At 42.2% G+C, this 144,179-nt stretch overlaps 2 protein-coding genes across 9 annotated transcripts; one reads left to right on the forward strand and one right to left on the reverse strand.

The window, feature by feature from the left end:
• Nucleotides 1–8,127: 8,127 nt before the first annotated feature.
• TDRD1 (tudor domain containing 1) lies at nucleotides 8,128–56,308 on the reverse strand. Of its 5 annotated transcripts, none has more exons than XM_066619728.1 (25): nucleotides 56,142–56,308; nucleotides 54,334–54,640; nucleotides 48,775–48,836; nucleotides 46,976–47,120; nucleotides 45,262–45,367; nucleotides 43,199–43,250; nucleotides 40,336–40,437; nucleotides 39,055–39,231; nucleotides 34,005–34,148; nucleotides 32,634–32,805; nucleotides 28,337–28,411; nucleotides 25,870–26,046; nucleotides 24,423–24,530; nucleotides 23,413–23,583; nucleotides 20,961–21,212; nucleotides 20,314–20,436; nucleotides 18,952–19,062; nucleotides 17,836–18,006; nucleotides 15,822–16,073; nucleotides 14,178–14,297; nucleotides 13,673–13,786; nucleotides 11,958–12,125; nucleotides 10,960–11,169; nucleotides 9,307–9,353; nucleotides 8,128–8,629 (listed from the first exon to the last, which is right to left on the reverse strand). In XM_066619728.1, exons 2-25 carry the CDS (start codon nucleotides 54,581–54,583, stop codon nucleotides 8,540–8,542), a joined length of 3,399 nt encoding a protein of 1,132 aa, XP_066475825.1. In that variant the 5' UTR covers nucleotides 54,584–54,640; nucleotides 56,142–56,308; the 3' UTR covers nucleotides 8,128–8,539. The 5 variants fall into 5 exon arrangements, with proteins under 5 accessions (XP_066475825.1, XP_066475826.1, XP_066475827.1 ...); XM_066619729.1 differs by lacking the exon at nucleotides 56,142–56,308 and adding an exon at nucleotides 55,277–55,311; XM_066619730.1 differs by lacking the exon at nucleotides 24,423–24,530.
• A 5,890-nt stretch (nucleotides 56,309–62,198) lies between these two features.
• Nucleotides 62,199–106,440, forward strand: CCDC186 (coiled-coil domain containing 186). Of its 4 annotated transcripts, XR_010794096.1 has the most exons (17): nucleotides 73,372–73,447; nucleotides 74,772–75,460; nucleotides 81,141–81,267; nucleotides 82,528–82,656; nucleotides 84,368–84,580; nucleotides 86,158–86,277; nucleotides 88,220–88,324; nucleotides 89,038–89,136; nucleotides 89,299–89,385; nucleotides 90,061–90,203; nucleotides 91,835–92,090; nucleotides 92,860–93,049; nucleotides 93,146–93,226; nucleotides 94,840–95,050; nucleotides 96,504–96,723; nucleotides 99,257–100,760; nucleotides 100,820–106,440. XR_010794096.1 is itself a non-coding variant. In XM_066620497.1 (16 exons), the coding sequence occupies exons 2-16, from the start codon at nucleotides 74,787–74,789 to the stop codon at nucleotides 99,338–99,340; spliced, it is 2,739 nt and encodes a 912-aa protein (XP_066476594.1). In that variant the 5' UTR covers nucleotides 62,199–62,299; nucleotides 74,772–74,786; the 3' UTR covers nucleotides 99,341–106,440. The 4 variants fall into 4 exon arrangements, 3 of the variants coding, with proteins under 3 accessions (XP_066476594.1, XP_066476592.1, XP_066476595.1); XM_066620497.1 differs by lacking the exon at nucleotides 73,372–73,447 and adding an exon at nucleotides 62,199–62,299 and having other exon boundaries at nucleotides 99,257–106,440; XM_066620495.1 differs by having other exon boundaries at nucleotides 99,257–106,440.
• The last annotated feature ends 37,739 nt before the right edge of the window (nucleotides 106,441–144,179 follow it).

Raw genomic sequence — 144,179 nt, forward strand, 5'->3', positions numbered from 1 at the left:
CCCTGGGAAGCGATGGCAGCAGAAGCACAGTGACTCTGTGAAGCTGGGCAGGCAGCTCTGCCATTAGCTGTCCAGAGCACAGCAAACTGGGCGGGAGGCTTCACTGCCCAAGCCAAGCTCCGCGCAGCACAGAGCTCAGCAAACCAGAAGTTTGTGATGACATGATGTCATCATCACCAAATGTTTGAAAGTCAGCACTGTTCGTCTGACCCCTGTGCCAAAGAAGGCTGCCAACCCCTGGTGTATGCTGCACAGTTTCAAATAGACCCATTTTCTTTTTGGAAATCAGGCATCGGCCACCTTTTAGATTTACGAACTACTTACAAGTCTCTTTACGCTGCTGTAAACAGCAGTGACATTTTGAAATAAATACAGTTTTGATTTCTATCTAACTAGCCAATGCCCAAGTTTACTCTAGCAAAAACTTTCCATTTAAATTGTGCATGCATGGAAACCATAGTCAGGTGACCCACATTCAAGCTGCCTTGGAAGAGTGGTGAGCCTTGATCCAGAATTTGGAAATCACATACTGTGCATGCTCTCTCTCTCCCCACCCCTTTACTGTGAGATTGCAAAGCTTCATTTGAAATCACCAGGTATTAGGCACTGCAAACCTTAGGTAGAATTCGGGAAAGCAGCACATTAATGTCTGTTGATCAGTGGCTGGCAACCTGTAGCCATCAGGATTCTGAGTGTGGTCCATGTGCAGGGCCACGGTGTACATTTGTGCACTGCATAAAGGTGCCACTCACTCAGCAGATATGATGAATGCTATTTGGCCTGCTGTGAGAGCCCAATCATCATGCAGACCAGGTAAAGAATTTTTGTGGGCTGTATCTAGGCCTTTGGGCCTTATGTTTCACACCCCTCTTCTAAACAATGTCATTCTTGCCCTGACAGTACTTAGGCTTGGACTTGGGCCTGTTGGGAGAAGAGTTAAGAATTCACCTGCCAGATGTATTCCATGTTTCTGAAATCTTGGTAACATGATTAATGTGCTGATTCCCATCCTAAAGGTCAATCAACCTTTAGGATCAGGATCTCAACCAGGTCCTTCTGTGTTAAGACATCACCAATAATTTGTCAATAACATTTATTTATTTTCCTTTATTACATCTTCTGATACATGCTTATTTTTTTCCCATTCTCCATGGCATGTTATTCAGTCAACTTCATAACTATATGACTGCAAATTTCCAGAAGAATATAAACAAGCCTCAACGTGCACTCAGACTTGACAGGTAAGCAAATGAGAGGGGAATCCACCATGATGCTACAGCACAAAGTACTGGAGGATAGATGGCTTTATGACACTGTCTTATTTCAAGAGTTTCTCTAGAGAAATTTATTTCACTCAGCTAGCCTGTTTTGCTTTCAGGGAAAAGGTAGAACTGCCAATGGCTAATAGAATCACCCGTGAACTAGCAGCCAGTATTTATTAATATCTGTTCTTGGAACACTAATGAGACTTGAATGCTCTAAGTTGTGAATGTGAAGGTTTTGTGTGAAGGTTTGGCAACTGTGTGAAGGTTTGGCAAGTATTTGGCTTCACACACACAGCGTCCCTTCTCAGTTTCTCAGAGGAATGCAGGCTGTGCTAAAGGGACAAAAATTGTCTGTTGAGCTCTGGTAGACAGCTGTCTTAGCTGGTGGTCCAGCTTGTGCAGGTTTGGCCCAACAAGACTGGTAGTGAGTTGACTCTCTCAACTTCTCATCACCAACCTAAGACACAAGCGCAGCGTCAAAGCTATGCTGAGAAACAGATAGTTAATAAAGCAAATAATCGATGCCAGTTATGTCAGTAATGCATGGTTTTCTATTTCAAAATATGCCCTCCCCAAAAAACATGAATGCTTCACTACATGTCCAATGGCTTTTCTCCAATGCACATTTTCTCTCTCCCACTGCCAAGACTTTCAGAACTTAACAAGTGGTAGAGCAAGGAAATTCATTCACCCATGATCATAATTCCAGGTTCAAGCTGTCTGTACTGTATAACTGTTTTCAAAATCCTGTGAACTGACTTTTAGAATCCAAAAGTGCCATATGTACTTCAGATATCCTGAAAAAGCTTTTTTTTTTTTTAAAAAAAAAGGAAGTTCTGCGCATCCTGTATCTAAACCAAACCAATAGGACTCTCAAGTCCTGCGTCAGCCCACTTAGTAAACTGCATGAATTCACCTTACATTCTCAAATAATGCAGACAGAGCACGGTGATCATAAGGCGTAATCCTGCAGAATACGATCCAGACAGAGAATTTCATCAGCCCCTAACACCAACATACACGCTCAGTGAAATAGTTAACATGTGCTTTCACCTAATACTGGAGGCCCTTGACTCAGGGCTGCCAAAAACAAGGCAAAATAACTCATTTGGAAGTGTCAAGTGGCAGGGACAACTTTAATTAACTGCTGCCTCCTATTTGATGGAGATCCAGTTCTTAACAAAGGAGCTCATTAAGGCTGGTGCTCCAGCCCGGATTCTGGCTCCAGCAAGAGACTTGAGGGAATGGTCATAAAAATGTCATAGTAATAAAACACTTTAGGGGGAAAAATCATTAAGTTTTAAAGGACTGTTACAAAGAAATGGTGTAACAAAGAGAACAGGTTTTCATTTTCTTTTATAAATGCATGTTTAATTTGAAAAGATAGACTAAATGCTGATTTACATTCATTATTCCTGTGATGGCTGAAGCAAGAGCTGTACTTTCCAGTGAAACCAGATGCTTCTGTTATTATAAATCATAAGCTTTGAGAAGGTGGGGGAGAGAGAACAGGCTCATGTCTGCTTCAGCTCACATATTCTAAACCTCCAGATAATAATGATGTTCGCTCTGTCTGAACAGCACAACCTGCTCAAGAAAAAATCCTAAATGGCAGTGCTTCCCTGCATCAAAAGCTGTTAACTTGAATCCCATGTTTCCTTCATAAGGTCATTCTGCCCTTACAAAACCATGCTATCCAATACTGTGCACATGGGTGGTGTCAGGGGTTGGCCAGATGGGGTACTGGTGAGGGCCCGTGTTCATCAGAGGGCCTACTTGTCTGGCCGATGCCTGAACCCCTTAGTATTTATGGAAGCACTAGCGCCCAATGCACCATCCATCCATAGAGGCCAATTAGATGTGCCCAGGTAGTGGAAATCCTGCTGCTTTAGCAAATCCCTGGCTGCATTGGTCTTGGGGCCAGGGAGGGGAAGGAAGAACTTTCTCTTCTTTTCCCTTCCTCTCACCAAGGATAATCAAAACCTAAAGTCTAAAGTTTTGACTCTAGACTTCTTCTTTTTTTTTTAACTCTATAGTGTATATGGTTGTATCAGGGCCAATTCTGTGCTGCCTAAAAAAATACTAAATCACAGTCCAGCATGCTAGTTTCACATCCATTCCTACTGAAGCATTGTGTCCAGACTATTCAGATACAATACTAAGGTTGGCTATTGTTTGAGTATAATTGTGACACGAGTTGGCACAACTTTTTTAAAAAGCTACAGATGGAGACTCATTCCACAGTAGATACACTGCAGCAAGAACTATGTATACATGGATTATTATGCTTTGATTATTCAATAATTTTGCTGATTAGGTCAAAAGTAAATAGAGAAAATGAATTTGGAAAGAATACAAATGGCCAGCTATCCATTCGATGAATAAAATCAAAAGAGAATAGATCAGTGGTTCCCAAACTGTGGGTCACAACCTGATTTTTGGTGGGGTCCATAGCAGCTGAGCAAGGAAAACACAGATGCTGGAAGGATCAGCCTCAAGCCTGAGGCTTCTCAAAAATCAGAATTGCCCTGCAAAGACTTTCTGCAGTTTGCAAGCATGTGTAAATTTAGACTCAAATGTTGGAGCATCTTTTTTTCTGGTTATTATTACAATAAGTAAAAATATTATTTCTTTCTAGATTATTTTTCAGTCTTGTAAATCTGGGTGGGTTCCGATACAGTGTCATTTTTAAAAGTGGGTCATGTTGCTAAAAGGTTTGGGAACCACTGGAATAGATTATTTATATAAAGGGGAGGAGAATAAATGTACTTTTGCCTTTGCCAAATGTTGACATATGCAAAATGCAATCTTCAGACAGACTGATTTTTCTATAGCCCGTCACGTCCTTGCCCAGAGTTGCAGGTAGAAATGTTCCCCAGTCATGCTTCCTGTGATCCTTTAACTGGAGATGCCAAGGATTACTGTGTATTATGCATGCAGTCTTTAAGCTGCAGCATACTTCTCTGTAGTTCTACCTAACATGCCATTTCTCGCAGGCCTGACTCATTGCTCTGTTTCAGTTATAAAAGCAGCTACATTCTTGCCTGGGCACTTCAGGTGACCTACCTCTGCGAGTCCCTCAGCAAAGCTGAACAACTCCTGTCAGTGATAAGATCAGGCAGTGGCTAAACTTACGGAAAAGTATCTATTTTATTGAGTGTCTTAAGGGTTCAAGTATGCTTCCAGGAAGCTGGCACGGTTCCCAAGGTAAACAAAGGGGGTAGATTATCTCCTCTTTCCGCAGCTGCACTGAGTGGAGACAAGATTCTGCTCTCAGTCAATAATACTAAGAATAAAGATAAATCCCCTTTGACTTTTGTACCGCAAGCAGCAGCTGCCCTCTTTTGGTTATTGCACAGGAAGGCTTCTAGAAAACTGCCTGTGGTCTTCCTCCTGCCCATACCCTGTACTGAGAAGAGGACCAGTAAGGTGCCCCCGTTCCACGGCAGATGACAATTGTTGCAGGCTTTCCCACCCAGGCAGAAACTAGAAGGGACTAGAAAGTCATAAGCTCATCTTATGAACCCACAATATGTATATGGACAGACTGAATGCAGCAGCCTCTGAAAGAGTGAGACAGTGGCTTCAATATTTCTTTCATCATCGTTATCAGTATTTATATACCGCTTTTCAACAAAAAGTTCACAAAGTGGTTTACAGACAAAGTCAAATAACTAAATGGCTCTCTGTCCCAAAAGGGCTCTAAAAAGATGCAGAAGAACACCAGCAGACAGCCACTGTGCTGGAGTGGAGAGGGACTGACTAGTTACTCTTCCCCTGCTAAATAAAGAGCAACACCACTTGAAAAAGTGTCTCTTACCCAGTTGGCAGGGTATATTTCTTTCCAAACTTTGGAACTGTCACTCCTCTGATCCTCAGCAGCTGAAGTGCCAAGCCCCCTTATTTCAGAAAGTCATTCCTGGATCGAGAGTGTCGGTGCCCCAAACATATCACCCTGGATGGAAATGAAAGATGCTAAAACTCATCACAGACTTGGAAGTTTTTCTCCGAAGGGGGGGGGGACCGAAGTGCATCATTATTCTCAACCCAAAAGGTTACTTTTTATTTAGGGACCACCAACTAAAAGCAACACAGCATCAAACGGCACTCACCCAACAGGCATCCCTGCTGCAGAAAGGGTCAGCCGGCAGTAGGGCTACGGAGTGGCTTGGGAGGCAGGCGCACACGCCTGTTTGCTAGGAGCGGAGTTCGCTCCTTAGGAGCCAGCCCATCGCGCACCCAGCAGCTTCCCAGGACTCTTTCAGGGAGAGCACAAAGCAAACTCAGGGCATGGGACTTACCAAGTGCGCGTCCCTCGCAGCAGATCCGCAAACCCTAGCGAAGGAGGCGAGAGCTCTTGCAATGCTGAGCGTCCTCCTTGCAGGAGGAGGACGAGGGGAAGGTGGGGTGCTCCCTGCAAAGCCCTTTCCCCTTTCTGTGCCGCAGAGGGCGCTGCGGAGCTCGCAGGGATCCCTTGCCCCGGGGTAGATGCATCCAAGAACCCGGTGGGGGAAAAGCTGCCTTCCCAGCCGAGCTGCTTCTCGCACAATGCAAACTTCTGACCAGGTGCCACTGAAGTGAGTTGATGGGGCGGATGACGCGCTGGCCTCCCCCCAGCCACTTTGATCTGTGGCCAGCCTCCTCCCCGTCTGCAAGGCTGAGACCAAGCCACTGCCTCTTTGTGCATGCAGATCGTCCCATTAAACACGGGAGGCACGTCTGGGAGGGGGGTGCTTGCTGATTCAGAGGTATGCACCTTTAAGGTGAAGAATGCAGGGCAGGAATGTCAACAAGCAATTACACACTGGGGTCAGGGAAGAGGGCAGGGGAGGCTGTTTTGCGACACAGCCATCCTTTTCTTTCTCCTTAGGTAGACCGGATTAAGGTAGTCCACCCTGGCTGAGAACTCTCTCTCACACACGCCTCTTTGAACTGGCTGAGTGTATAATACACCTCATTCATTGCATGTGGCTCCATATAATTTGTTGATGGATATCTCTGGGCTAATTGGTCTCCTCCCATACGCTAAAATCTGGGACATCAGCACCTGATACAGTAACTATGTTTACTAAACTTACATCAGTGCTGTTAGTACGAATGTACTTGCCTCGGTTTGGCTGTACTTATCGTAAGAGGCGACTAAACAGCCACCGGGTAGATGGGACTCCTTAGCCTGGGAAGGCAGCTCATCTGAGGGAAGGAAAACTCTGAACCTAAACCTCCACTGCCTTGTGGCTACTTCCAGTTATGGAAAAGGCTTCAGGAGTCAACCTCGAGGCAAAATCCAGAGCCGGAGTCCATGAGGCAGTTCGTGGCTGTATAGTCACGCTCTGGCAACTCCTGTGATGCCGCTGGAACCAACCGTATTGGCCTCTGCCTTTCCATTGGACCATTTCAGCGATGTGGAGAGGGGGGATTTGCTGCAAGGGTAATAGTCTATCCTCCATATCTACTTTACCCAGGTTTTGCGCACTGGAGAGAACACTGATCCAGAACCACTATTCAGAGTGCGATACCATAATCTTCCGTGACTGAAGGATGCCAACAACTTGCCTCCATCATCATGGCTCCACCATGTGCCTATGTGGGTGTTGTGTTTTTAAAACGGTATTCAGGTCCTATTTTACAGGGTTGGTGCTGGCCCCATAGATAACCGTAGAACACAATAACCATAGAAAGCAGGAACCTCCCCTGCAGGGACAGAGTTGGAAGTAACAGAAGGTTGTGGTGTGTCAGAAGTTTCCCCTTCAGCAGGTCAGATGAGAAAGTTGCAGGCTGCAGAGAAGCCTTTCCTTTTGTTCCAGGTTGTTACTAGCCCTGAGATTTTGTGCCAACATCTTTCTTGGTCCTGCACAGGTAGGTTATTAGCATCACTGACAAATGCAGAGTGATAGTGACATCTCTGCAATGCTTAGAATATGCTTTTCCCTACAAGTCTTGCTTCACTTCTCTGTCTGCCACATCAGTGGTTGCATTGGGTGCTTTCTCCTCACCCCAAAACACAGGCACATGACTGGGAAATTCTGCTAGTCTCAGTAGTTTGATGGGCTGGAAGTGAACCCTAAGCCTAGCTGACTGATCTGGGAAGTAAAGGCCACTTCATGCTCCTAAGTTTCAAATGTAAGGCCTTTAACGAAGTCCAGTTACTTAAAAGGCACCAGTACTGAAACTGGGAGGGCTGTTTCCATAGGAAGAAACTAGGAGAGAAAATACAATTGGCACACCCCTACCTACCAGCAAAAGGAATATTCAATTGAAGGCAGCTATATATTACAATAGCATGGCAAGCATCTTTCTACCCTTTATCGATGGTGGGAAATTAGCCTAACAAGATGCTAATGACTGCTGCTGAGTTACGATCTACTTACATATCTGGGATCTGCACAGAACTGTCACAGTTCTACTGCTATGCCTTGAATTTCATGAACTTCTGGAACTTTTTCAAAAAAATAATTGCCAGGTACTTAATGCTTTATGCAACTGACAACGTGGGCTCAAGCCCACAAAAACTTGTGTCACATTGAAGTTAGTCCTTAAGGTGCTGCAAGACTCTTTAAAGTCTTCCTGGAACATGCATGCTCCTTCATACATGTGCTGTTCCTTCCTACAGCACAACTTCAAAAATTACATTTAACTGTACCATTTGTTATCAACGTATTTGTAACACAAAGTGTGGCATAATACAAATTCAGAGAGTTACATTGAGACTCAAATTCTCTTTGTTCAGGAGCAAAAAGCTTTTAAATCAAGTGATGCAAAGAGGTATAATTCCACAAAAGAGGCAAGCAAATCAGAAATGAAAAATTGTTTTATTAGCTAATTAAATAAAATATCAATATTTTCTATTTGAAGAAGTCCCAAGACATGATGAAGCACAATTTCTGTAATTCCAAATTAGATGAAAAGGTTAATACAAGACAAAATTTAAACCAAATATCTGTAGCCTTTATAGGTTGCTTCTTTTTTTTAATGAATGAAGGTTTAAAAAAACCTTAAACTTGGTAAACAATAATGAGCTACACCGATGGAGTAAGAACTAAACACTTCCCTGAACTTCTTCTGGAGGCCAGTATTGTGCTTCAAAATGAAATACAGAACTAAAAACACTAGTCTAAAATAGTATTATAGTTGTGCCCAAGATGTTAACATTCCACCGTTTCATCATCAGATCCAGCTCTCATAAAAGTTGGCTGTCTTCCTTTTACAGCTTCTGAATCTTAACATTTTGCAATTTCAGTACAGTCTTAATACACACTGGGTACAATCTACATTTTTTATAAGCCAATGGCAAAATTCTCATTTAGTTTTTCTTCACCGAAGTGCTCTTTTATGAGAAGAAAAAGAACATGTTCAAGCTTTGCCACCTGTGGGAGTTCAGAAAGTCTTAGTTTTAATGGTACAGTCTTTTCTCAGGGTACATGGTAGTAGTTGTAAACAACTTACTCAGAAAAGTTACCCAAATTTTTGGTCCATGACATGTGGTGTTCTGTTGTTGTTCAGACTCTACTTTCCTTTTTGCATAAATTATGGATTGTAGCAGAAGTGAATCCTGAGTAAGAACCCCTGAAATCAGTATGACTGGTTAGTCAGAGCTACTGTCCCACTGATTTCAATGGTGTTTTGTCAGGATTTACTTGGATACAACCTACATGCTATACTAAAAGGATATAAAGGGCACAAACTTTCCCAGTTGGCAGCATGAAACTTCCATCTAGACATTTCCTTCTCCTCTATCATCACAGGCTCCTATTGGGATTAAAATTTATTCCACTAATTTCTTTACAGCAAAGTTACATCCAACTAAGGTATAATCCTGAAACTCAACTTCTCGTGATCTTATCTCAAAACACCACAACATATGATGGAATGAACAATTTCAATTTTGCTCCCCAAATTTCAGAGAAACACAGTTCATCTTACATGCCCAGTGACATTTGAACTATATATGACAGTAGTCTTAACACACAACCAATCTCAGGGGCTCAGCAAGTGACCAATACTTTGAAACAAAAAAAGACTTGAGTTTTGGAATGAAACTTACTCGCTTTCTTAACTCTGTGCAGCAACATTTGTCTTTCTTTGCACATTCTATGAGGAAGAAACACACATATCCATATGTGAGTGTATGGATTGTGGACCCTTTCAGAGAAGGAAATTATCAACTCCTTTTGCTATGTAAACCACTTTAAGAACTTCTTAGCAAGAACATCATAAGCAAGCACTAATCTCCTGAAAATCACCCCCCCCCCCAAAGTACAGTGAAGCTGACCTAGATATCAGGTTGCCAAATTCCTGTTTTGTCCATCCTCCATCCCGTCCAGTGCTCATACTGCAGGTAGAATCATCCCTCAAATGTAAATTGGAGTCCTGTGATTCCCTGGTATTGCTGGAAGATAGCCTTGACCAAAACTTCCTAGATCCCTTTTGGGCATAACTCATACTTGGTTAATGGTCTAGCCAACCCATCTGACTTGGAAGCAGAAAATTTGAAGGTCTGTTATTTTAAGACCTCCACTGCCTTGTGGCTACATCCAGTTACGGAAAAGGCTTCAGGAGTCAACCTCGAGGAAAAATCTGGAGCCGGAGTCCCTGAGGCAGTTCATGGCTGAACACAGTCATGTTCTGGCAACTCCTGCGACGCCGCTGGAACCAACCGTATTGGCCTCTGCCTTTCCATTGGACCATTTCAGCGACGTGGAGAGGGGGGATTTGCTGCATGGGTAACAGCCTATCCTCCATACCTACTCTACCCAGGCTTCGCGCACTGGAGAGGACACTCTGTTCCAGAACCACCAGAGCGTGACACCATAGTCTTCTGAGACTGAAGGATGCCAACTCCAGTTATTTTAAGCCAGTCTATGAGAACTTGGGGGCCTAAGAATCCCAATATGAGACAAAGGGTTAAGGTGCAAGGCTGATTCTTGAGCCCAGTGCAGATGAATGCTGATGCTGCCAGCCAGTTGATAGTCTAAACTGGTCAGTTTCCACTCCAGCTGAAGGAACACATCTGCTGAATGTTTTAAGTTACCTCTACCAAACAGGGACACGTAGTTTGAACCTGTTTTTATTTTCTCTTGACTTTTGCCATTTGTCCTGAAGTACAGAGCTGAGGCCCTTGTTCCATTTTATTCTCAGTAAATTTTTTTTGTTAATTAAACCATCCTATTTCTTAACATCAAGACCAATTTGCCTCAGTCAAAAAGCTACCCAGAAATAACTTGAGAATGTAACTGCACGGGGATGTGAATGGAAAAGAAATGAAGATAAGTTAAGCAGAACATCAGCAGGAATGCTACCCTGCCTTTAAAGTAACCCAATTTGAGGGCCATCAGCAAGCTAACAGTTGGGTGGAAGGCTTGCAATGGTGACTAATATCATGGTGCAGCTCAAAGGACACAAGATACATGTATGTCAGAGCATGCTGTATGTGTGTCAACATAATTAAAGGGTGAGAACAGCAAATTCTCAGTGTGACCCTGGGGATTGCTACACAGTGGTATCAAGCATTAATTTCTTGTTCCACTAGCAAGCAAAACAGCATCAAGAATGAACACAGCGTGATTTTCAGCTTGCGCAGTTAGAATATTCACAGTACATATCTGCATGTGTTAGAATATTCTGAATTCAATCAGGAAGCAGACAAATTATGTTCATGAACACACAAGTAAGAATCTTTGTTTAATAAAGTACTTACCAGGCCCACTGTTGCTATACTTTGCTAAGTTTTCAACAACAAGCTGGTCAGCTACATTCAGAGTATCATTTTCAAAATTTCTGTTGACGGTTACTGCATGAATGCTCTCACTAATGTTTTTCACTGTAATTACTACACACTCATTCAATACGAGATTTTTCAGTTTCTCTGTGGTAGATTCATGCCACTGTCCATCAAGTTCCATAATCCCTAGAAAATAGATAAACCTTAAAAATTTCAACTTGGGTTAATATGAAATGTCAAGACAGTTCACAATGCTCATCCTCTTACACTTAAAATACAAATTAAGAATCATAGAAAGCAGCCTCTCTGAAGAAGGTTGTACGAATGTACTCTGAAATCAAAACAGCTCATAATTAAAAGGGGATAAAAACTTAGTAGGGCAAATTGGGAACAGTTTATGTAGCTGTACCTTATGTAGATAAGGACAAGCACATGAATGATAACAGGGAGGGGGCTATAGCTCAATAGAAGAGTATCTGATTTGCAGGCTGAAGGTCCCAGGTTCAATCCCTAGCATCTCCAGGTATGACAAACATTCCCAGTCTGAAATCTTGGACAGCTGCTGTCAGTCAGTATCAAACACTCTGATGGAACACTGGTTTCACTTGGACACTGCTGTTATTCCAAGGCACCCGTTTTCAGAGGCAAACTGAATATATATAGATATTTCCATTTTATTTGTGGGAAACTACAATGATATTCCATGGCACTCAAGGCAAATCTAAGGAATCTATTCTGAGTTCATTAAGGATTTAGTGACAACTCTTCATAAAAGTTTCTTATCTGCAATGTTTCTATCCATATTTTCAACTAAAAGTATTACATGCAATTGCTTTAGGAAATAATACTAGTACTGCTTTTTGCACGTTGGGATTTAAGGCCCTGTATATACATTGGTAACTGTATGAAAATGTTAATAGGGAATCATGTTCATGTCATTTACTATATGGCTAATGCACGGGTTGGTTAACTACCTGCAAGAGAACACTTAAATATTTGGAATGGTAGTTCCAGGAGGAAGGCAGGTATAGGTTGCAATCTAGACAGCGGCAACATCTCCACATTTCCAAAGTCAGCATATGCCACTTTCACTTCTGACACCGTAATTCCCAGAATTACAGCACGGTACCAATGATCATCACCTAATAAAGTGAACAAGGGTTAACACTTAAGTTTGAGAATCTTGCCATAATATGCATCAATACATTTGTCTACATCTTTCTGCTTTTGGACATTTATCTTGAATCTTGTGAAAACAGTAAGCAGCCCATTTCAAAGTCAATACTGTATGTCAAATTCAATCTGCACAGCTTGAGTAGCAGATTTGGAGACTACATTCACTGGGTTTCCTTCAATAATGCTGTGTTTTCTGGCATCTACAAAAACTTGTCATGAATTTGAAACACACAGTACTGTCACACCACTTGACTGAAGAAAAACAAGGAGAAAGAGAGCCCAACCACAAGTAGGTAAGCATCTCTTGAACACAGAAGTGTTATTACAACGGGTCTGTACATGTTCATTGTTCTACCAGCAGGAATTTAAACGCAGATGAAGATTACTCACTCATAAAGCAAGTGTCAGAAACACAGCCACCACTCCTCTCTGTATCATCTTTATCTGTGTCAGTTCGATAAGATTCTTAACCCAGCTAGCAGCAACCACCACTGCTGAAGGTGGTTCGGCTTGTATGGCAACAGATCCTAGTACATGGATCAAGGGTATGGGCACCCTTCATCCTAACACAGTCCAATCATCCCACACCCTTTCCATATAATTCTATCCACCCTCTCACATCAGAGGGGGGCCTTCTAACTGTGCCGCCACCAGTAGAGGTAAACGAGATGGTGGCAAGAAATAGGGCCTTCTTGATGTTGGTGCATGATCTGTGGAATTCTCTCCCCCTGGAATTGAGAACAGCTCCCTCTTTGAAATCTTTTTGGATGGGCCTCAAGACTTTTTTTTTTAAATTTAGGGAAGTTTTACAATGCTGACACTGGGGGGGGGGGTGAGCGATTTTTTATGAAACATTTTAACTACGATCCAATTGTCTTGTTTTAATTGTTTTTATGGTTTTGATTTTACATTAATGTTTTAGCATTGTTTTATCCATTATTGTACTGATAAATTATTTTGTAAGCTGCCTTGAGGGTCCTTAAGTGGGGTGAAAAGGTGGGGTATTTATTTAATTTAAGGAATTTATAAGTTGGATGCACTAACATTTGGCTATATAGGTCCTAGGTGATTCATGAAAGGGAACAGCTTCCCTAAGATCACTAAAGGTCAGTCTGTCCAATTCATTTTAGGCAGTCATACTACAGCAGAAGTTACCAAGATTACCACTTGATCAACTTGCCTTTACCAAGAGTTACTACAGTTATGGGGTTACAAATGGTACAGATTTATTATCTGTAATGCCACTTCATATAACTGAGCTATCATTCAATAGATGACATTACCACATGAAAAACATGACTGTGCAAAATGACTTGAACTTCATTTGAGCCATGTCAGTCCCTGAAGGCTTAAGGCTACAATCTTGCAAACACTCACCTGGGAGTTATGTTCCATTACATTCAGGAGGACTTACTTCTGAGTAGACATGCAGAGACTCAGTCAAAGGTCATCAACTCTATGACATCAACACTTTCTACAAGTTTCAATTGTCTCCCCATGTTAATTCTCTCACCTGAGAACCTGGCACAACAGGCATCACCAACTTTTGGTTTGAATACACGATCATTTTGAGAGCTGCAGTAATCAGCAAGTTCAATCATCAATTTATGGAGCTTTTGTGGATCCACTAAAATGGGAGAAAATGGTACCAACACACATGCTGTCAGGACTGCCTATGAGAACACACATGCTTAAACAGCTATTTCTTCATGCTGTAAACAAAATTTGTTTCTTGGGGAAACATATGCTGCATAATGATACAGTCAAATTTGGAAATCTGAAGAATTTCCTCAAAAAGTTTCAGTTAACAAAATTATTCTGCAAAAATTCACCAACATTTTCTCTCAACATTAATTGGTTGGTTGCAAATAAGAAAACTACCATTTCCAAAACATTCTCAAATCCTTTGTCCATATATTTGTTTGCTCATTGTCAGTACAGATGCAGAACTGTGTGCAGCTACAAAATGAAGCTTCATGAAGATTGCGTTTGTGAGTTTAGTTTAATTTGGTTCCTACCTTTGGCTTTTATTGGCACCGCATAGAATAAGTTGGGATTTATCACCTCTACTACACGGACAGATAGAGTTTCATTAACGGAAACTTCTGCTGCTGTCCACTGTACGTGTGAAGACAGTTCTGTAAATATGAACATCGGTAAAGTTCTGTAAAGACTGTATAGTAAATCACATAATGAATGTTTCAGGAATGAGAACTAGCATTAACCAAAATTCAGTGTAATTCTGTACAACACGGCATGGCCCATTGTGGAGAGAACAATTCTTAATGGATACCACATACTGCTTCTCATTTTGAAATGCAAGTTACTGTAGTACAGGGGTGACTAAACCCTGGCCCAGGGGCCATTTGCAGCCCTTGGGGACCCCCAGTCCAGCCTGCAAAGGAGCCCTCAGTCTCCAGTGAGCCTCTGGCCTGCCAGAGACTTGCTGGATTCCTTGCTGGCCCGATGCAACTACACTCAGTGCAAGAGCTGACTATTTGACCTCCCGCGCGAGCTGAAGGCTCCCTCTGCTGCTTGCTGTTGCATGTCTGTGAAGTAGCAGTGGCAGCAAAGGAAAGGCCAGCCTTGCTTTGTGCAAGGTCTTTTATAGGCCCTGCGCTATCTTCCTTCATTCATACAAGTTCCATCTCTAATATATTCATTTATGTAAATTAATTCAAAGTTTAAATGTAAATTAATTATTTTTTTCCTGGTCCCCAACACAGTGTAAGAGAGATGATGTGGCCCTCCCGCCAAAAACTTTGGACACCCCTGCTGTAGTATATTATCTTTTGTTTTTCCAAAGTATCTACCTAGAGTTAAATTTTTTATTATTTCTATAGTTTAGAAATTTATGGCTGCAATCCTAACCACACTTTCCTGAGAGTAAGCCCCACTGAACAAGAGAGAACTTACTTCTGAGTAGAACTGGTTAGGATCGCGCCCTAAGTCTGTCAAAACATATTTTTGGTGACATAGTACATTTTTTGTCATTACTAAATTGAAAATAACTTGGCACAGGTTTAGAGCCCAATCCTGTGGTCTACACTGCGTCTCCGCAGTGTGGACCACAGCCGGGCTTACTGTCGGGCTCCTACCAGAGATGGCTTAGCTCTGGCCAACGCTGAGCCAGCACGCGGTGGGCGCCTGAGTTCCGTGGCTCAGCAGTGTCTGTGATTGCCAGGCTACGGAACGGGAAATGGGGGTGTGTCTGGGGGCATGGGGGAGGCATTCCGGGGAGGCGTGGCTGGGGCATGGGGGAGGTGTGTCAGGGGAGAGGTGGATCTGCGGAGCCGAGCTCCGCAGGATCCAGGGCGCTTGGGCAGGGCTGTGCACCCTACACGAGCATCTTCACTTTAGCGGTGACCAACCAGTCACTGCTGAAGTGAGTAGCCCCATTGCAGGGCTGCTTCCCTTACCCCAGGGAAGGGGACGAAGGTCCCCTTCTCCTGAAGAGCCTCCCACGGTAGCACGGGAGGCTCTGGATCTGGCAGGAGCCCTTTGTGCAGCTGCTGGGTTCTGCAGCTCCAGGCAGCTCAGGATTGGGCTGCCCGTTGGCAAGCATGTTCAGTGCCACAAGTGTTACAATCTATCCCTTAAGGAACAGACAAGTCCTTGAGTGGAATTTCATACCATTCAAGACCATTAGCAAGTTTAGTTACCTTGGAAATGACTGGTTGCCAGTTTACCTGGCAACATATTCTGTTTTGACAACACCCTTTTCAAAGCCATATGTTCATTAATTAAGATTTCACTGATCATTACAGGACTGCCAGTAGAATTGTCAATAAGCTCTACTTCAGCACCATCCAGGGTTAAAGAAACTACTTGGGCCTGAAGCTTCTTCCCAGCTGTCTTCATCTGAAATGCTGCTGAGGCTTCTGTCGTCCATTCCTTATTTATGGGACTGATACCTGAGGAACAACCATAGTGGAGTAACCTTTAGTCACTCTTATGATACTTCATACCCTTGAAGCCACTAAGGCTAGAATTCCACATACATTTGAGGGAGCACATTTCACTGAGGATAATAAACTTATGTCTGAGTAAACATTAACTGGCTTGTGCCAGAAGCTTCTCAAAGCATAATGGAATCCAGAGTTCCAAACTGAGGCCGCCACATAAAATTCAGACCGTTATTGCTTTGACAGGGGGTGGGCAGAAACCAAGCATTTTTTCCCACTCATACATCCTGCTCTCATAAGTGCCGAGAGCTTGCAACTTGAATACTTATGCATCAAACTCTGCTTCTTAAGTGCTTAGCAATCACAAGACATTGCAGCCCTCAGCAAGGCAGCACCCAGTGGGTTCTCTAAGGTCTCTGAGAATATAAATTCACCCTCTTAAGGGCTCTCCCTTGTTTGAACTAGAGATGAAAGGAATGGTAGCAGGAGCAAGCACAACAGAAATGGGGGGACAGAAGGGAGACAACAGAAAACAAGTGTCTACTAAAAACACAGCAATGTTTACTGGTCTAGTGCAGGAGTGGGCAAACCCAGTCCACAGGCCATTTGCAGCCCTTGTGGACTCCCAATTCAGCCCACAGGGGAGCCCTCAGTCTCCAATGAGCCTCTGGCCCATCGGAACCCACGCTGACCCGTGACCACCAGATGCGAGCTTGGGGCCAAGTTAGAGCAAGGCCTTTTGTAGTCTCCATGTGTTTTCTGCTTCTCCCTGGGCATTATTTAATGCGCCCCCCCCATTGTCTCTCAACAACTTATGTCTCCATGTGTTTCTGGCTTGGTTTGTATGTTTTTACTGTGCAAGAGGTGTGTGTGGCAAAAGGGTTCATACTTCTCAAGTGGTTCCACATACCTGTATTATAGTTCTCATGTGTATTATAAACAGACTCAGTAAAATTCATTCATATAAGTTCATCTCTAATACATTCATTTATGTAAATTTATTCAAATTTGAAATGTAAATTAATTCTTTTTTTCACAGTCCCAGACACTGTCAGAGAGACGATGTGACCCTCCTGTCAAAATGTTTGCCCACCCCTAGCCTAGCACAGTCCCGTTTGATAATTAAGTATCACAGCAACCCCATGAAGTACGATCAGTTGCTCAGTAGTGAGCTGGAAAACTGATACATGGAGGAGTGGACCATTTGGTGCCTTCATAACCATGAATAAGGGTTTCCCACATCCAAGCCCAACTCTTTAGCCACTGTACCACCCTCATTTATCTTAGAAGATCAGATCCTGTTTTACTAAATTTCTTTGCATTTTCAAAACTTAATTCACTTTGCTCCAACGTGCACTGAAGATTAACAATTCTATATTTATTTCAGGTGACCAAAGCAAACTGTACTCTTAACACTAAAACTATAATTATACAGTGACATTCACCATTTTACTATTTTACTGTGTTCACATAAGTGCAAAAAGTGCAACACTCAGCCCAATCTCTTTTTCAGTATCTGAGACCATCAAGGAAGATTGGATTAAAAGGACTGCACTTATGCTTAATATGCATGAAATAATTTGGAGCTCTGGTTCAGGAATATGGTTTAAAAATGAATGCTCAAGTATTAGAACTTTTATAGTCCAACTCCCTACACTGTAAAGAACATGCTTAATTTGAAACCTAGTAAGATTACTGGCATTATTTACAATTTCATTTTCTATTCTATTTGCAATTAGTCAGAATGTCTAGAATGTAAAGGAATTCTCACCTGCTAATTGACATCTGACAGCCTGAAATGGAAGCCTCAGAAAGACAGATGAAATCTGTCTGAGTTTATCCAGAGTAACCTCTTCTCTGTTTCCATAATCCACAAATTGCACTTTAAAGGTTCCAGATGAAGTGGCTTCTTTCACCAAAGCTCGATACCATTTACCATCTCCTAAATTTTTTTTAAAAGGACACAAGAATCTTGTACTATCCATCAACCATACAAATGATTTCTCATTAGAAAAGAATTTTGGTTCAGACAGTTTTGTCTTTGTTAGGCACGTACAAATAAACTGGACACATTAACCTATCTTTCACAGTATATTCACCCATATTCAACCAGAAATTAAGTTACTCTGTAGTAATGTGAGAAACATACTGACATTTATTCAGAAGGAAAACAGATACTTTTCACTTCATGATCTATTTAGTCATTCCAGATATACAAGTTTTGTAAGTACAAAAATAATTAAGAAAACCTAAACAATCTGAACTAACCACATTGACACTAGGATTCAGAACTAATAGTTAGGACTTTCCTCAACACAGATCACCTCTGCTTTTAAAACCGGGGGTCAAACATCTTGGGAATTCCACAAACAAACCCTGCCCCAAATATATTTGCTTTTCATTAAAGAGCAGCCCATGGGGGGGGGGGGGGCCTTCATCTGGACAGGGACTGTGGTATGATGGTGAACCAAGTCATGAATGGGAAAAAAATATAAGCACAAAAGCCACATCTGTAAGTTTCCCCCTCTATGGCCAGTATCAGCTTGGGGTGGGTGACAGAAGTTAGAACTGCAGCTGTTTATTAGAAAAAGACAGACATGGAACTCCCATGTTACATCTAGATGTGTTTGTCTCGGGTGATAGGATTATGATCTAAGTCCTACTGAACATGATGGACTTACTTCTGAGCAAACAACACTGTTTTCAAACATCTCTAGTTATGTCTAGTTTGGACCTTAGCAGTACTGTCAGAATTTCAAAATTTTTGTACATGCACAACCAAACTTCTCCCAATGGTTTGGCAAGACAGTGTTGACCTGTGTTTGAAAAAGAAATTTAATTTCCACAAGGCACCACCACAAAACAGAGAAAAAACAAGCTTACCTACCAGAGAAATAAGCACAGCATGGCTCCCCCTCTGTTACTTTGGAAATATCAGGAGCTGTTTTTCGACAATATTCTATTAGAGATAAATTCAGTTCTCTTAGAGCATTTAAGTCTGCAAAAATAAGATTAACAGAACAGTATGTTATTCTATCCACTGAGGTAGAAAATCAGTGATCAAAAATGTGTTCAGAGTAATAGTTTAGTTGCTCCAATTTTGGAGATGAAGAGTGATCTGAAACATGTTTCAGTCCATCCCATTGAGCTCAGAGGGCTTAGGGCACAATCCTAACCAATTTTCCAACACTGGCATGGCTGCGCCAGTGGGGCATGGGCTGCATCCTGCAGTCGGGGGTAGTCATGGAGGCCTCCTCAAGGTAAAGCAATGTTTGTTCCCTTACCTTGGAGTTGCATTGCCCTTATGTCAGTGCTGCAAAATTGGTTAGGATTGCAGCCTTAATCAGTTAAAACCTCACAAACTGGGATTAAAGATGATCATAATATTTTAAAAAAAGTTACCTAGAATGTAATCCTAACCAATTTTCCAGCACTGAGGTAAGGGTAATGCAGCTCTGAGGTAAGGGAACAAACACTCCCTTACCTTGATGAGGAGGCCTCTGTGACTGCAACCCAACTGCAGGATGCAGCACATGCCCCATTGGCACAGCTTTGTCTGTGCTGGAAAGTTGGTTAGAATTTGGGTCTCAGCAGTATCGCTTGAGAATAATCAAATTCCCCCATAATATGACAAATGATTTATAAAATGTTCAGATATAGAACTATGAACTAAAAATATGCACCCGAAATTGTATTTGTACTGATCAACTTTATCACATCAATTTTTAAAAAAACAAGGACAGGACAGGAGAAGAATGGAATAGAGAAGTTAGTAAATAAGAGTACAGGTGTCCTGTGTTATCTATGGGGGTTCTGTTTCTGTAATCCTCATGGATGCTGAAATCAGTGGATAATAAAATCCACTGGTCTGGGCACCTGTAACTCTCCAGAGGCAACAGTAGCTGGGCTCCTACTGCCTCCAAAGGGTCCATGTCAGGTCAACCCTGTGGGTTACAGAGTAGCACAAGTGGAAGAATTCTACCCAAGTCCAAGTTTGCAAGAACTGCTGTGTAACACAAACAATTATGGAATACTTGCAGCTGCCTGCAAACTGGCTGAACAAACTATCCTATTCATCCCAGCATAGCATCTTTATAAGTGGGTGTTACCAGTGTCACTCGCTTTTTAAAACTGTGTGAAATAGGCCAGGTGTGAAAATGTCAGGCTTATGTCTAGAAATACAGCTGAAGCAGGCTTTTGATATATAGTACCAGGATATAAAGACAGAAGAGACACAGGATGGGTGTACCTTCATTGTTTAATAAATGGCAATAGAACTCGCTGGGGTTGCATAGCACACACATCACAACATTCACCACCTGTTTAGGTGTTACAGTCACCCAGGTCCAGTCAACTTTTTCCAGCTTTTGATCTGTGTAAAGATAAGAAAGTTTAAACAACAACAACTGAAGTGATGTTAAGTCCTTAGAGTAGTGGCTAACTGTTGTATCAATAGCCTCAACAATTTTCTCTCTGGACGAAGTGTGAAAGGAACTTCGGGTAGAAATTGTGCAAGTATTCTAATGTAGGTGTAATTAAGCTATGTAAAAAATGCAATACTGCATAACAGTAATATGTTTAAGCAAAAAGAATAGTCTAGCCCAGATTTTCTTCAAACTTTTTGTCTCCGGAGCCTTTTAGTAGATTCTCTTGAGGAGCACTCAAGCCCATGCATGGAATCAGAGTCCCACAGCATTGGTGCATGCACGGAATGGTGCAGCACTAAGCAGATGGTGGCCATTTACAGTATGCTTGTGGAACCCCTGAAAGGGCTTCTAGGAGCATACTTTGAGAAATGCTGGTCTAGCCTTATTCCTAAAGTTCCACCTTTATTAACCTATCGTGAAAACTAAAACAATTACATGGTGCCAGCTACTTAACTTTTTATAAACTTACCGCTTGCTTCATGCAATGTTTCAATAGTTGATTCAATTACTTTTGAGACAGAAGCTTCTTTGACTGCATATCCTGACTCTAAAAGGTACTGAGATGCACTTATTACTGGAGTCACAGATTCATCTGTAAGTTCTACCACAAAAGTGTTCTCCTTCTTATCCATTACTTCTATGGACAACACTTTGTTTTGCACCAGTTTTTTCATAAGGGAAGTTGCTTCTGTGGACCATGTTTCAGATACTGGCTTTACACCTTAAAGAAAAAGAATCTTTTAAAGATCTAGATACTTTGTTTTTTCATAGCCAGACTCTTTACCAAGCACTATCCTTGTAAACAGCAATAAAGTTTCCCAATGCTTGGGATCAGGACTTCATTATCTTCAAAGTGTTTTAATGTTTGCCACCATACCGTATATTTTTGAACAATTTTACACACAAAATACTGATGCTTAAAATGTCAGAAGTTGCTTAATTTACATGTAATCCTAGAAGTTACTGCAGATACTCAAGCATAAGTTGATCACACGGTTAAGTTGAGGGCAGGTTTTCAGCCAAAATTATGGAATTTTCTATGACCCTCTAATAAATCGGGTGTGTGTGTGTGTGTGTGTTTAAAACTTAGGAGGTGTCAGACTATAATTTTGTCTGATTTTACCCAAGACCACATCCTGAAAAAATCACTTACCAGTAATTGCTACCTAAGAACTATATAGTTTCTAATTTATGGGGTACAAGCCATGATGTGTATGCACAACCTCCTGATTTTAGGAATGGGTTAAGTCAGAATGCCAGATGTAGGGGAGGGCACCAGGATGAGGTCTCTTGTTATCTGGTGTGCTCCCTGGGGCATTTGGTGGGCCGCTGTGAGATACAGGAAGCTGGACTAGATGGGCCTATGGCCTGATCCAGTGGGGCTGTTCTTATGTTCTTAATTTGTTAAAAATATAGTAAACAATTTTAAGATACATTTTTATTCATTAACTTTTTAATTTCTGTTCTTCACAACTTCTGAGTAAGTGCACTGTAAACAACATACCAGTAGAACCATTAATCAAATCCTTCTTTAAGATGCCTGCTGTGTGAAGCCAGAAGTTCAACATATAACATACAACTTATAACACATGACTGGGAGTATACAGTTCAATTCACAGCAGAGACACAAGCAACAAGGACTGAGTGTGAGCAAGCACGGCTACACATAGTTACAACACAATTTACTCAGAAGTAGACCCATTCTTTCCATGGGTGTTATTCTTAAGTAATGGTGCCCTGAACTGTAGCCTTGGACTTTGTTTCAGACAGAAGTAAGGATTACATCCTGGTGTTTTAAAACCAGACCTCTGCCAAACATTTGCAAAATGTTTTGCAAAACGGTGCAAAAGGTGTGATCATGCCAAAGAGAACAAGGCAGGAGGTCTGGTCATTTGCCTGAAGATTAACATCCACAAAGTCGCCAGTTCGAGGCCACCGGCACCGTGCGACCTTGAAGCAGCTGGCAAGCTGCAGCTGCAGCTGTTCCATCTGCTCGGAGCGTGGGAGGATGGAGGCCAGAATGTTAAACCAGATTGGAGTGTAACACCTTGAATGTAGTGGTTCTTGAAAGAAAGAACCTTCTTTCAATTTGTAAAAATCCCTGCGTGGATTTAATAAGCCTGCCTATGTAAACCGCCTTGAATAAAGTCTTGAATAAAGACCAAGAAAGGCGGTATATAAATACTGTATATTATTATATATTATTAACAAGGCTTGTTTGATTTAAATAGAAGCCTTGAGCCCTGGCTTACTTTTGTCTCAGGAATACTGAAAGGTTAACTCTGGCTGCAGCTTTCAGCCTCATTGCCCTGAAGACTAATAGCTGTCTAATTATATCTGCATTGTCCTCTTGCTCTCAGGCTTCCTGAACAGTCCTGACCCCTGACCCACAGATAAGGTAAGGATATGATTTACAATTGATTTATTGGCACAAATCTCTCGTTTTATAGGCAAGTACCCATGGTACATATTTTAGAATAGCAACTCCCAAGCATAAAATTAAGAGAAAAAACAGCATAAAGGGGAGGAAACTAGATATAAGGACATGAAACTTAGCTTCTAGTGCCCATCAAGGAAGGAACATAACTGATTATGCCAGGTTTAATTATCAAAAAATTTAGAAGGGTCATCCCTACAAAGCTTCTCACCTTACTGGTGGCTGGAGGAGAAACTGAAGTCAGATATATCCCCTGTGTTACTGAAGTATATCCACTGAAGTAGTACACACAGTTTTGTTGACTTCATGCAAGTGGAAATAGGTACACATACTTAAATATACTTAAGAAACCTATGCAAATTTAAATGAGAAAGTGAAAAACCCAAAAAGCCAAATGAAAACTAAGTACAGACTCCAACTGAATAGCAAAATGTTCAGTGTTATCTACTATTCTCAATTTGCATTTATTCACTTTGTGTCATACCTGCTAGGATACATGCGATAGCTTGCACTGGTAACTCCATTAATTTTGGAGTGATTGGTCGAAGCCTACTTAACTGAAGGATTTCCAAGTTGCCAAAGTCTACGTAGCCCACTAGAGCAGTTTGATCAGAAGTATAAGACAAAAGGGATGCACGATACCATTGAGTATCTTCTGGAAAATAAAAATATCAGGGGTACAATGTATTATAAAGTACAATGCTTTTATAAATAATCTTTATGCAGCATCCCAATCTTGTAGACTGTTGCTACAGCCATGCAAGCAATGGCTCACAGTGATGCCACAAAAGTCTTATTTAACTAGTCAAGCCAACCAGAGCTAGTTTATTCTACTCACACAGCCAGACACCACATTTGCAAGATACGCACCACAGGCACACAGATTTGCTGTTATTTATCCAATCCCATGGGGACCAATTCAGTTAACAGGGATCCTACCACTTCAGCATTGTAAGCATGTAACTGTCCCTAGGTGTTCAGATGAACTACAGCAAGGGCAGAAAAAGGAGATCTGAAGCAACTACTTTGCATGCAGAAGGTCCCAGGTCCAGTCCCTGACCTATCCAGGTAGAGCCAGGAAAGACCCGTCTGAAACCTGGGAGAGAGACTGCCACTCACCAAGGCAATACTAAGCAAGATGCTTCAAAGGTCTGACGCGACAGAAGGCAATTTCACAGAAGGCACTAACTGTTTCAGAAGTGCCAATAACCATAGTCACATGATCAACGTCTAGATAAATCAATCAATAAACAAATGATAATCTGAGAACTGCAGCTGTTGCAGCTTCATATATAGTTGGCCCATAAAAAGAAAGTCCATTGAAAATCAGAGTCTTCATTCTCTGCATTTGGACAATACAGATAAACCAAAGACAGTAGTCATTCCTTCAGATAATCCAGAGCACATACCATCTATGCATTTAATTACTTCAGCCTCAGAAAAGTTAATAAAGGCATACAACCACATCCTCACACCTTCCCTCATTCATCATACCTGTAAACTGGGCACAGCACATGTCCCCTACTGCTGGACGGAAGGATGGGTTAGTTGGGATTCCATCACAATATTCACGCAGGGATATCTGAAGTTCAGACAGTTTGCCTGATAATATAGGTATATAGGTGTGAAAATTAAGTTATGTAATAAGCTATAGAACACTGCATATAAAAATCAACCAGCTTCCTCATATACTGAAGGTACCCGACTTACAGACATTTGAGTTACAAATACCCAACTTATGGTCAGGGCACTGAATAAAAGTCCCTGCTGTAACAATGGGGAAAAACAGTTTTATAACACTGAAAAATCTGGGGATTTCTGGAGGTAGAAAAGGAAAGGATGAAGAAAGCCGTGAGTGTGGCTGAGGCTAACTGGGCATAGGGAGGGATGAGTTACTGTGAGGCGTAGTAGAGCATTAATAATGTATGAGACAATGTGGGCCCTGAATGGAGGCAACGCCGCAAGAACAAAGAACAGCCATCTTTTACCACTACCAAGCAGGGAAGGGAGAGTTAAATCGAGGCCCCCTCCCCATAGCTGTCATCTGCTCTATTTACAAGGCAAACACAGAAATCTTACAGTCTAAACACTATCTCTCAGCCCAACCTACCCATGTTGTTGTGAGGACAAAAGGAGGGGGGAACCAAGTACACCACCCCAAACACCTTGGAGGAAGGGCAGTATAAAAATATTAAATCTTAAAATATTTTTTAATAACATTAAAACCAAAGAACATTCTTAAGACACCAACTTTCTGTGTCATGGGTGTCTGCTGGGCCAAAGTAATCACAAGTTATACTTTTCCCCCTCAGGCAAGTCTTTGGAATTAAACTGGCTCCCCAAGTTATGGATGGCCGAGTTTCAAATGGCTGCACTGACTTTCAAGCAGGCGCAGTATGTTCTTCGGTGATGCTTTTGCATAGGTGCAATAGTGCTGAGCCAGCAAGAATTGCATGTTTTGACTTAAGTACAGACTCCTGGAACCTAACTTGTACTTAAGTAGGGGAATTAGAGTACGTTTTTTAGGAACGTTTTAGGAATAGGAACATACTTTTAAACTGCTTCATTGTTCCAACAGAACCAAAATATTACCTCAAAGCACAAACAGGAGTTATAGGGTGCACAGGTTCTCTGATTTGCAAATTTTCAGGTTCCTGATAAGTTCAGCTGTCATTTAAAAACAGTTTTAATCCTTTTCTATATGTAGCACAGAAAAAGACTAGTTTTCTCAGCTCACGTGGTGACTCAGATTGTAAATGCATAGTTTTGTAATATAATTTTAGACCAGTGTTGCTTTCAGTGTTAAACCATCTACTCCAAATAGGGAATTTGTTTCAACAACCTCTTCCCTGCATGCCAAAGTTTCAGTGTTCTGCAATATGTTCACATTTTTATTCCTGCATAAATGTTTATATTTCAAGTTAACTGAATCAGAACTTACTGCCATTTTCCATCCGCTGACAAAAAAAGTTTCCAGGACTCTGTATATGGGCAACCATACCCCAAAATACATCTCTTATAGACAGTGAAATAATCTTTGACGCTAGGCGATCACTATGAACCTGTCCTTTATACTCAATTGTCTTATCCTGAACAGAAATCTTTTCCATGGTAGAACCTGAGGAAAACAGAAATCAGCACCACTATTACTTGTAACTTCCATCACTATTTAGTAGTAATTTAAGCTAAAAGTTTGTACAGCAATCATTTTCAACCACTGTGCCATGGCACACTGAAGTGCCATCAATGGTCTGCAGGTGTGCCATGGGAGTTTGGGAGAGGGTCATTCATTAGTGGGGCCACTGAGGGATGTGAGCCCCCTGCTGGCAGTGTGGTGTGCCTTGTCAATTCAAAAAACAGATGGTGTGCCTTGACAATTTTAGTCTTATCAGTGTGCCATGAGATGAAAAACTGCTGTTGTACAGCATCCTTAAGAGAACAGCTTTAATTGTAAGCTGATCCACTATAACCCCAAACCCTGGCCCGGGGGCCACTTGTGGCCCTTGGGGGCTCCCAATCAGACACTCGGGGAGGCCCCAGTCTCCAATGAGCCTCTGGCCCTCAAGAGACTTGCTGGAGCCCATGCTGGCCCGATGCAACTGCTCTCAGCATGAGTATGACTGTTCGACCTCTCACCCGAGCTGTGGGATGAGGGCTCCCACCACTGCTTGTTGTTTCATGACTGTGATGCAGCAGTGGCAGCCAAGGAAAGGCTGGCCTTGCTTTGTACAAGGCCTTTTATAGGCCTTGAACTATTGCAAGACCTTCATTCATTCATATAAGTTCCATCTCTAATAAATTCATGTATGTAAATTTATTCAAATTTTAAATGTAAATAAATTCTTTTTCCCCCCTGGCAGCAGACACAGTGTCAGAGAGATGATGTGGCCCTCCTGCCAAAAAGTTTGGACACCCTTGCAATATACCAAGGCAGTCCAACTTCTGGCAGCCTGAGGGCATGACCCTGGTGTGACCTCTGACTGGGCAGACCTGGAAATAATTGGTGGTGACTGATGACATCACTATCAATTAGTTCTGTGTTCTGAGCTGCCAGTCACACGGCAGGCTCAGTTGAAGGAGGTGGCAGTAGGCACGGTGGGGCTTTTCAAAGCAGGAATGGTGAGGTAGGGACATCAAAAAGTAGCTGAAGCGAGAGGTGGCAGTGGGGGCAGGCCTGTGGAAGGGCTTTTAGGGGGTGCCAAAAAGAGCATTGCAGGTCGTATGCAGCCCATGAACCATGTGTTGGACCACCATGCACTACTTTCACAATTTCATTTTCTAATGTGTGTGCAGGGTTGCAATCACACATCCTAAGAACTTAGGAATGAGACTCGGGATGCTGCATCTCTTCTGTTAGTGTTAGAGCCAAGCACTCACGAAGCACCTAGGAACAGCATCAACTCCTCTTATGGCTGAAGTTCAGCCCTAAGGGCTCTAATAGACGCAGGAAAAAGGGTTGCGAAAGAATAGGTCTTCATATGCACTGTATAGCCCAAAATTTCCTCCCAAGTTGGAGCAACCTTAGTAAAATTATGCTTGCCATAGTCTAGAAGACATGCAATCTACTTTCCTTCCCCAAGCATTCAGTGGGCACACACCTCTAGCAAGGTATATGGGGAGACTCCCCAAATTTCCAGGGTATTGCAATCAGTTAAACAAAGATGAGGTTGAAAATGGGTGACTATACAACCACTCTGGAGTTTAATAGTTTTTAAACAAAGCACAGAAGTTAAACAAATACTACAAAACTTGTAGAATTTAAACAAAGTTCTCATATTTTTCTTTAATAAGTTAATTAATGTTAATTCCAAGTATAATAAATACAACATGAGAAAGTCAAATCTTTCAAGAAAGTCAACTATACATCTGTAAACTGAAAGAATGAGCTGTTTCCCGAATCTCCCTCCTCAGTTACTCTTTCAGACTCCATTTCTCCTCAGTTAGTAGCTCTTACTGCTCCTTTTCTTTTTTGCATGATTCTCTTCTAATTACTCAACTCCAGCTGTTAACTGCCTCTTTTTTTGATATTTTCCTCAATGACTTGACTCCCGTTCTCTTTCTGCAGCCCTAGCTTTTCTGCCAGTTACAGCCAACCCACACTATAATTTATTCTCACAACATTCCACACCCTCATTGTAACCACCATATACCTTCCTACACCTTCACAGAAGTTGGTCTTTCAGGAGTTCACAAGCCAGGATGCTGGCAACTGAATCTTCTGTTACTGCAAAGCAGCCTTTTGGAAGAGGCTCAAATGATCAGTGATGGAGGGGACATACCCACAGGTCGCTCAAGCAGACAACATTTCCAATAAATAAATCTATTAGTAAATGCATGATTCTTAAAAAGGTAGCTGAACCTTCCCTTCAGAGGCACTAAAGAAAGCCAAAAGAAACACAAAAACCTACCAGTAGCTGACCTGTCCTTGTGGTTACTGTCCAAAACACATCCCATTTCCAGGAGTATTTCATGCATGTGTTTACCTGAAAACATATTTGTGAATATGATATAAAAAGCATTGACACTGCAACATGCAATGTGATTTAAAGTCATGATTTCAGACCAGAATCACTGTCATCTGGAATATAGATCCGATCCAGTGATGTAAGGCACAAATTTTCCAGTTTTCTAAAAAACGTTTTATATACGTAGTTCATTCATTATGCCACTAATAGATATACTATTACATAGCTTCAAAGTTTTAACAGTTTTTAGGTGACTATCTCTAGGAAGTACGGGTGTGCATGGCTTAATGACAGGGATGCGTTACTGCACCCGTCAAGTGACGCTGGACGTTAAATGATGTCACTTGTTTTAAGCCTTCGAAACCCAGTGCTCCCCTTGCCTCCAGAGGCCTTTCGGAGCCGCACAAAGGCCGCATGCATCCAAGTGCTGCCTCTGGGAGAATCGGAATGACCTTTTTGGTCAAAAAATTTGCACTCCCTTTTTCCTCAGGCAATTGGATGTGACATTTTTTCGCCTTATGGCATTCTGAGGCCTGGGGAAGCCCCTGGAGGGGCTCCCACGGAAACCGGAAGTTGCAGGGGTTTTTTTGCTGAAAAAGTTATTCTGAGCCTCACAGAGGCAGTGCGCTAATGCATGCTGCTCCTGCGGGGCTCAGAAAAGCCTCCTGGAGACATGGGGAGCAAAGCTCCCCTTAGCTTCAGAGGCTTGGGGGGGAGATAGTGATCAGCGATGGAGGACCATTGCATACGTGGCCCATTACTGGTTGGATGGTCTCAAAGAGATGCTCATCTGTATTCGTGGATATACATGCATAGTAATCTCAATGTGATGAAGTTAGTATGTTGACTATTTTCAGTGCCTTAAATTTTTCCCCTTAAAATTTAATTAGTGCAAGGAAGTATATAAATATGACTCACTCATTATGTCTTAAAGTTTACAAGAATTTCAACAAAATATTGGTTTGTGCAATTTACTATTTATTGTGCAAACATTTGTGCAATTTGTTGTTTTACTTTTATAGTAAGTATTACATTCCAATTATACTGGTTACTTGAACCACTTCTGATATCAATAACGCATGTTAAGTTAATATGGCTTATTTCTTTAGTCTTGTTTGCTGAACACAAGTTAAACATTATAGATCAGGCGTGCTCAAAACCAGCCAGCCAGTCAATCGCGATCGACTGGTAGCTCGTGAAGCAAAATCCGGTCGATCACGCGCCAAGCCTCCCGTCCGCCACGTTGAAAGGAGAGGGAAAGAGCCCAGGAGCTTCCCGATTGGCCTGCCATCGCATCCGGGACACTCGGCGGCGCCGGGCCAATCGGGAAGATCGGGGGCTCTTTCTCGCCCCTTTCAACATGGCGGGCCAATGAACTTCAATGAAGGGCGGGAAAGAGCCCCGGAGTGCCCCCCAGCCCGCACTGCCGCTGTAGCTCCCCCTGCCCGGCTCCCTCCCGCCCCACTGACGCGGCCGGTGATGCGGGCTTGGTGGGCGAGGCAGGAGGAGGAGAGCTAGCTAGCTGGCTGGCTGGCGGGCGGGCGGTGGAGCCGAGCGACAGCGGCAGCCAGGCGGGGGGGGAGGGACGGGCAGGCGGGCGGCCGCGGAGGAGGAGGGAGGGGAGGACAAAGGACTGCCTGCCCGCCTTGGCGACGGAGCCCCGGCCCTCCCCGCAGCCCCCCCCGGAGATGGCCTTCGGCTGAGGAGACTCCGTCCTGCTCGCCCCCCCAGGATGCGGGCAGTGTTCTGCGAGGGAGGAGACTCCCGTGCGGCAGCACCCCGTGAGCCTGGCAGGGGGGCCCCCCGAGGAGGTGGCGCTGCTGCTGAGGCCGGGGGGGCATCGGGCCCCCTCCTCCCCTCGCCGCCGCCTCCATCCCCCTCCCGCCCAGCATCCGCGGGCGGCCTCACTCCCTTCCCAGCCCCCAGCTGCATCTTGCTCTCCTCGGGCGCCGGGCGCTGCGGCCGGCGGGAGGGCGAGCGCCGCCAGAGGACAGGTAAGGGGAGCCCGGGAGGAGGCGCGGGGCAGGGAGGGCGGTCCTGGCGCACAGGGGTGGCTGAGGCTGCAGTCCCGGCCGCTACTCCTTACCTGGGAGTAGCCCCGTTGACTCGGATGGGGCTTGCTTCTGAGTAGATCTGCCTCTGAGGCCGCGGTCCTCTCCTCACTTACCCGGGAGTAAGCCCCATTGACTAGCATGGGACTTACTTCTGAGGAGACACCATAGGGTTGGGCTCTGAGGTTGCAATTCTGTCCACATTTACATAGGAGTAAGCCCCACTGACCCTAATGGGACTTACTTCTGAGTAGACATGCATAAGGTTGACCCCAACACATCTAATTCTGTTATGGCAAATGCTATTATTGTAAAAAAAACTCTGGTAGATCTCCAGGCCTTGCTGAGTTTCCAAGTAGCTCTCGAGCCAAAAAAAAGTCTGAGCACCCCTGTTATAGATCATATACCAATTGATGCGGAGCATTCAAAACATTTCCAGGAAATTCTTATCACCAATCAAATCTATCTGTTGAACTGATTTGCTAAAGCATATACTGCAATCGGTCTACAGAGTAAAATACAGGTTGAGTATCTTTATTCATGAGGGTTCCATTCCCAGAACTCGCATGGATGGCAAAAATTGCATTAAAGCAAATCCATTTAAAAGACAATGTCCCTTTGCTAGGTGACTTAGAAACAGCCTTACTTAACGTTTTGATGTAAGAGAGTCATTAGGCAGACAACCCATCAATCGGTCTCTCTCCAGGAGCTTAGAAAGGCTTCACTCCAAGCCAGCGACCCTGCCCTTTGCCCGGGAAGGGAACAGAAAGCAGCGCTGGGAAAGATTGCAAAGTGATTATCTTTCTTTCACATGCTCAGGGGGAAGGGAGGAGTTGCTTGCCTTGGAGTGAAGTCATTCTAAATGCCTGGAGAGAGTATGATTGATGGATTGTCAGCCTGGAACTTTGCTTCAAATGGAAAGGAGGATCCCATCCTGGTGTTGGAAAAAAAGACCTCTGCCAAATACATGCAATTGCAAAAAGGAACCAGGTTGCAGCAGCAAAAGGGAATGGAGGAGAATAAAAGGTTAACTTTGGCTGGAATTTCCCAGGAAAGTTTCTATAGAAACTAAGGAGGTGCCTGCCTGAGCTTAGTGGAGAAATTTTTCAGAGTGGAAAGGCTCTGCCCTCTGATTGACCCAGAGATAAGGTGAAGTGATAACTGGAGCTTGATTACTTGGCAAAAATTAAATTAATTAACAAATTAAATTTTAATTAACATTAAAATATGTTAAAACATGATGTTAAAAAAAACTATACGGTATCTATGGGTAAACAGCCCATAACAATGACAGACACACACCAAGTAAGTAACTCCTACCAGGCCAAACATACCTCTCAGACTCTTCCTAATGTGTTTATCAATATCAAACCTTGAAGCCCATCAAAACAGCCTCCTCCCTCCCTGGCTAATACTCATCCAACAGTAACATCCTAACTTTGCAACAGGAGACAAGAGGAAAAAAAGCCAAGCAGTTAAGTCTCTACCCTCTCTTATCCCTCCTCTGGCAGCAGAACTGAAAATTCCAGACCTATCTCCATGTAAATAAGCACAGCTATACTCTTCACTCTGGTAAGACATGCAAATGAAGGATGATGGGGCTTCAGAACTCTCCACCAATAGGAATCAGGCTGCCTTGGAGAACAATACTGATAAATATACTAATTAGTTATGCAACAACCTCCCCAAGTGAGTCATTTTATTATTTTTATTCTTTATTGTATAGCATCTTGAGCACAGGAAAGGCAGTGTATAAATCTTTTAAATTTATACAATCTCAACAGCAAGCAGTGAGTTCTTCCAAGGATCTCCATTAGTATTTAATGTTCCTATATGCTCTAGAGTCAGGACTGCATACAGGCATCTTGACTGATAGCAGTTCTCCAAGTGTCTGAGGTCTGTCCCAGCCCAGCTCACATAATGAATGGAAGCTGGGTGTCTAAGTAATGGGGGTCACTTGTGGCTTCCCCTTCTATGCACATACCCGTTCTCGACCTTTGTGTCTGCATCTGTTATGAGTGAAAGTTGCTGGCCCTGGTCTAGACCATCTCCAACATATTAGGCAAGGCCTCAGTTCTCATCCAGTGGGTCTCTTACTAGAGCCATTTTACCATTTTGATCTTATTAACTGACAAGTTCTTCAATAAAATATAGTTATTAACGTTAATACTACACAACTAAAAACTTACCAGAATCAGATAGGATAATATCTACAGCAAAGAATGTCATTTCACCCATGCAAACATCAATGATGGTCAAGGAGCAATACTTTCCCACAAGTAGTGCAGCAACTGTACTGCTGCAGTTTGCATCCCACTCTTCTTTAACTGGATGGATATTAGCAACACAACACTTGATAGCCTGAAATCAAAATACACTGTTTAAGAAAGTGAGTGTTACTATAGAGATTCTAAAAACATGGTACCTGTAAGAAAAGCCACGTTCTAATTGAGAGCTAAAAGATTCTTAAATGACCAACATGCAAATGGCTCAAGTACAATGCCACCGAGTAATTTTTTTTATGATAGCAACTACATCATTATTTAATCAAACATGCTGTTATGAAAACACAAAAGCTGTAAGCCATATTATTTCACACAGAGTAGATATTACAGAGGCAGGAGACTTCATTCTTTCCTTAAAGACCATCATTGTTACTGCCTGCCAGACAACTGCCACTGTCCAACTCAGTGGTTTCCAAACAGTCGGTAGGGACCCACTAGTGGGACACCATTTTTGGTGGGTCACAAAACTGACAAGGCAGATTAAGCCATCTACATCAAGCTGCTACTTGGGGAGGAGCACTGCTGCCCAAGCACCATTATAGCCACACCCCTTGGCATTCATAAATTGGGCAGCAGCCTTAGGATCTGATGGACACAGGACCCATCAAACTCAAGAAGAAAGTTCTCCCCCTCCAAGCTGGCAAGGAAAATGTATTGAACTCTATGGAAAGCAAAAGCAAACTACAAGTGCTTATTAATCCATGAGTAGGCAAACATGCCTAGGCTCTTTTCAAAGGTCAGTGAGGTGGAATGCAAGGCCACCAGAATAGTCCCAATCCAAAAAGCACAGACTTCAACAAACGCTCCAAAAGGCACCCGCCCCCACTATATTAGAAAGGATAAAAACAGAGGCTTGAGCTGCTGGTAAACTCTTTTTTTAGGCTAGTAAAGTTAGGTGGGTCCTGATAGAGTCTCGTTTTACAAATTGAGTCCCAGTGCTAAGAAGTTTGGGAACCACTGGTCTAGTTATCATATTTTCACCAGAGGCCTGGAAAAGTCTTTGGTACACATATGCCTCAAGTAGTCTCCCACCTTTTAGAGACTCAAGTATACAGTCGGGCTAGAAATATAAATTACAAAGAAGTGACACTACAAATGGTTTATTAGCTTTTCCTCTCTGAAATCTGAATAAGAGAAAAAAAGTACTACTTTAATGACTATTCCTTCTCCACACATCTGAGAAGCTGAATATACAGAGCTCTGTTCTTGATAGCTGTTCATCAAAAGCACACTTTTCGTTACAGTTCTTTAGTTATTAGAAAGTGTAATACTTACACATGGTGGAAAGGGAGCAACATCCTTGTGCAGTGGTTTAATTCGATGCAATGGTACATTTCCTCTATTTCCATAGTCTATATACAGCACCTGAGCAGTCTTCTTAACGACATCCATGTCTGTTATAAGCACTCTATACCAAGTCTGTGAACAAGATATTTTAAGAAGTCAAGTAGCAAGTAAGTTTTGTTTTACTATAGGGAAAAATGCTTTTTCTTCAATTAAACACTCACTACAGTGGCATGTTTCATTCCAGAATCTCCAAAGTCTTTGTGTTTAAACTAATATGATTTAACATTTAGAACTTAATGAAAACAGTTTCACTGAAAAGTTCCACTTCAATAAGACAAATGCCAGCCATGCAAACATTTCTATTTTGGAGAGGCTGTACTCCACGTTAATGTATTTGTGCCCCCAATAACACTGCAAAGTCCTACTGCTTGAACAGTGCTTGCAATCATGACCAAGAGACTGTTTTTAGTAGTCCAAGGCAAGGATTTATCCCAATGTGCTGAAAGCTGTTGATCAGCCACTCGCGAACTGACTAACCCAACAAAACATTTGCACAGTTTGTACACCACTTTAACAGTGCAATTCTATACATGTATTCAGAATTATCACATTCAGTGGGGCAAGGAGTACATTGTACATGGGCCCAGTGTCAAAAAGGTGGCCTGGGAGTCAAAGGATATGAGCAGATTGGGCTGGGATAAATGACTCATGTAGAAGGGAAGGGACCTAAAAGAAATTCTGTACCTTGATAAAATCCCTCTCAGGGCCTCTGAATGAGACTTACTCTCAGGTAAGTGAATATGTTACTAAGGTTGTACCAATATGAGTGAGGGGATCACAATAGAGCAGAGCATATGCATTCACCCCAAACATGTAGTTTTGCCAGGTCTCCCCAAAGAGTAACAAACTGAAAGCCCTGTCTCTGTCTATGTTTCCATTCTGACAATTTTCTCCTGCCTCATCATAGCTATACAGATATCAACCCCAATACATCCCTGCCACTGCAAAAGCCAGTCTGTTTTCTTTAACAACCAAATTAGGTATTCATGCTCCTTTAGCACATCCTTTTCATTAAAGACTACAACGCAGCATACGTCTGCTCAGCTGGGTCCAGAGCATGCAGGGAAGCAAATGCTTGCCATTTTCCTGTGCATTAATTTTTTGTGCTGAAAAATCTCTCTCTAAGTCAAAAGTTAACCCCCTGAAGTAGCAATTTATTTAAACTACCCCTTCATGAGCATGATTTTCACAGCACGGGAAAAGAGGAAGGCCCATTCCCGTCTCTGAACTCTTCTTCCATGCTGCAGTTTTGAGAGGGGAAAAATGCTTCTGGTTGGAAACACACTTCTAACACACACATTTGTGAGTAAATCCAAGCTCAGAGTTCAGTACTGGCAGCAGTGAGATCCCAAGAGACTTCCCCTACACTTCCCAAGAGACTTTGTACTACACTTAGTACATAAGTGAACTAAGATAGTTCACTTATTGTGAACTATCATCGCCATTAGCACATAGGACAAATTGAGAGACATTCTTCCTGTCCTTTTCTGGCAGGTTTATAAAAATGTTTGTGTAGTAACTTTAACTATGCTACAGTATTAAACTGCACTCTTAGAAAGCAGTTTTAGTAAAGTGCGACATGCTACTTGTGGTTTGGGACTGATTGACAACTCCAGCCTGGTGAGAAAGCTCCCACCTCCTTTTTGGTCAACTTCCCAGAGCTGAGGGTTTTTCCCCTGAGCAGTGGTGGGCTGTGACCGAAGGGGCAACACTAAAGGGGACTGTCCCTTTGGGTCATCCCTTTGAAGAGTCATGAGGGCAATGACCCTCCCCTTTCACTCTTTTCCATTTTAGATCTTGATGTAGGGTTTGGAGTAGGCAAAGTGAAAAAGTGGTTGAACCTCCCTGAAGGAGAGTGGTGTTTGAGGGTGTGGTTGTGATACAAGGCAGAGGTATGGGGGAGGGAGATGTTCTGGGGAGGGATCTGGTGGCCTAGGCCCACTGGGATTGAGAATCTTTTGGAGACCATTGCCCTTTCTTAGGTTCCTTCCCTTATTCCTTTATGAGTCACCTGTTGGAGGAGAAGCTTCTTGTCACTGGCCCAGGTTGCTGTTTGCTATGTGGGACAATTTCTTGGGTAGGACCTGGTGTTTGCTGCTGGGCAAGTGGATAGTGATCTGGATGTGAAAGAGATTAAGATTACAGGTGTCGTCCGTCCCAATTCCCCCATATCCGCAGGGGATTGGTTCCAGATGCCACCATGGATACCAAAAACCATGGACAGCAGTGAACCCTACAAAAAGCAGTTTAAAAATCCCCAGCCCACTGTGCAAATGACTTATCTGCCTGTGACTGTAGCCTTCCTGTCACTGTCTCCTGCGTCTCTCTGTATGCAAATGCAAATAGGAAGCAGGAAGCAAGTTGGAGGGCTGAAAATAATGCTAAGGTTTATGAACTCTGTTAAGTGTCACATTCTTTTCAGCCCTCCAGCTTGTTTTCTGTTAGCATTTGCAGACAGCAAGACACAGGAGACAGAAACAGCAGGACTGCAATATAGTCAAACAGGACTGCAGGCAGATATGTAATTTGCATAATGGAAGGATTTTTGAACTGTGGATAACTGAAACTGCAGATATGGGATCTGAGGATACAGGGGGGTGCCTGTATACCTCTGTAATGGACAGACTGCTTCCTTTGCAACTTCTTACCTCCACAAAGGCATGGGATGGTCCACTCTGGAGATTATGGGTTCCTGAGGTCCCTGTCGGATTTTCCAGCTGTCAAAGCCAGCAACTCCTCCAAAGCCCTGCCTGATCTCTGGAATAGGGGAATGGCTACGGTGGTGGAGCAGATCACTGCTGAGCAACCTCTGACAAAACACGGGCTAGAGCTCATACTCCCTGGCAGTGATGCCAGCAAAATGAATTTTCTTCTCTGCCACCATCACCTCTGAGGCGAGCTGTCCAACCAAATTATTCCATGCTGTGTAAGGCTTACTCCATTTGGTCCCCCCAACTGATCAAAAGGGACACATGGAGATCTGGTGTGACATGTGAGGCACTTTGCGTTTAAAATCGCTTGCATCTGCCACAACTTGGATTCCACATTAATAATGTCCGATGATGTGCCCTTGGCACCGATCTGTTCCATTTTGTGGGACTCTTTTCAGCATGTGGATCATTTGGTATGCAAGACCATATGCATGATCCTTGCCCACATGGCTTATCAGATTGGTCTGAGAAGGGCTGACAAAGTGGAAAGGAAGGGTGGTTCATTTGTCCATGAGGGGGTGCTGCCATTCACATTAAAGCTGGCAGTGGTTTGCCCCCTCCTTAAAAGAAGACCTTCCCTGGATTCCATAAAGTTGGATAACTAACAGCCATTCTCAAACCTTGCATTTTGGGACAAGGTGATTGAGTGGGTGGTGGTGCATCAAATACAAAGTTCCTTGATGAAGCCGATTGTGTTTGTTTCAATCCAGCTTCAGGCCAGGCTGCAGTGGAGAAAGCCTTGATGGCTGGGAACTGGACAGGAGGAGCATGACCCTGTTGGATCTCTCTCAGCAGTTTTCAGCATCATCAACCATGGTGTCCTGGGTCTACTGGTTGAGTTGGGGGCACTATTTTGCAATGATTCTGCTCCAACTTGGCAAATAGGTCCCAGATGCTAGTATGGAGAGGTGCCTGTTTGACACTCTGGTCCTTGAGGTGTAGGGTGCCACAATGTTCAATCTTGTCCCCCATGCTATTTAATATCTATAAGAAACCACTGGAAATCATCTGGGGATTTGGAGTAGTGTTCCAACACTCCATGGATGACACCCAGCATACTCTCTCTCTCTCCCCTCCCCCCCCGGTCCACCAGATACCAAGGTGACTGTCAAGATCCTGGAGTGCTGAATGGAGGCTGCTGGAATCTGTACGAGGGTGAATAAGCTGAGATTAAATCTGAACAAGACAGATGTTCCCCTGGTTCAGAAATCAATGATGTAGGTACTGCTCTAAAGTCCTGCTCTAAATGGGTTGCACCACCACTAAAGGAGCAGGTCCACAGCTTGTGGGTTCTCCTGGATCTGCAGCTACTACTGAATATCCAGATGACAGCTGTGGCCAGCTTTGGCTGGTGCACCAGCTGCTGCCATATATGGATCATTCAAACCTTGCCACAGTGATCAATGCATGGAGACATTGAGGTTAGATTATTGTAACATGCTCTATGCAGGGCTGCCCTTGAAGACTGTCAGAAACTGCAATTAGCGCAGAATACAGCAGCTCACATGGTTGCAGGCAATCAGCAATTTGATTATTGGACAACTACACTGGCTGCCAGTTCCTTTCTGATCCCTTCAAAGTGTTGGTTTTGATTTTTAAAGTCATCTATGGCTCAGAATAAGCCTATTTAAGAGCACTTCTGTATAATCCAGCCTGCCATCTTTGATCATTAGAGTGCGCCCTTTTAGATGTACCATTACTTAAAGAGATGGGAGGGATGATGGCAAGAAAAGGGCCTTATTGGTAGCAGCACCCACTTTATTGAATACCTCCCCTTGGATTTAAAAATTGCTCCTTCTTTAGAAGCCTTTGACAGAGCCTTAAAACATTTCTTTTCATACTAGTCTTCTAATTCTTCTAATTCTATTTTGGTCATTTTAGTACCAGATGTTCTGCTGGTTTTTGATGGATGTGTTTTACTGCCACTCTAAATTTTATATGTTTACTCCTTTATCACTGAAGAAATACTTCTGGTTGTTTATTTTGGCAATTTTAATTTTTATATTTTTAAAATCATGTATTTTGTATATTTATATTTTAAACTATTTACTATATTGTTTTATATTTTGTAAGCTGCTTTGGGCGCCTATTCAGGAGAAAAGCAGGATACAAATTGAACCAAATAAAGTTCTTGACAATATACAAAACTACAAAACAAAAGCCAACAACATTAAATTACTAGCAGTATCTTGACACTCTACCCCCTTCCAAGAAATAAATAAGTCACTTTAATGAACCATGTGCACACATACATGCAAGCCAATTACCTGATCCACAGCATGTTTTGCAACACAAACTTCCCCTTTGGCAGGAGTATATTCTTCTTGATTTAACCCACAGGGGTCTTTCAACTTCACACTGAGCTTGCTGATAACACTTAGAACTTCTGGAGCGTCAACTTGTACATAGAATTCACCAGGGTTACTGAACACAGTTATGGTACCCTAGAAAGACAGGCATACTGAAAAAGACTTATCTATAATGAAGAATGATCAGCACAGTACAAGATACTTAAACCATTGAATTTAGTAAACCAGGGTTGTCAAACATAAAGCCTGGAGGCCTGAAGTGGCCCAAGGAAGCTTTATATCCTGCCCTCAGGCTGTCAGCTGCTGAGTAGTGCTGAGGTGTTACTGCTGAAACAGCAGACCACATGAAAATTGGGCTATCCCTTATCTTCATATAAGATCAAGATATTGCATATTTTCTCTTCTGCCATTTGCAGCTAATGAGTTCCTAAGTGAGAAAAAGTGTTTATTTTTTGTTATGATCTGTTTAATGACATCACTTCCAACCCACAGCAGGCATGACGAATGCTATTTTGACCTCTGTATGAAACAAGTTTGACACCTGTGCTGCAAACATTTGTGTCAGTAATAAAGTGTTGAAGCTACTCTACATATGGCTAGGTGGCTCCCCCTACAGGTATGATAATCTCATTATTCAGGTATTACACAACAGGCATCTGAACTCAAACAAGAAAGTTGTTACAAATCAGACTATTCAAAAAGACAAGCAATTCAACAGTTATTCAGGGCATAATTCAGCCTTGACTTGGGCTGGGTAAGGCACCTCTTCAGGGGTCACCTAGGCCGGCGTGCAGACAAAAACCGGTCTGCGGAGGGTGGAACAAGCCTCCGTGCCAACGGAGGCACTGAGGCTTGCGTCGGCACCGAGGCAGGCAGTGAGAAAGCCCTGGGGGTGGGCAGGCGGGGAGCAGGAGGAAGGGCTGGCACCTGGCAGTTATGCCGGATCCCAACCCCCGTTCCTGGAGAGAATGGAGTGGCTTAAAGCTGCTCCGCTCTCCTCTGACTTGCGCCACCTCAAAAGGTGGCGCAAGTCTGAAGAGACCTATAGGGGAAAGGGCGCCTTTCCCAGAAGTAAGTGGAAAAGTTACCCCTTGCCTCTGGCTGAGTCGCTTTTGGCCCCTATCCTGTGCTGGATACAGTGCAAGCCTCCTGGCTTGCCTGTTCCAGCACAGGGTAGGACTGCACCCTTAGTTATATATTAAAATTAAAAACTATGAATTCGTTGGAAGTGAAACTTACCTCTATTTTCATATCTTTTTTGAGCCCCAATGAATTCAGATCTGAAAACATTGTTCTCTTGCCCTGCTCTTCTGTTTTGTTAGGATTTGCAGATAATTTGACCTATTAAAAGCAGATGGTTAAGTCAAACAACCAGAATGTTACTCCACAAGTGCTGAACTTTTCATGAAGCACTATGCAATTTAGAAACCTATGCAATTGATTCCCAGAACTTAACCCCCTTTAAAAAGCAATTCAAACAAATTAAACACACGTTACTGCTACATTAGTTTACTTGCAGAGAAATTCACAGCTCCTAGAAACCTCATGAGACACAGGTGCCAAGCACATCAAAAACCTGTTTTGCATGCCACAATTCAAACGGGGCCCACTCTTCAAGCTGAAGAGGCACATCCAGGTCAAACTATTATTATCAGCAGCAATGTGCTATAGTTGTTCATGGATGTGGTGGAAGTCATTTCCTGAGAGAGAGCAGATGAGGCAACATAAGAAGTGGCAGAGCAGCTTAGGTGAATGGGGGAAGAAATGAGACTTTTGGCCAATAGTCAAAGCGAGCCCAAAGAGGAGTAGTGTCCTGGTTTTAGAAGTAGGCTACCTCTGAATGCTACATGCAAGGGAGTGGCAACAGGATGTCTTGCTGACTTGTGTGCTTCCTGAGGCATCTAGTGGGACACTGTGAGATACAGGAAGCTGGACTAGATGGATATTTGGCCTGATCCAGCAGGGTTTATGTTCTTAGAGTCCTAAACAGAGGTAATACTTCCACACGTGTATTTTAAATAAATTGAGAAGGAGGGGATACAAAGCCTCAACATAGCCAATAATAAAAATAAAGAAACAGAATAAAATCACAGAGAGAACAATCAACTTTTTAAAAGACCACAATATAGTCATTGAAAGCTTATTGAGAAAACTACACCTTCAATAAGCAATGAAAATTATAAATAGGCTACTAGTCATATTTCATCAAATCAAAATTGGAAAATCAAGACCAAATCCCTAATGCAGGCAACCTATTAAGAATATTTATATCATTTTTCAACAAAGAAGTTCAAAGTGGTTTACAGATAAGCTCAAATAATTAAGTGGCTCCCTGTTCCAGAAGGGCTCAGAATCTACACAAAGGAACACCAACAAACAACTACTAGAAAAGACATTGTGCTGGGGTTGAAAAGGGACAGTCACTCTTCCCCCTGCTAAATGTAAGAGTACTACTTGAAAGTGCCTGTTTGTCTAGTTAGCAAGATTATCTACAGTTACAACATCACTGATAGATTGGCCTTTTATCTGCTTAAAGACCTCCAACAACTTCGAGTCTATCACCTTTGAGGCAGACCATCCACTAGCCCTGAACAGTTCTTACAATCAGGAAGTTCTTCTTAACATAGATCTCTCTCTCTATATCAGGGGTGTCAAACTCATTTCATATGGAGGGCCACATAGCATTCATGATGCCTGCTGAGGACCGGAAGTGATGTCATTAGGCAGGAAGTGATGTCATTAAACAGGTCATGACCAAAATTAAGCATGAGAGACCAAAGAGAGCGACTAAGATGATTACGGGGCTGGGGCACCTTCCTTATGAGGAAAGGCTACGGCGTTTGGGCCTCTTCAGCCTAGAAAAGAGACGCTTGAGGGGGGACATGATTGAGACATACAAAATTATGCAGGGGATGGACAGAGTGGATAGGGAGATGCTCTTTACACTCTCACATAATACCAGAACCAGGGGACATCCACTAAAATTGAGTGTTGGGCGGGTTAGGACAGACAAAAGAAAATATTTCTTTACTCAGCGCGTGGTCGGTCTGTGGAACTCCTTGCCACAGGATGTGGTGCTGGCGTCTAGCCTAGACGCCTTTAAAAGGGGATTGGACGAGTTTCTGGAGGAAAAATCCATTATGGGGTACAAGCCATGATGTGTATGCGCAACCTCCTGATTTTAGAAATGGGTTAAGTCAGAATGCCAGATGTAGGGGAGAGCACCAGGATGACGTCTCTTGTTATCTGGTGTGCTCCCTGGGGCATTTGGTGGGCCGCTGTGAGATACAGGAAGCTGGACTAGATGGGCCTATGGCCTGATCCAGTGGGGCTGTTCTTATGTTCTTATGTTCTTATGTTAAGCACTTTTTCTCACTTGGGAACTCATTAGCTGCAAATAACAAAAAAGAAAACATATGAATCTTGATGATATTTCAAGATATGGGAGAGTCCAATTTTCATGAGGGTTGCCCTTTCAGCACTAACACTTCAGCACTACTCAGCAGCTGAAAGCCTGAGGGCTGTATAAAAAGCTTCCGTGGGCCACATCCGGCCCCCAGGCCTTATGTTTGACACCCCTGTTCTATATTATCAAATCCCAGGGAAGATGTGATGGTTCTCCAGATCTCAACTTGTCACTGTACAATCCTAGTAATCACCCTAAGAGCTCCCCACTTCAAGCAAAAGGAAATTTAAATAAGTCAACGTACATGTCAACTAGAACAGCATTTCTCAACATTACCCTGCCATACCATTCTGATTGTCCACCTATAGGATGTACCTATCGGAATTATGTCATTGTCAAGTACTTCCAGATTTGTAGGTCACAAGGAACACAACATCAGGGCAGACAGGAGGGCTCTGGCCTCTGAGCCAAACCTTCAACTGCTGCTTACCACATTGCATTGCTGTTCTGGTTATCAGGCAGCAGGCGTATGGGGGTTCCATGCATACCACCAGACACCACCTCAAGTACCACCAGTGGTAGGAATAACACCAGTTGAGAAACACTGAACTAGAACAGACCATTTGATATATACCATTATCTGTATGTGGTACATCTTTTTTTCCAGTCACAAAACCAAGTAACTCTAAATCATACCTTTTTCTTGATTTCTTCCAATGGCTTTGCATTATCTTCAACTTTATCTATACTAAAAAGATAGGTCATTTTTTTGTTTTAAGGTATGAATAGTTCTGTAAAACTGAAGTTTTAAGCATACACTTAAAACTGAACCAATTTATTTAAGAGATTTATTTCCCCTTTCTTATGCTCGGTTAAAGCTATTGCCCAACTTGCTAAGCATTTATACACTTTGACAAGTCTTCACACGGTAGAGGCAATTTCCATCACTCTTCTTTGGTGATACTGAATTCAGAACACCAATGAAATTTAAATCTGAATCATTCTTAAAATTGATTTTATATTGAAAATTTATTAAGACCACATCGTTACAGAATTAGAATAACTAATTCTGTTCTCTTTAATACCAATATTTTAAGTGTTTGCACCAGTTTATCACATTTGTATCTCAACCTTCTCAAAAAACATTCAAGCCAATTAATTAGAAGGACCTGTGTCCCAACTTACTCTCACAGATTTGTTGGAAGAATAAAATATAAAACACCTGTGTGTCAAAGTTCTAGGACCTCTCTCACATTCTAAGATTATTAATAATTAAGGGATTGATAGATCTCATCGGATTTCACCATGGTAACTAAAGCAAAGGTTGCTCTATCCTGAGAAGCAGATGCAAGAAACCACACAGAACAAAATCAGGATGGGGATATTGCGACACAGAACTTCAGAACTGCAATACTATAGCAAAAAGCAATGAGGAATGAAAAGTCTCTGACAATTAGTCAGGATACAACACATCTACACACAAGCGAACACCTGCTCTTCATCTAGTGACCAGCTGCATACTGTACCAGTATGATCCTCAATAGAAATCAGGGCAAAATGAGAAACCATACTGAAAATTGGTTTAGCTAACTAATCAGAGAAGTGTTCTGTTAGGGAAGGATTTAGATTATTATTATTACTAACTTTATTTATATCCCGCCTTTCTCCCTGCAGGGACCCAAGGCGGCTTACAACAATGGTTTTAAAAACACAAATTTAAAACATAGTTTTAAAAACATGATAAAACATATTTGCAAAACACATCCAAAAATCAGCAGTCAGATAAAAGTGTAAAAGAGCACAGAGCAGCAGTTTATAAAAGGATCCAGGCCTGCAACCAGGTTAAAAAGGTATTAAAAGATGTTAAAACATGATGTTAAAAAGGCCAGGAACTCTGAAGGCTTGTCAGGCCTCGCCGGAAAGTTTCAAGAGAGGGAGCAGTTCGCAAGATAAGAAATGTGTGGTGATTATATTTGCTTTGAGTTTAATACTCAAAACTCCATTGAGTTTAATACTCTGTACGTGTAACAACTAGTGGCCACAAATGTACATGCTGATTTGCATCAAGAGATGTGGTTCAACAGAGTTTGATGAGCCTTACAATGGGAATGCACATGTAGTGTTTATCCATAAGCACAGGAGAACATTGCTTTGCAACATTCCGACCAGCAACGAACTGCACAGGCAACAGTCCATGCTGCCCATCAGTGATCGTTGTCCTCTCCCCCCAAGTCTTCTGGGCCAAGGGGTGGCTCCTCTGCTCCCCTCGCCTCCAGGGAATTTTCTGAACCCTGCAAAGGTAGCGCATGTCTGGTTTCCCCGGGCCTCAGAATGCCTTATAAGGTGAAAAAATGTCATTTCTGGTATCCTGAGGAAAACAGGTAGCGGTTTTTTGGCTGAAAAGACCATTCTGAGCTGCACAGATGTGTGCTGCTTCTGCGGGGCTCAGAAAAGCCCCCAGAGGCAAGGGGAGCCTCGGCTTCAGAGGCTTAAAATAGGTGGCATCATTTAACGTCTAGCATCACTTGACAACAAGGGTGTGGGAATGCATCCCCATCGTTAAGTGACGCACACCTGCACAAAGCTATTGACAGATCAGGGTAACCACTTGTACAGACACCTATCAAAGAATAGGAACACCTATTCTTACTGAACGGCCACTACACTATGTATCTGTCATCAGATAAGAAGATAACTTACTCAAACTCTGAAAAAATTCAAGTCTTACCCAAGTCACTTTTGTTAGTCTATCAACTTACTTCTGCTTAACTGGCTTACAGACAACACTGTGCTCTTGCCAATCTTTCTTCTGACAGTCCAGAGAACAGTAATGTATCTGCTTACATTGTGTACATCTCAAAGATCCTGAATAGGTTGGGGAAAAGTGCTTTGGCATTATTAGTGCAACAATACGTATTTAGCAATTTCTGATCTTAAAATATGCATTTTATTGTGTTCAAAATAAACAGATACAATAATTCTTCACAGTCCATCTCATGCAGCATAGTCTCAGAAAACTATACGGCTTGACACTCAGAAGTCTCATAAGACTGAACCTCTAGATCATCCCCTCAAAATAACTAATTTTTTTCTTTAACATGAAATAATGTAGAAAGTTAGTCAATATATGAGGTAGTCTTATATTTTACATCAGGGGTGTCCAAACATTCTGGCAGAGGGACCACATCATCTCTCTGACACTGTGCTGGGGGATGGGAAAAAACAATATATATAAAATTTGAAAAAATTTACATACATGAATTTATTAGAGATGGAACTTATATGAATGAATGAAGGTCTTGCAATAGCTCAAGGCCTATAAAAGGCCTTGCACAAAGCAAGGCTGGCCTTTCCTTTGCTGCTGCATCACAGACATGAAACAGCAAGCAGAGAGGGAGCCCTTGGACTGCAGATCATGTGAGAGGTCAAACAGTCACCCTCACGCTGAGAATAGTTGCGTCAGGCCAGCATGGGCTCCAGCAAGTCTCCAGAAGGCCAGAAGATAACTGGAGACTGGGGGCTTCCCGTGGACCAGATTAGGGTCCCCAAGGGCCACAAATGGTCTCTGGGCCAGGGTTTAGGCCCCCATTTTACATGAACAGATGTACAGGTCCACCCTTTTCATCCGCAGTTTGACGATCCATGAATTTGACTCAATGCTGATTGTTACTGCAGACAAGAACAGTCCTGCTGAAGAAGAAAAAAGTATCCCACAGAAAGTAGTTTAAAAACAACTTCTCTTGTTCACTGTAGCGTGGCAAAGCAGCAGGCAGTCTCCAAGGGCTTAGAACAGCTATTTCCAGGTTGTGCCAAGGCAAGCAACCCCCTCCTTTTGCCCGTGGTTGCCCCAGAATGTAATGCAGAAGCATTTAATCACTTCCATGTTGCACTCTTTTGTGCTCCAGAGTTGCTTGCCACAGTGCAACCCTGAAATGGCTGTTCTAGGCCCCTGGAGACTGCCTGCCACTTTGCTACGCTACACAGTAAGAAAAGCAGTTTTTAAACCACTATTTAAAAAGGGACACATTTTTTACAAAAAATTTTTAAGCAGATTTGATTATGGACAGTTTTCAGCATCTACAGGGGTTCCAAGAATGGAACCCCTGCAGATAAGGAGAGCGGACTGTATACTTATAGTGACAATGCCTTGCCTGTAAGCAAGGTTATAGTAGTATTTGAGGTTCATTTTCAGTACTCATTGAGTAACCCCCCAATACATAAGGATTATGGAGGTTATGCAATGGTGTAAAACAGATCAATATGTTGTCCCCATTATGCTGGTATGGGTCACTTGTCCAAGGTAACCTAGCAGTTCTTGGCCAAGGTAAGACCAGAACTTCCCAACTCTCATTGTGTGAGCCCAACATATATCTGTACTACTCTTCTACATTTTTTCTGCATTCACCAGATTTTCTTTACTTACAATGAAAAGTTTAGTCTAGAGACTATCACACATCAAACAGATCAACTTACCTGAAAGTCCACAGAAGTGGCAAGTGGGCTGATGGAAAGGGCTTAAAGGAGCAAACGACTGTAGATCGTAGCTCATAGATAAAGCAAACTTTGGGGAATGCTGCAACTTCTTCTGCTGTCCATGTATCAATGCTGAACGCAGCACCTGCAATATATATTTTAATAGGTTTAAATCAGTGGTTTTCAAACTTTTCAGCACTGGAACCCACTTTTTAAGAATGACACTAATCGGAACCTATCTAGCTTTATGAGGCTAAAAAAAAGTTTACCAGCAACTTAAGTCTCTGTTTTTATTTATTTTTTACTGCAGTGGGGCGGGAGGAACCACCTTCTGATATGTGTGTTCAGCTCCATGTTCATCAGAGAGGGACAATTCTAGTAGCCTTGCATTCCCCTTTGATAAGAGCTGAGGCATGGTTGTGTACTCATGAGTAAATGAATACGTATGGCTCTGTTTCATTTTCCATAGGGCTCACTACATTTTTCATAATAAAGTTATAGACATTGCACTGCGTCTTCCTCTGCTTCTCTCAAAAACGATTTTCGCACATTTCTCGTGTTAAAAACTGCTCTTCTAATCTGAGGAAATTTAAGAATAAAATCCTATATAAAAGTCCCACTGTGTTTAACGAATCTTATTCTTTATGTGCACACAGAATTACAGTCTTAAAACTTTATTCAAAACACTGAACTGCACAAGAGCTGCTTATACTTCCACAATAGAAAGAGAAGAACCCCCCACCACAATATCTGCTCTTAAGAGATGGGGGCATTCAGGAACTCGGTGGAACAAGCCTCAGCAGGTTGGAGAATCTCTGAAAAAGAAATCACATCCAGAGCACTCACTCAAGAGTTTGGATAGAACCAGTGCAAGGCAGCCCTTTGTATATCTAATTAGAAGTGAGCCATAATAACTTTAATGGGACAGTGCCTGGTTTAATCTAACATGTGCTTCTCAGAACGCAATCTCATGTGCTCGCTTCACCAGTGGAAGGGGTTGCAAACACGCCATAAGGCATGTAGCAATACCACGAGTAAGCAGTGTCAGCAGATTGGACTGCGCCACTCTGCCAGCGTCACATTCAGAGCCCACAGCACAAGCAAGTAAGATGCTGAGTGGGGCAGGGCATAGAGAGGGGGTAGAACGGGATGGATCCAGCCTGGGAGGGGGCAGGACAGGTGGAGACCTCCTCCACTCTATCCTAATCCCTACTCAGGCCAGGGGGTTCTACATGGGATCACTCAGGCTTTAGTCAGCTGGCTGAGATTTGAGTAGACCCATAGGGCTGGCTAAGGCATTACCCAGAGTAAGAAGAAAAACATCCCCTTACCCTGAGGAGACCTCTAGCCAGCTTCCAATTAGCCAGGCTGCCTGGCTGTGTCAACGCTAGTTAGGATTGGGCTGTCAGTCTCACAAACTTCATGTGAAAAATTTAAACATATACAAAAGTCTGTTACTGAAATCAATGGGATCCAAAAATACTTTACTTGACTAAATTTTGCCCAACATTATTTAGACTCATGGGTTCAATTAAGAGAGATAAAAGTTTGCTCTTTAATAAAGTGGCGTGGAAATTTCATATAATAAGCTTAAAATCTCTAATGAGTTGTTAAGTTCCAACAGATGACCCAAGTTTGGATTAATTTTAACTCCAGTTGTTTAACATATACAGTAACCGAAGCTTTTAAAAATGTGATTTCAACCAAATCACTTAACATACAAATAACATAGGAAACAGAAAAGAATGAAGGTATTAGGACAGTTGGAGAGAAAGAGGGTTTCAATCTTGATAACTCACACAATTTTTTTCACTTGCCGGGGATGACGATTTACTAGAAGCATTCATGGTTTCCAAATGCCCTGAGAGACAGAAATACTTAAATGTTGCACAATTTCTCAAAAAACTGAGGCACATTTCTAATCATGAACTCAATTTGTCATATTAGCAGCTGGCATCCCATGTACAAGTTCCCTAAATAAGTTCTACTGAACTCAAACTTGATGCAAATAAATATATCAAACAGCACGTTTAAAATCATACACTGAGGGATAAATTTTTTAAATTAACCACCACTTTTAAAGGACTGAATTGGTAGACATAGTCATTGCAACACTTTTTATAAAACAAAACATTTTGTACCTGTTCACAAACTTCTTGATCCATTCAGGAAGGCAATGAAATGAGTCAATCATTGGCTAAAGTGTAACTAGATCGGTACTGAATACATCTACTCTGAGATAGTAAAAACAAAAGGTACTGTCACCACTGCATCTGCACGATGTTAACAGACAGGTGGAGAATATTCTCTTTCTAAAAATTCATTGTTTCATAATATCTGATAACAATGAAGAGATGACACTGCCAAAACATTAGGTAAGTGCAGGAATTTCAAAATCACAATTACGAGTAATATGTTTCTGGTGATTATCCTATAGAAGTGTATGAGATTCTACATATGTTTCACGGATTTGTAAACGGGTAAAATAAAATCACACATTAATCTAAAAAAATACAGTCATGACTCACCTGATTGGCTGTGCAGGTAAATAAAAACTAAAGCTAAGATTCTTATTTCATCTCAGACTGCTAGTGAAAGCAAAACTTGTTAAGGTTGGAGGAACCTTGGGTGTGTCCCAGTGTAGAGCAGGGTACACAAAAACCAGCAGACACAGCAGTCTTTGAATTTGCTGTTGTATATTTGAGCAAGGAGTTGCACACACAGAGTAGTCAAAAAACAGTCCAGGTCAAACACAAAGAGTACAGCAGTCCAGCGTTACCTTATCCAAGTCAGTATCCACAAAACACAGTCAGTCCGTCCGTCCGTCTGTCCAAGGTCATATACAGCATATACATAAAGTTATTCATTCGTCAAAAACTCCGGCAGCAGTTTCACAGTTTACACCTACTGCACTGGTGGAGCTGCAGACTGAAGTTTAAGTAGTCTGAGCACCCAATCAGAGTCTGCTCAGTTAACCAGGGTGTGGCAGGCACAGGTGCAGTGTAATTCTGCTGACTCAGCTGCCTGCAACTTTCCTTGAACCAACTTGTTAGCTTTGTCTCTGGCTTTGCCTGAGCAGAGAGCTAACAAAACTGTAAGCCACTCATTACTTTCCTTGAGTTGGGGAAATGGGAAGTGTATGATTAAGAATAGTTTAGTGCTTTTGATTCCTTTGAAGTGATCGTAATCAGAAAAAACCACACAAAACCGTTTTGTGTGACATAATTATAGTGAAGTTGCTGAAGAAAGGAAATTGGTATACATGAAAACTGCAGGTATAGATATGCCAACATCAGAACAAGGATGAAGAAACATTACATGTTGAAGACACTGTCCTGAAAAGGTACAAGTCATATACAGAAAGCTAAGAAAATGAAGCTGTCGAATGTCCTCTGAGAGAAGTCTAATTCCAGAACCCTAAGGAAATACTTTACTAGATTAAACAATGCTATAGCATAAACCAGCATCTACATTGTTTTAAAATTTTAATGTTTAATAGCATTATAAGTTGTAACTCTGGACTATTTAAAATTCTTGTATCCCATTTTTTGCTTATATTCAACAATAAGGGCCTATGACAATTATTTTTTTAAAACTACAAATACGAAAAAATGGATTACTAGTTCAGCGCATCTGAACCTTGTCTGAGAACAGATGTCAGACTGTTTCCTTTGGATCTACAATCCCAGGGCAACTGACAACTGAGCAGCTGAGTATTCTTTCTGACAATCTCTCTGCTGGTTCTCCTTCTCTGACTGATGGGTGATGCCCAAACTAGAGTAGGCTAAAATAAAAATTAAACTCCCAGATTGGAGGGAAGAAGTGAGATCCCTGCTGTCAAAACCAGTGGCACCAGATTTGTCATTCACCACAAGTGGATGCTTCAAGACAGTCAAGGTTTATCATTAAGCTATGTGGGCAAATTGCCAAAAAAGCAAAGCAAGAAAAAGCAAATATAGCTAGAGCTAATGCATACTATTTTCCATGGCTGAAAAACAATATTGGAAGGAACATTACAAGCAATTTCACTTGTATCAGTTAGGATCACATTATCATTTATCACATTCTCTTAGATAAATATGGCAGAGGTCAAATCAAGGGATTGTTATAATGTAAATGACATGAAAGCTGCAAAGCAAATATTAAAAGGAAAGCAACCTCACTTAAAACTACATAATTTTTTTGTTCATGGGTTGAACCGTCTGGCAAAGAACACAGCAACTGTGAGTAAAATTTAGATTATCAGCAAACTGCAAAGCAATTATGATGCTTATCAGACTTTGAAAAAGTTACAGAAAAAAGGATAGGAGTGCAATTTTTATTATTAGCAGAAACTAGATAGGGCTCAGCTATGATTACTCAGATTGCTGTGCACAAAGAACCGTTTACAGTGTGCTTCAGCAGACACAACATACCAGACTATTCCTGTGAACATTCAGAAGCAGATTCTCAAAGTGTTCTGGGTTTCAGATCAAGGAGCTCCAAGTTTGCTACTATCAATTTCAGCAAGGGATGGGGAGAAGAGGCACTGATGGAGAAGATGTATTTCATTGTTAGGCAATTACTTTCACTTTCTCTCCTTTCAAAGAAGAAATATTTCTCCCTCCTGCCTGACTTTAAAAATGACAAAATGCTGCCCCATCCAGCCCCTTGCCTCCTCATCTTATTCCCTACCCCACTGGAAAGGCGAGGGGCCAAATCCTTGTGCTCTGAGGACTGCCCATGCTTCCTTCCTCCACATACTCTTTAACACCAAAGAGGAAACCGAGCATGGTCTGCATTTCCTACTTTGTTTACTGAGCAGCATGACCTTCTTGCTCCTCCCAGCAAAGGCAGCCCAAACAGAAGTTACTCAATTTTACATACAGCCAAAGTTACTCAAGACTTCCCTAAGTGGGGGACTGTCTGTTTGTGCCAGATGCACTGGCTGCTTAGCTACTTCTGGGTTGATTTCAAACTGCAGACTTTAGTTGTAAAGCCTTATACTTTCTGCAACCAGATTATCACAAGAACCACCTGCTTCATTAGGAACCCACTGAAGCCCTTAAAACAGTTTGAAGGTCCTGCTCTGTGGCCCACTTCTGACTGAGATATGTTTGATGAGCACAAGAGACAGGATCTTTCCAACAATGAAGCCATATCAATGGAATTCCTTCTCCATGGAGAGAGAACCCCCCCCTTTTCTGTTTTTAAGCAGCAAATGAAAGTTTCATTATGTTTTTGAATGATTCTATCAAATTAGTAAGAACATAAGAAGAGCCCTGCTGGATCAGGCCAAAGGTCCATCTAGTCCAGCTTCCTCTATCTCACAGTAGCCACCAGATACCTCAGGGAGCACCCAAGACATCCAGTTGCCACTCCCTTGCACCTCTCTCATGGCTTGTAACCTGTGATAGACTTTTCCTCTAGAAATTTGTCCAATCCCCTTTTAAAGGCATCTAGGTCAAACACCATCACCACATCCTGCAGCAAGGAGTTCCACAGCCTAATTACGCACTGGGTAAATAAATACTTCGCTTCATCTGTTCTAACTCTCCCAACACACAATTTTAGTGGATGTCCACTGGTTCTGGTGTTGTGTGATATGGAAAAAAACATCCCTCTATTTACTCTACCCATCCCCTGCATAATTTTGTACATCTCAATTGTGAGTCCCCCCTGAGGTTCCTTTTTTCTAGACTGAAGAGCCCCAAATGCTGTAGCCTTTCCTCATAAGAGAGGTGCCCCAGCCTAGTAATTATTTTGGTCACTCTCTTCTGCACCTTTTCTAGTTCCACTATGATCTTTATGAGATGTGGAGACCAGAAATGTATGCAATACTCCAGGTGAGGACGTACCATCCATTTGTACAATGGCATTATAATATTGGCCATTTTATTCTCAATCCTTTTAATGAACCCAATGACCCTTCACCAACACCACACACTGGGTTGACACTTTCATTAAGATGTCCACCCCAAGACCTCTTTCCTGATGTGTCACAGACAGCTCTGAACCTATTGGCTTAAACATGAAGTTTTGATTCCTGCCCCCCATGTGCATTACTTACTTATACTGAAATGCATCTGCTGTTTTGCTACCCATTCTCCCAGTTTGGAGAGATCCTTCTGGAGCTCTTTGCAACCCCTTCTTGTCCTCACCATCCAGAAACGTTTAGTGTCATCTGCAAACCTGGCTACCTCATTGCTTATACCTGACTCCAGGTCATTTATTTATAAGTTGAAAAGTACAAGTCCCAGTACAGATCCTAGGGGTACAGCGCTTTTCACCTCTCTCCATTGTGAAAACTGCCTACTAACTACTCTGTTTCCTGGTCTTCAACCAGTTCCTAACCCAAGAGAATTTGCCCTTAATCTCTGACTGTGAAATTTTCTCAGCAGCCTTTGGTGAGGGATCATATCAAGCATCTTTTGAAAATCCAGATATAAAATTTCCATGGGTTCATCCACATGCCTGTTGACCTTTTTAAATAATTCTAAAACATTTGAGGCAAAACTTACGCTTACAGAAGCCATGCTGATTCTCCCTCAGCAAGGCTTGTTCTTCAATTTGTTTCAGAGTGCTGCTTTTATATTGTATTTTAGTACTTTTTTATTTATTGTATTTATTGAAAACGTTTCTGCAGTTATTTTACCAAGAAAAGGAAAGGCAAAAATAAAGTGGGTAACACTCAAGGAAGCAATTATAGTCAAAGTTATAATAATAAGAAAAAGCTAATTCAATAAAAAAAAATTCTCTTCATTCTCTTTATGTTCTCTTTAAACATTCTCTTTATTCTCTTCAATAAAAAACAAATCTTCAGAATATTTGTTTCTCTTTTCACTTCCAATCAAGTCTCTAAATAAAGTGACCTTTTGGACTGCTAACTTTCATCACTAGAGGCTGATTAAGTGGGATGTGTTGACAAATGATTAAGAATTTGTTGGGAGCTGTCCATATGACATAAAACTAAAGAACAGAGCTAAAACCTTAATAAAATACAATAAGTAAAACTTATTGAAAAATTTATATCACACCTTTTCTATGCTGAAACAAATGCCAAAGTCGGCTTGTACACTATGTAAAACGATAAAGTCATATTTAAAAAAAGGAAAGGCAGCTGCAATCCTACACACACTTACCTAGGAATAAGTCCCACTGAAATCAATAGAACTTATTTCTGAGTAGACATGTCTAGGACTGGACTGCAAGTGTTTCTTAGGAGGTAAGCACAACAGTTTGCAAATGTATAACGGCATATCTTCAACTTGTTCCTAGTTTGCTAAAGCTGCATAAAAGAATGCAGAACACTGCAAAGGCATCACTTACACAGGCTGATAGAAATTTCAAGTATTTTAAAATGAGACATCTCTTCTCACCTGTCAGATCTTCACTGATGCTTGATCCCATTATTTGCCTGCTAGAGCAACCATGGCTGATTTCGCTCAAACCACCACCATGCTTCACAAAACACAATTTAGTTTGGTCACACATTAAGAAATTTTTGGATAATGCTGACACTTTATCTTCAGGTAAAGAATTTTGGATGTTGGGAGTTGTGTACGGAGTTCTCAGAGATTCATTTGGCATTCTGAGTTCCTTATCCTTTATGTGAAATCTCCATGCCATCTCTGTACGTCCACATCAGAACCATGTCCTGCCAGCTTTGACGTTATTGTCCAGTAACTAGGAAGATAATAAAAAAATTAAATTGCATAAACAAGTAGACTGACATAACACTCTGACTTCTTATAAAAACTTTACTTTTACAACATGCAGTTGTGTTAATCATAGCCTACTTTTACAGTTGCAGCAGTTTCATTTGTTAATAATTTACCAAACAAGTAGAACCCTCAGTTTTTCCACACAATGGCTCTCATTCCCTGAATGTGGAAGAAACTCATAAAAAATGCTTGCAAAAATATGTTTTAACACATACTGTATTAAGAGCTTTGACTAAGATTCCATGCGTAAGCTAGTCTTTGCTCAATATTCTGTATTTCTTTATATTAAAAAAACAAAATGGGAAAGAGACTAAAAGGAGACATTCATAGGCTCCCTTATCCAGAGCAAGAACTGTTCCTCCAGAGCCAAAAGCCCCGTTTCAGAGGAAGGAAAATTGTAGAATTATGGTTGTATTTTCAATCTAAAAACTAGCTGAAAACACATTTATATTGCTCCTGTAGACATGTCTTTAGTGCAAATGTCTACTGAACCACGAAAAACTGAACCTGAAAAAGAGATACTACCTAATTACAACAAACCCATACTTTTCATGCATCATGCTATTGCCAAGTGTCAATTTGCACTATATCAACCCACCTATGGAAGATAAATGGTGATGCATTTCTTCCTCCCTTCCTGAGAGTGAAGAGCAAAGCTGCTTTCATTTTAAGAATCAAAGCCCTCTACGCACATTGACTTGACTGTAGAAGAAACTAGAATTCTGCAGGCCCTTTGTATGTTAACCCCTTTTATAGACACTGGCCTATGTACAGTAGAACAAGGTGTTAAGAATCCAAATATGGTATTATTGCAGACCATATTCTCAGACAACAGACGAAGGAAACAATTTTTAAATGATCCCATAAGTATAAAAAAGCCCCAAGAACAGGGCAACAAGATGTCATAACCACAAACAAGGACAAGGCACCCCAAAAATAGGACATTCAAGAAAAATAAAGGAAATAAAAGCTAAGAACACTTGCATATTGATTTCATGAGGTTAATTTAAACACTATTTTACTCATTAAATTTAAAACTGCATTACATATAATTTATTAATTACAAGGTTATGCGCTGCCTGCAGGGGCCCACTCACAGGGAAAAGAAAAACATTTAAGTTTTTTTTCTAGGACACAAGGCTAAAAAAGAGGACATGTCCTGGAAAAAGAGGATGGCTGGTCACCCTGCCCAAGAACAATTCTGCATGTGAAGAATATTAGTCTATAAGAGAGAAACCACTAGCACAGTCTTCTCCAGGTTAGTCTTGTTTTCTAGTTGCAGGAAGTTTTTGTTTTAAGATGAAGCATTAAAAAAGGGGGGGAGAATACTTCTCCTGAAGCACTGTATCCCATTCTCTCAACATTCTTACACCACACATGAAGATTCAGCCTGTGATCCAGCCATGTCACATGCCCAACTTTGTTTACTTACAAACAAATGCCCCAATTTGAGTGGCGCTTACCTACTCCCAGGTTAGTGTGTGCAGGATTGCAGTATGGTATCTGCAGAAGTGGGGGGCAAGAGACGGTACACCAATAGCAAAGCCCTTGTAGGGCAAGGGCTGTACCTACAACCCTAACAATGCGCTCCTAAACCGGTGTCCTCATTTCTGTGCTTCAAGAGCTTATTTCTCAGGGTGACATCCTAAGGCCACTTACTACCCTTGCTTGAGATGAAGGGGGGCTAGCTACTTCAGGAGGCCTGTGCAATGCTCTCCCAACCTCAGCCTAAGCCTCACTCAACACATCTGTGCCAATGAAGCCTTTGGGGGGGGGGTGGCACCTCAGGAGGCCTGTGCAGTGCTCTCCCAAGGCAGGCTAAGCCTCACTCAACACACCTGTGCCAATGAAACCTTGGGGGGGTGGCACCTCAGGAGGCCTGTGCAGTGCTCTCCCAACCTCAGCCTAAGGCTAAGCCTCACTCAACACACCTGTGCCAAAGGTGAGCCTAAACCAAAGCAGATACTATAGGTAGAGGCCCTGTCTATCACTGAAGTCCCCCCAGCGACCTAGGGGGACACATGTCCACCCCAGTGGCCCCCAGCCACGCGCAAAGGCCTCCCTATAGCAACCTCCCTAGCCTGGGCGCTTCATGCTGCGCCACCTGAGCCTTACACTCAGTTCTGGCTCGTCTTCGCGCGTTCAGCCGCACATGCGCCTGGTGCCTGTATGGAACGTTCGGGAGCAACGCAGCGGGTGGACGGCGCAAGGGGGCGGGTTGCAGAATTGCTGTTCCAGGGGCGATAGTTGGGCTGAGCCAGCTGAAGTGAGGCGCGCGTGCGCGGGATTGCACGCGCCCGCTTGCAAACAGATGCACCCGCGTCAGGGTGTGCACGCTGCCCGTTCTGCACTCAAGGAGGTGGCCGCTCTGTTCACGTTCGGTGCATTTGCATGTGGATTGCATCTTGTGGCCACGCAGGCTACAGTCCTACCCACGCTTTCCTGGGAGTAAGCCCCTTTGACTATAATGGAACTTACTTCTAAGTAGACACGCATAGGCTTGTAGCCACAGGTCCCCTTTGTGCGTCTCAGTGCAGCCTGCTGTGCTGTTTCCTTTTGCACGTCCCCAAAGTTCTTTTCGTCCACACTGCTTGTTCCTTGCTGTGCTTAGGGCACGGGGCTGCGGCTGGCGATCCCGCACGCGCTGCTGCAAAGTGTTATAGCCTGAGATCAGCGATACGCACGCTTAAGTTCCACACTACATTGACATTTAGGGTACAAGCCTATGCTTGTCTACTCAGAAGTAAGTCCCATTGTCTTCAGTGGGGCTTACTCCAGGACTGTGCATAGGATTGCAGCCTTACACGCTTGGCTGTGCGCAGTGCATTGCAACCATGTGCTTGAGGAGTAATACTATGTAATGATCTTTTTTCTTTTTTTTTTTTGGTAGTATATCAGAATCGTTGTGACCAAACAGGGAAATAACCAGAGCCTGAGGCTTCAGTCCTACTGGGAATAAGCACCATTGACAAAAATGGGACTTACTTCTGAGTAGACAGGCGTAGGCTTGGGCTGTCACTTGTGATGCTGGGCTTTTCTATTTTCTGTTTGCTCCTCCTTTACTACAATCACGCACCCCCCCCCCCCCAAATAGAGCTCAATGGGTTAAGCAGAATGCATTCACTTGCATTGGCCACTAGGGTCGCAAGTTGCTGGGAATTTTTTACTCTTTGACTTGTTGCTAATTTTATAGGTGTGTGGAATGCACTTATTGAGACAAACTTCTCTTCCCAGCACTGAATCTATTTTCATGACCCTTTTCCTTTTAAAGTGTATTTTTATTGGATTGCAATGTTTTTCTACATTTGTATCCAGAACCCTCAAGGTCAGAGCCCAGTTCTAGGCCTGTCTACTCAGAAGTAAGTCCCATTATAGTCAATGGCGCTTACTCCCAGGAAGGTGTGGATAGGCTTACAGTCTCAGAGTGATGGTTTATCCTCACAATAATCATTGAAAGGTAAATTGAGAAATACAGTAATAACCTTTCAGTGTACTACAGGAGAAGGATTTGAGCCTGGGAATTCCTTGTCCAGACCCAACATTCTAGCTGTTTATCTTAGTTCAAGCAGGCTGTTTTCCAAAGCACTCATCTCAGCATTTCAAAACTCTAGTTTATGAAATTCACTTAATGCAGATGATTGTTCTTGCTATGCAAGATAATTTGATTGATGAAATGCATGTTTTCACAATATTGATTTTGCTATCTTGCTATCAGAAAAGGCTGTAGTTAAGCTATTATAACCTATTGAACAGAGTTGGGAATTATTTCCAAGTAAACATGGGATTGTACTACTAGAACAGTTTTGCATGCCCATACAGTAGCAGCCCAATCCTATTTTTTTTACTTACTTACCTATTTTCCTTACTTACTTTTCTTACTTTCTTTCTTTCTTACTTACTTACTTACTTTCCTGGGAGTAAGCCCCACTGACTCTAATGGGAGTTACTTCTGAGTAGATATGCATAGGATTGGGCTCTTACACTACAAAAGCATATGAGCAGTATAGGGGAGGTTAAAGGTTCCACATAATCCTGGCAATTGTGTGGGTGCTAAGTAATCTCAGAGGTGCTCAGATTTTCTCACACAATTTACATTTTCCAACGTTCCCTGAGGAGGTGAAAGTGACTACCAATAATCATCAGTTCAAGTCAGTATTGTATTGGCAACCTTCAGTCTCGAAAGACTATGGTATCGCGCTCTGAAAGGTCGTTCTGGAACAGCGTCTAGTGTGGCTGAAAAGGCCAATCCGGGAGTGACAATCCCTTCCACACCAGGAGCAAGTGCAGAATGTCCCTCGTCTGTCTCCCTGGCTATGGGCCTTCCTTCTTTGCCTCTTAGCCTCAGACTGTTGGCAAAGTGTCTCTTCAAACTGGGAAAGGCCATGCTGCACAGCCTGCCTCCAAGCAGGCTGCTCAGAGGCCAGGGTTTCCCACTTGTTGAGGTCCATCCCTAAGGCCTTCAGATCCCTCTTGCAGATGTCCTTGTATCGCAGCTGTGGTCTACCTGTAGGGCACTTTCCTTGCACGAGTTCTCCATAGAGGAGATCCTTTGGGATCCGGCCATCATCCATTCTCACAACATGACCGAGCCAACGCAGGCGTCTCTGTTGCAGCAGTGCATACATGCTATGGATTCCAGCTCGTTCCAGGACTGTGTTGTTTGGAACTTTGTCCTGCCAGGTGATGCCGAGAATGTGTCGGAGGCAGCGCATGTGGAAAGCGCTCAGTTTCCTCTCCTGTTGTGAGCGAAGAGTCCATGACTCGCTGCAGTACAGAAGTGTACTCAAGACGAAAGCTCTGTAGACCTGGATCTTGGTATGTTCAGGTCAAGTCAGTAGTGCAGATACATACAGCAGGATGTGGAATTCGCTATGATTTCACTACCCAAAATCTACTTATAATAACCCAATTCTATGCACACTTCTTGGAGTGATGTCCCAATGAAAAAACAATGTGAGTTTCTGAGTAAACATGTTAGGATGTGGGTGCACTGCAACAGCGCAATTCTATACATATTTACTCAGAAGTAAGTCCCAGTAGGTTGTTTCAGTAGCTCTTCCAGCATAAGATTGTATTCGAAGTGATTTGGGATAGTTAGGAAGTAAATAAATCTCAGCCTTTCTAGCGAGAGCACAATCCTAGTCATGTCTACTCAGAAGTAAGTTTCACTATAGTTAATGGGGCTTGCTCTCAGGTAAGTATGGATAGGATTGCAGCCCAAGGCTTAGTTCTAGGAAAGCATTCATAAGACAGCATCCCTAATGAAATGTGTGTCCAATCCTATCCAACTTTTCAGTACTGGTGCAGCTGTGGCAATGGTGTGCGCACTGCATCCTGAAGTGGAGGGGCAGTCATGGGGGGGGCCTCTTCAGCATTTGTTCCCTTACCTCAAGGCTGCAATGAGACTGCATTGGCACTGAAAAGTTGGATAGGATTCGGCCCTGTGCTTCATAGGGTTTATGAACTCAGGGCCCAATCCTATCCAACTTTCCAGCATGAGCGCAGCTGCAATGCAGCCCTGAGGTAAGCGAACAAATGTTCCCATACCTTAAGGATCCCTCTGTGACTGCCTCCCTACCACAGTATGCAGTGCATGCCCCATTGGCACAGCTGCACGAGCACTGGAAAATTGGATAGAATTTGGTCCTCAGGCTGAAGTCCTATCCACACTTTCCAGGGAGTAAGGGCCCAGTCCTATCCAACTTTCTAGCAGGGATGCAGCCATGTCAATGGGGTGTGTGCTGCATCCTGCAGTGAAGAGGCACTGGTGGAGACCTCCTCAAGGTAAGGGAATGCATTGGCACTGGAAAGTGGGATAGGATTGGGCCCTAAATCTAATTGAACACAATGGGGCTTACATCTGAGTAGACATGAATAGGTGTGGTCTGTCAAGTGGCTGGAAGTGGTTATTTCTGTGGCAGCCACCCTCATTCCACCTGCCATACGGTGGTGGTTTGTGGGCTGTGCTATGAGGCACAAAAAGCAAAACTGTCTTTTTTTCCTCCCCTTTAATTGCCTGACTTCATGTTGCCTTGAGGTCAAGACAACAACCACTTCTCCTTTCCGTGAGAACTGAAACAGTGCAGCCTAAGGGCCCAATCCTATCCAGTTTTCCAGTGCCAGTGCAGCCATGCCAGAGGGGCATGCAGTACATACTGTGGTGGGGAGTCAATCACAGAGGCATCCTCAAGGTATGGGAACATTTATGGGAACAAGGTATGGGCTACAGTGTGGTTGCACCAGAGCTGGAAAGTTGGGTAGAATTGGGCCCTAAATCAGCACTAGCCTACCCTAGAGCAGATACAATGGAGGGCATTGTATAGGCACTATACCTTTAATCACTGTATAGAAAAGGGAATTTTAGCAGGTGCAGCTCAGTATGGGAGGGTTTACATATCTGCACCTGCCAAATTTCCCTCTTCTATACAATGATTAAAGTCCTGTATAGGCACTCTGTCTGGTCATCCTGCCCTAGAGCCCAGTCCTAAGAATGTCTACTCAGAAGTAAATCCCATTGTAGTCAGTGGGGCTTAAGTGTGGATAGGATTGCAGCCCTAATCCTTGGAAACCTGTGGTGATGAAAACCTGAGCTGACCTGCTCAGCCAGGTACAGAGAGGGAGGCATCTCTCCTCTCTGCCTCTCTTATTTACTACAGGTTCTTGTGAGTCATGGCACGCTGGCTTGAAGGGCTTGTGACTAGCACTGTTTAGGTAAGAGGCAAGCCTAGGCATGTCTACTCAGAAGTAAGTCCCATTATAGTAAATGAATGGGACTAACTCCCAGGTAAGTTTGCACAGGATTGTCGCCTAAGGGACAAGAAACATTCCCACACACATCCTACACATGTCTACTCAGAAGTAAGTCCCATTATAGTCAGTGGGGCTTACTCCCAGGTAAGCGTGCACAGGATTGTAGCCTAAAGAAACCTTCCCCCACACATCCTACACATGTCTACCCAGAAGTAAGTCCAATTATAGTCAGTGAGGCTTACTCCCAGGTAAGTGTGCACAGGATTGTAGCCTAAAGAAATCTTCCTTCCCCACATCCTACACCTGTCTACTCAGAAGTAAGTCGCATTATAGTCAGTGGGGCTTACTCCCAGGTAAGCGTGAACAGGATTGTAGCCTAAAGAAGAAACCTTCCCCCACACATCCTACACATGTCTACTCAGAAGTAAGTCCCATTATAGTCAGTGGGGCTTACTCCCAGGTAAGCGTGCACAGGATTGCAGCCTAGAGAAGAAATCTTGCCTCCACACATCCTACACATGTCTACTCAGAAGTAAGTCCCATTATAGTCAGTGGGGCTTACTGCCAGGTAAGTGTGCCCAGGGTTGTAGCCTAAGGGAGACGAAACCCCCCTCCCCCTTGTACTGAAGCCGCCCAGCCCAGCGCAGCCTCCCCCCTCGCAGGCTGCTCCAGTCCCGCCCCTCCTCCGCCCCTCCCCGGCTGGAGCTGCTCGGCGCCTGCAGCAGCCATCTTTGTTGATGTGTCAGCTCTCAGTTCCTCTTCGGGCTGTTTCAGGAGCAGGGGCGGGAGGACGGTCCCCGCTGCCAGCCATGGGGGGGACAACAGCTGCCGTTGCAGCCGACCCTCTGGTTGCCCGCTTCCCCGCAGACTGGTAAGAGCTTCCTGACTGGGCAAGGGGGAGAGACCTGGTGGCTGAGCCACATTCCTCGCGGCTTAATCTGTGTAGCTTGAGCTGGGGAGACATACATGGAACCTGTTACTAGGCAGAGTCCAGAGGCTCTTACAGCCCAATCCTGGCTAGGCATGTCTACTCAGAAGTAAATCCCCTTCTAGTCAATGAGGCTTACTCCCGGGTGTATAGGCTGGAGCTTTAGCTGGGCATGTCTACTCAGAAGTAAATCCCCTTGTAGCCTAAGGCTCCAATTCTATCCACGCTTTCCAGGGAGTAAGCCCCATTGACAATAAGGGGGTTTACTTCTGAGTTGACATGCCTAGCTAAGGCTCCAATGCTATCCACACTTTCCTGGGAGTAAGTGCCATTGGATATAAGGGGATTTACTTCTGAATAGACATGCCTAGCTAGGGTTGGGCTCTGCAGTGCTTAGTGTGCATTATATAGTGTCCATTGGCTTCGTTTCCTATCTGTCCCATATAATGGATGCTTCTTTACATCCTTAGGTTTTGGTGCTAGATATTGAGCCTTCCAGTGGTTTCTTTTTTAAAGAATTCTCATCTTTTTTAAAGAACCACTCATCTCTCCTAAATCTTCCATCTCTCATCATCATTGAGCCACTCATTTTTGTAGGTTGTGTTGCTTGATGCTGTTAATGTGCCTGACTGTTTCCTACTCAAATGTTTATGACAGATCAGTGAAGTCTCTCTCAGAATTAGGTGAACATGGTTATACCTGTTCTTCCAGGAAGTAAAACCAGATAGAGGTGAGTGCTTTGCCCTCAAGGTCACCCACAAAAGGATGATTGAGGGATACAATCCGAATTCCTCTTGCTGGTTTGCATTTTAGAGATGGGCTGTTACAGGTGTCTTGGATGATGTCATTACAAATCTGGTTAGGCTGCAATCCTATCCACACTTTCCTGGGAGTAAGCCCCATTGAACACAATAGGACTTCTGAGTAGACATGCATAGGATTGCGCTGTAAGTTCTATTGAACTCAATGGAACTTACTCCCAGGAAGATATGTATAAAATGGTGATGTTCACCTAGTAAGATTTTCTGCTGTTCTAGGTTGTAGTTAGGTAGGAATGGCATTCAGAACCTTTAATGTTTTTTTCCCTCCCACAAATGTTGATACTTGACTCTAAATAGGAATAGACTTTGCTGTTGTTCTGACAGATTCTTATACATATTGCAATACTTTGATCATTCTGCCCATTATAAAGCTCAGAACTTGGGGGTAGGCATGGAGGGAAGTATTGATAGCTATTTTGTTTTCAGTCGAATACAGTTTGTGCTCTAAATGAGTTCAGGTGCTGATGAAAAAATAGTTTATTCTAAGTTAAGGTTAAAGTCTTAACTGAGAATCCTTGTATTACTTCCTGGTTCAGCTGCTGTACTTCTCTCCTACACTGCATTATCAACTTGCTTTGCTAGCATTTTTCTCAATGGAAAATGTTAATTACTATTTGTACTTCCTGCATGCATGGAGATGAGACAGGCTTACCCTCCCTTTTTGTTTCTGCTTTTCTTTCCACTATGATCTGTGGCAGCCTTCATGTACTGAGTAGCAAGTGGTTTCGCTGTAAGATTTACAGCCTGTTCCTAGACATGTTTTCGAAAGACTACATTCAGTGGGGCTGGGGGATATATCCCCTGGGGGCTGGGGGATAAGAATAGGCCCTCAGTTTGGCTGTACTTGTGTAAGAGGCGACTAAACAGGGTAGATGGGACTCCTTAGCCTGGGAAGGCACCTCATCTGAGAGAAGGAAAACTCTGATCCCAAACCTCCACTGTGTGGCTACATCCAGTTATGGAAAAGGCTGCAGGAGTCAACCTTAAGGCAGTTCATGGCTGAACACATATTGGCCTCTGCCTTTCCATTGGACCATTTCAGCGATGTGGAGAGAGGGGATTTGCTGCATGGGTAATGGCCTATCCTCCGTACCTATTTTACCCAGGCTTCTCGCACTGGAGAGGGCACTTTGTTCCAGAACCACTATTCCGAGCGTGATACCATAGTCTTCTGAGACTAAAGGATGCCAACATTCAGTGGGACCTACTCTCAAGTAAGTGGGTGTAGGATCGAGGCCTCTATGATTACCCTGCATTTAGTGTGTCTAACAGTGGTCTCTGTGGCTTCCATATTTGAAAATCAGGAGGCCCTTTTGCCTGTATAAGATCTTATGAACAAAGTCACTTCCATTATGGCCCAGGTCCCAGAAAGCAATTTGTTCCCAAAGCCATTTCAGATAGTTTCTCCAGCCTCCTTTCATACTGCTACAAGGGTCTTTCTAGAGTGTTTGAATTACTCTGCTGAAATCCTATATGTTTAATTCTACAGCCCTGAGTAGCCTTTTCAAAATAGGGTAGATAAGGATTTTCATAGTGCTGGAGTCTTGGTACCTTACTCTTTTGTTTTCTGTTTGTGTATGTGTGTGTGTTTCCTTTTTGTAAACTACACTGGTGTTTTTGAGGTACTTATCATTGATGTATGGTAGCTTTGTACTTCAGGTAATGTGATTTTCACCATTTACTGTCAAATTGCTTTGCATTTAGTTTTTGATCTGTTTGCTTGATAATTATTGTAGGACATGTGAACAAAGCAACTATTATTTGAAAGGCTTGCTGTCTCTAGTGATGAGGCCAGATGGTATGAGTTGCTATCCTGCAAATGTGTTTGGGCAGGATTTTTAAAAAAATGATTCATATTGTTAGCTCCCTTTCTACCCCACCCCACAAGAGATTCTGGCAACTTACAATATATGTGCAAAAATAATTTAATATATTTCTACCCCATCTTTCCTCCATTTACATGAATCACCAAGGTGGCTTAAAATTATTATTTAATGTATGCCCAGAAATTTAAGCACTATTAAACCAGTAATACTAAGTTGAAATTGCAAAGTCTAATTGGCACACCTTTACAAGTTGGCGCAATAAAAATGCTTGGATCCACCTTAACCATTTAGATTATGGGTGTGTTGCAGTACCTACTACATGAGGGCATTGCCATGACCTATGACACTGTTGGTATTTCAAACTGTTTTCCTTGTATCAATGTACTTCTATAAGAATAAGGTGGCAAACCACCTGCAACATAATAGAATAAAGCTTCCTCTTTGCACATGTTGCTATTGGGATGTGATTATCTATATGCAGTACTGTATATGTATTTGTGTAGAACACTGGAACTGCAAAAAATAGTAGTATGGCATTGATGTTCTTGCTACCAGTTCTGGCACCTAGCTAGAAATGAATGGCCAGTGGTGATGACACAGGGTCAGCAGCTTCCTTTTCTCAAATGGATTTAGCATAAGTCCTTGAGCTCTTTGAAATTTGTTTCTGACAGCTGTAGTTATTTCAGGCTGTTTCAACTGGACCTATACAGTATATACAGGATGAGGTCTACACAAGATATATGTGCACTTTAATTTTTGACTCAAGTATTTCAGAGTGCAATGTTTGAGACATTAAAAATGCTTAGTCTTCAGCAATCATATTGGTCTTTAAAAGGAACAGAATAGAGCAATTTATTTTGTCAATAAACTCTCATTTTGTACTTATTGCTTATTTCTTCTTAGCTTTGATTTCGTGCTGCTCTCATACTGTGCCATAATCTAACATGAGCAATAAATGTTACTTCTGCTTTGAGCTGTATGGAAACCAAGTAGTTTGTGATAATCAGTTTGTGCTCTTGAGTTTTCTGCCAGACTTTTACCCTTCCTGGCCATGCTTTTTGTGCAGAAAATTTTTTGTGATCCTGTGTAGGGAATAAAACATCCTTGATGTTACACAATTCTATAAACAGTGGTACTACCAGTAGAAATTTCACCTTTATATGTTTGATTTATAAGCTTACACTATTCTAACGGTTCAGGTTAGGTAATGAGATGTTAATCACAAAATCCTGTATACTGAGCAACCAAAATCAATTAACAAAAATGCTTTTTATACAGTGTCTGGTAGGTGCTCAGACTAAGACATCAGCAAGACTCCAGAAGAAAAATCCATAGTTGAGAGAGAGTCACAGAAGCATCTCTCTGTTTTTTCTCATGTTTCTAGCCTGCTATTGAAGTAGTAAATTTAAGGTGTTCCTAGTTCCTGGAAGTGAAGACTCGCTCTTGAGTATGTAGGATCCTTTATCTGTGCTTGGAAAACAGTTGGAGTTAGTGCAGTCAATGAAGCGCTGGTCTAAAACACTGCTTATTGCATAAATAAGCATAAACGGTGCATCAATGTTGTTTATGCATAAGATTTTTGCACCCCAAAAATGTGAACTACATTGTGCAACCCCTTTTTTCAGGTAGATTCCAAACTAAAAAGTTTGGAAACCACTGCCATAGTGTACTTTGTGGGAATGGCTAAGAAGGTGAAAGTAGCTTTTTTGTTTTTGTCTCAGATAGAATATTAGTTGACCTAATAGCTGCTGATTAATGTGTCCACAAACTAAGCCAGTAGAATAGCTTACCTATTCTGTGGCGGTGAATATCACCTAACATTATAATTGCTGGAATCTACTGTATGCAAAATGGAGAACAGTAATGTGGCCTGAAATGGACATAAAACACTGCAATGTATATAGAAAAGAGAAGCAAGGGCCAAAGTCTGCAAGGAAATTGTGTCACCTACCCTCAAAGCCATGCTGCTAATCCTGAGTGTGTGAGGACATGTTGTGGCTACTTGGTGAGGGAAAGAGGTATGTTTCTTTATCATTTCTCATATTCCAGGAGTCCAAGTTCTGAAAGGAGATTCCACACCTGAGCCCTAGTGGAAATTAAACCTAGATATGTTGACAATTCCTCCTTCTTTGAGAATTCTGCCTTATATATGCTTGTTGTACCATGGCATTATAGGAAGAGTACAAGTGGGGGTTGGTATTCATGAACATTTCATGATGGGAGTATGGTGAAATTGGACTTGTATGTCCTGAACTTAATTTCTTTCCTTGCCTCCCCTTTAAATTGAGATGGGGACTGCCACCTGTCAACTTCAAGGATCTGATGGGAGAATTTGACATGGAGGTTGACAGTGTGTGTATCTTCCAAATCTAATTTTCACTTCTTAATATATTAGATTCTTCTTAGACTATAGTAAGGGAGAATATGTCCAAATCAATCTGTACTGACGTTGCACTGTTGCAGCCTGGCTATCATTTTGCCCACAATGGCTTGCCACAGATGTCTCTTGAAGAGGATGAGGTTTGAGGAGCCAGGACTGTCCATGTAAACTTGCCCACACAGGATTACTGCCTCCTAATTTCCTCCTGAGATGGGGAGGAACTGGTCAGTTTTCTTCCCTGATAGAGTAGTCTAAATTAGGCATAACAATGCAAAAAAGATTGCATTTTTATATGTTTCAAAAAAGAGATACATGGGCCCAGGCTTGTTGAGAAGTTATATCTGTAGTAAAAACCCTGCTCCTTAATGGGGACAGACTATGGTTATCTGGTGGATCATTTATTTTTATTTATTTTTGCAAGAGATGCCTATAATGTAGTGAAGAAATGATTGGCTAACAGTTTTCTGTACTATAATCCCTCATAAAGATGTGCAGTGTTCCAGCCCTATCCTCTTTTACTATACAATACTGGCTTTGAGAAGTTGCTGTCCCTTAACTTTTCCATCCCATTACAGCACAGTTTCATAGTGCCATATCTCTCCCTTATGACCAATCCAATTGAATGACTTGCTATTTCTTTAGCAAGATTTAACCTGCTGCCGTCCATGGTCACTGAGGGGAGGTATAGCAAGGTCCCCTTTGCAGAACATAACTGCTCCTGCAATCAAGGTCAAATTGAAACCACCCAGCATATTCTGTTTTACTGTCCCCGTCATGCTAGTTCCCGTTCCATTTACTTGGAATGCTCGATACTTAATAGAGAGGGGTTTTCTGATCTAGAGAATCTGAAATTCCTTCTCAATGATTGTACAATCAATATAATGGAGATGGTCTCTAAATTCTTAGTCTCAGTGTGCTCTAAGTACACCTAGTTTATTTGCTAAACCTCCTGCTGATAATGTTCCGTTTCTTATTTTATTGTACTAATTTTTGTTTTCACATTTCACATTACTTTGTGTTCATCTGTGGTCTCTCTTGTAACTGGCTGTCGCCATATGTATTGTATGTAAGCCAATAAAGGTTATTGGGAAAAAAATACTAGGCATGTTTACTCAGAAGTAAGTGTCATTAGAAACAACAGGACTTACTCCCAGGAAAGTGTGTATTGGATTGCAGTCTTAGTTTGTTAAGCAGTCTGAGTTTTAACTTTGTAGCTTTCTGGTTATAGACGCCTGGGAATTTGCATTTGTATTGTATATGGTCATTAATAAACTCAGTTTTCCCCCTCCAGTTATAGAAGAGTCCATTTGTTACAGTCCCTTCTTATATGGGTATAACACTCAGTTGACTTATTCCTCATGTTCATCTGTTTAGGTTAACCATTATCTTTTGCTAGATGGGACACAATTTGTTCCAAGTGGTAAAACAGTACAGTGTATTGCACTTTACCTTGGAGATAATCTGTAACTGAATCCTGATCGAAGTGCAGATTTAATCATGCTGAGACGATTGTTATGAGACTCTGGTAGAGAAAAGAGAATTAATGTTAAGTATTGAAATGGTGGGTAGCATGTTGGAACCAAGGAAATGCACAGCTGAGCTGAAGATGCATTGTTGCTATTTCATTTAGCATGACTCATCATTCTCCCTTTTGATACAGTTTCAAGCTTTTCATCCTAAAATGTAAATGAAGTTGCTTGTAAGTGTCTTGTCTTTTTAGGAAATTATCATTTAAAGAAAAGACCTGTTAACTAAAATTAGGGCAATTTTGAGTCTCCCATCTTGTCTGATAGCACAGTTTTTGTTGTGTGTGGGAAGATGATTAGACTTAATGGTTGGACAGGAGGTTTGGTCTAGAGCAGGGATCTCCAAACTTTTTGGCCAGAGGGCTGCATCAAATATCTGGCATGGTGTTGAGGGCCGATATTTATTTAAATATTAAATTTATATAAATAGAGATGGAATTTAGATGAGTGAATCAATGAATGAATGGGCTCATTCATTCAACCTCTGGCCCTCAGAACACCCTCCAGACACAACCAGAGCACAGCTCTGGTCATGTACTGTTGAATGGGCCAGAGGCTTTCAGTGGACAAGAGGCTGGCTATGGGCCGGATAGAGGCTTGTTGCAGGCCGCATCTGGCCCCCGTGCCGGGGTTTGGAGACCCCTGGTCTAGAGGTTAGAGCCTCCTTAGCCTGAAGATAACATCTGAAGGTCACAGCTGTGTGAATGGTGAGACCTTGAAGCAGCTGACAAGCTGAGTTGAGTTGGTTGTAAGGAGCTGCTTGTCAGCCAGCGTGGGAGGCAACTGGGGGCCAGAAGTGATACCAGACCATGAAAGATCCATCTGAAATGTTGTGCGGTTCTTGAAAGATAGAACCTTTCTGTGATTCTAAAAATCCCCTCGGGGGTTTAGAGATAGCCTGTTGTGAACCGCCTTGAATAAAGTCAGAGTAACCACTCTGCCAAAGATCTCCAGCAGCTCATGGATCGTTTTAGCAAGGCCTGCCAAGATTTTGGACTGACGGTCAGCCTTAAGAAAACACAGGTCATGGTTCAGGATGTGGGCTCGCCTCCCTGCATTACAATCTCTGCGCGTGAACAGGAGGTTGTCCATGACTTTGTGTACCTTGGCTCAACGATCTCCGACACTCTTTCTCTTGATACCGAACTAAACAAATGCATCGGTAAAGCAGCTACCACGTTTTCCAGACTCACAAAGAGAGTCTGGTCCAACAAGAAGCTGACGGAATATACCAAGATCCAGGTCTACAGAGTTTGCGTCCTGAGTACACTTCTGTACTGCAGCGAGTCATGGACTCTTCGCTCACAACAGGAGAGGAAACTGAACACTTTCCACATGCGCTGCCTCCGACGCATTCTCGGCATCACCTGGCAGGACAAAGTTCCAAACAACACAGTCCTGGAACGAGCTGGAATCCCTAGCATGTATGCACTGCTGAAACAGAGACGCCTGCGTTGGCTTGGTCATGTTTTGAGAATGGATGATGGGCGGATCCCAAAGGATCTTCTCTATGGAGAACTCGTGCAAGGAAAGCGCCCTACAGGTAGACCACAGCTGCGATACAAGGACATCTGCAAGAGGGATCTGAAGGCCTTAGGAGTGGACCTCAACAAGTGGGAAACCCTGGCCTCTGAGTGACCCGCTTGGAGGCAGGCTGTGCAGCATGGCCTTTCCCAGTTTGAAGAGACACTTGGCCAACAGTCTGAGGCAAAGAGGCAAAGAAGGAAGGCCCATAGCCAGGGAGACAGACCAGGGTCAGACTGCACTTGCTCCCGTTGTGGAAGGGATTGTCACTCCCGAATTGGCCTTTTCAGCCACACTAGACGATGTTCCAAAACTACCTTTCAGAGCACGATACCATAGTCTCTCGAGACTGAAGGTTGCCAACAACATAATCTGATGACCAGAAAGGCGGTGTATAAATACCAGTGTTGTTGTTGTTGTCTAACAAAACAATGGATTAATAACAACATGACACAGTACGTACTCATAATATATGAGCCTGTGAAGATTACCCTACAATAGAAAAGGGACAACTGCCTGCTTAATCTATGGGACTTATGTGCTGAACAAATGGGTACCTACAATATTCAGCATGTAGTATTGCAGTTGATGTCCTGTGAACCTAATGGAACAGGGTAAATGACTCATTTCTCAGTCAGTATATTTCATCAGTTAAGATGTTGCATCAAAACCTTATTTTGACCCTCAGTTTTTGTCTGGAGGCTAACTATGGCTAGTGGTAACTATAGCATGTTTCTGATGGCCAAAGAATGGCTTTACTGTGATATTGGACAATCTAAGTGAGTGTATGATCTTGGAGCATAGTTCCAACAGCCCAACCATGGTTTGACCATGATGTCGGAGTATAATCTGTGTAATTAAAATGCTGGAAAAATGTAATCTCTTTGTATCAAACATGCTTTAGGAAAGACTCACAAATTTTACACTACAGCTTTGCAAGATTTGCAGAATTGTGTTTTTTTAAAAAAAATCTGGAAAAGCCTTTAACCAGTGGAAGAAGGCAATTGTCAATCGATTGTCTCTTAAATACTTGTGCTGCTTAACATTCAGCTTTGTTTGAAAGATGGTTATTTTTTTCTGTTTCAAATCTAGATGCGCATTTGTGACATTCTATCCCTACCTGTGTGTAAGTTAAACTGGTGTTAATTGTATCAGTTATAGATAATGTGTTTTTGGTGCCTATTTCTTAGAGTGATAGCTGACTGTTTTCCTTTGGAAAATAATCACCAGCTCCTTTGCAAACTTTGGTTCCAAAATGAATCTTTTCTTCCCTCCCCCTCCTTCCTAACTTCCCCACTGCTGTGTCTTTATCAAGTTGCATGTTAGGTTTACCTTTTTAAATGTATATGCATACCTTTCTTTCTTTCTTTTCTTTCTTTGAATTGAGATTTGTAGTTTTTGATTAAAATAAGCAACTTTATCTAAAGAGTTCAGATACTGGCATGCCTGTTAATAATGTTGGATTAGAACCCAATTTTTAAAATTCCAATTACTTAAGTTAAGTAATCTGCATCCTCCTGCAAGAATATACTGTACTGTAATGCATGAACATCTCAGTATTTATTAAGGTTTCTTGGATTAGGAAGAAGCCATTATATCTTTTAAAATCTCATTGCTGTTCTATACCTGAATCTAATCTTATTTAATATCTGATGAAATTGACCTCTTGAGCAAAATGATTTGGTGATGCTTCAGTACCAGTCCTCCATGTTTTTCCATATAAGTAAGTCTAATTTTGTCAGTTCTATTCCATAAAACCTTTATACTGTATTTTCCTATTCTTTAGATCTCATTCATGCTTGTGTTGAGGCTTTTTCTATTCATCACCTACCAGATATTGAGTGAATGGTCAGAGCCATGGAGATGTTGCCATAATGTGCAATGCCATTTCATTCACTGTACAGTACTTAAATGGAAGATATGAAATATAATCATTTTGAGAAGAGAGGGTGCTTAACAATTTTTTAAAACAATTCCCCCCCCCCCCAAAAGGTTTCTATTGCTATCTAATTTGGAAGGGAATGTTTGTATTTAAAAGGACAGTCTTAAACAAATTTGCAAGCAGGTCTTTTAACATCCCCCAATCTGTCAACTTGTAATTACGGTAATCTACAGAAGTTACTCTACACAAACTTTGCTTTACTAATAATATATATCTTTTACTTACCTGCTAAGAACAGAAGCAGTCCACACAAAGGTCGCAATTATGCAAATGCTCTTAATGTAGTTGCAATTTGATTTCTTGAATTGGTCTGTGATGCTTTTTAAGACTGTTTAAGTAATGCTAGTACAGATCCTGTGTTTTAGATGGGGGGGGGAGACACCTTTTATTTATAGAAGGCGAATCAAGACAAAGCAATATTTGTTGCTAGCCAAGAACTGAAAAACTCTCATCTCTGCTCATATGAAACTGTAGCATTGGCTGTGGAGCATCCTGTTTTCTTTGCTCTCTAGACATCCAAAAAACAGGGGAAATGAAGAGCTCTTTGTTCTTTCTTGGTGCTCTTTGATGTTTGGTGCTAAAAAAGGTTTCATATTTGGGTTACAGGGAACTTTGTTACATCGTGAAACAACTAAATGAGAAAATGAAAATATTTTTGCATTCTTTTGCTGTTAGCAACTCATATTAATATGTAGACATGAATAAGGAGACTTGTCCAATAAAAATTAGATTACATAACATTTTCTTTTTGATGGGAATGAACAAATTTGCTCTCAGATCAGTGGTTCTCTCTTTGGTGTCCGTAGCCTTTTACACTGAGGCTGTCTCGGGGAGCCCCACCAGCTGATGTGCGGAGTCTTGGGGAGCTCCAGAGCAGTGGCGTGTGTACCTTTGCCCTCCTCCCACAACACCCCTTCTCTCTGTGTCAGCTGCCCTTGGCCGACACAGTCTTACCTTTTGTAGGCAGAGCAGAGGCTGGATGCAGCCTCCAGGCACCAGCCCAAGCAACTCAGAAGGAGGCGCAAATATGCTTGCCAACCCATTTGAGGGGACTTGCGCAGTCCATTTGAAGGTAAGGAGTATATTCTTACTCTTTTGAACCCTAGACAGACAATACCCCCCACCCTCCCCAGCCATGTGCATGCACACCCTTCTAATCCTTACACTAATTGCTAGGTTGCAGAATCAGCTATCATTCTTCTAAAACTGGACACTTCTCAGTTCAAATGCCAGCTGTTTCTGGAAGGTCCACTGACCCAAGTGTAGGAACATCTACTGCAACCCCCTGACTCAAACATCTGATCCCAAAGCAGGGAGGCAGGATATCCTAGTTCAAGTGAGGAACTTCATACATGGAAGCAGGCTGTATCAGTGGAGTGCCCGTTTAGTATGCTTCTGATCAAGTCCCTATGATCTTGCACTCCAATATGTTAATCAAAGAGGAGGCCAGGATAACAAGGGATGGAAGTGAGCAAATTCAGTTACCCTGCACATATTTTGTCTCCATCCACAACAAAAACAAAACCTCATTATTTTAAACAGAGCTACATTTTTAGTTGTCATTGGAAAGAAGAGAGCGAGATCATATCATAGAAGTGTTCTGAGAAAGTGTTCCATATTTAAGGGGCGATGCCTTCAACTCATCCCATTGACTATTAAATAAGCAAGTTCAGTGTCCATTTGTGCACTGAAAAGTTAAATTCAGCTGAACACAGTCAGTTTTCATTGCCCAAGGTTTTTACCAATAGAAGAAAAGCCGAAGAATTTGTACTTCAAAAGGCAAACTGCCTATTAGTTTTGGATGGAAATTGTAGGGAAGTTTCCATATTTTTTGTTATCATGCTTAGTGCCTAATGGGAGGATACAGCGCAAATTGTATTTTTTTTTAACATTAGCACCAGAAATTATTTGGAGAAGGAGCAGCAAAATCTTTTTTTCAGTAATCTGTTAAAGCTTGCAGCCTTTGTTTTCCTCTCTGTTCCAGTTGGATCCCAACTGATTTCCCAGGACAAATTCTGGGACCAAAATCCATTTAAACTTTACATTTCTCAGCATGAATATTAATAGGTCTGTTAAAGAGCCCTGGTGGTGTAAGACATGCAGCCTAGTTCTTGGCTGTGGGAATCACTGGAAGCACCACTGTGTACTTGTGTAGTTCATTAAACTTCCTCCTTAAGAGTGAAATCCTCAAGTGTACTTAGTAAAGATTTCCTGAATCAATACTGAAGTTAACCTGTTTATCACAGTTCACCAATAACTGAAATGGATAAATTGTGTTACAAGATCTGTTTGGGATGATATGAACTAGTTAAAATAAATGAATAATAATAATAATAATAATAATAATAATAATAATAATAATAATAAGCTGAATAAAAATAATTTTTTCCCCCTAGAATTCTAGTGAAACTATGGATAACCACTTAACAGAAGAGCAAACTACCCTGGAGCCTGTCCGCTTGTCAAAGACTGATGATGGATCCTCCAGCTTATCCACTGCCGAAGACACTGGCACAGCATTGGGAATTCAGGAGGGCCTACCTACAGCATACACTGGAGATGAGAAAAGCACTTTGAACATAGAAAATGAACAGTTGATATTGGATCCCAGTTCAACAGCTACTGATTCAAGTGAAAATGGGGATGTAATGGAAGCACAGAGCACACCGGATTTTCATGGAGATTGTTGTCCCGAATCCTCTGAAATACAAAGAGGAGGATCCAAAAAAGCAGATTGCTTACCTGGTGGAGACTCTGGACAGCACGTTTTAAAAGCTGATGACACAAATCAGGCCTTGACAGACCTATTGCACAATCTAAACGAGTATGATCATATGAAAAGGTCTGTTGGGGTCTGTTCAGAGAGTCCTTATGACACAGATTGCACCAAGAACCTTATCTCAACAATACAGAATGCTTCCTCTCATGAGGCTTTCTTAGAAGAGATAGAGTCTGAATTGTTATCTACCGACTTACTGAAAGACCATAAACTTCCAAATGGGGTATGCAAGAGTGAGACTGCATTGGCTGTGTTTGACAAATGCATGCAAGATAAATATGTCCAGCAAGAGTACACAATAAAGAAGTGAGTACTGGTGGATAGCTGTGCATACATTTTTAAGCATGAATATTCTCTGTTGCATGTTGTGTGGAGTTAGGCTTTTTGCTGTATATCATTGAAGTATTGTGGCTAAACTCTTGTCTTGGACAAATCCTGTTGCTTACAAAAGGCATTCTAGTCCTTAAGAAGTTGAAAAGTTATTTTAAATGTTGCATGCCTTTTCAAAGTCTTGTTGCAAATGCATAGACAGTTTTAAAAGTTTGTGATAGGCCATGCAGTCAATCATCAAAATGGGTGCAACTAGTTATGTTCGGGGTGGAGGGGCTTTCAGTGTCAGTTAGCAGTCCTTCATGCTGCATAGAAAACAGAGTAGTTTCAAAAGCAGTTTATGATTTGACATCAAAACTCGCTGTTCAAAAAAAAGTACAGTATTGCTTTAAGGAGGAGAAAAACAAAACTACTGCTAACCCATTTCTACCCAGCCCACAGGTGTACACCTTTGATCCTTGTTGCGATGGTGTAGCTGGAGGGGGCGGAGCACGCAACCTGGCAGGGAGGTGGGTGAGCGGCCCCTCCCTTCGGAGCCATTCCCAGCGGGGAGGGCAAAACGGAGCTGAATGGCTCCGAAGGGAGGGGCCACTCACCCACCTCCCTGCCAGGCTGAATGCTCCGCCCCCTCCAGCTACGCCACCGCCTTGTTGTGTATATGCTGCGTTGGACAGAAATGGCTTAAGCAAGCCATAGTTCCCTGAATTCATGTGTACTATGGAATTGTTCAAAATCTCTCATTTTCCCTTTCACATGTAAGCTTACAACTCCCTTGGAGTCGCATAGTGCTAAGGCATGATTTGGCTTTACATCTGAACCAGGCCATTGTATGTACACTACACTCTTGTGGCATTTAGTCCAAGTTAAGTTATCTTTTATCTTGTAATCAGACACCTGTCCCTATATTTACATTTGTGATAGATTGCAGTTACTGCTGTTAGTTTCTCAGTTACTCCTGCCAGTTTGTCTTTAGCCATAACTTTGACCTGCAGGAAACTTCTTTAGCCACAACCATTGCCTCTTGGTATAGCAGTCAATAGATCTAGTACAGTGCATGGGCTATTGTACCTTGTCTGTTGACAGGTACTCATGGGCACACACTTACTTACACACAAACTCCACTGAAGTTCATATTTGTGTGTGTGTACACCCAACATTGAAGAAATGGTGGCTAGTGATGTAACATATTGGTTAATGTCGTTGATAAAGCTCCATATTGTGTTTGACGTGACCCATCGGAGCAGGCTCCTGTTACTTTTGGCAGAGGAATGTGTCCTGGAAACCTGTGGTGCACAGCAGGAGCCTCTGAGAAGCTCTAGGGGGGCATGCTTCCTTCTGGAATCCTGTTAGGCTTACAGCACACACTTAATGAACCAAGGAGCAAAACAGCTAATCGGATCCATTTGAAGTACAAGGAACTGAATGCAATGTCTGCAGGTGCATCTAATAATGCACAGTCATCAAAAGCATATCAGAAAAAGTAACTAACATCTAAAAAAAGTCTTAAAGGTGATCCTTCACTTGACTTTTATTCCTCTGGCTTTTTGGTCCACATCACAAACTTCTGCAGACGATTCAGGGCCCAATCCTAAGTTCAGCAGTACGGGCACTGAACCTAGTGCTGGCACTGAGTGCCATAAAGCATGTTTACGGCACCTGGCAAGTAAGGAGTGCCAGCACTGCACCTGCATCAGTCAGGCACCAGACCCAACCCCAGCAGTAAGAAGATGTTCCGCTGCTGGTGGTAAGTGCAACCACCAGGCAGTGGTGCCACCTCTGGGGGCTAGGGGGAGGGCTGGGTGAGGGGAGGAACCAGAGTGGGGGGGGGCAGAATTGGCGGAACTCAACTCCACCATTTTTTGAACTCTGTGTCAGGCCGGAAGGCCTGATAGTTTCTCAAGTATGCTCCACCAAATAACCAGCACAAACTTGAAAAACCCAATTGCGGGGCATGGGGCTTTCTCTGGCAGAAGGGGACAAAAGTCCCTTTCCCCCAAAGAGAACTCTGGATGTTTCCCAGTACCCGGTGGTTACAGCAGTAACCATTTTGGCACTGCTGCTCCAGCAGGCACCAGGAAACTCAGAATTGGGCCATCAGGCAGCTGCCAACTGTCTTCCAGCTCAGCCAGGAACCAGACAAATTTCCATGTCACACTGATACACATGTAGATGTGTGTTTGTGCATGCACTCATATATGTTAGTAATGTGGGAATGGCTGTACTTTCTCTCTCTTCTACTCCCACCCCCTGACTGATGGACCTGATTTCCCTTTTTTTGCTTTCTGGTATTAAAAATATACCACCCTTGCACACATTCCCTCATTTACAAGCATGGAAGTCAGTGAACGAAAAATCTGGAAATTTTTTCCCACACAGTGGGAAAGTAACTCCAAGTCCCAGTGGGGATCAGTGGGGAAGTAATCCCAAGCCCCTCTGTCAAAGATTTGAGTGCAGAAATTGCAACCATGCCCTTTGATATGGTCTAGTCTCTTCTTTCCTTCATGTTGCTTCTCAGATAAGTATTGTGCTCTGGGATGAGCTTTTCTCCAGCTCACTTATCAGCCAAAGTCTTCCCTGAGCGTACTTGTGATTACAGCTAGGCTTGCCAGCCACAACAGATTTGCACAGACAAGTTGAGGTGTGAAGAAGTTCCAGACATCAATATTCAAGTTCATGAGAGATGACTTAAAACATAAGGCACTGCAGAGTTCCACAATTACAGGAAGTGTTCTCTGCTGTAACTAACTGAAAACAGCCAAATCCTGTGACTCGAAGTTCCACATCTGACAGAAAATGTTTGAGTAGCCAGTTTGCCTTGGTTTACAGTGTCAGTTGAGTTAAGCGATCCCACTGAGGTAAAATTCAGTTTCAAAGAGAGGATAGCCTTTATCTGGGAAGCAAGGGTTAGCAATGCTATTGTTTTGAATTTAGTGGCCTGAACAGCATAACAGTAGTAGTCAGCAATAGTTAATTATGATTAAGGAATTCTGAACAGGTCCTAAAATTGCCTGCTCTTATAGAGGATTCCACTCTCTTTACCTGTAGTTTGTTATAGTGTGTTGCCTTCATGTTAACCCCTGGCTGCTTCTAACCCATCTTTTGAAAGAAGAATCATGTTAATGTTGGTGTGCCCCTGCAGGAGCAATCCTTACAGAGCAATGCCATGGCTTGCATCCCATCTTTTACTTATGGTTAAAGAACTCTTACCATTATACCTGCATCAGCTTGGTGTGTAACCCTTGTCAGAAAGCATTCTGACTGGAGGCTTTGAAAAGCTAATTCGTGTACATTTAATCACCTATAGGTTTTTGGCTACAATTTAGCTGTTTGTAAACTGCCTAATAGTTTGGAGTTGGCTGTAATTCAGAACTATTGTAAACGGATTTGTTTTGCCTGTGCCAGTACTGATTTGTTGGGTCAGTTCAGTATTTGTTTGCACACTGAACTACTGGCTCCCCAGCAGTTCTCCCCCCCCCCCTTGTGTTCTTGGACCTTTTGAGCATCTCTTGAATGGTGTTACCTTTTGTCCACAAGGCTACCAAAAGTTAGCCGATGCTATTAATGGTCTTGCTGGGAAACTGCAGTTGGCTATTAGAAAGTTTTCTGAAGGACACCCTGAGCTGAGTTGGATCAGAGCAGTATTAAAAGTGCCTGAGCTATAAATCATCTGGGGTTTTGACTTGGCTGCAGTGTTCTAAGGCCCAGAGCCAGTAAACTAAACACATGCTTATTCTGTTCCTGGGCAGCTCTTTACCTAGAAAACAGTGAAGTGCTTTGTATACTTTAAATGTGTAATTTGCCTTGAAATGCTACTCCGGGCATGGGGCACTTTCATTCAGACTTTCAGACCATAGAAGTCTGTGTGTGTGTGTGCACATGTGGTTAAACAAGTGCAATGCACATATTTGACAGGAGCTTCCTATGGCCCTGGCTTAAGGTCTTTGGATGCAGTACTTGCATCCGTTTGTGCACTCTGATCCCCACCAGTACACAGGCATTGGGACAGGATGTAGTGCTCTGATGTCTTTAAGAAAAGCTTGGACAAGTACATGGAGAGAAGTCTGGCTATTTCCTGTAATACCAAAATAAATTGAACTTCTTGTTCATAGGCAGCGTGTCACTGAATGTTGGTTACAAGGCTGCAGCTTTCATGTCCCGCTTATAAGTTTCCCAGAGATATCTGGCTGCCCACTGTTAGAAAAAGGATACTGGATTACATAGGCTTGTGGTTTAATCTAGCAGGGCTCACATGGGTATAAACGGACTATCTGAACTACCCAAATAATTAACGGTGGTCCAGATGGTCTGCGTACCCCCATGTGAGCATGTAGAGCAAAACAGCATGCCTGGTGGAAGGGAAGAAATATGCACATCTTTGCTATTAATTGCATGTTGGGTGGAGTGGGTCTGGTAGACAGTAACTTGCCTTGTGAGAATCCTTGCATACCTGCAGGCATCCCTACAGGTGGAAATATAGATGAAAGCATGTCCTCTCCTGCTGTTATTCTCATGCAACTGTTAATCAGTGATACACTGTCTCTGAACTTGGAGTTACCCATTCTGATTAGAGGTTCTGTATCAAGTCCATGACACAGCTTATGATACTGTGTGTTGGTTTTACATACTGGTCCTGAGCATTGTATAAGTGCAACAGAATTGGGGCCCAGTCCTAAACAGGGCTGGCGCTAAGCTTCAGCACCAGTGCTGGGTGTTGCAAATGTGACACCCTGTGAGGAGCCGGTGCTGGTCCAGCGCCAGTCAGCACTGAGCCCAGTATTGGCCAGATGCCGCCCGGAGCTAGGTAAGAGCTCCAGGCAGTGGTGAGGGCCTTGAGTGTGGCATGGAGGCATTCCGGGGCAGGACAGGAACCAGGGTGGGAGGGAGTGAAACTGGCGGAGCTCTGCTCCACTAGATCCTGAACTATATGTTGGGCTGAAAGGCCTGACATGAAGTCTCTCAGGTCTGTGCTGGCAAAATAACTGGCACAGACTTGAGAAGCCCCAATATGGGGCTTGGGGCTTTCCTTGGGAGAAGGGATGAAAGTCCCCTTCCCCAAGGAGACCCCTAGCTTTAGGATTGGGCTGTTCATCAGCATTGCTAGTTTGGCAGAAGGTGAGCCATAGAAAGCTGTTAATTGAGGTGGAAATTGATTTGAGTAGAAACATAGTGGGATCAGACTAAGAGCAAGTTGCTGCCAGGATTGCTAGCGGTGTCCTATGTCAGTGCATCTTAATACTTCTGATATATGTGGAATTTTTTAAACATGAGATTGTAACCAGTAGGCAGCATAGTAGATAAGTTTGTTGCCACAATAACACATGCCACTGTGTAGAGAATTGCATTTGCACAGCAAGAAGTTCTACGTAGCTTTTCACCTAAAGTATGCTTTATTCAACTTGGTTTTTGGAAACCAATATAGTTGAACTTGAAAAGCAGCATGGGTGGTGGAGAAGCTGATTATAAGGGGCCTGTTGTGTTCTGGTCATGGCTAGCACCTGTCTAATTACAAGTGTATCTAGGGAGACCACTGTGGACGTTAAGGAAAACCTTGTCTGTTGGAATTCCGAGATTAGCAAGGTAGTTGGATTAGTAACATTTTCATTTTTCACATTGGGCTTTACGTCATCAGTTATTGTGTTAATTATTTTAATAACAGATTGATAAAAGAAAGCAAAAAGCACCAGGAACTAATTCTGGACATTTGTTCTGAAAAGGACAACTTAAAGGATGAACTGAAAAGAAGAACAGAAACTGAAAAACAGCATCTCAGCATTATTAAACAGGTACAGAATAATATGCCTATGAACATCTCTTGATAATGAAGCATGTGATTCTGTTTCTACTGCTAAGGCAGTTTTTGGTTCAGTGCATCTTCTTTCATGCCACATTTTTGTGATAGTTGAAAATCAAGACAGGTTTTGTATAGCCAGAAATTCTTGTTTTGGCAGAGCTTTAATATTATGTTGGCCATTCTCAGTTAATTGCTATGCAGTGCCATCCGAACTTGTGCTGGAGCAGGCAGGCTAGTGGGCCTACTGTATCCAGCACAAGTTTCAGGCAGCCAGAGTCTTGCCCCAAGGCAAGGGAAAACTTTTCCCCTTATCCTGGAAAGAGCCACTGCAGTACCAGTGGGGCTACTTGGATCTGTGCCACCTCAATCAGTGGCACAAATCCAAGCAGCCTACTGCCAGATCCTGGCCTCACCTCCTACTCCCCACGCACCCACCCCCGGGAATGCCTGCTGCCCACTTGCCACCCACCCCAGAACATCTTTCTCCCCACACCCAGATCCAAGCTCAGGCTGAGCTCAACCAGCACAAACTCACCCTGGATGGGGCTCACGTTGGTGCAGGGAGGATGACGCAAGTCCCTTGCGCCTGCCGAAGCGCAGTTGCGTTGGAGTAAAAGTGCTTTACGGCACTTTTGAGACAATGCTGGGCCAGCACAAGGCGCACCAACCCAAATGCACCTTTGGATTGCTCCCTTAGGGCACAATCCTAACTAGGTCTACTCAGAAGTAAGTCCTATTGTGATCAATGGGTCTTACTCCCAGGAAAGTGAGGTTAGGATTGCAGCCTCAATTACTTTGAACCAGTTGATATCTTCTATGAACTTTAGTTCAAATATGTTTCAGTGTTACGGGGAGTAGGGGGACTATAACTGAAACGTGCCTCAAGAATGAGTGTTTGCATTGAGAGTTGGCTGAATATTCAAGTCTGACCTTTGATTAAATATTTTTATTCTGTTTTCAACAGAATATTGCATTGCAGTGTAAATCAAATCAGAACAACTTAGCTGGATCTGAATCTAATTCCACTAAAAATGAAATGACATGGCTAGATGCTATGGCAGAAATGTGATTTTTCTTTATTCTTGCATATAGCTGCTTTAAATGGCAACTTTCAAGATCTGCTTTTGTTGCAGTCTTAAAGACCTAAGTGCTAGCTGCAAATACATGTGTTCTTCTTTGAATCATGCCAAAATGCATGCTGACTTTGCTCTATTATTACTTGGTGTTTATCACTTGCTATTTATCTTTGCAGTTAGAAGCCAGAATAGAAGACCTCCAAAAAGAAGTGAAAGCTGCTAAAGATAAACTTGTGTCCCAAGATGCTGCTGCCAAAAATGCAATCCAACAGCTGCACAAAGAGATGGCCTTTCGTACAGACCAGGTGACTCTAGTGGGGATTTTAAAGTTGCTGATTTTCAGATGTTGTCGCCAAGCAGCATGCTTTCTTTAGGACACTAGAAGCAGCATATACCCTGTGACCATAAAACAGTTATTTAATTGAAAGCTGAATATCTTTTCATATAGATTCATTTTTGGAAGTATGCAAGATGGTAAATGTGAATTCAAATACTCTCCCATAAAATTATTTTTTAATATAGCTTATGTTGATAAATGCATGTACATGGACATTGAATAAAACTAAGTTTGCTTGCTCAGGGGCAAAAGCTCCTCACTATCTGCGCTGCTACAGAACAGTGGAATGTTTTAGAGAGGTGAGGATAAAGCTGCTGTGCAGGGCCTCTGAGAGGAATTTTTTCAGGTGGTACAAAATTTCTTTGGGGCCCTTCCCTTCTCTATTGGATCATAATCTCATACAATCACTGGATCATAATTTTAATGATTTATGATATACAGTTGGCCCTCTTTATCTGCATTTTTGGCACCCATGGATTTGTGGGTGCCCACCCATGTCTGGAGGACCTCAAGGATCTTCTGGTCACATTTAGGAGATGTTCTGAGGCACAGTCATGACATTACTCCATAATGTGCAGTACAGTCACATTCTTGAACTTACTATTACTTCAAATGGCTATTGTGTAGAAGTTGGGGGAACATACTCTTGCAATGGAACTACATAAGTTGTCAGAATTGCAGCTTTTTTTAGCTACTGTGTACCAATAATTTCTCTCACTGTTTGGATAATGACAATGAACTGTCTATACATGATCTATGTAGTGTGGGTGGGATGAAGGGAGGAATGAACAGGAAATATAGCTTGCTGTATGTTGTAACATAATATATAATGTTCCTTTGTTAAGGGAACAAAAATAACCCATAACATCGGTCTGAAATGGTATCTTATCTTTCCGTGGAAGAAATAGTCCACTGGATATGACAATCCTTGCCTTGGGAAGTATGGGAGCCCACCCCACTTTGCTTTTAAAAAGATGCTCGGTATGCAGATACTTCACCAGGCTTTGTGCTGTGAAGCTCAGCTGTTTTGCATCTGCTGCTAAAATATTGTCTTGTGAGTCTTGTGAAAATATTTTTTGTGAGTCACCTTAGGACTATTTAGTGAAAGGCAGAATACAAATGATAGAAATGAATAATACAATAAATAAGAAAATATTTCACAATCTCTTGTTTGCATATTTTTGTTCCCCGTTTTTCCTTCATTTTTGGACTGTAAACTGTCTTGGGCTCTGGTGCAGGTGGAGAGGAGGCAGGAGAGAGGCGTTCCAGGGTGGGGGGAGGGCAGGCAGAGGGCAATCCCAGGGGTGGGCTGGTGGGGATCAGGAGGCAGGGCTGGGACTCAGCTGTTATGCCGGATCCCAACCCCGTTCCCCGAGGAGTGTTGAGTAGCTGTAAGCCGCTCCACTCTCCTCAGACTTATGCCACCTCCTGAGGTAGCACAAGTCTGAGGAACCCATTGGGGCTGCAGTGGCTTACCTGGGGGCAAGGGGAAGAGTTTCCCCTTGCCTCCAGCTGAGCCACTTTGGGACCTGGCTACAGCGCAGGTGTCCTGGCCTGCCTGTTACAGTGCAAGATAGGATTGTACTATAAATAAAATACTCTTATTATCACTAGGAGACAAAAAGACATTCACTTACTGTCATTACCCAAAGTAAACTTGTAATATTTGATATTCTCAGGCAAACAAGAAATGTGAAGAAGCCCGCCAAGAAAAGGAAGCCATGGTAATGAAGTATGTTCGAGGAGAAAAAGAGTCTCTAGATCTTAGAAAGGAAAAGGAAGTTCTTGAAAGGAAATTGAGAGATACGAATAAAGAAATTGAAAAGCACATTAACAAAATTAAGCAGCTTTCTCAGGAAAAAGCAAGGTTGCACCAGCTCTTTGAAACCAAGGTATGCTGCTCATGTTGTGTCTCTTTTGCCAGCTTTATATTCCTGCCATTTAATTTCAATTCCAGAAATGCTTATGTAATTTGTTTGCGTTCTTTTTTTATCCGAATGGAAAGTGGAATATAATGGGACAAACTGCAGGCATGAACCTGAGCATTCTAGTGCAGTATTTCTCAACCAGTGGTATTTGTACTACTGGTGGTACTTGAGATAGTGTCCAGTGGTACTTGTGGGACCCCCAGACCCCAAATGCCTGGCAGCCAGACCACAAATGCAACATGACAAGCAGCAGTAAGAGGCTTGGCTTGGTGGGCAGAGCTCTAGCATGCACTTTTTGCTTACTTGAAAATGCCCTCCTGTCCACCCTGAGCCTCTTACCAGTGTTTGTTGCATTGTGTCTGGCCTCCCAATTTGGAAGTAACTGGCGATGACATAATCAGCAGTTATTTCCGGTGGTATATAAAGGAACATACTGACCAACCATTCCAAGAGACAGAATTGCATGTTTTATTTTGCTTCACAAATGAATGCTGCAGATACTGTCATGTGTATTTGAGAAGCAGAAGAAGAAGAAGAAGATTGGAATGAAAGCTAGAATCAAAGTTCCAAATTAACTAATTACGGCTTGTCATGAAATTTCCATATCCCCAATTTCCCGAGGGGTAGCTATGTTCATCAGTACAGCAGAAAACAACAGAGACCAGTGAATTCCTTTAAAACCATCAAATTGATTTAGCATAAGCTTTAATGAACTAAAGTCCACTTCATTGGATGCATACCCCCAGTGTGGCCTTCAAGCCAAGAGGTATTTCACCTAGATAAATATACATTGATAAAGATAAAGATAAATTTATTTTGTTTGTGCCAGTTGTTAAAGACATTTCTTGGATCTCTAGTCCTGAATATTATTGGCATTAGGAGTGCTTGGATAAACTGCAAATACCAATTGGAGATTAAGAAAAAAATTCTCCTATTTACTGACTGTTGAATTTACTTACAGTCTCTCTCTCTCTCTCTCTCTCTCTCTCTCTCTCTCTCTCTTCTATGTAGTTGTACAAAAGAATTATATTGGCCTATAGCATTCACAAAGGAAACCTAGGTCAGAAGACAGACTGCAAACAATCAGCTTAGTGAAAAATTTAATCTTTCTCTATACAGTGAAGATCTTGCTGCCCCCATGTGGTGGTATTTGTATTTTACTTGACATTGGGTTACACTTTGTCGTATTTATGGATATTTTCACACATGGAATTAAAACTGATCTTTCTTTTTTTGAACATAATTATAAAACTGATGTTGACTAGAATACTCATTTGTACGACAACTGGATCCTCTTCCCATGCTCTTCTACATGAACGGCGATTGCATCAGATTGCAAGTGAAGGTCAAAGGCTTTTCAAAGATGACTTGTTCATCCTAGGTATTGCAGAGTAGTACAGATATCAGAATACAGAATCCACCAAAATATTTTATGTTCCTGTTGTGTTAATTCCTTAAGCAGAAAGGACTGTCACATCTTCCAGTTATACAAAATTAAAATGTTTAACCAAATCTAATAAAATACAATTATCCTTTTTAAGGAAGGTGAAGCCACCAGAATGTCAAGAGAAATAGAAAAATTAAAGGAAGAAATCAATTCTCATGTAATCAAAGTAAAATGGGCCCAGAACAAGCTGAAGGCTGAAATGGATTTACACAAGGTTGGTATGTGATGTTGCGTTTTGATATAGTGCCAGTGTTTTAGTAATAGTAGTACTTGTATAATGCTTTCTGAGTGTGCAAGTGCTTAATTTATATCCTCTTGAAGTAATCTCTGCAACAGGTCTGTAAGGTAAGCATGATTATCCTCATATTACAAGTGGATATCCAAGTTGGGGAGGGAGTGACTTGCCCAAGGCTATATAGGGAATTCATGACAGAGGGCAAACTTGAACTGGGGAAGTTCTGATTTACAGCTCAGTCTTTTAGCCACTATACTGTCCAAGTACTGGCAATATGGTCCAAGATTCAATTGGTTGTCCTTGCATTGCATTTAAAGGTTTTGGAGTAATTTGTGAAAGGTAACACAAGGTGGTTAACACAATGGGAACACAACGGAGATGGCAATATTGCTCCCAATAAACTGTTTCTTTGCATGTTTTGAATGGCACCCCTGTGTGTGTGTGTGTGTGTGTGTGTGTGTCAGTGTCAGTGCAAAAGAAGATGGGTATGTGGGATTGAAGGTGGCATAAAATGAAAACCAGTGACATTTAGCACTACAGCACTTTTTGCAGCAGAGAGGCTTTTTTCCTACTGGATCAGAGGTTTTACTGGTAAAAGATTATGCAGATTTTGGGGTGGCATTAATGCCTCACTGTGGAATGGAAAAGTAGGCAGTTCTTGTATTTTAGTGCCGTTCTAAGCATGTTTACTCAGAAGTAAGCCCCAGTAAATCCAGTATGTTTATACTTGCAATCTTGGTTACATCAAAACGATAATGATCTGATTGCCAAGAATTTAATACCAAACAGACACACAGAGTACATTTGGATAATAAGTTACTGTTTACCTGGTAACCACCTTCTTGGTAACTGTCTTCTAGTTAATAATGGTAATGCACAACCTACTGTATCTTATGACTGGAAAGGGGCCTGGCATGTTTATGTGTGATCTCGTTCTCTTAAAGAAGGCAGTGGGGGTTGTACAGCCATATCAGAGAATTCTAGAGTTGGACCTCAGACGTAATCTAGTCCAACCCTGTGCTCAGTGCAGGTGACTACACATCCCTGACAGATGGTCATTCAGCATCTGCTTGAAAATCTCTCCAGTGAAGGATAGTCCATAGCTGCATGAGGCAGGCTGTTCCAGTGCCAGACTGCCCTTACAGTTAGGACATTCTTCTTCATGTCTAACCCAAATCTACTTCCCTGTAGTTTCACTCCCATTGGTCTAGTCCTGCTCTCAAGAACTACTGAAGGCAAGCCTTCCCCTTCTTCATAACAGCCCTTCAGATACTTGAAGATGGCTATTGTAGCTCCTCTTAGTCTTCTCTCCTGCAAGCAAAACACACCAAACTGTTCTAACCATTCCTCATAGGACTTGGTTTCCAGACCCCTTACCACCTTCGTTGTCCTTCTCTGAACTCACTCCTCTTGAAGTATCGATGTCTTTCTTAAAATATGGTGACCAAAACTGGATGCCATTTTCCAAGTGAAGTCTAATGCAGTATAGAGTGGAAATACCCCTTCTTGTGATCTGGTCCCTATGTCTCTGCTAATGCAGCCAAGCAATGCATTCACTTTTTTGCAGCCACATCACACTGCTACCATGTTCAACTTACGGTCTCTTAAGACACTTGGATCTCTTTTATGCATACTGCCTCTGAACCAAGTTTCCTCCGTTCTGTACTTTCCTCTGAAATGTTGAACAACACAGGTCTCACTGTGAAATATTTGGAAGTGGAGTCCTCTGAGTTCATCGGGTTTTACTCAGAAATAGTTTGCAATCCTATACACAAGTCTTTTGATTTCTAGTTTTTAAAGAATGAAGCCTTTTCATTTTCTAATGTTAGTATCAGGCAGGAATTCAGTACATTGTATAACTTACTGTTGGCATTACGCAAGTAATGGTTAGCTACTATTATGAGATTTTTTCTTCCCCTAGGAAACCAAAGATCGGCTGAAAGAGGCAACAACCAAGCTGACTCAAGCGAAAGAGGAAACTGAACAGATACGAAAGAACTGCCAAGAAATGATAAAAACATATCAAGTAGGCATAATGTCTTATGAGGCAAAATTGAACTCTTAGAACTTGTATATCGTGTTTTGCTTTTCTTGCTAGCTCCCTCTGTTGTGTATCTGAAATGATGCATTTGTGAAAATGGTATTACTTGGGGGGAGGAATAAAAGGTAACTGATTTGAATCATTCTTTTCAAACAAACATTATTTCTGAGCTGGGCCAGAAAATTGCTGTTTCTATCCATATGTTCTGCACCCATCACCGTACATGATATGGTGATAGTTGTTTGTGCATCGTTGTACTGAGCTTCTGTTCTCCGGAAGTTAGGCAATTGCAAGGCTAATGCGCTGTATCCATTAAATTCTGTGTAGCATCTCCATTAGTAAGTGGTGATAAGGAGACCAGATATGCTGGTCAATGATTAAATATCTGCATATATGCAAATACAACATTTTATTTTTTGCAGGTTATCTTCCAGGTGTTAAAACAGTTGTTTGATGCCAAGCTTAACTTACTAGAGAGAATGCTGAGAATGCTTGGGCTATATATATGCTCTGGGATAGTTGACAACAGGGTAGCTTGTACACTAAATAGGTGTGTAGGATGTGGCTTTTGAATGTATGAATTACTACATGAAGATAAACATTCTGTACAGTGTTACTTATGTAAGAGTTTGAGAGGCATTTAGATTCAGTATTTCACATGCTCATTCGCTTCTATTTTTTGACTTCAACAATATTAGGAATCTGAAGAAATTAAATCAAATGAATTGGATGTGAAGCTCCGACGTACAAAAGGAGAACTGGAAAGACAATTACAGGAGAAATCAAACCATCTAGAGGTAAAATATTTTGCTTCAGTTGTATTTCAGCATGGGTCAGGTATCAAGGCTCATACTGGAATAAGGAGCATGGACCAAGTTGTAACCATTCTGTATGGATAGTAGATTTACCCCATATTTATTCCAAACTGTATTCAGTGTTGTGCTCTGTCTCTTTCAAAGGTGCATCATGCCAAAATAAAAGAACTCGAAGACGTGAAGCGAACATTTACGGAGGGTATGGATGAGCTGCGGACACTAAGAACAAAGGTGAAGGAAGAGAATTGCCTATAGACACAAGAACAAAAGTGAATATAAGGATAGCTAATTTTATCATGCATCTTGATAGTTTGCTGTTAGATTGTCAATGCAAAATTGAGTTGCAAACCATTGATAGTTTTTGTCCATGGGCAAGTTTGCTTCCCTAGAGAAAGGATCTAGAAATTAAAGTGGCTCCAAAGAGAACTGTACTGAGGGAGTTAAAAGGACTTGCATTATATGTGACTAGTCTTGTGACTTGTTAGGGGAAGGACAAAGAATGAGAAACAAGGCATTCATTACAGGTGTATGACTACACATTGTACTAGTTGAGATCTAAGATGTAGGCTCACCTAATTGTAGTTAACAGTGGATAGAGGTAAAATGGGCTTTTTCTCCCTTAACTTTGAAACCTGAAAAAGAACCATTTACTTATACATTTTCACATAGCACTTTTCCAAGCATCAGATTAATTTGCTATGCCCAGAGGTATAGGGTAAGAAGTTTTCAAATGAAGAACAACTTGACAAAACAGAATTAGAAGGAGAAAAATATAGTTATCATGTGTCTGACTGTTGCCCCTCCCCAAAAGTCTTTGAGTCAAGCAGTTAATATAATATTATATATATTTAACAATATAATATTGTTTAACAATATAATATTTTCTCAACACATTCTGTTATTTAGGTTAAATGTTTAGAGGATGAACGGCTGAGAACGGAAGATGAACTGTCAAAATACCGAGAGATTATCAATCGCCAGAAGGCTGAGATTCAGAATCTGCTGGATACAGTGAAAGTTGTAGCTCAACTGCAGGAACAGCATCACAAGTACGTAGTCATATTTTACATCTTACTTTTGTGGACTAGGTATAATTTTTGGGTCTAGTATATTGCACTTAAAGTATGGTTGTCTTTTACATATGTAATTTGTCTTGGTGTTGCCTAAGAACCTGGCTGCAATCCAAACAATGCTGCGTGTACTATAAAGTTAACTGAACAATGTAACCTTAATGTTGGCAAGAATCTTTGGAGTTTGGCATTTTTAGATTTAATATCAACAATAACCTCATGGAAGTATGTTCACCTGGCAGATAATATTAGTCTAATGACAATTAATGTCAAGGGAGTAAAATAAAATGCTATCACTCAACTTAATTCTGAAATTAGCATCTAAAACTACACACTTTTGTTTACAGTCTGGGGGCGCAATTCTAGCCCTTTATGTTGGCAATGCCAACAATTATTAGAAAGTATTCAATTTCTTTTGTACTTCTTCATCTCCATGATTTTGGAAGTGCCTTGCTTTCTTGTCTTGCAGTCTGTAGCCTGACTTAGGTTCTGGTCATGTCTTAGGACCCAGTCCTATCCCACTTTCAAGCACTGATGCAGCCATGCCAATGGGGCATGTGCTGCATCCTTCAGTGGAGGGGGGGCAGTCACAAAGGCCTCCTCAAGGTAAGGGAATGTTTGTTCACTTACCTCGTGGATGCATTGCGGCTGCATTGGTCCTGAAATGTTGAATAGGATTGGACCCTTAGTGACTGTTTCTTTAAAGGAAGAAAAAAAGCTGCTATCCTAGTTTGTCACCAGTAAGACCCATTTAATTACAGATGATTTACTTTTAGAATACAGCCTGTAAATTATAGAACAATCTAACATGGGTAACTAGAATAAAAACATCTGAGTTCAGTCATGTTTCCATATGGTGCAAGTGAGCTGGGTTTTAAAAAATATTCTCTGCTTTCTCAGAGTCTGTATTGCACATTGAGTATAGGCGAGCATCATATAAACAGAGAGTCACCCACACAGTCCATGGCACTCGTAAGCAATAATTATCTGGGCTGTTACAAAGTTTTCACTAACATCAACCTCCCTTAGGGTTTGCAGGATTCAACATTTGTGTTTTCCTTAATGCTATTTGGTTCCAAGTAACACTGCAGCATTCGATTTTTCTAGGAAATGCACACTGCAGGCGCCACACTTGTATAACTTTATGGGTAACCTGATCAAAGTAAATCTTGAAATGAAACATGTCTTCAATTTAAAAGTTTAAGATTTTAATGTGTGCCATCAAGACTGTGAACTGCAATGTTCATTTCTAACTTTTATTTCAGCTGGCAGTTGTGATTTGTTCAAATAAATCTCCCACAATATGCATCTTCTATATATAAAGCAGACCTGCACAGCTTGTAACCTACCAAGCCTAACACAACTAACCAGCTATGTATGACAGCCTCAGCAGGGACTTGGTAAACCTACCGCTTTTGCTGCCTACTGGGTGAAGCAACTGACAGGTGCTTTATACATGGCTGGTGAGTGGTGCTCAATTTCATGACTCACTGGTTGTGCAGGTCTATACAGAAACCAGGAAAACGATATTCACTTGTGTAGTTAAACCCCAATTAAATGTTAAATGTCTGCATCTATTTGCTTGTTAAATGTTTGCATCTATTCCACAGAGATGAACAAGAACTTAATTCTTTGAAGGAAGAAGTGGACAGTCTCAACTCTCTGATTACAGACTTCCAGAAGGACATTGATGGCAGCCGGAAAAGAGAGTCTGAGCTGTTGGTTTTCACTGAAAAACTCACCAGTAAAAATGCCCAGTTACAGTCAGAAACCAACTCCTTACAAATGCAACTTGATAAGCTCGTCTACAGTGAGTCAGAATTGCAGAATCAGCTGGAACTTGTGAGGCAAGCAAAAAATGAGCTGGTAAATAGTGTTGTTAATTGGTTAATGTTTGTGCAATTAACAGATAGCATTCTGACTAGCAATTTTGATGTTGGGAGCTCCTGACAGTCGCATCACTAGTCGGGATGCTCCCCAGTATTTTTATCACTTGAAAATATGGTCAAGATTTACATAATTTCTCTTATATCTTTTGCAACTAATCAGTTCTTACATGAGAACAACATGCTTATTTCTGGATATCATCTGCTTAGCAATGTCACTTCCAGTCTCAGTAGGCACCACGAATGCTATCAGCCCACTGTATGAAATGAGTTTGACACCCCTGTCCTTGCCATACGGGTCCTTGCTAGTTAGTACTTCATAGAAGTGCACATGTCTATACTAATTTACATGTCAATTTAAGACCAAAATCACACACAGGGATAGCACTGGAAGATGAGCCCTCAAAGCATGGGCTATCTTGTATTGAGAAAGAAAGAGTGACTGCCTGCACTGCCGAATGAATCTTCTGTCTGAAGGATTTCATCAAGGACAGCTAAACTGATCTTCCAGTTTCCTCTTTCCTAATAGCAGCTGTGCTTATTTTCTCTATTTTAAGACTGGCTCATGTTTCTACAAATCTCACGCCAATGATAGTGAAATGGAATGTCTGGAAATACATTTCTAAAAGGTTCTTAGGGTTTTTGGGGGGGAATGTTTTAAAAATTGCATAAAATATGCAGTGGACGATTAAGGACAGTGCCGGTACTGATGTGCATAATTTTCTCACCCATTTACTTCATACATTCAGGCAAGTAAACTGCAGAAGGAAGAGGAGCTTCACAGAAACAATGTTCAGATGCTGCAGGCAGAGGTGACCTCTCAACAGAAAGAATTAGCTGTCTTGAACACCCAAGCAGAAGAACTAAAAGATGAGTTAGTTACTCAGAAGCGAAAACATGCAGCAAATCTCAAAGACTTCACGAAGCAACTTCAACAAGGTTAAAATTACCTCAGACCTTGACTCTTACAGTAGTCTTACATGTGGCTTGAACATCAATGTTACATCCAAGATCTTCTCTTCTTTGTTTCCTTAGCACGAAGGAAATTGGATCAGCTTGAAAATGGCAACTATGATAAAGAAGTCAGCAGTATGGGGAGTCGTTCTAGCTCATCAGGTCAGTCTTGTTGGTTACTGATCTTGTTTAAACCTATGATATATTCAACTGACCTGATCTTGTTTATTTTGCAAGCTATTAACAATTTCTTCTGTATTATTCTGTATATTGATTTGTGAAACCAATCTCAGGTGCGTTACAGTGAAGATTAGTTTCCCATCTTCTTGACTAGGTGCCAAGGTGAAAAATTCTGTATGGTTCTTTTGCTCTGTAGCTTATTCTTATGACAAATTATGATAACTGCAAGGTTTAATTGCTTTAAAGTGATGACCAACACCCAAACCAATTTATTACAGAAATAATTGATACCTAGAATAGGAATTTGCAATATTTACCAGTAGTCAATTATATGACAGTTGGACAAAGTACAGCTACCAGATAAGTTTTATTTAACTCTGAAGAAATTACAATTTTGGCTTTATGGATTTAGGAATAACGAATTTCAAATGTACTTGGGTGAGGCTATCGCAAAATATCAGAATAGCTTTTGCAGCTCTTGAGGCTACATTTTTTGAGCTGCTTAATTTTATTTTCAAACATGCCCAAGATGGCAAACAAAAATATGCTTTTATCAGTATTGCTTCCTTGAAAACTGACAGTGAAACAAATGAAAAATCAGTTCACACATTAGACACTGAAGCTTCTGTTTTAAAATGCGTTGCGTGCCTCTAGTGTTCCAGCCTGAAGAAAAATTTATTCATTCTGCTCAGTGTTCATCTGTTGTCATATGTGATCTGTGAACTGTGACCAAAGTTCATGTTCCACGAAAAGCTTGAGATTCAAAGTTCAGATTCCTGCATCAGGTTTCCAACAGAAAAGATACTGCATTTCTGAATCTTCCCAGCAACTAAGTTTAGCTAACATTGTGCAGGGAGAAAGCTTACACATTTGTAGTCGCCTTATCTTTAATCAGACCATTGGTTTATCCAGTTCAGCATCATCTACACTGATTGGCTAAGGTTCTCCAGGATTTCAGACAGGGGTTGCCGTTCCTGGAGATGTCAGAGATTGAACCTGGGACCATTTGCATGCTAAGCATGTGCTCTGCTATTAAGCTATAGTCTCTTCCATAAATTTGGTACAATCCTGAAGACTTACTATTGCCAATCTTGGGCTTAGGGCGATCTGATGGCATGATACAGCCAGCCTGCTGAAGCTAAGCAGGTCTCATTCTGGTCAATGTCTGAATAGGTGATCCCTCTGTCTGCTGTCTTGAGTTCCATGATAAAAAAAAGACAGGATATAAATGTAATAAACGTATATATGTATGTGTGTGTGTGTGTGTGTGTGTGTGTGTGTGTGTGTGTGTGTGTGTATAATATGTTATATATAACATATGTTGTATGTATGTAACATACATACATATGTTACATACATATGTACATACACATATGTATGTATACATATGTATACATGTATGTATGTAACATACATACATATGTTACATATATGTATGTTACATACATGCATGCATACATGTTGTATGTATGTAACATACATACATGTAATATATATGTTATACGTATATATATGTTTGGTGCAAGGAACCAGACAGAGAAAATAGTTGTGTGTAGACCTGGGCAATATAGCTAAGACTTGTTTGGTTTTGACAGGGTCTCTTAATGCTCGAAGCAGCAATGAAGATCGGTCACCAGAAAACAGTGGCTCTTCAGTAGCTGTGGATCATTTCCCAGAAGTTGACAAGACCATTTTGATTGAAAGAATAGTGAGGCTACAGAAAGCTCATGCTCGGAAAAATGAAAAGATGGAGTTCATGGAGGATCATATCAAGCAACTGGTGGAAGAAATCAGGAAAAAAACAAAGTACATACAATATTTGATTCACATGGTCATCAATTCTAAAAAAATGTTGTGCTGGGAGATTTAAAATAGCACTGATTGTAGGATCTTATTGTGATTTTGTGATCCAGGGGGTGTGCTTTATTTATCAGAGAACAAATGGTGCCAGACACCTCAAAATAGGCTCAGGGTATTTCTAGGTTTAGTGGGAGAGTGGAAAGGCTGACTCTTTGTCATGAGAGAGCATTTCTTCTCCAGGACAGTAATTCACCACAAGACATCTTTTAACAGAGAACAGAATTCACCATCAAATTAAGTTGAAATAGTAGTTCTGATAAATTTCAGCGATTGTGTGTGTTTATGAATGCAGAGTACTCTGTGTTTGGAAAAACACCCTGCCTTGAAAGCAGTTTCATAATAATCAGTTGCACCCACAAACTGCAACCTTCCCTGCAAATTAAATCTTCGAAAATTACTTATTAGGAAGACATTAGACTGCAAGTATTTCTTCACAGTTCTTTATACTAGCAGGTGTCGTGCTAAGTTCTTCATATTGTTTCAAAGAACAATTGACTTGTATTAAGTAGCTGTAGCAGAGATCACTGTGGTGAGGCATACATTGCATCCCCTTTCAGCACACATGATTGTTGCAGACAGTGCTTATATATATGACCTAAATGACATCAATTTTCTACTGTGGCCAGAGTTTTTTGTTAACTTTTGACTTTAAGTCACCATGACCTTATCAGTTTGTTGTGGGGCACCTGTGTATTTTTCTTTATTTGCACAGAGAAAGCGAACTGACTAGCCATCATCATTTAGTAGCTCATGCAGCTAAGCTATTCATTTGCCCAACTGACTTGACTCCATTAAAAAGGAACATGAAAATCAAGACTTGAGTGTATTCCTCAAGAAAAGGGTTTAATGCACTTCTTGGCGTTTGTATCTTTCGAGTCATCTTTAGAGATCCTCAGTCAATTGAAGAAACTAAGAAGACTGTATTCCCAGTCAGAAGACGACAAATTAGTTAAATTCTTAAGTCTAAAAGGAAGAGCAAGCAACTTGAGAACTGAGCTATTACACACTTAACAGTTGCTAGAATAAGGAGAGGTAAACAGTATCATAATAATGCATGCCAAGTGCTTTGTACTCTCTGAGCAGTGTACAAATGCTAAATAGTAGTATAGATTGGTCTTATCCAAAGTTAGAAATGAGAGTGAATTTTGAGCACAGCAGTCTATTTTTGCAGCTGGTGTGCTAGATCACCTTTTGAAGTTTAACCAAAAAGTCTCTTTGACTCATGGTGCTTCTGGGAACTGCTGATAACATAGCACTTTCCAGAAGCTGTCCTGTCAATATAATTGTCTCTGGTTTTGGTGATGGTGCTGAGGCTAGCCATGGAGCATTCTGAGCTTCTGTTGTGTCTTGCCCCAAAAGACCATAGCCACTATCCTATGGTGTGTGTGTTTTTATATAGAATAATCCAGAGTTACATTCTGAGGGAAGAAGCTGGCACACTGTCTTCAGAAGCCTCTGACTTCAACAAAGTGCATTTAAGTAGGCGTGGTGGAATCATGGCGTCCCTCTACACATCTCACCCAGCAGACAGCGGCCTCACATTGGAACTCTCTCTGGAGATTAACAGGAAGCTTCAGGCAGTTCTGGAGGATACTTTATTGAAGAATATTACCCTGAAGGTGAACTATTTTATTCCTACATGAGAAATAAGTGTATAAATTTGTTAAAAGCAACAGATTTTATCCTCTGTGTAGTTGATTCCTCATGACGCAGGAAGTTAGTCATGACTTGGTCCCATTAATTCCAATGGGGCTTAATTATGATGTAATGTTAGGGTACAGGTCAGTGATTCCTGATTCTCTTATCCCGCCCCCTTACTTTCAATGAGATAGTCACAACTGATAGGATCAGTGCCAATTTATCTACTTAAAAGGTATGCTGAGGAAAAAAAGGGTTTTCTCCTCGAAAATTTAGTAGGTCCAAACCTCTTGGTAGGGCGTTGCAGTGGGGTTGGGTGGGTCAGGGTTGAGTGGGAGTGGGAAGGACTTGTTCCTAGCGTATTTGCCCTCATGACTAGATTGGGCACTGTCCAGGGTCTTGTCATCAATTTCCAGTGGATTCTTCAGCAAGGAGGTGTTCCCTGTAATATACTGGGCCTGGCTGGAAATTAACTAATCCCTCCCCCTGCAAGAAGTTAATTCTCAATGGCAAACTGTTTAAGGATTGGGTTTGAGCTATTATATTTGTAATGATACTCCATTGAGTAAGCATTTTGTGTTGTCCTGTAATTTGTGATGATATCCACAGTATTGGTGGTAGTGGTTGTTAAGCAGAATTCTGACCCTTTTTCTTTGCAAAGAAGAGCTTAAGGTATGAGAGAGCAGTGTCTAGTCTGAGTTAGGAATAGGAAAGGAGTAGTGGTTAAGGCTGCACTGGTATTTCTAGATCAGGGATGTCAAACTTGTTTCATACAGACGGCCAAATAGCATTGAGGATGCCTACCGAGAGCCGCAAGTGATGTCATTAGGTGGGAAATGATGTCACTAAACAGGTGATAACAAGAAATAAACATTTTTTTCTCACTTAGGAACTAATTCGCTACAAATGACAGAAGGGAAAATACATGTCTTTATTATATTTCAAGATATGGGAGAGCCCAATTATCATGCAGGCTGCCCTTTTAGCAGTGACACCTCAGTGCTGCTCAGCAGCTGAGAGCCCAAAGGCCAGATAAAAAACTTCTGTGGGCCTCATCTGGCCCCCGGGCTTTATGTTTGACACCTGCTATTGAGCCTCCCTGATCAAGACATTCCAAACTGTATGAAAATCCAAATACCCTTGAAATGTGTTTATTTCTAGATGCTAGTTTTGGGTTTCTCTAGTTATAGTCTGGAGCAGTGTTTCTCAAACTGTGGGTTGGGAACCACTAGGTGGGTCACAAACCAGTTTCAGGTGGGTCCCCATCCACTTCAATGTGTATTTTATTTTTAATTAAACTTGATGGTATATGACTGCCTTGGGGGGAAATGTTACAGATCTGTACTTTGAACAGACTACTATGTATATTCTTCTAACAATGATTGTCAATGGGCTTACTTCTGAGTAAGTGTGGATAGAATTAAAACCTTTGGGATATTTGGGGAATTTGTTTAAACTGCTTGGGAGGGTTCTTTTGTTTAAATAAATTTTTAATCTTATTGTAAACTTTTAATTTACTTACTTCATTGATTTGATTTTGTCATATGTGGGGATGTTAATTTCCTGCTTGATGATTTAACTTTGGCTATGACATCACTTCCAGTGGGTACCAACAGATTGTCATCCTAAAAAGTTTGAGAACCACTGCTGTGGGATATCCATAAAAGGCAGAGAAGTGTAGTGTGTCTTAGGTTGTTAGATTAAAAAGCTTTTTAAGGCTTTTATGGAGTCTTCTTGATTTCAAATCAATACCATAAGAGTTTCTTCAAAGAGTTGACATGTATACTCTTAACTACATACTTCTGCATACATACCGTGGCATCCGCGGGAGTTCCATTCCACAAACCCTTGCGGCTGCGGAAAACCATGAATAGTGAAATCCGCTTTAAAAAAGTATTCCTTTAGTTGTGGTTTAAAACTGCCTTTCTTACCATTGTAGAACAGCAAAGTAGTAGGCAGACAACTTGGGATTAGAACAGCTATTTTTGGTTCATGTGGAGGTGAGCATTCTCCTCCCTTGGCCCTAAAACATGGAAGAATGCAACACAGAAGTGATTAAACACTTCCATGTTGCATTCTGGGGCAACCAGAGGGCACAACCTCGGCACAACCTGGAAATAGCTGTTCTAATCTCCTGAGACTGCCTGCCTGCCACTCTGCAATGATAAGGAAAACTGTTTTAAACCACGATCTAAAGGAACACTTTTTTTTTTAAGAATTGGCAGGTCTCTTCTCATCTTTGATGGCCATCCATGTTGAGTCAAATCTGCAGATGGAAAAAGGGCTGACTGTGCTTCAATTTACTTTTACAAGCCTCTTTAGATGCCCTCTGAATAAAATCCTTTGATTGAATTGTTTCCTTTTTTGCTTACCAATCAGTGTTCACTTCATACTGTAGGAATCTTGAATGAATTGAAGATTCAATCTTCAACTGAATCTTAATCAGTAGATTCAATTCTATTTTGATTTGAGCATTATTGGATCCATTGATATTTTCTTATCTTTTCTTCAAAGGAGAATCTGCAGACACTAGGAACGGAAATAGAACGACTAATTAAACAGCAGCAGGAACTGGAACAGAGGTTGAAGCCAACATAGCTGAGAGCAAGACCAAAGAGGCAGAACAGGCAGGTGCTCTAAATCCTGTTGGCATGCAAACTGGATGCCTGCCAGTGGCCTCTGTCAGTCCTATGAAGCTTTAACAGTACAGATTGGTACATGCTTGTGAACAAGACCTCAAATTCAACATTTGCTTTGCCTGAAGTGATCGAGACATTGGTGAACTTTTCTGGATCTGATTTTTGTCGCTAATGCTGTTCTCTGAAACTAGATATCAACAATCACAACTTCTACTTATATTTAGAGAAAGTACAAAGATCTCTGCTTTGTGCAATTAAAATACCCTGGTAATGAAGATGCTTTTGGGGTGGAGGGGCTTTTTTTTTTGGCTCGTGTGTGTGTTTGGGGGTTTTTGTTTGTTTTTTTTGCTAGAAGATGGAGTTAGCAATTTGGATGTATTGAACTGAATGCCACTAGGCCACACACATTTTCCTTCTCCCCTTTCCTTGTGTGTATGAGTATGCATGAAATATTTTGATTTGGTTCACATATCAAAAGAAACTGGTTTAATTGATTGAAAGTAATCGGGATATCAAACCATGGTTGCCACTGTAGTATCATATAAGTAGTGATACTTTCTAACTCTGAGGAACAGTGAAGAAAAAGGAGGATTTATATAGGCATCCAGATTACTGGTATCATTTTCATAGGATAATATAATACCACAAGTGACTGTTTTTCATGCATTACATGAAGTGGACAGAAAAGCTGTCCTGTTGCAGTGATGGCCAGCTGTGATATATTTTACTGCTGACCAAACAGGAGTGGTGATAAAATGGTAACATATCTGCCTAAAATTTTGATTTCTCAAAATTAACATCTAAAACATTAGAAATAATTGAAAGTGTGACAACCCATACTGATGAGCACAGTGTGGTCAGTAAAGCTAAGGGGACTAGACTGATGGCTGAGAGTATGTAAAGATGAGTCCATGTGCACTTAGCCTTAATGTGTGCTGTTGCTGTGACAAGTACTAGCATTTCTCCATGTTTCCAAGGAACAGGGCAATAGAAAGAGACTTCAGTTTCTCCTGTGTAAACCTTGATGATGTATTGCCTCTTGGTTCTTTTCCAGAAGGGCAGAGCACCAAGTTTCAGCTTGTTCTGGTATGAGGAGGAAGTCTGGACAAATTCTCACCCTTCCATTCCTTATTACTCTCTTCTTTCAGGACGTCAGTGATTAATGTGAATGCATAATTTTAACTAGAATATCAAGGAGTGCCACTTGTTTTGCTTTTCATCCCATTCAAAACTATCCAAAAGCATTGTGCCACAAACTCAGCACGTGCAGATATTTTAAACCTAAACTATTCCAAAATGTATCATGTGCTCTTCAGTTCGTAACTTCCCCCCTCCAAATGGAAGAAACCTTTAGACTAGGTGTCAGCAATCTATGGCCTGTGGGCCAGATCTGTCCCGATAGCCAGTCATCTGACCCACAAGGAGTTTGGTTTGGGAGGTGAAGCCTTCTGCCCAAGTTGCTGCATGCCAGGCAGGAATGGCAGTGCCATCCACCTGTGCTTGCAGAGTCCTTAATGTGACTCTGCCATTCCCTGTCCAGCACACTGTGACTTAGTGAGGTTTTGCCTCTCAGGCTGAGCTCTGCATGGGCTGCTTCTGGGTACTTGGCAACCAGGAAGTTTGGTGGTTACATGATGTCACTGCAGAACCTCCAGCCCCTTTAAAGAAAAAGGTTGCTGACCCCTCCTTTAGATATGGTTTGAGTTGTAATGTTTTTTCCACTGTTTATTCAAAAGGACAAATCCTCACTTGAATAGTTGACATTGTTGCCTGTGATGGCTCCATTTGTCATCTTAAGTGTAGGAATTTAATCAGGCTCTGAAAGAACTTCTTTTAAAAACAAAACCAAATCATTGTATAAATATGTAAATAGTGCTAGAGTTTATTTTTTTAAAAGCCATGCATTTAGTATATTTCTGAAAGTGTGATATGTGTGTATAGTAGCAACTTCACTGTAGCAAAACCCGTTTGCCTTCCAGTTCATCATGTCACATGGTTTGTTGGAGTTGCGTGTGCATTTTGGACTAGGTATGGCGACAACTTTCCCCATCGTACATATTGAGTTTGAAAAGTTTTCCAAATTCAGTTTTACTTCATTATGTATAAATTGAGACTGAAATAACTGAAAATATAGAAGTGCACAACTTTTTTTTTTCCCAAGCTGTGTCTTTTTTCTAATTGAACAAGGTTGTTGTTTGGGGATTGAAACTTCAGAAGTAAAAGCATGACAAAGAATTTGGAAAAACAGGGTTTCTTAATTGTATGGCAGGATTATGTATTTTCAGACTAGTGTAACCCTGAGCCTCAGAAATAGAACTCATTGATGAGGTATATGCTTGAAGTTCTTTATTTGTAATTGCACTAGGGCCTCTTTAAAGCACATCCAGGCCTTGATGAACTATATATTCTCTATCCTTGGAAGTTGGGGGCAGGGGGGTAGTGGAAGGATCTTCCTTTTCCTGATGCTTCATCAATAAACTCGACCAGGATGAAAGGAGTTCTGGAAGAGATGTGGCCAAAGCAATTTTAATCCCCAAAGTTATTTGAGATGCTCTTAAAATGCCTTATTAATTGCTCTACTTGTCACGAGGGCCAATATGAATGAACCCTAGAGTGCATGGTACTTGTCTTACATTTGCTTGCACAGAAACTGCCAGCTTGAAGTGAGCTGTTTTGGTGAAGCAGCAGGACATGCAGAACTGAGCTATTTGCATATCGCCACAAATCGAGCATTGCAGTGGCATGTTAAAAAAACTGTACTTTCTTCATCATGCAGCAGCACCCACCTGGTACAAAAAATTAAGTGCAAGATAGAAATTACTACGTGACTAAATTTAAAGAGGCCACCATATGCTCCAGTTTTATCAATTTCAGCTACAAGAGGTGGGTGTGTGTGTACATGGAAGAGAGGAGGAGGTGTGTGTCCTTCTCATTAGAGATAAGAATGTACTTATGAACTCTGTGTGACGTAGGCTTCCTTCTTTTCCCTTCCCCAGGGTACATAAGTCATTTCTGGAGAACTAATTTCTATAGAAAGCAAACAGAAAATTCTGGGAAATTGTCTCACTGACTATGACTATCTTTGTTATGAATGTACAGTGTTTCAGTGCAGAAAGTGTGTGTATGAAGAAGTACAAATACAAAGACTGTTCTTCATTGCATTTACAGAAATACCTAATATTGGTCGCATCTTTTGTTCATAGAAAGGCAGCCTTGGAAACCTAGCACTTACCTGTGTGGTGGTCTTATCTGCTGAAAGCTTAAGTTTCTGTCCAGGCACTGAAAAAGCAGAGAAATGTAGAGTTTCCAGTGGCTGTATTTTGAATAATGGCAGAACATTATGAATTCTAGTGTAACCTGATAATTTGTACAATACAGGCTTGCTCCGATATCCATGGGGGTTCCATTCTGGGAAACCCCTCCCCACCGTTAAGTGAAACCGCAGATACCAGGGAACATCATCCCCCCCCACCCTCCAGAGGTGAGGGAAGCTCTGCTCCTTGCCTCTGGATGGTCTTCTGGGCCCAGCTGAGGTTGCATGCATCCATCTGCGTCCTCTGCTGGTCTCAGACGAGTGTGAGAGCAAAAAATCCCCACAACCTCTGGTTTTTTGTTTTTTTTTTTCTGTCAGACTCAGTCTGAGCCTGGCAGATGCGTACAGCCTCTGCTGAAGACCCTCCAGAGGCAAGAGGAGTGGAGCTCTCCTTATCTGTGGAGGGGGTGCGTGAGGGGGACTATGGACACAATCTGCAGATAAGTGGAACCACGGATACGGGATCCGCAGATAAAGGGGCCCCTGTGTTGTTCTTCCAGTGCAGTTTGTAAATGGTGAAGGAAAGCATTGTGGAGATGGGAAAATGTGCAATTGCATTGTGCTTTAAACAAAAAAATTGGCAGCAGTTTTAACATAACTCTTAATTAGGAGCTTCCTTCTTGCTGGCTTTTTCCTGTTTAAATTTGGGAAAAGAATTTTTTGAGTTACATATGACTCTCAAGGTGTTTTCTGTTGGAAGTATTTTATGTTGCCTGCTCTCTCCTCTGCTTTTCCAGCATCACTTCTTCCATATCCATTTCTCCTTTATTGACTTCCAAGTTTGGTATGCATGGTTGCTAAAATCTCTTAAGTTTGTCTAGGCATTTAATGTTGTGTCATGCTGCAATGTGTACACTCTGGACTTCTATATATAGAAGTTATCCACGAAACAATCCCAAGTTTTCTGCTGAGAAATGCTGAATTTTGCAGTTTATGTAAATTAGACAAAAAGTTAGCATAATGTATTCTGCTTCTGTTAATTGTGGGGGGGGGGCAAGAGGTATGTAGGATGCTGAAATCTTATCACCCTGAGTGCTGCAAATTTTATCAGCTTCTGTCTCCTGCATCTGCTGAAAGGGCACTTAGGCTTTTATCACACACTTTCAAAACTATCCTTGGAGCTATACAATGACTAAAAACTTGTTTGTAGTTTTAATGAAAGTTGAGCTTCTCAGTTGTACACCTAATACTCCCTTTTGTCCTTGTACTGTGTTTGCACTGAATAGCAGAGTACACACAGCTTTGTCAATGATGTGTTGCTTTACCACCAGTGTGCTATTATTTGCCTTCTGAATAGAACCAATACCTAACTCCTTTTCAAAACAGTAGGAACAGAAAGTGGCTAAGCCATGTGTGTTGACATAGTCCCCAGGAAACAAAAATAGTTAATGTTATTCCCTTGCCATCAAAGATATTCAGGGCATTATATTAGGCTGCCACCTTTTGAATGGTTAGTTAAAGACCTATGGGAGGCTATACGTAGCAGACTGTCCACAGGAGAAAAACTGTCTCTGTATCTGAAGGCAGTTTCATCTCGTGGTGTTTGTAACGTTTTGCTGTTGTGGTCACTGTGGTAGCATAGCGTTTTCTTGGGTGTTGAATTCAGTTTATTTTAGTAGATTGAATAAGGTATTGTAGAACAACCCAGGGTAATAGTGGGGATTGGAGAATGCTACAAAGAACTGAATATAGGAGCTTGGTTCAAAAAAGGAAAAAAATATGGAGTGGAAAGATTGAAATTCTAACCTGCTTAGAAGAGTGACAGTTTAAAATTAGCTGATTCCCAATTCCTTGGTTAGCTGTAATTCAATCAGGTGGTGTTGGTAGCCTACAATAGGTTTTGATTGATTCAGTGTTGCAGTCTGGTTGGAAATATGCTCCAAACAGACTACAATAAACTGCTTTATCTTGTACATCTTCCTTAGAGACTCAGCGCTTTCAAAATCCAGTACAGAATGATGCTTTTGAGCTTTTCGGTCACAATAACCTGGTCCTGTACAAGTTACCAGGGCTGCTAGCTTCAAAGTCAGGATGGTGTCACTCAGGCTCTTAAAAGTTAAAAATGGACATGCTGCAGACTACAGAAAGTGATGCAAACATGAATGCAACAAGAGTTCTCTATACTGGGATCTCTTTAATTGGGAGCAGAGATCAACAGCAAGCTAGAAAGGATGACACTGAATTTTCTACCTGCTTTTAAAAGTCATTTTTGCCCAACGTTGCCTATACATAACAGGGACCAAATGTGTACACTTGTAGGCTGGGCAAAAATGGGCTAAAATCCAGTTTTGTTAGGTTAACTTTTCCATATCATTGTACTAACAAGTTGCCACACACAGGTTGGCTTAGCAACTGGGCCTAATAGGGGAATCATATCCAATTTTAAATAGGAATTTTATCCACAGACTTGGGTTCAGTGTTGTGGTTCTTGCAGTGCATTTTAGATTCCAATTTCTTAACTGCATCATTCACCTGTATGAAAATCTCAAGATTGGATGTTCAAAATTCGATTTTATCTGAGGGAGAAGTTATATTTCCAACAATATCAGCAATTCCTTTTAAGAGCTTGTCTGCACATAAATGTAAGTTAGTGGTAAATTAGACGTTTGTTTGCTTTAAACTGGCTGTGTGCACATTCACAGAAATGGTTGCTGCTATTTGGAGGAGGGAACTTATTAGTTGCCCCCCTACTAAGTGTCCTGCTTTCAATAATTTTTTGCTTGCAATATCTTCATTCACGTTAAATATGTGCAAAAGATAAAGCAGTAGTTCCCAAACTGATGGGTTGCAACCCACCAGGGGAACAGGAAGCCGAATATTCCCCCCTTAAGGGGAGTACCCTACTCTGATAGTAGTGCTGCAGATATAGCAGTGCTACCACTGCCGAGGGGCTTTTTTACCTACTTGGGGGGCAGTGCTAGGCTCCTGCAGGGTCTGATCTCCTTCACAGCTTGTTTACAAAGCCCTTATCACTGATCTAAAGCTACTTCCAGTTTTCAAAGATCACAGGGGGCTGTGAGCCTCTAGGACCCTGCTGCAGGAGGTCAGTGCTGCCTCCCAGATAGTTAAAAAAAAACCCTTGGCAGCGGCAGTGTTGCAATCCCTGCAGCACCGTTGCTGTGCACTGCACCACCCACACAAACATCTGGTTCCAAACTCCCTATAGGAGTTTGGGAACCACTGATATAAAGGCTAGCACTTTTGGTTTGTACTAGAGTTGTTTTATAAGCCAGCAGATTTATGTTCTGATTTATAAGTGTATTAATTCCTGAAGCAAAGAGGGATGGCATTGTGTTCACCCCCTTTTCCAAATAACATCCATAGGGATATGTGTATTCCAAAATTATCATGCTGTATTTTTTAATAGTATTTTAAATGCAAAATGGTTCAATGTTTTGTCATCAACAGTAGGTGGTGCTAGAAAGCACTGTTCATGTCTTCACTTAAAAAGATAAGGGAATAATTCTGCCGTATCTCTGTGGATCCCCCATTTCATTATAAATGATGAACATAGCTCTTTTTCATAATGGAAGGATTTATATTTATCTATTTGGTGTGCTGGTAGTGAAATTAAGTTCAATCTTCCACTGTATGTATGTGTATTAAAACAAGAACATAAAACAATGGCTTGACTTGATTATATTCTGTAGATATTTCTGTGTAAATGAAGGGGATTTTCTTCCAAGACGTATATATAATGTATATATTGAACTTTGAAATAATAAATACATGAACAAATGTGCAAATACTTGTGTTGAATATTGTGGTTGTAATACTTTGAGAAATGGTTCTTGGTGGCACATGTTGCCCATTCAGCTGATGTTGATAAACGTTACAGTGTGTATCCAGACCTGTCCATTTAGTCAGTGGGGACATGATGATGATGTACATTCCCATCCATGGTACAAAGCAAAACTAACATGGGCACAGAGTTCATAGATGCTGAAGGCAAGTGTTTTCAAGGAAAGTCTGTGCTGACTTTACATCAATTCACCATTGTGGTATTTGCATGCTGAGTGAATTATGCACATTCACATATGCCATTATGTGCACATAATGCACGTTATGCCAGCACCACCTGGCTGCTTTCTGGGGAGAAGCAACATCCATGATCATGCCTTCTGCAGGACTGGGTTTCAAATGACTGACTTTTGAAAATGGTTGTACAATATGCTTTGAGCTGACCAAAACTGTATGAGAGCTGATATAGCGACTAAGAGACTTGACTGCAAATCAGAATGTTGCCATCAATTAGCATGGTGGCTTTAGGGGGAGGGGCTACTCCCTCAATTTCAACTCCCCAGCTCCTTATGGGGTTGTTGTAAGAAATCAAGGTAATACACACATCAAGCACTTTGCACACTCAAAGTGCAAATTACAATGATTGATAATGAAAGCTTAATTAGTTCATACTTCCTGGTGTATCTTGGCATACTGTGTTATGCTCCATTTGCCCCAATCACTGAATGGGTAATGTGTGAAAATAAACATAGTTTGGTTTGCCTGGGTAATTGTAACATATTTCTATCAAAACCTGAATATGTGCTTAATGTAAGTTCTGAAGCAGCACAAGATGCATTTCAACAGGGCAGGATGTATATAATTTTTTTTTCTTTTAGAGGGCAATATAATTGCCCTCTAAAAGTTTTGGGCAGGCCAAAACGTACCAGAAAGCTCAGCTGGGAGCAGTCTGGGAAAGATGCAGGGTATCTGGTGGTATCTCAGCTCTGCTGGTGGATTAGCATGCTGTGTGAAAGAACCTCTCTTGCCTTGTAGTTCCTAACAGTTGCAACCTGCCAACTCAAACATCAGTAACTTGGTGATGGGGGAGAGGAACTCTTTGTAGGTCATCTTAAGCTCTACTGCAATGCCCCAAACATGCAATATTAGATTAAGATAGCTGCCTATCATAAAAATGGATGGACTTCAGTAGAAGCCTTAATCAGCAAGAAGGGAAACATCACTATCAGATACACTGAAATACTTCCATTAGGTGAGTAATTAGGAGTTACTAATTACTCCTAATCCTACCCTACTAAGATCTTCTGCAGCACTATTATTTGCATTTTTAGCACACCCTTCCTCCAAGGAGCTGAAGGCCAGAGTACAAGGTCCCCTTCCTTAAATTCACAACTACTCTGAAGTGGGTTGGGCCAACAGATGGTGGCTAGCTGTGATCACCTAGTTAGCTTTCCTGGATGTGGGTATTTGAACTTAAGTTGTCCATGCTCCACATTTTATGGCAGGAAGAGCCTATTTTGGGGCAGTATGATGTGTTATTAAAGAGTGAGTATTTATTTGGTCAAGCCATGGAAGGCTAGAAGGGATAGATATAAATTAAGGCTGCACTCCTGGGTACATTTATTATGAAGTCCCATAAAATACAGTGAGATTTATTTCTGAGTAAGCACCCATATGATTGTACTGCAAGTATCATTGTAGTGACCCACTACAGAGATATCAAAGAGCCCAAAAAGAGAGGATTCATAGCTCAGTGGGTAGAGTACACTTATTGCATGTAGAAGGTCCAAGGTTCAATCCCCAACATCTTCAGGTAGAGGTGACCCCTGTAAAAGACACCTGGTGACCCACACCTAGTTGTGTGTACAATACTGAGCTAGGTTGCTGATGGTCTGCATAAGACAAGCTGCATGCGTTCATATATGTGTCAAGTCTAACCAAGCCCCTGAAAATTGGAGCCTGATAGGTCACTTTCACTGGGAGAGCAATGGGTTGTATATGAGCATACCAGTTTTTATAGTTAATACAGATCAATGCTATACAATTGTCCATACATGCAGCAACCAAGTGCTTTATGGAGAACTCCCTTATGACCTTCTGTAAAGGTGACAGGAGATCAAGCTTAGACTCTGGATTAACTGTCTGATGAGTTACTCGAGAAATTGCCTGGAAAATCGGTAATCATGAATTTGTTACATCACAGCTTCACCATGAGTACAGGAATGTGCCTTTGCCCTGACAGCTGTGCCTACACAGGGGAGGGAATAAGCTGATATTAGGATGGTGCTCTGTGTGTGTGTGTGTGTGTGTAAAAGCCCAGTGATGCAGCAGTTTCAAGGTTGATTACCTAATTCTACTGAGACAGAATACAAGAGTATCTTAGTTCATAACGATCCCATTTATTTTTTATTTATTAGATTTGTATTCCGCCTTTCTCCCCAAAGGGCATCAAGGCAGCCATTGATCTGTTTGACTCTCAGTATCCCCCTCTCATGATAATTTTAACCCTTAGACATGCCCCAGAACTCCAGCAGTAATATGGCATAAGTCTTTTGATACCAGATCCACTGTTGCTAACAGGAATTGTTAACAATAAGCTGGTGGGTGGGTGTAATGCCTCCTGGGAGACAGCTGGCTTTATTATAAGATGTCTGATGGTGCAACTGAAACAAATCAACATTAATAGTTAAAGGAACTGCAACATCCATGCTCTAGTAAGGAGATGACCACGCAAGGCACACCCTTGTGGAAGCCACATTGCTCCTACCTTTGAAAATAGTAATTTGATGTATTTCTTGGAATAGGGGATAGTCTAAAAGAGAATGTAAGGGAGTGATCAGAGGCACCATCTTAAAAGCCCATGATCATCAAAGCAAGAAGGAACTCAAAGATGTTTTGTGCTGCACATTCTCCAATTTATCTGTGCTTCATAATTAGGGCTGCCAACTGATGGTGACTCTTGTCAAAGAAGCATTAGGTTTCTGTTCTCCCACAGTTTGAAGGCCACATGTGTAGTCGGCGTCTGATTTGGATCCCACTTCCATGACTTTTCCTTTATAGTGACACGACATAACAGACAAAACATGGTTTAGCATCTGCTTATCTTGCTCAGATGAGTGAAAATCCCACCTGACACCCACTGATCATGAAAACAATCTGCCACTTTTAGAAGAAAGCATTTATTGGTACTTTCCTGCCAAAACTACTTTACTATCGGGTAGTTAGATATGCTATCCCTGGCAATGATTGTTAACTGATTTTTCGGAGAAAGAACAAATCTCAGAAGCAGGGGTTCTTAACTTTTTGTGGTTCATGGATCTCTTTGAGAATCTGATGAAATCTATGGACACCCTACCCATAAAAAATGCACATAAATACAATTTTTTTTCTTTTGCACCTGGACCCCCCCCCCGCCCCAATCCATTCATGACCTCAGGTTAAGAACTGCTGCTCGAAAGGAATATTTCTGTGATCAGGCCACCACTGGGCTGCCCCATTAGCATCCATCTTTCCAACAGGTTGAAATGAATGCAGTAGAGGTGGATAAAAATAATGTAACTGATTTGGGTTTTTGACAAATGCAGAGGTCCCTTTTAAAAAATCATTTTTTCTGAAAGCAATTGTAACTATTCAGATTGCACAGAAGCAGTTTCTGTGATTGAAGCCTATAAGAGTGAAGGGCAATGAATATGCCAATAAGTCAGGAGCAAGGCCAGCAGTGGCACAATTACATTTTCAGAGCAGGAATGGCATGACTTCCTTCACTCCCAGGGTCTCCATAGTTATTTCCTCCAGATTTGATCCTACCGGGTTTAGTCCTATTTGTCTGGGCAAGATGGTTTGACTTGTCAGGTAGGGATGCTCTGAAAATAAAGAATTCTATCTCTGAGTTTGGGTGGTAGGCATTATTTAAATATCCTGACTGCAAAACTGTCACATGGCAGTCTTCCATTTTGAATTTTAGCTGCTGAGTGGACATTGAATATGGGATATTAAGTTTTCAAAATTCTGGGAATAATGTCTGACCCCTTCTAGAGACAATTGCTATTAAAAAGATTACTTGCTAGTCTAGTTGGTCTCTCTGTATAGTAGAAGTCCAATAGTTCAGGTTTCATTTGTCCAGCACTCCTGATAGTCCAGCATCTAGACTTCTGATTTCTTTGGCTCCTGCACAGGCATAGTCATGCCTGACTTGGCTGTAGTTTTGCCAAGACAGGCTATAGAAGCCACTTGGGGACAACCTGACTAGCTTGGCAATAACGTAAACAGGGACTCTGTCATTAAGATCTGGGCAGAAATGGTGAGGAGAAACCCTAGATCCAGGGATCATTGAGGGTTGGGTAACACTTCATGGTAGCTGAGAATATGTGACAATCTAGTGCCACCTAGGTCCTGAAGGCCTCAGATTATTGGAAGCCTACTGTATTTCCTTCCTTTGGCCAGAGCTAAGTAGTAGTACATGAACTGCGTCTCTCCTCTACATCTTTCGGGTCCCAGGTTCAGAATCTGCTGCACGCCTGAGTCTTGACAAAAATGTTACTGAAACTCTTTATCCTGGGACATTTAGACAAAAAATAACAATAGGAAAATAAATTAAAATTAATCTGGATTAAAAACAGTCTTCTAGCACCTTAAAGGCTAACAAATCTATTTCAGTGTATTTATTTATTTTATGGACTACAGTCCACTTCATCAGTTTCAGTCTGCATCAGTTAAAACTCTTCCATATCCCTTATCTGATGAAGATGGCTATTACTATAACCTTTTTTTTTTTTACATCAGATGATCTCTGAGAATGAGTGCCAAGCAGCTTGTAGAACATTTGTTACTGCAATACCTAACAACACTTTATCAACAGAGTGGTGATAGTAGTTTATATATAGTAATAATATCATCAGCATCACCCAGCCTGGAATTCCAAGCGTGTTTTCACATTGGTCTCAAAGTAAAACATCCAGGCCCACTTACATGCCCCTTGCTCACTGCATGCTGCCGTTCTCTTGCACTTCAACAATACTGCTAGTTCATGTTAAATCTACTGTCTCATGGTGTAGGCGATCCTAGCCTTGTAATGGAAGTACTGGCACTGGCGTCACTAAGGGGGTGCGGGGGGTGCAGGCCACACCGGGTGACGTGCCAGGGGGGATGACGCGCCGGGGGAGGACACGCTAACATCGTGGGGTTAGGAGCTACTGCGTCGTGCCATACACCTTTGGATGCGGAATGGCCGACGGAGTGCAGTGCAAAAAGGCAGAATTGAAATAACTCCTTTCGTTCAAAGGTTATGGCCAAAAAACCGTAAGGAAAAAATGCATGGAGCCCTATGGAAAGTGAAAGTGAGCTGTGTTGCATGTTTACTCGTGAGTAGTCTGTCGGAAAGGGCAGCTGAGAGGACCCCAAGGATATTAGAATGGTCCTGATCCAATGAATGGAGCCCCCAAAAACACAAAAGGGAGAAGGAGGTCCCTCCCTCCCAGCTGTAGTCTATTGAGCCCTATGGAAAGCAAGCAGCCTCATGTCGTGTTTACTTGTGAGTAGGCAGATGTGCCTTGGCTGCTGGTCAGGCCAGGCAAAGGGGAATGTGAGGACACCAGAATGGTCCCGATCCAATGGAGCTGGAGATGCTCCAGAAGGCAGCCTTCCCCCCCTCCCCCCCCAAAAAAGGACAAAAAAGAGGCTTCAGGTGGTAAGGGAAAGTTTTCTATTTTGGACTTGTGAAGCCAGGTGGGTCTTTGTATTGATATGCCTGAAATAGAAGAACTTTAACTGGACACTGGGGACGGCTGGAAATCTCACTGATTCTATGGGACTTACTTCTGAGTAGACATGCATAGGATTGAACTCACAGGCTGCAATCCTACCCACACTTTCCTGATAGTAAGCCCATTGACCACAATAGGACTTACTTCAGAGTAGATTCACTTGGTGGAACAGGACTGGCTCCCCCTTATTTAATTATTTTTTATTTTAATTTAATTATTTATAATTATTTATTTTAATTTTCTTGATGATGTCACTTCTGGCCATGACATCACTTCCAATGATGAGAGGACAGGTCCTCTCGTGGATTGAGAACTGGTTGGAGGCCAGGAAGCAGAGAGTGGGTGTCAATGGGCAATTTTCACAATGGAGAGAGGTGAAAAGCGGTGTGCCCCAAGGATCTGTCCTGGGACCGGTGCTTTTCAACCTCTTCATAAATGACCTGGAGACAGGGTTGAGCAGTGAAGTGGCAAAGTTTGCAGATGACACCAAACTTTTCCGAGTGGTAAAGACCAGAAGTGATTGTGAGGAGCTCCAGAAGGATCTCTCCAGACTGGCAGAATGGGCAGCAAAATGGCAGATGCGCTTCAATGTCAGTAAGTGTAAAGTCATGCACATTGGGGCAAAAAATCAAAACTTTAGATATAGGCTGATGGGTTCTGAGCTGTCTGTGACAGATCAGGAGAGAGATCTTGGGGTGGTGGTGGACAGGTCGATGAAAGTGTCGACCCAATGTGCGGCGGCAGTGAAGAAGGCCAATTCTATGCTTGGGATCATTAGGAAGGGTATTGAGAACAAAACGGTTAGTATTATAATGCCGTTGTACAAATCTATGGTAAGGCCACACCTGGAGTATTGTGTCCAGTTCTGGTCGCCGCATCTCAAAAAAGACATAGTGGAAATGGAAAAGGTGCAAAAGAGAGCGACTAAGCTGATTACGGGGCTGGGGCACCTTCCTTATGAGGAAAGGCTACGGCGTTTGGGCCTCTTCAGCCTAGAAAAGAGACGCTTGAGGGGGGACATGATTGAGACATACAAAATTATGCAGGGGATGGACAGAGTGGATAGGGAGATGCTCTTTACACTCTCACATAATACCAGAACCAGGGGACATCCACTAAAATTGAGTGTTGGGCGGGTTAGGACAGACAAAAGAAAATATTTCTTTACTCAGCGCGTGGTTGGTCTGTGGAACTCCTTGCCACAGGATGTGGTGCTGGCGTCTAGCCTAGACGCCTTTAAAAGGGGATTGGACGAGTTTCTGGAGGAAAAATCCATTATGGGGTACAAGCCATGATGTGTATGCGCAACCTCCTGATTTTAGGAATGGGTTAAGTCAGAATGCCAGATGTAGGGGAGAGCACCAGGATGAGGTCTCTTGTTATCTGGTGTGCTCCCTGGGGCATTTGGTGGGCCGCTGTGAGATACAGGAAGCTGGACTAGATGGGCCTATGGCCTGATCCAGTGGGGCTGTTCTTATGTTCTTATGTTAATGGGTCCTGGACAGATTGTCATTCTACAAAGTGGGTCCCAGTGCTAAAAGTTTGAGAACTGCTGCAATAAGTTGTTAGTAAATTGACACAGGGGTGTGTGTGTGAGAGACTCTACAAGTTTTCAAAATCACTAAAATCAGTATTTGGAGGAATAAGACCATCATGTTTTATATCGATCAATGCATAATTTCATGCAGAATGCAATGAAACAAACCTCATTGAAATATCTGTGTTCTAACAAAAGCCAAAAAACCAGTGGGGGCAGGGCGATGGTACATCACCACACCCACCACCTGGGGCGTTGCCCCGCCCACTGCATGGGGTGACGCACAGGCCTCCCGCACCGGGTGATGCGAATCCTAGTGATGCCACTGAGTACTGGCTTCTTTGAGCATAATGGGTCATCTGTTTCCAGAGAGCATGTACAATTCAACCTAATATAGGGACAGAGAACACTTGCTGGTAGTACATCCCTAAGAAATCAGCCATCCTGAAGCACCAACATATACCCACATGTTTCATTGGGCATTTTCAGGTTATTGAATGAGTCAGTGTGTGTACGGACTCAACTCTGTAAGTTGCAGTAACAGCTTGTGGGCTGGTGAAAATGGTATGATAACAGTCTAGACCGACACAGCGCACTCGTATCTTTTGCACCACAGTTTGTTTTGAGGCTGGGAAAGTAGCTGTGTCACTGCTGGATTTAGCATGTTGTTTTGATAATAGTTCATAGCAGGCTTATTTGTAACAGTAGTAGTCATGGGACAAGTCTGATCCAGTTCTGAATATTTTGGTTTAGGTCTGTCTTTATGCCACTGAAATCTAGCTGTATCCTGATGGCAGCTCTTATTATAGCTGATCTAGTGCCATAGGAAGTAGAAGAAAAGGTAACTAAAGAGGCACCAAGAAATCTGAGTATGTTTTCTGCAACCATTGGACTATTAAACCCCAGACCGATGTTGGAATAGTAGTGACCAGCATGGTCTCTCTGTTGCTTGAGTGTCAGACACACTGAATCCTGCTTTGTGGTTCTCAAATATGAGTCTATCAGCACTATAAACTTACATCTTGGTCTGCCCCTCTCAACCATAGCATGCAGTGCAGCCTGTTTTGGCATGGCTTCAAGCTATGGTGGAAGAAAGGATAGGATTGGGTTGTTATTTTCTCAGCAACCCTGAAAGCGTATGTGTGTGTATGGGAAATTAGAACTGAGAGACACAGAGTCAAAATGCACATCCACTTTTGTCCATTTGTACATATGTACATCATTTCCTATGGCTAGGACCAAAGATATGCTTTGCCCTGTTCAGCTACCTGCTACGGAGAGCTAGAATCAATCAGGTGCTCTCTGCGACAGGTGTACAAAGGTATGCTACACTTTGTTTTTATTGGTGTAAAAAAATTACAGCTCCATTAAAAAAAAATTACTTATAAATACTACAAACAAACAAGCAAGAAACACAGATGTCTAAAAACTGTATTATATTGTACTGTACATGGAAAATATTATTTGAACAAATGAAGGTTATTCTAAAAGCTACTGCTGGTTAACCCATCTGGCTGTACTCATCACACACTAGAAGTCACAACTCCAAACAAACAGTAGATCCTACTATGCTTGGGAAGGTTGACAGGTATTGTACAACTGAGCACACAGACTACTGCCAAGGTAATTAACGTCTTTACTGCCCATCGTGAACTATGTGCAAATATCCCTTTACTCCATGCCACTGCCTACTTTCATGCATGAATCAGATACCAGTGAGATCTCCGAATGGATGATTTGAAGATGTGTGCATGAACAACAGTGGCAATGTTTATTCCCAAACAAAACACCAATTCAGTAAGTACCAGATAGCTTGGATTTCCAGTCAAGAGTCAGGGCCCTGTTCATCTCTGCCAAAGGGGATTTTCCATGGGATTGGCAGGACTTTCCTTCTTGCTGTTCAGAAGAAGAAGAAAAAATCATTGGTGGTGGTGGTTTAGTGGCCATGGCAGCCTGGGCTCGGCACCTGTCTTCTTGTGTCTTTAGCCCTTGAAAATATATTCTCAAAAGCCCTACCCCAAATCTTCCCCTTTCAATCTTAAGCCCAACACTTCTAGAAAGTCCCAGATGCTTATGGATATATGTTCTGCTAGAGTTGAATTGCTTAGGCTCCCAAACTCCCTTTCAGCTTTGAAAAAAAAAATGTATTTTTCTAAAGCAGAACTACATTACTCACTGATAGGAAGAAAAATGAACAATGGAAGTATGCTTTTCCACCTGCTGCTTCTGCTACTGCCCCTGCCCTTGCCTCCTTGGAAGGCTTCCCGGGTAAGTAGCAGCTTAGTGGTGTATTTAATATGTTTGCTCAAAACATGGCAGTTTCCCAATCAGATTGGGAACGGCCAAGGTTGGAACACAGATCTTAGAGGCACCATGTTTAGAGAACTGTAATAAAATCCGTTTTCATGGGGTAGAAATTTACAGGGGACAGTAACTATGAACAAGAGGGTTTGACTCAGGTAAATGAGGGCAATTAAAAGGCATGGAAATGCACAGTTTTGAAAGACTCTGTAACAATTGGTATGGGTTTGCTTCCTAAATTTAGTTAATTGTGCCTAATGTCTTTAGTCATGACTAACTATACTTAGGATACAGTTCTCTGTAACTTCAGCAAGTAACTGATGTGCTCTAAGCTCCTGTATTGCTTACTTGATCACTTTTAATTGTAGGAATAAGATGAAGAGGAAGGGGGACTTAGGGTATATCTGCACAATTAAAACGTTTTACATACTCCAATACTGGACAGTGGCCAAGGAAACATCTAGTTTAAAGCATCTGCCCAGACCGATCAGAGGAGAATTTGTACTACTTTGATGAGGTACATGCATTCACATGATAAAACCAGGAAGTGAAGGACTAAATATGAGCAAAGGATGGCAGATCAGAGAATGTGATATGGGATGCATAATTTCCTCATGCAATTTTATTAATTTTTTTTAATTTTTGCAATAGATCATGGACATATTCCACTAGCTAAATATAAAACTAGGCAAAGGAAATCAACAGGTGGGAGATCAATCTTGCTTCAAAACCTCTCATAAACAATATCAACAACTGTTGACTAAGCTAACACATCTAGTGCAGAGGTTCCCAAACTGTGGGTTGGGACCCACGAGTGGGTTGCAGTTTGATTTTTATTGGGTCACAAAACTGACTAGCTGATAGCTGACAAGGAAAATGTATTAAGCCCTATGGAAACCGAAACAGAGCAGCACGTGCACAGTTACTCATGAGTAGCTGACCGTGCTTTGGTCCACTGAAGGGAATGTAATCCCACCAGAATAGTCCATATCTGATGAACACAGGCCCTAACAAACTCTCGAGAAGGAGGTCACCCCTCCAAGCTGACAAGGACAATGAATTGAACCCCATGGAAAGCAAAACTGAGCCACAGTAGGCAAATGTGCCCTGAGCCATTGCAAAGGGGAACATAAGGCCACCAGAATGGTCCCAATCTGTTGGAACCTGGAATGCTCCAGAAGGGGTTCTCACCACTAACCCCACCATAGTAAAAAAAGATAAAAACAGACTTGAGCAGCTGGTAAAATGAAACTATTTTTTAGTCTTGTGAGTCCCAATAGAATGTCATTTTAAAAAGTGGGTTCCAGGGCTAAAAAGTTGGGAACCACTGACTGAGTGCAAAGCAAACACAGATTTCAGCATCTTCCAACTCACTTCTGTTTTGACAATTATCTATAGGCTGCTATCAGAGGAATTGCAATTATAGTGAACTGACATACCTCTCCGGATTTGCTTGTGTGACTTTTTAAAAAAAGTTTCCATGTCTCTGAGTCATTGTAGATCACACCTCACTAGGGGAGGCACTCTGGGCTATTATTTTTGTAAAAAACAAAAAAACAAAACAGAAGAATGCTGGTATCATATCTTTTCATCTCTGACTCCATACTTTTCAGATGAGTACTAGTTGTGCTTTAATGTGACAAATTTTTTCCCCATGGAAGCAGTGTCCACCACACAGAAAATATGTTCTCTGTATATTATTACCAACACTAAGAGCTGATTGAGCCAAAGTTAAAATATCATGAATCTTAGTAACTATCTTACTTAGAAAAACAGTGTCAGCTCTATTTTTTGAGAGGGTCTGAAGCAAATATCCTGGAAGGGCCCCCCAATGGTATGTTCCCCTAAGCTTTGGAAAGCATGTGCACGCTTCCCATGGGAAGGGAGTAGCTTGTGCATGGGTATCAGCTGACAGGTGGCAGTCGTCTTTCACTGCTGTCGCTAAACTTAATGGGTGCTGACCCTAAAAGGACTAGCACTTGCTGCTGCTACCAGCTTCTCATTATCTCCTGGAAAGCTTCATTGGGCTCTAATTCAGTATCAGGACACCCAAGAATTGTGAAATGGCACTGAGAAAAGAAGATGCCTACTCTTGTCACTATTCTCCCACAATCCCTGGTAAGCATCCCCATTTGCCCTGGCCTGACAGGCAGTGGGGGGGAGGGGATTAATGGCAGCTGTGGGTTTACTGCTTCAGGGAATGGTTGAGCACTGGCATGGGTCCATGTGATGGCATGTGCTCCTGGATTGTGCCCCACATGGGCAAAAACAGTGGGTCCTCCTTTTCTGTGGATTTGAATATCTGTAGACACCGAACCCACAGCTAGAGGGCCTTTAAGGACCTCCCAGACACAACTGGAAGTGTCTTTCAGTCATGTGTGGGAGGTCTTCTGAGGTGTGGGGAGGTTATGTGTGGCCTCCCCCTGCCACAGAAGGACTCCCGGATGCAGTTGCCAGCAAACTGAAAGTGCCTTTCAGTAGTGTCTGGGAGGCCTTCTGAGTCCGGAAGCTGTGCGGAAGCTCTGGAGGGCCCAGCATTATCTTGAGGTAAGTTGTTGCCATGCTGGCCTTCTTCCCACAAATTCAAGTATCAGAGGTCTTTATATATCTGCATGGGGGTCCTGGAATGGATCCCCTGAAGATACTGAGGGCCCACTACAATAGAGATCTCCAGACTGACATAGAACAAGAGTTGTGGAAGAGACCATGGGCTTCTAATCTCTCAAATCTACATCCTTGAACCGCAGCCATTCTAGACTTTTTTTTTTAATGACACAGAGAATTATGAAGACTAAGGTTTTTCTTAAATGGTTGCAAATGGCCACAGATTCAGGCATATATGATACACATGTATGCATATATATTCAACTCAGATTTTTTTTGGAACAAAATTCATGGAAGCAGAATCTCAATCCATGTGTATTTTGCACTTGTGCATCAATATCCACTTACATAAAGTATTAGGAGGACTGGCCTTTAGCTTTGATTACATATGACAACTGAGTAAAGATTGTCAGATTGCTGAGCTGTGTGTATACAGCACAGTATACAGGTCATGTTTATATCTGAGAACAAAAGTCACTGTAAGCAGTCATCTTTTGCAGCTTGAGGACTACAGTTAAGTTTAATTTTACACCTGTGGCACAGTAAAAGAAGGTGGAAGAAGACCCCTTTCATCATCTTTCACCCCCCGCTGGATGTGAGCATCCACCTATTTGTGTTCCATCTCAATCAGCATTTTTACTGAGATCAAGTCTCTTTGGAATGCAACACACCCATTAGACATAGTTTTAAAGTTGGCGCACAAACCACCAACAGTCAGACTTGCCTAAAGGCTGTTTGTGTCCTTAAAACATAATGTTTACTCACCTTTTTTGACTCTTCTCCCTGCCCTCTCTTGGGATGTCATATGTAATAAGTTTAACGGAGGAATAAAGAAGATGAACCATTCTATAGTTCAGTAGTTCTGTAGGGAAAGGAATCGGGGGAAATGTTGCTTATCACTTGCAGCCTAGGGAGAATGTGGGTATCGGTCTACTGAAATGTGTCCACTGCTGTTAAATGATTCAGGAGTAACACTTCATGTAACACTAGACCACTGCAACTTTAGGTCCCAATTAGACATGACATGGAGTTGTGTGTATTTGGGCCCATGGCTCTTGCCTGCTCTCTCAAAAGCAGCTTCAGGAGGCTGTGATTTCATGTAGAGGAATGGTACAGACAAGGCGCTTTTTAATCCTTTCCTTGATTACTTACCTTGCATTAGTGGTTCCCAAACAGTGAGCTGTGGCTCCACAGAGAGCCATGGAAACCAGCTATGGGAAACTTGCCACCCTATGCAAAGTTTAGGATTGTTGCCTAAACGGGGAGCCACTACCAATGGCCCAGTAGGTCAAGGGAATCGCCAATTGAAAAAGTTTGGGAACTATTGCTTTACAGCAGTGTTTCTCAACCAGTGGTACTTTGAGGTGGTGACTGGTGGTACTTGCAGGACTCCTGAACACCTGCTGCCCAAGACCAGAAATGCAGTGCAACAAAGGAGGAGGTAGGAGGCTAGGCTTGGCAGGCAGAGCTCCAAAGCATGCTTTTCTGAGCTCAAAAAAGCCCTCCCATCCACCCTGAGCCTGTATCTGTCTGGATCTGGCCTCCCAATCCAGAAGTAACTGGCGATGATGTCATTGCCAATTACTTCCAGTGGTACTTCAAATAGGTGGACCATGTGAAGTGGTGCGGCAGAGGACAAACCTTGAGAAATACTGCTTTACAGGGCTGTCGCAGGGCCAACATCAAGACAACAAATATGAAGTTCTTGCCACACTCAGAAAACGCTATACAAATGCTATGTATTATTATATTTTCCCCTAGCCCTTAAGTGTGGGATAGAATCTGGAGGTCACTTCTGAGTGGAAAAACAGCCAGAGGGAAAAGGGTTAAACAGCCCCTTCCCCTGCCACTCTTTTGTGTAAACTAGTAGCATCCTGAAACTGCTTTTGGTTTAAACAAAAAGTCATGGGAATGCCACAAGAGGCTGCCTGTTCTATCTAGTTTATGCCTGAGAACCTAATAGAGGCAGCTGCCTCGATAGAGTCGTATACAGTATATTACTTCCTTTTCTTCTTCAGTGTAAATTGGAGATGTCTACAGTTCAGGCCTAAACCTTTTTACTGCTCTCTCCAAGCTGCACTGGGAATTGGTTTTCATAAAAAAGTGAAAACTCTCCCATTGAGAAAATGATAGTTGCAGGGGTCTTTGGAAAAGAAAAAAGAAAAAGAAAAACAAAAGCAAACAAAAAAACCCATGACAGTTACACCAGTTTAAATGAGTGACCAGATAGGAATTCCTAAGTCAGATCATTGATCTATCCAGCCCAGTATTTACACTGGTGGTGACTCTCTAGAGCAGCTGTGCCATAACAAATTAGTGTGCTGTGAATGGTCTGCAGGTGTGCAATGGGAATTTGGGGAAGATCATATATTGGTAGGGCCGTGGGGGATGTGAGCCCCCAGCCAACAGTGTCTTGTCAATTGTCAAAAAACCGATGGCGTAGCTTGACAATTTTAGTGCCTGTCAGTGTGCCTGGAGATCAAAAATGTAGAAAATAGCTCCTCTGGTGTTTCAGAAAAGAGTCTTTCCAAACCTTATCTGAGATGCCAGGGATTGAATCTGGGATCTTCTTACATGCAAGGAATGTGTACAGGGTGATCCGAAAATCCCATTACCCCCATTTGTTGTTGGCAACCTTCAGTCTCGAGAGACTATGGTATCGCGCTCTGAAAGGTGGTTTTGGAACATCGTCTAGTGTGGCTGAAAAGGCCAATTCGGGAGTGACAATCCCTTCCACACTGGGAGCAAGTGCAGTCTGTCCCTGGTCTGTCTCCCTGGCTGTGGGCCTTCCTTCTTTGCCTCTTAGCCTCAGAGTGTTGGCCAAGTGTCTCTTCAAACTGGGAAAGGCCATGCTGCACAGCCTGCCTCCAAGCGGGCCACTCAGAGGCCAGGGTTTCCCACTTGTTGAGGTCCATCCCTAAGGCCTTCAGATCCCTCTTGCAGATGTCCTTGTATCGCAGCTGTGGTCTACCTGTAGGGCGCTTTCCTTGCACAAGTTCTCCATAGAGGAGATCATATAGGCTGTTCAAATGCATGTGAACTACTGCTGTGTACAGTGTTCTGGGTCTGTCACCATCTCCCTCCAGGATAACCTGTGTACAGTGTACAAACTGTGGGTCGGGACCCACTAGGTGGGTCATGAATCAATTTCAGGTAGGTCCCCATTCATTTCAATGTGTATTTTATTTTTACTATATTAGAATTGATGCTACCATGGTATGTGACTACATTGGGGGAAATGTTTCAGATTTGTACTTTTAACAGACTACTTTTAACATTGATAGGCAGTGGGCTTACTCACAGGTAAGTGTAGATAGGATTGTAGCCTTTGGGATGTTTGGGGAATTTTTTAAAAACAGATCAGCATCTGCTTGGGAGGGTTAGGAAGGTTCTTCTTTATTTTAAATAAATTTTAAAATATATACTTATTGTAAAACTTGCGGTATTTGATTTGATTTTGTTGTGTGGGAGTGTTAAAAATTTTTCTGCTTGATGATGACACTTCCAGCCATGGCATCACTTCCTGGTTAATGACATCACTTCCAAGTTAATGATGTCACTTCCAGTGGGTCCCAACAGAGCGTCATTCTAAAAAGTGGATCCCAGTGCTAAAACATTTTGGAATTACTGCGGTATCAATTTTGTATGAACAAAGAGGACAAAAATCTTGGCAAGATTTATTCCTGTTAACATACCTGTAATCGGAAAACACAATAACTAGCAATGATTAGTAATGATTTCTGTAACCCGGGAAGGGGGGGGGTAATGCGTCTTTTGCATCACCCTGTACTATAACTGAGCTACAACCCCACACACCCAGGACAAAATAAAAGAGAACAAGGCTGCTGTAAGGTGCTTTTAACAATTTAATTTAAAGGGACCATGCAAGGAAGGATTGAGGTGTGTAGGTAGAGAGGCAGATCACTGTTTCCTACATGGTTTCTTTCATGTATGGGCAGCAGCAATCCACTTTTTGGAAAAGAACCAGATGATAAAGGGTGGGTCCATCCATGGTGTCTTGGAGGGAGATGGTGACAGACCCAGGCTGAAGGTCACTCTGAGTCTTATACTCCCCCATTACTTGACACAACTGCATCATTCACTTCCTGGATGGCCTGGCCCTTGCTGGGACCCATCTTTCCTCAGTTAAGCTTCTCCTCCCACCGACGTTACAAAGTAAAGGGCGCAACCCTAACCAACTTTGTAGCACCAATGCAACCAAAATGCAGCCCCAAGATAAGGGAAAAAAATACCATGAGGAGGTGTCCATAATCTCCCCTCCCCCACTCCACTGGCACGCCTGCATCAGTGCAAAAGTTGGATAGGATTGAGCTCTAAGTGACTTTTCTGCCTCAATACTCCCCTGAAGGATTAGCTGATAAGCATGCAATTTACACATGACAGAAAAAAATAGGCAGGGTCACAGATGTGTGCATCTTTGCAGAAGAATGAGTTTAATAATACACACCCAGGTAGCTCATGGTGCCTTTAAGCTAAAGATAGCTGTGGCTCTACAGGTTTATTATATAATGGAAACAGGATGATCCAGCTACCAGAGCCACAAGAATCTGTTGTTATTAGCATATATGGGATGGCTAGAGTCTTAGGTGAAGGCAGACAGCTAGCTTGGGATGAAGTCAAAGGTGTAGGACAATAATGGTTGGCAACCTTCAGTTGCGAAAGACTATGGTATAAGCCTACAGCACCCAGTATTCCTTGGTGGTCTCCCATCCAAGTACTAACCAGGCATGATGCTGCTTAGCTTCCAGGATCAGGCATGTACAGAGTAACAGTTGCTACCTAATAACTAGCAACTTATTATAAGTTGTTATTATATATTAATAACAACTGACAATAAGGCCAGCAGGGATTCCTGGGATCCACTCATTGAAGAGAGGGTTGAAGGGGAAACAGGGAGAATACAATTCATGCAATACAGGCCAAAGTAAACACAGAGCCTTATATGCTCCCACAAACATGCAAGTATTATGTAGCAACATGGGAAATGTAATTCCAGGATTCCATTAATTCCATACCAGCCACAACAGATGGCATCTAAGGATAGGTGCTCCAGGTTGTAGCCACCAGTGCTTAGTGCAGTCTGTGTCAATAGAAGACTGATTTGAATCTAGATGAACCTGCAAGAGACTCCACTAAATACATTTTGGAATTGTGTAGTAGCTGATTCTCCTGGCTAGGCCCCCCCTTAATATCTACCATCAGATTACAAATACTCCAAGAATACAGCAGCAACCTTAGTATTCTTACCCCTTTCCTTAAGCGGCCCCAAAGACTGATTTAGGTTTTTCTACTTGTTAAATGCTTTTGAAACTTTCTCTAAATTTTGCAGCAAAAAAGTGTTTCAAATCTCATCTCTTTCTTTAAAAATAGCGACTTGCTTCATGTGGTGTTAGTAAAATAGCATGAATTGCACTTACTTTAAAAAAAAATCTGAAAAATTAGAGTGGCAGTTCACACATTATTACTTTCTGTGGTTTGAACTGGTTAGCTCATTCCAAATTTCTCAAGACAGTAATGTGGAGTTTGGAAGGTTGACAGACTATATCTTATTTTAGCCATTTCTCAGCATATGGCACAGCAAGGGCTTTTGCACGGAGCACCCAGTCTTAACACTTAAGAAACAGTTACTTTGCTGTATTTCTTAAGATGAAAATTTTTTTTATTTAGTTTTATTTTATTTTTATTTCTAAAGGTGTGGTAAAAAAAGGTCTATTTTTTGCCTATTAGCTGCTAATTTTGACACTTTAAGCCATTTCTGCCCAACTTTGCATATAGGCAACAGAGATCAAATGTGTGCACTTATGGGCTGGGAAGAATGGGTTTTAACCAAGGCTACTGTGATGACTCAGCATCCTAAAAATTGCTGAGACATCCTGCTGCAGTAGCCATGGTCCTCTTCGAATTCAATGCCACTGAAGTGAGGCTGCCAGGTCATTTTGTGAAGCTTCCAACAACAATCCTGGCAGCTTCTTAGACAACAGATCCTGGCCACCTCTTCTCCTGGGATTTATATGCAAGAGCCATCTGAACCTCCAAGTCCCTCCAGACCAGGGTAAGAGGCGGGTAGAAATATCAAAGTGGTCATAAAACATCCAACTGGATAGACCTATGGCTTCATCAAGTGTATGATTTACAAGATCAGACACAGGGATGCTTATGTGCTTTACCCAGTCCCAGCACAGGAGGACAGCTGTTTGAAGAGAAGGGGGCATGCCCACCTACCTTTCTGCCTTATGAATAAGCTACAACAGGGGAAGTGCTCAGTTAATTGTATCTGGGACTGGGATTTATTTTATTTGCCATTTGCCTTCTATAGTTCAGTCCTAAGCTTCCTGGTGCAATGAAGTACAGCAGCACCAAAATGGCCACCACTATATGCCACTGGGCCAGGGAAGCCACCGGAGATCTCCTCAGGATAAGGGGACATTCGTAAAGCCCCAGTCTGTGTCAGCTAAATTGCAACACAGGGAAAAGGATCCAGTAGAGGAGGCCGCTGCTGGTCCCATCCACCACTTGAGCTGTTCCCTTCCCCCATCCTGCCTTCTTTCCATCCTTTCCCCACACAAGAATGCCTCCCCCATGCCATCCTTCCACCCTCCCCACTCCTTCATGCTACCCAGCACTCACCTTCTTGCTGCTGGCGGCCGGGGCTCCAGCAGCAGCGTCAATGTGGTGGCGCAAGCCTTCCCACAGGTGCTGCTTCCTCTCTGGGTGGTGCAAACGTGCCTTATGGTATGTTTGCAACACTCAGTGCCAGCACTGGGCTGCAGTGCCAGTGCTGATACCCAATAGGATCAGCCCCTAAATCTCTTTGTGAACAAACTCCACATTTTGTCATACTTATGTTTTTAAAAAAATGCATGCCTTTGATTCTTTTTGCAGCCATGCCTTCTCTTTTATTTCTTGTTCCTTCAGTCCTTTAATAAACTTCTTGTATTTTGACTCTTTTACCTGCCCGATCCAAGTTTACTTGTGAGGGAGTGGGTTTAAATCACCTCTCAGACTGTCATGTTCCTCTATTGTTTCTTTTCCCAGAGGACGCTTTAGATTTATAACTTTTAAATTATTACTGCTTTTTTACTCCGAAGGCACAATCCTAATCCACTTTCTGGCATCAAAGTAAGGTGCAAGGCAACTCTGAGGTAAGGGAACAAACATTGCTTCACCTTGAGGAGGCCTCTGTGACTGCCCCCCAACTGGAGGGTGCAGCACATGCCCCACTGGCACAACAATGCCAGTGCTGGAAAGTTGGTTAGGATAGCGCCCTGAGAGATAGAATTTCCCAAAGCAGCCTCTTTTTGTCTGGGTGTCCTGTCCTTAAGTGGTGGCAGTAACGTGACTATCAATATAATCCCAGTAAATCCTAGTCTGAAATGAAGAATGAAGAATGTTCTTATGTTCTTATGAAGTGGAGAGGAAGGGAGAAAAGGCCATTTCTAAGCATGAGGTGCCACATCCAGTTTGCTCTCCAGCCCTTTTTCACTGCAGAAGGATTGCACATGCAGTTCCAGCAGCTCAGGATTATGGCCAACATGGACTTGAAGAGATATTTACTTTTTAAAAAGATGCCAAATGTGTGGCTTCTGACTCCAACACTTTCATCACATCTTGCAGACTTGTTCTCCCTGAACACCCAATCTTGTTAGTTTGGCTCAGAAATAAGAGCATCTCATGAGAGCGTCTCAAGGACATCTGCAAGAGGGATCTGAAGGCCTTAGGGATGGACCTCAACAAGTGGGAAACCCTGGCCTCTGAGCGGCCCGCTTGGAGGCAGGCTGTGCAGCATGGCCTTTCCCAGTTTGAAGAGACACTTGGCCAACAGTCTGAGGCTAAGAGGCAAAGAAGGAAGGCCCATAGCCAGGGAGACAGACCAGGGACAGACTGCACTTGCTCCCAGTGTGGAAGGGATTGTCACTCCTGAATCGGTCTTTTCAGCCACACTAGACGCTGTTCCAGAACCACCATTCAGAGCGCGATACCATAGTCTTTCGAGACTGAAGGTTGCCAACAGTCAGTGGCTTCTAATTACCCATTTTACAGGAAATCTCTACAATTATTGACCAACCAGGAACCTAAAGCCTCCCTCCTGTCAGTTGAAGTTATGAAGAATGGCCTTATGACTTTTCCTCTGAATAAAAGTGTCTATTAACCATGACCATCTCTTCTTAGGCATCCTCAGGATGATTGGCTGTGGAAGCGGCTGCCAGATGTGAGTTTCTGCAAAGATGGGGTGCAACGATGGGAGGCGGTAGGGCACAACAGTTAAGGCTTCACTGCCCCGCCACACCTAGATACACTTTTCTTGATACACAGCAGACTGTACTTGGGAGGCCCCAGGGCTATATAATCCACCCCCTTGATCATGTCTCCATATGAATGTAGTGGGGATAGAGCAAGGGAATGAGACTTGCTGCTCCTGCAAGGTGATCAAAGATGCATATTGAGGCAGCACTTCTGTGCACACTTACACAAAAGAAAGTCCCATTGAAGTTGCAGTTGCTAAGGGAAAGAGCATTTGGTGGCTTTATTGCCAGTGAAAGGTTACAGGTTTCCCTGGCTAAACCCATTACCATGTCTCTCTCAGCTTTGCAACAGAATCTGTGCATTTAGAAACACTGGATTCTTGCTGGCAAGCAATCGCTGAGTGCCATTCTCCCAAAGGTCAGGTTCACTTTGCAAGTTAGAGAGGCTGTTTATCACCTTGAACTTTAAGGTGTTCACAGTGAGAATAATGTGCAAAGGAATACTGAGGCACCAAGTAGAGAGTCCTGTTTTTCCTTTCTCTTACAGCCCAATCCTAACTTGCACTGGAACAGGCAGGCCAGCGGGCCTGCGCTGTATCCAGCGTACGTTTGGGGCCAGAATCAGAGCAACCCAAGGCAAAGGGAAAGCTTTCCCCCTACCCTGTGTCACTCTGCACTGGCTGCAATGGATCTGCACCACCTCAGGAGGTGACTGACAAAGTCTGAGCAGACCCACAGGAGCCAGGGTACCTTATCCAGGGGTAAGGGGAAAAGTTTCCCCTTGCCTCTGGCTGAGCCGATTCTGGCTCCTATCCTGAGCTGGATCTTGGCTTGCCTGTTCCAGCACAGGATAGGACTGCGCCCTTAGTTTGCTGCTGACTGTTCTTCGTTACCATTGATAAAAGCAAATTGGGATGAGTGCAACTAGTCCATACAAAGAGCTTGCAATCATTTTTATTTCATTTTTAAAAGAAGGTTGGTCACAAAGCAGGCAGAAGTGTGGTTCAGAGTTCCTCCACCAATCATTCTCTTCCACACATAAAGCCTTGAAGTGTGAACACTCTACCCCTGCTCTCGGGGGTCAGGGATGGCATAAGAGGATGGCCAGGCTGGATACTAGCTGAGGGCCAAAGCCCATCAGAGATCCCACCTGGCCAGGCCAACCCCTGAACCCTCAGTACTGGTGGCAGTGGTAGTGCCAATGCAACATCTGGAGGCAGGTGGAAGGGGGTGCTATCAGGGACCCAGATCACGGCTTTGTCCCAAGGCCCCGACAACAGGACACTGGCGCTGGACTGGGCAAAGAAGCACCTTTTAACACAGTGGTTCTCTTTATTTAGCAGGAGGACAGCATCCCTCCCTGTTCACCTCACCATAGCTTGCTTTTCAGTGGCTGATTGTGTCTTCCTTGGATATTTCTTAATTGTGGGTCCCTTTGGGCCAGCCAGGGAACCATCTTCTCATTCCTTTTTACTATGTAAACCTCTTTGATAACTTTGTATCCGAACTGCCTTTGCCGCAATGCAGCTGCACCAAAACAGCTGCGGCTATATCCAGCTCGGGCAACTAGGCTGCTGGAGGTCTCCCTGAGGTAAGGGGACTTTTGTGCCCTCACCCTTCGGAAAGCCGCAGCAGCTGCTATGGGGTACTCGGTCCTACACCATCAAAATCGCTGACACAGGCACGCTGGTGCAACTGTGTTTCAGTGGATTGGGCCCAGGAGGGGGATCAGATCTGGTGACATCTTCTGACATCATTCCTATTCCCTCCCAGTCCCAGTTCCCCCACCCCTATCATGTACCACCCTCCCTGTTTTGCACCCTTCACGCCCTTTCTCCTGCCAAGAATGCCTCTCCACTGCTTGGTGGGGAATTTACTGTCTTCCACGCCTGGTGCCTGTCCATCTGGTGCAAAGGCCCAGTGCCTCCCCATGCTGGACTCTGCACCAGTGCGTACCTTTGTGCAGCTGCTGCAAAGTGCTTTCCGGCACTTTTACATCAGTCGTTGCCAGGGCAACGTGCTGGAGACCAGAACTGCAATCCTGGTGGATTGGGCTGTTACTTTTGTTTAATAGCAGTATACAAGTATTATTAGTCTGAGGAGAAATCTGAGGACCTAGAAAGGCGGTATATAAATACCTGTATATATATATATATATATATATATATATATATATATATATATATATTAATAATCATTAATAACAACATGCTATTCAAAAATAAGGAGAATCAAGGTAAATTTCTTGCACTTTGTTACTCTTTGTAAAGTTTTGCAGAACTTGGTGAGGCTGCAATAAGTATGTTCCTTTTCTTCTGTCTTCCAAGATAGCTTTCAAATAAAGCTGAGCAAAGGAGGCCAATGGATTCTTGGACTGGGAGACATTGAAAATATGTGTCACACAACGAAATTGTGACTTAGTGGAACTGAAGAAGAAATTTCCTGTATTTTCACATGCTAAGAATGCTATTGGAATATTTCCAACATTTGTAAATTGCTTTGAGAAGTCCCTTTGGTTGGCAGTAAATCCTTTCTCCTTCATTATGTTTGGTCTTTTTCTGTATCTAGTTTCTCTAGAATGATGAAGTTGGGAAGCCTAGCAGGGGTCTGGTGGATCAACATTCTGCTCACCATAAAGTTTTCTGAAGCTTCATCTGCGACTACACTGCTTTCCATTTGTCATTTTTTTTCTTCATAACCATGAGGAAATAGAATTACAGCACTGGGGGTGGGAAAAATAGAGACTTCCTCAATTTTACACCTACCAATGCATACTATGCTCTATATAGAACAGCAATTTTCAACCAGTGCGCCATGGCATATTGGTGTGCTATGTATGGTTTGCAGATGTGCCATGGGAATTTGGGGGAATTATTTGTCGGCCCACTGGAGGATGTGTGCCCCCCACTGGCAGTGTGGTATGCCATGTCAATTATCAAAAAACTGATGGTGTGCCTTGACAATGTTAGCATCTTGTCAGTGTGCCATGAGATGAAAAATATTGAAAATTGCTGCTGTAGAAGAACTGATGATGCCCATGTCCTAGGACATTATCAAGTTATAATGATTGTATAAGTTCTTCCCAATAGCCCAGTATTTACATTTAAATACTTTCAGACGTTTCAAGGTGTTGTTTTTCAGGATTTATAATGCAGTCATAAATATTTGTTCTGGATCACAGTGTGGCGCTGTAATGGTGTTGCTTTGAGTGAATCACAGCCATAAAAAGACAACACTAACCTGTTCTGCTATCTTTATAAGTCAAAGGGATAAAGAAACAAAAGAGATTTGCCCAAGTTTCCTAATTTTGGATGGGATGCTTATTGCTTGCATGCCAGAAGCAAAGAAATAGCCTTGTTTATGGGAAAGAGCATTTCTCAAGCCAGTAGAATGTTAATGTGATCCAGGCTTTGTTGGTGGCTCTGCTTTTCTCTACCCTTAAAAAAAACAAAAAACCAAATTGCATCAATTTTTAAAATGTAATGTTTGTCCATAAACAATATATTTTCAATAGTGCCTTTAATGCCCATAAAAATTGTGTGTTTTGCTTCTCTGCAAAACAACTACAGCCTGATCTAACAACTTTTCCCTGCAACAAAAGCCCTCCTTGTCACTGAGGATTCTACAGAGAGCCAAAGAGGTCTGACTTCTCTGTTGCTTGACAGAATTACTGCGATTGCCGGTTCGGATGCATCAAACAACCTGGGAGTCTTCAGGTGAGGCTTGATGATGTCATCACAAGGCTACCAACCCTTGAAAAATGGGGACAAAATGCAGTAGGGGACAAAGGCCAACTGTAAAAGGGAAGAGGACAACAGTGGCCTAAAACTGGCATAAGATTAACTTTTTGCTGACCACCTCAGGAAGAAAAGCAAAAACCTAGTTTGTAAGCTCTGTTCAGGGTTTTGTATCAATGTGCAGAAGTTGGGGGTCAGTGAGTGCAATCCCATTACCTGCACCACACATTTGATTCTATAGGCTATTGATTCTTAGTATTTGAACTGGCAAAACATTAGAATTACGTAATGGGCAGCCTAATTCTATCCTTTGCTGGAACAGAAGGCCCCCACTTTAGCCAACGCTAAATCCAGGATGATGGCCTATGGCAGTGTTTCTCAAACTGTGGGTTGGGACCCACTAGGTGGGTCACAAGTCAGTTTCAGGTGGGTCCCCATTTATTTCAATATTTTATTTTTAATGTATTCAACTTGATGCTCCCATGGTATGTGACTACATCTGGGGAAATGTGACAGCTCTGTACTTTTAACAGGCTACTCTGTATATACTTTTACCAATGATAGTCAATGGGACTTATTCCTGGGTAAGTGTGGGTAGGATTGCAGCCTAGGATTGTTAAAAAATTTCCTGCTTGATGATGTCACTTCTGGCCATGACATCACTTCTGGTGGGTTTTGACAGATTCTCATTCTAAGAAGTGGGTCCCATTGCTAAATGTGTGAGAATCACTGGCCTATGGCACTGGTAAGCACAGTGCCAAGTGGCACAGGGGCAGGAGGGGGAGAGGCAGAAGAGACACAGGGAGGGAGGCAAAGTCAGCAGAGGAGGCTTCCAGCAGAAAAGCATCCGTAAATCCTACATGTCCATTGTCTGTCTGTCTGTCTGTCTGTCTGTCTGGAGAGAGATAGAGAGAGAGTCTTGATACAAAGTCATTAATATATCAGGTTATTACCCATTATTCCCATGCTTTATTAATTATGTTGTCTGGCACATAAGGCCAGATTTAAGTGATTAAGGATTCAAATCTATATTCCCAAAATTGTGACAATGGCTGAGACATGAGGTTTTTCAAGATGTAAAAAAGAAAATTTTCTTGTGTATTGCAGCAATACACAGAAGGCAGTTTACAAAAAAAAAAAGGTAAAATAAAATAATAAAAAACCCACTATGTATTCTTGTTCTGTATAACCCATTAATCTTAATTATTGTATATCTCATTAATCTAAATTCTCTCTCTCTCGATAGATAGATAACCCATTATCTAAATTATATAACCCATTAATCTAAATTCTTCTAGATTAATTTTTATTCCACACTGTATTGTTTTCAAAGAATTATTAGGCCAAGGAATATTCAGAGACCAATAGGAAGATAACCTAACAGTTTTTCTCATTGAATGATAATTTATAGATTGTGTCAACCAGGAGCTACCTCAAAACCCTGTTGCTCAGCCTGTAACTGTCTCAGTTATTGTTCAGAAACTTGTCTATCCAGAATTAAAACAGGAATTCTGTCATCAGCTTCTTTTATTAAAACATACTTATTGTTTGATAACTTCTGAAGTGTCATTTATCACTGTTCAGATTCTTCCATGTCTTGATTTATCTTTTCTGACTGTTCCAGATCTCTGTTTATCAACGGTTCAAATGCACATATCGCCACCAGAGATATTGGTCTGCAGGTGGAATTCATGTCAAAGAAGGACAAAAGTGAGTAATAGAATCAGCAGCGGCTGCACTCAAGTCTCCTGGAAAATTCATTTAATTTCAGTGTTCTTATAAATCATGTACCAGCCTTTAGGCAGTTGTCTGCCCTGAACCCACAGTCACAAATCAGTGCTCACAGACAGGATACTGTTGTTGCCTAAGCAATGTCCCAAATTGACCTGGAACCTTTTTATAATCTTTCCAGGTCAGAGAAAGCCAACGGGAGTTAAAAGTGCTTACCTTGGCAACATCTTGTTTGTTATGTAACAATACCAGATTTCATGATTCTGCAACAATGTGACCAAATTATACAATGTGAATTAGAGGAGCTATGTAAATATACATCAATTACATAATTTTGATCTTGGAAGCTAAGCAGGGTCAGGCCTGGTTAGTACTTAGATGGGAGACCGCCTGGGAATACCTGGTGCTGTAGGCTTACACCATAGTCTTTCGAGACTGAAGGTTGCCAACCAAATGGAGGAGATGTGTTTCCTGCTAATCATGGAATTCCCTTGGATGCATAGAAATGACAGTGGCAGTGGTCAGAAGGAAAGTCGGAGGAAAGGGTTCAATGGCAACTTGAGGGGAAAGTGCATGAAACCACTTTTGATATGAAAGCAGTACATTTGCCATTCTCATTTGGACAGGGTGAAAGCTTGACACAGCTAGAGGAAAAGCTCTCAGCTTCCCAATACTTTTCCCACATGCAGCCCAGTTTGGAAATGGAAAGACAGTCAGAAGAAGACTGGATACCATTATCTACATCAACTTACCTTAACTGTCCTTGTTATTTCCCCAAAGTCTATCAAAAGAACCAAAAGATGGATAGAAATGGAGTGATGTGTAGTGTGCCCTCCTTTGGGGAGGTCAATCACACTTTTCTTCTCTTTATTCTCTTCTCTTTATTAAAGCAAATGATCGTTTTGACCTTAACTGGAGAGGCCTCCATTCATTCAGTGTAGTGGTCTGGGTGTCTGGGGGCTCCACTTAGTGGTGTCACTACGGGGTGTGTGGTGTGTGAATTGCACCAGGTGATACCCTCGGGGGGCGCAACACCACAGGTGACTACATTTGTGAAGATCTTGGTAATTTTGAATAATACCATCATGTTATATATCATTTGATGGGTAATTTATTGCAGAATGCAATGAAACAAACAAGGGGTGAGTATTCTATCAAATGCTGCAGCCAAATAACCAGAAAAGAAAACTGCCTTATGTAACAAAAAATGGATTTCTTTAACTGACCAATGAGACTGATTGTTCCAAGAGCCAATGACGTGTTATTACAACACAGCAGGGGACCAATGAGTTGTTGGTGTGAGTCAACTCTCATTTCCATGCATCAGAGTTGATACTAGTACTCTTATTCAGTTGTGTAAGTGTCATCAAGTTGGCCACTGGTTTTTTATTGGCTACTGATTTGTTGGGTGACCTATACTGTTTATGTAACTTTATGTACGTATCTTAACATATAAGTTAATGGGGGGTGACACCAATCCTTGTGCATTTAGGCTGTGCATATGATATTATAATTTATTCTGTATGGTACGCGAGGAGGTCCATTATGGGGGTGATGCAATGAGCTCTTGCACTGAGTGATGCAAACCCAAGAGACACCTCTGGCTCCACTAGAACTGTTCACCTTGACATAACACTGATGAATATTGGGAAAAGGGCTATGGGTATAATGAAGAGAGTCATGCAGTGGAAGACCCTTTTTCCAGTTGCTCCCCAGCAGCTCCCACCAGTTTGTTGCAAACAGTAAAATAAGAGCAGAGGCTTTGTTTGTCAAAGGTTTAAAAGAAAACCCTTTATTTACAACTTAAAACAAGTACATCTTTGTTGGTAGTACAGGTCCTAGACTTTGCAACAGGTAATTCTAAAGCTATCTGCTTTGCACGGGTGTGCAAGAGCTCGCATGGGTCAATCCCATGCTGTTGGCAGGGGCTCATGGGGGGGGTGATCCTGTGTGTTGGGAGATCAGGAGAAAGAGACAAGGGTAGGTCTTGTCCATCTTTGGTCTATGACCATCTCTACTATGGTCTATGACCATCTTTACAGGTCATAGACTAGAGGACAAAAACAAAGTTTCTGAGACATCTGCCACCTGGACAGTACACTGCCCTCTGTGTCCAGCAGACAGCAGTGTGCTCCTTCTGGCTCCTACCCTCTTTAAAAGCCAATACTAGCTGATCTTTGGAACCAGCTGGTTGGTTCAGCTGAGCCATGGACCGGCTTCCCTGCATTTGATGGCATCCACTGATGATAGCATTGGCTGCTCCTCTTGCAGTGCATTGCCCACTGTGATAGCTCATTGGAGCCCTCACTGTGTCTCTACCAGCTGGATTAGCTCTCACTCCTGGATTGTCTAAAAATGCTCTCCATCTTCTGCTGCCATTAAAATTTTACCTATCGATGGACTGAGAAGACAATTGACTCTGTGCTTGAGTAATTTCTATGTACTACTACTACTACTACTACTACTACTACTACTACTACTACTACTACTACTACTAATAAATAACTCAGTATTTATATACTGCCTTTCTGGTCATTGGATTACTCCTTTGACTTTATTCAAGGTGGTTTACATAGGCAGGCATTTCTAAATTCCTCAAGGGGATTTTTACAATCATAGAAGGTTCTCTCTTTCAGGAACCACACAACATTTCAGATGGATCTTCCGCGACTGATCTCATTTCTTGCCTCCCCTGTCTCCCACGCAGGCTGACAAGCAGCTCCTTCATCTCTCACATGGAGGGCAGCCAAGACGCTTCTTCGCTCACCCAAAGAGCAGATGGAATAACTTGGCTCAGCTTGTCAGCTGCTTCAAGGTCTCGCCGTTCAGGGAGCTGCCAGTGTTCTCGAACTGGCTGATGTTATCTTTGGGCTAACAGAGGCTCTACCCTAGACCAGACCTCCTGCCCACACAAGAGGTATGACAAGAAAATAAGTACAGCACTAGAAAAGCTGATCTAACCAGTGTGAGCAAAATATGACTGATTTGAAGACTGAGAGTTACTCACGGGGCTGAAACTACACAGCAGCTACAAAGGGGAAGTTGTTATAGGAACTGGTATGAACAAAATTGTTAGCAAAGTCTAACTAATTTGGAGATCTGACAGGTGAAGGGGACGTAGGAATCACATGAAATGTCATTATCATTCCTCATGCATGGTAGCAATACTAAAAAGCCAGTCCCAGACATGGACTAGGTCAGCAATTTTCAGTGTTTTTCTCACTGCACACTGGTCTCTATGGTCTTCTGTACGGTCTTTGCCTCTTGTCATGTCACTTCCGGCTTCTGGGAGATTCTTTTGGGTTCTATGACTCTGTTTCTAGGGCAACAGCCTGTAGTAACAAATTGTCTGTTCCTCTTCCTCTCCCGGCTGCAATTTGTCAGCAATTTGACAGACTATTTGTTACTACAGACAGTTGCCCTAAAACCAGAGTCACAGAACTCATAAAGATTTTCAGGGATTTTCAACTGCTGTGCTCCAAACTCCCATGGCACACCTGTGGACCTTTTGTGGCACACCATTGTGTCATGGCACGTCAGTTGAAAATGGCTGGACTACGTACGTGACTGAGCTGGACTTAGATCACTTGGAATGAAATCCTGCAGTCTCTGTCCTCCTGGACCTACATCAGTGTGCACACCAAAGTCCTGCCCCACTATGCGCCCCAGAGGCAAGGGTCTGCAATGCTGCACCCCTGTGCCACGCCCCTCCCCCCTCTTACCCGGTGCCATGGAGCCTCATGCAACATTGAGACCAACTGGGAAAGTGTCCTGAGGCTTCCCTGTGATCTTAAATAGTACTTCTGGGAAACTGGAAGCACTGCTTCAGATCACGTCGGAAACCTCAGAAGGCTTTTTGCGCAGTCTGGAGCACTGCGCAGATGCAGCGCTTGGGGCATTTGCTCCCCTGCCCCCCTCCAGGCCCGCCACTGGCCAGAGGAGCTTACTCTGCAGGGGGGCAATGAAGCCAAAGTACATAACACCAACATGACCAGTTCCTACTCTTGTCTCTTTCCTACAAGTCCAGTAGTAGGGGGTTGAATGCCCACTCTGAGGAAATTTGCCCTGAAATGAAGTGAGTTTGAAACAAAAGCCTGGTGGTGAAAGGACTATTGCTATGTATATCGGAGCTTATTCAAGTCATTAGCATCACCGTAAATACTCTCAGGTCACCTGACTGAAGCTCTTAACACAAGTAGCTTTAAGCTAGAGAGTGTTTCTCCAAATGCTGGACTGAATTTCATGAAAGTTACGAAATACTCTTGAAAAACACAGGTGTGTTTAGGTTTGCTTTGCAAGATGCACACAGACACTCAGAGAGAGAGAGAGAGAGAGAGAGAGAGAGAGAGAGTCTAACTTCTCAGAATCTGAAGTTAGTCTGGAATTCTTTGCTATTCTTTGCAAAGTTAAACTCGGGGTTTTAAACTTAATTCATATTTAGGGAGTCAGCAACCTAGTAAGGAATCACAAGCACCTCTTGCTCATGCCTGTTGCATTGAACGGACAATGTACTGCTGATGTGCCAATTTCTTAAAGAGGTTGTTGACCTCTGAAAAGGCAGTTCTGCTGCATCAGTGCTGGGAAGGTTGCTAGGAAATGCTTTATCAGCGGGTGTAGGAGAAGCTTGAAGGGAAGAGGACACATTCTCAGGACAATGCACTTGCCTACTCTCCTCCCACTGCCGGCTAATTAGCGTGGAAACAAACTTGCCTCTTCATAGAAGGCCCTCTTTTATATTTCCCTCCCAACCACTTCCTGGTTCTCTCTGGCAACAAAAGAGAACCAGAAACTTGGATCATTCTGCATCTAATTTCTTCACTAAGTAGTGTTTTTTTTTTCTGGGTTGTGAAACAATATAGTGCTTCTTTATTTCCAGGAAAAGAAGCTGTTTTCTAGAGCTGGTCCAACCCATCTAAAGTGTTTAATGGAAGTCCCTCTAGACTAGCTTAGTAGACCTGTGTCAGGAAAACAAAAAAATGTGCTTGCAGGACAGCAGAGAACTGGAGTTGATTGTATTGTTGGTCTACTTTTGAAACACTTGGAATTGGTTTATGGAGATCAACATAAGAACGTAAGAACAGCCCCACTGGATCAGGCCATAGGGCCATCTAGTCCAGCTTCCTGTATCTCACAGCGGTCCACTAAATGCCCCAGGGAGCACACCAGATAGACCTCATCCTGGTGCCCTCCCTTGCATCTGGCATTCTGACATAGCCCATTTCTAAAATTTCAACACTATGTAGTATATGTTGTTGTTGTTGTACCTTTGCAAAGCTCTAACTCGGTGTTCCCACTGAAAAATTGGAATCATGGCAGCCATGGTGGCAGTGTTGTTATGAGGGCAAATGGCTTATTAAATGAAAAGAAGCCCCAACTAGCACATACACCTTTGAGAGCTCCCTCCATGAACAGAAGCTTCCTCTGTGAATGGACAAAGCAGAGGTTATCCTTCTGTTCCCAGAGGGCACTTTCATTCCAGTGGAAGTGCTAGTCAGGGATGGGCAAGACAGGTGTGGCTTGACTTGAGTTGAGTCTCAAGTTTCCACCCCCTGCAACTTGACTCAAAAATGAGTCATAATGGGGCCACTTGCCAAGTGGCTCGGAGCAGTTTTGTGATTTGAAAAGACTTGAGTCCTGAGTGGTTCCCTTTAAAAAGCCCACTGTGACTCCACAGAAGAAAACAGGGTTACCACCAGACTCTATATGTGCTTCAGAATTCCCTTTAAACATTGATATTTTTGCAGAAGCCACTACAATTTCTGCATCATGAAACCTTGCAAGTTTTTTTAAGCACAAACAAAAAAAAAATTAACCATTTCTCTGCACTCCCCAGCTTCTGTCTCTGAACATAGCATACCCTACTGCTGGTCCTTGCACATGCAAAAAACTGCTTCCTGGATAACTGCAAGAGGTTGTTCAGGTGAGATGGAGGTGGTGCAAGCAGTAGCCATTGATGGGCAACTCAAGTTGCCCAAGCGGATGGTGACTCACGAATCAGGGGCCCCTGACTCAAGTGTTTTGCCGTGTCTTCCACGCACGTCTTCATGAGTCAGTGAAAAATGAAGCTTTTCACAACTTGAACTTGAGTCACCTGACTTGAGTTCCCATCCCTGGTGCTAATCAAGATACTACCAGATAGGTGTGATAGAACTGACAGATAATAGTAGTTCTTATAGGCAAAGGGTTTTGGATAGGTTTCTGATCCTGTGTATATTTTGGAAACTTTCCCAAACCCATCACTGTCTTGAAACCCAGTTCTCAAAAGGCAGCCCAAATACTGTACAATGCTTCAGGTGCTTGGTCCCACTCACAGAGAGTCTCAGCTCAAAGTCTCCCTCTCAAAGGGGTGAAGGAAACTCTATTTTAATTATCTTGGCAGGGTGGTACACAGAAGATAACCCAAGAAAGCTCCATCAATTTACTGTGACAGGATATAAGATAGGAGATAACCCGTTATCTATACTAACCCAACTGAAGGCAATTGAAGGCAAAAGGAGAAGGGGACAACAGAGGATGAGATAGTGTCATGGAGGCAATGAATGTAAATTTGGGCACACTCTGGAAGTTAGTGGTAGACGGGGGGGGGGGGGCTGGTGTGCTGTGGTTCATGGGGTCACAAAGAGTCGGACATGACTTAACAACTGAACAACAACATACTAGCCCAAGCCAGTAAGTATATGTGAAAAACAGCACTATATGTAGGTCAAATGTAAGAGAAATTATATTTCAATAATTATAAGCATTTGTACAACATTTTTTCAGAGTGCAAAGCACTTCAAGTGTATTATGTTCCTGATGTCCTTCAAGAACCCTTTCAGATAAGGGGTAATATTTTCCCCATACTGCAGCTGAGGAACGGAGGCTGAGAGGGAATGGCTTCTCCAAGACAGTTAATGGCTTCCCCAAGATGAGTTAATGGCAGAGATGAGATTCTAACTGGGGAAAGGCCTGATCTGTAGCTCTGTCTCTGGTTTAACTGGGTCTGCTCATGTAATAGCAAAAATCGCATCATGTGCCTGCAGCATATTCAAGGTCTCTGAATACAGAAATACATTTTTGGTTTTCCCTTTCCACTCACACTCACACTGGGACATACAGTATATTGGTTAGGAATACAAGATCTGCAAAATGGGATTAGTGTAATTTGTTTGCCTTGATGAAGTTGTGGGCCGATTGTCAAGGAAAGCAGGAATCTGCCTTTTAACCAGACGAATAGGTCCAAAAGATATCCTATTGGTGACACGTATGTGAATCATTTGTTGATGTAATAATCTTGTTTGCTCACTTTCAGAATACAAGTGGACCATGACCAAAGAAGCAGAACAGGATTATCTCAAGTTCCCATCAAGTATATTATGGGATGGCGTTTTAAGGTGACATCCCATGCTGTCTCTGGCCAGAACTGCCTGATAAAAATGTCCACATTGTGGACAATGGTGACAACCCTCAACACACATACTTTGGATAGGACAGACATCAGCGTGATTTACTCACAAATAATGGGAACTGAACAAAGGGTTATATTTGCAAAATGGTATGCATGCACAACACTTTAGAAAGTGAACACCAATTGTTGAACTTGTTGAAGTTTCTTCTGATTTCTTGTAACCACATTGCTGATGCTTGCTGTTGTGGTGCACCCAGAGCCTCTGGTGGCCTCTTCCAGGACCTGCTGGCCTGTGACCCACTCTGTTGGCCTTCACAGGCCTCAAAATGGCCAGCTAAAAGTGACTGGAAGTGACTTCCAGTTTGTGGATATAACTTCCAGTTTGATCAGAAGTACCTTCTGGTTCCTTCTGCAGGCCATTCTGAGGTCTGCGAGGGCCAACAGAGTGGGTTGTGGGCCCGGTGCGACCCGGAAGCAGACGCTAGAGGCTCCAGGTAAGATATTGCGGGCTTTCAACAACCACAGAATTTGTTGTTCCGGAACATAACCTCTGTGGATAAGGAGGATCCACTGTATATGTATTATATAAATTATATATATAACTATAGGTTGTTGGTTGTGTCTTTACACTATACAGGTGGTGCCTTTGTATCCACAGGGAATCCATTCCTGGATCCCCCCCCCCCCAAGATACTGAAAATCACAGATAATCAAATCCGCAATTTTCAACCCACCTGGATTCTGAATGCGACTGGAGCCCTTCTGAGCCTAGGAGAGTCCTAGTGCCACTGCGCACAGCCTCTCTGAGGCTCAGAATGCCACCTGGGGTGATTTTAACATGACTTCTGGTTTTTGTTAAAAACCTGAAGTCACTTTAAAATAGCTGCAGGCGGCATTCTGAGCCTTGGAGGCCACACGTAGTGGCTCGTGGCCTCTCTGAGGTTCAGAAAATCTCCCAGACATGGTCAGAATGAGGTTTCAATCACATCTGGGAGGTCTCGGGGGGATCCAGGGGTCCAACACCTGCAGTAAGGCATCCTTACAGTACCCGTGGTAAGCCTTCAGGCTTCCCCAGGCCTCAGAATGTCTTATATGCCATAAAAACTTCATTTCCAATTTCCCTCAGGAAATCGGAAGAGTTCTTTTGGGCTAAAACGGCCTTCTGAAACCCACAGAGGCAGCAGGTAGATGCATACCACTTCTGTGGACTTCAGAAAGCCCTCTTTAGGGGACTGGAGAATAACTATGGGCAAAGATAATAAATTTGATTATTTGTGATTTTAGGTATCCACGGGGGGGGGGGGGTCTGAGAATGGATCCCCCATGGATACCAAGGCCCCACCTGTATGACTAAATAATACAGATAATGGCTATTATCTTAGGGCTCCAGACATGGCGTTTTCCCTATACTAGCATGTCTTTTGTAGAGAAAACTAGTGTATGCTTTTATGTATGAAGTTCACATGTGTCTATGTAAGTGTATATTTGGAAAGTGCAGTTGGTGGCAAAGTATACCTAGAAAAATAGCCACTTGCCTATACCACTCAAGAGAAAATGTTTTCTATGGAACATTGCTGAGATAGAAAAGGCATCCACATTCTCAGCCAGATATAGAATAATATTCAGAAGAACTTCCCAGCTGATTTTGCCGTTAAGATCAGCATAATGGTAAAAGGGTCCACTCCACTGTGCATTATAACATCCTATCCTTGCATTGCATACCTGCTCAGGTACAAGTTGGAAGGCCCCTGTCCTGTTAATATCCTCCAAGCAAGAGCTCATGAGATGGCATTGCTGCAGAAACATGGAAACCTCCAAGTGAGCAACTTGCTCAAAGACTAAATAAATGTATTGAGGTTGAGACTTCTCTCTGGATCCACCTACTTGTCTAGAGAGACTGGACAGATTTAAACGGGGTAGTCTTCTGACCTGAAGTCTTGCACTGCTTTGTGGTATCATCTCCCTCCTGGCCCACTGTGGGCACCGCAGGGCAGGCTTAGTGTAAAGAAGGACCAGTGTGGTAGAAGCTGCTTCCTCAAGGGGCTTGGGCCCAGACTCAGTGGGTATTGGTTCTAAGTTATCCAGATCTGATTATGGAGCCCTTGACCCTGGGGTATCCTGGCTGGAAGGCCTAGGCTGGATTTGGGGTGTTTCTTTGGACCTGACCCCCCCCCCCCCGCGTTTAGGGTCAGTATTGCTTAGAGTGAGGGTCATTATGACAAGCATGTAGTCCCTGTGGTTGAGAAGCTGTGACTGTAGCAGCTACTGTTGACCATGCTTTGAAAATCATGTCTCATTTTTATGCATTGTTGCATATGAAGAAGTAACTGATCTATAACAAGTCCAAGCAATTTGTTCCAGGCCCAAGCTGTGAAGAAAAAAGAATGCTTCTATTTAATTAAAAGCAAAAAAATAAAGTTTTGGAGAAAAAATGACCATAAATAATAAAGAATCACAGACATAACCCATAATTGTATAATGACATACATCATGTTGTTGGCAGCCTTCAGTCTCGAAAGACTATGGTATCGCGCTCCGCTCTGAATGGTGGTTCTGGAACAGCGTCTAGTGTGGCTGTAAAGGCCAATTCGGGAGTGACAATCCCTTCCGCACTAGGAGCAAGTGCAGTCTGTCCCTGGTCTGTCTCCCTGGCTATGGGCCTTCCTTCTTTGCCTCTTAGCCTCAGTCTATTGGCCAAGTGTCTCTTCAAACTGGGAAAGACCATGCTGCACAGCCTGCCTCCAAGCGGGCCGCTCAGAGGCCAGGGTTTCCCACCTGTTGAGGTCCACTCCTAAGGCCTTCAGATCCCTCTTGCAGATGTCCTTACATACATCACTGCAGTTTAAAAACAGATTTATAAGTGTCAATTCACACACAGATTCTGCAGACATAAGCACTGGAAGCAAAAATAAAAAAAATAAAAATTAAATAGACATAGAACTAGGTCTATGACCTAGTTTCAAATGTTATGGCTCATGATGTGACTTTTAGCAGATTTCAAAATTAAAGGACATCTGTTTTTTCCTGACCCCACACTTCATCTATCTCATCTTTCTCGCCAACATTCTAAATGCTGCTATAGTCAAACCTGAGTAGAAAATTGTAATTGCTGGAGTATAATTTCACTTTTGGAATGGTACATTAATCTAAGTGGCAAAATATACATTTTTTAAAAAAAGCCAAAATGGAGGAGATCTTTAGCTTCTAGTGAATATATCCAAACATTTGCAAAATTTGATTTTACTGGAGCAGAACATATTTTATCGTGTCTGCCAAAATGTATTCATTTGATTCTACCTAAACACTTAAATCCTGAAAAAAGTCTGCTGGAGAATATAAACAGAAGCAGGCCTAATGATTATATAGTTTTAGAATTCTTCTTCTGTGTAGAAGTACAAAATTTTGGCTTATAGCGCAATTCTATGCAGGTCTACTCTGGATTAAGTTCTATTGTGTCCAGTGGGGTTTACTTGCAGGGATGTATGTATAGGATTGCAGCCAATCCTATACACATTTTCCTGGGAGTAAGTCCCATTGAATTTAATGGGTCTTACTTCTGCTAGTCATGCCTCAGATTATGCTGTTAGTCCCTATCTTCTGACTTGATCTACACTGGTTTTGGGTCCATCAAATATTAGTGTCCATGATAGTTTTCTAGCCCTAAAAAGCATTAGGATAATATAGCATTAGCATTTTCTCTATCCATAATTTACTAGTTTCTTTGAATAACCTTGAATAACCTTTCTCTTGCTGCTTAGGACCAAGGGTGGTCCAAGATCCTCTGGTGCTTGAGGTGGGGAGCCAAATTCTGCCTCTTTCCACAATGGTATGCCAGAGCGCGATACCATAGTCTTTCGAGACTGAAGGTTGCCAATACTTATACTTATACTATGCCAGTAGGTATGAAGAGTCACCATGAAAGCTGCTCTGCTGCTACTCCATGCTTATTGGATTTGTAGAGGAGGGCAAGAACAAAAAGGAAGTGGAGAAGAGAGTGCTAGACCAGAGCATCTCCCCACCACTCTCCTTTTCTTGACTTCCTTCTTCTGTACCTGGTGAATTTGAAAAGGAGGAGGAAGTGAGGGAGAGAAGAGAGGTAGGGAGATGCTTTTGTATTTATAAGGTAAATCTAAATAAGGTTATTGTGATACCTGGCAGACACATTCACTTTTTCAGTGAATGTACAGAGGTTGGGATGAGGTCAACGGATGCACAGGGGTCAAGGTGGAGCAAATGAACACTGATCCTGTCCCCCTCCCCATGTGTTTACATGTGTTTGAAAGTAAGAGTAGGACTCCAGCAACTTCTCCTGTCACTCTTAGTGGGTTGTAAATCATCTCAGAAGGTTGCATAATTTCTGTAACTCTCTTCAGAAGTGATATCCCACACTCACTGAATTGTGGAAGAGGGGGGACCAGAAG

This window comes from Tiliqua scincoides, chromosome 3, assembly GCF_035046505.1.
Source record: "Tiliqua scincoides isolate rTilSci1 chromosome 3, rTilSci1.hap2, whole genome shotgun sequence".
Classification (NCBI taxonomy): Eukaryota; Metazoa; Chordata; class Lepidosauria; order Squamata; family Scincidae; genus Tiliqua; species Tiliqua scincoides.

Bases quoted from the DNA above. Each gene is read 5' to 3' on its own strand.
- TDRD1 (XM_066619728.1), bottom strand. From the start codon at position 54,583: ATGGCATGGAGATTTCACATAAAGGATAAGGAACTCAGAATGCCAAAT. The intron at 47,121-48,774 runs GTGAGTTATCAA...TATATATTGCAG, and splicing joins CGGCAAGTGAAAAAAATTGT to GTGCTGCGTTCAGCATTGAT. The intron at 12,126-13,672 runs GTGAGAGAATTA...TCACTTTATTAG, and splicing joins CTGTTGTGCCAGGTTCTCAG to GTGATGATCATTGGTACCGT.
- CCDC186 (XM_066620495.1), top strand. From the start codon at position 73,403: ATGCTTGCCAACCCATTTGAGGGGACTTGCGCAGTCCATTTGAAG. The intron at 75,461-81,140 runs GTGAGTACTGGT...TTTTAATAACAG, and splicing joins CAAGAGTACACAATAAAGAA to ATTGATAAAAGAAAGCAAAA. The intron at 84,581-86,157 runs GTATGCTGCTCA...ATCCTTTTTAAG, and splicing joins ACCAGCTCTTTGAAACCAAG to GAAGGTGAAGCCACCAGAAT.